Here is a 126,605-nt window from a genome sequence, read left to right as displayed (position 1 = left end):
ACTCAAAAGAGAAAAACCAATCATCTAGCACAGCATTATGGAGCTTTTTAATATCTCTTATGGTTCATATTTACCCTTGGCCTCTCCCAGACGGCTGGATTAAAGTGCACTGAATAATAGTTTGTTTTTTAATCCCGTTTTTTTTTTCATCCCCGCACTTGATCTCTAGCCTGCACATTTATATATTATGAGAGATTCCTTTACTTTTTGTTTATTTTGATCCTGTTTAAGCTTTTTAACCACTTTATTTTGTTTATAATGGATCAAATTTAGTGCTAAACAAATACAGGTCAAGGAAGAGCAACGTGGCAAATAGAGGTGGGATTGTGAATCCTTGAAATCCTCTTTGAATCTGAACTGTTCATGATGATACATCTGTGCCTCTTTTTGTTTGAAGAAGTTTCAGACATCAGTGTAAAATACTGAGGTATGTAAATTCATGTTTTCCCTTGTAAAACAACAGCCTATTTAATATGCAGTGAGGTTTTACTGCATGCAGTATAGTGCATCTGCAACTGGCTCAAGGTTGATTCACCTTTCCCTGTCTCTTCAGTAATGTTAACTACAAAAGAGTGATTCATTTTACACTAAACATACTAGGTTTTTCCCAGTAGCTGCCAAACTGTGTGACTGCCAAATGTGTTTGTAGGGTCTACTGTTGAACCATGTGACTATGATGTCATGACTTTTAATCCACCCAAGTGCCACAATGTGCATCACTCCTCTGTGCGGATAAAAATATGTCTTGAATTGAGTTTGTGTCTGCATTTGTGCGCGTATGGATATGAGCTGCACGCATGAATGTAGTGTTTCTCTGTAGGTGGGACTGTGTGTGTAGGCCCATCAGTGGAGGGATTGTTTTGGGATGTGACTGCGAGACAGTGGAGTCACACAGATTAGCATAATGGCAGTCAGCATCAAAGTCACAACAATATTTTGTTGTGCGTTTGTGTGTTTGCAAAATGGCCTTTTTTTCAAAGCTACTTTTGTTTGGCTTACATTATGATGCTATGATGAATAATGTATGACAGAAATCTCTGAAGATTTCATTTAAACAGGAGACATCAGCTCATAGCACGACTGTGGGTTATTACATGTATCCTCTGTTTCCTATTATTCCACTGTGCATTGGGCTGCATCATAAAAACACTGAATCCTTCACATTTCCATCCACTTTCTTAGACATTTCTTATGTGTCCTATAAGGGTGATTTAAGAGCAGCCCTGCAGCACAGTAATGACTACAGCACATTTGGTGCTGAGAAAGTGAAGCGCTTATTTATTTCAGCTTTGTCTGGTAATGTTTTGCACAGTGAGGTAATGACTATTTTATTTATAGACGTTAGTGCACCATGACTACTTTTATCTCCTTACAGCAAGGCAGTTTTTCAACTATGACACCAACTGTAACCCAGTTTATACATCTATTTATTCAGCTTCATCTCTAGTGAGGCAAAAAGACATTATTATATACAGGTCGGCGAGAGTGGCATTATTTTTACTCTTACATAATAAATTATTTTGTGGTACAACCCTTCTCTCACACCCCTTTCCAACACACACACACACACACACACACACACACACACACATACACACACATACACATACATAGGAATATTTACTCAAATAAAGGTTTAGAAATAGGCGATGACTTAGCAGAGTTTTCATTAAGGACTTAATACCAATGCCTGTAAGCAATGTCTATATAATTGCTGTTTCTTTGTCATTTATATATACATAAAATGGTATGTTCATAATCTAATTGATCTTCCTTCAGTGCCGCATAATTTTTAAGTAGTGCTACAGAACTGATACATTTCTTGCAATATGTTCCCATCTTACATGCCCTAACAATGCTATTCAAACTATAAGAAAGGCATCATTCTTGACATAATATGATAATAAAGAACCAATGTTAAAATCATCAATGACCTAATTGATGATTCTTTGTTTTAAGATTCACTTGTTGCTTCTACTTTTACGCCCCTGATTGACTACCGTGATGTTTTATATATGCATGCACCTTCTCACTGCCGGCACTCTCTGGATGCTGTATAGCCTACCGTGAAGCAATGAGGTTCATCACAAATCTTAAGGCCCTAACTCATCATTGCTCACTGTATGCTCCAGTTTGCTGGCCAGCATTGTCCCACCGTAGACTAAATCACTGGCATGTCCTTATTTATAAGTCAATTCTTAACTTGATTCCCCCTTACTTATGTAATTGTATTAATCTGAAAAATGCTGGAAGCTACTGTCTTCGCTCTGTGACCCACTCGCAAGGCTTAATTTTGCTATCTGTTCCCAAAGTGCGTCTTGAAATGGGGGGAAAGAGTTTTAGGTATGCTGCTCCTGCGGCTTGGAATCTGCTGCAGGAGGATTTGGGTCAGGGGGACCTGATCTCTTTAATAGACAGATTGATGGATAGATAAATACTTATATTATACTTATATTTTAAGTCTGACATTTTTCTTGCATCACAGCAGCTCCATTTGCAACATAAAAGTTAAGGACAGGATACAAAAAAACATACATTTCATAACACAGAAGACAGTGTTCTGGGCCCTTTAACATACTTTTGACCTGGGATTTAGCTTGATATTTAATTTTAGGATAGACTGATGAAAAAAAGAGTGTTTCAGTCTAACCTTATTAAAACCTGGGACCCTGTATCTCCGTTATGATGGTAATAGTTCATACTGACTATTCAGAGCGTTAAATCTTTTTAAAAGTAGATTGAAGGCGTTGGATGAAAATGCATCAGGTTGTAGATGCTTTGATAATGACTTGTTCACTCTTGTATATGTTTGCAATGTATACTCTTAATATAAATCACATTTATGTATTTAAGTGTCTTCTTACATAAAGATCATTCAGGGGACCCTTGCAAAAACACCGGACACGTAGGACCCCGCTCCTCCTGTCAGTGAGACCCGTCAGCTGCGGCCATATTGGAAACGCTCAAGCAGCGGTTGTGCTAACAGCGACAACCGGGCACGGCGCTGTTGTGGACAAAAACAGACAGGGAGAGGGCTCATAACGGAGACATACAGCCCCCTCAAGCCGGCTCTCATATCTGCGGGTTTCAATATATAACATTCAGACTTACGGGGTGGAAAAAGGTGACCGGTTACGGAGAGTAGCAGCGGCTGGACTCCAGGGCAAGAGCGGGTGAGTATTGATCCCTCCGGGGGGCGGATTAAATAGGAATAGCCCACCGTTAGCCGAACTAGCTTAGCATTAAAGGGGGTAACACACACAGACAATGGGGTTAACGTAAATGCAATACGTGTGTGCGTGTTTTCAGGAGCTGGTATAAGGATTTAAGGTGAAATATCGTGGAGTGAATGATAAGTATTCCAGGTCATTTTGACACCGTGAAGTCATTTGTATTCCTCACAGACAGACAGTGGTGCAGTGGCCGAAACCACCCCTCTGCTGCTCCGCTGAGGTGCTAAGGTCCGAGCCAAGGAGGGTTTCTGTCATGCAGGACAACAACACTATAGCATGAAACATCTGTGTTTTGATGAGTAATGGGTTGCTCAGACTGAAGCTTTTATTGTTACGAGCAGCGGTTTTTAGACAAAAGGAGGGCAAGTCTTTCTTAACCTGTGCGTCTCAAGTGTTTTGGTTGCTGTCAACCACAATAGTGTACACAAATCGCTGTACTAGGCCGAGAGAAAGGTATTAATATTTAAACCAATCCTAGATTTTGGAGTGCTAAACAGTCTTTAAGCATTCATGGTGAAATTCAACTAATATTTAAGCTGTAGTGCTAAAATATAAAGAGCTGAATAAGCTATCACGCGCAGCCTATATTGCCCAGCAGCCCTGTGGATGTGATTTGACAGTTTCCCTTTTGGGGTTTGGGAGTCAAAGCTGCCCTGTCATGCCTCCTAGAGATTTCTGCTTTCCTGCCTTCTTCCCATCTTGTTTCCTGCTTTTATGTGACTGTTGCCCCTCATTGCATCCCCGTACACATCCCCCTGCAGCTGAACTGGAGGGTCAGGACCCCAAAAGTGTATCCTCTCTGATATTTTGACACAAAATAATTTGTTATTATTGATTGCCAACTAGAAGGTAACATATTGAGTGCTTTTATATTTTTATTTCTACGTATAAAAGCACAAAAAGACTGGGATCAGCTTACTTATAAACAAATAAAATCTAAATTTAAATTTTTTGTAATGGCGGAAAATCTATACTAAATGTTTCTGTAAAAGGAATGTACAGTCTTATGATGATATTTCACTTCCTTGCAATTTAATGCTGTCCTTTCCCTTCCCATGGGTGACCACAAGCTGAAACCTTAGAGTGTAGATATTGTTCAAGGGCTGGTTAATGTTTACCAGAGTGCATGTCCACTCTGTGCTGTGATTCATGGCCCCTTTTACGGTTTTGTACAGATAATCTGCAGCATGTAACCCTGACATGCACACTCGTTTCTGCAATTCATTCTAACTTGTGCGATCTAAATTTAAATATGTTTATTATTGTGTCTATATGAAAAAGTATTCTTGCATATAATTCTATTGTGGGTAGAAATCATGATTTTCATAGAGATGACAAGGAGAGCTTACACTCTCCTGTGGCTTTGTTTCTCCTCTGCCTGTCTCTTCTCTTTGCCTCACCTCCCGTTTCTTCCACTAATCTGAAGAGGCAGGGATGAGGAAAGCAACATTGATGATGTTGGATCGATCTTTACACCTGCCTGTTTTCTGTCGGGAAGAGATAAAGAGGAGAGACGGAGAGAGGAAGATAAGAAGGGAAGCGAAGGGAGACGTAGGTGGAAAGGCGATTAGAAACGAGAGCTCAGGAGAAGGAGGGAGCAGTTGGAAATGAAACCCAGCCCTCAGGTGTGTCAGTCCGATACAATCAGTGGGCGGGTGTTTCCCCTCCTATAAGTGACAGCGTACAGTACAACCAGGAAGTGGAGAGACAGAGCAGGAACACATACAGGCGTCTGTGATTTAGCGGAGGCTCAGTCCTCTGTGAACCGACTGCCAGCATGCAGTTCTGGGATTTCCTGGGCTGCACCAATGGAGGTACGATGAACGTGTGTAGTCATACTGATGGCTCGGGGAGTGTGTTTGGCTCTGATTGGACTGGTGTGTGGGAGCTCTGTGCTAGTCGGCAGGTAGAGAGAGGGGTCTGGCAGGCTGAGGGCTGGAAAGGAATTTGCACTGCTCGCCGCTGTGCAAGCAGTTGCATGTGAAAACCTCACAGACAGGTAGAGAGAGGAGCACAAACAAAGACACTGAAGGCTCTGATACAGTGTCAGCCTGCTCCGTGTGCCTTTGATGAACCTGGTGCTTATCAGAACAGATTTGACTAATGAATAAACTGGCACTGGATCGTTTGTATGCCTTGAATGCGTTTGGATTTTGCTCACTCGGATCTCCTCAATGAACAGAGTGAAGGTGTGCTGTCCATTTGGAGAATTATCTTTTATACGTGTCGTTTTATGTTTCTTTGTATGGCTGGTGAACAGTTTTGAATTCTCAGAAACTTACTTTACGACCACTACAGTCCCTACAAGGTGCTGTCAAACTTCATAAGCACTATCTAAAGACAGAAGATCGACAATTGTAATTTAGAAACCGGCTGATTCATAGGACTCAGTTTAACTGGAAGGACCACCCTTATAGGTTTCTATTATTGTTTTATGAGCCATAACTATCGTTTGTTTTATTTGTTATTTACTGCACAAAACAACTGCATGAAATCTGATCATCTTGACTCTTTTGGGGGCAGCTATGTCCGGTCAGAGCTGTACCACAAAGAGTTAAACATCATATTTCTGTTTAAAGTCAGCTAAACAGCCACGGGCCACAGCTATCAAATGTCTCTTGTGTTGTCCACTGGGGCAAAACGTAGGTGTAAGTGAGCAGGGCAAAAAACAAACAGGAAACATCTGGCAAATGATGCTCACAAGACGCTTTGAAACTAGCTTCTTTCACTTACCGACAGTCCTCTCACCTATATAAACAAATGTATTGTGCGTCTTTATTAGTATATATAAAACACATACACACCTTCTTAATCTTTACAGGATGTAAAAGTCTTTAAGTTGTGTTGTCTCGTGTCTCGTGGTTACTTTATTGTGCCGTATTGAATTCCAGGACAGTTCAACCTCCAACACCCATCCTGTGCCCCGGGCTATGTTTTCTGCTGTTGCACCACCAGCTAAAGATACCTGATAGGTTGTGTCATATTCCGAAATATGGAAGATTGCATTGTTAGATTCATACATAAGTGAGTTTCAAAGCTTCCTAATACAGTTACGTTTACACTTTAGCAAATTAGCTGATCATTCTGTCCATTACATTTTCCTCAAACAACAAGTTGTCACATTATAAGTGATAGATCTTGTCCTATTATACCAGTTGAGTCCCTGTTTGTCTAAGCTGTGGTTGTCATCTGTTTGGGACAGCGCAGCAGCGGCAGGTAATCTGTTTCGACCTGCGAAAGTATGACTGCAAACATGTGCTCTTGTTGTGTCATCAGCAGTCTTCCCCCATTTGCATCCACAGCTCGCTGTTTTGTTTAACTTACTCCATGTGATCAGCCCTCACTGATCGACAAGTAAATAGTTTTACATCATATTAAAATGTCAGTTTGCTGTAGAAGTGACTACAAACTTATTGCGAAGGCTAGTTTGTGTGACATATTTGGCCTTTCTGACGCTTCAAGCAGGGAAAATCAATATCACACTAACTCATCATTTTCAATTATAACATATATAACAGTAAGGACGCCTTTATTAAACTTTCGTTTTACTTGACTTTTCATTAACTGCACAACTGCATCCAAAAGTTGTGAAAACAGCAGCAGCCAGAGGACTAAAGTAGCCGTCAGATGTATCTTTGCCGTACGGATAAACACAAGCAGAAAGTGATTCATTTTTCAATATGAGCATGAATAAATATTTCCAAGAAGGAACAGATTTCTTAATCCAAGTGCAGCTGAGGCTGTAACATTTTATGTGACAGTTCTCTGAACATTTCCTCCTCTCTGACAACAAATCTGTATCCGACAGCAGATACATTTTTCCTAAGCAGCTTACATCGAGAGAAATTCATACTTAAATGCACAGCGAAATACCAAAAGACGGCGGATGTCTTGTAGCAAAACCCTTCATTCTCCATTCCTGAGAGCGCTCAGTGATGTGAAGCTTCTGTTGGACCTTGCTGACGTCGCGGTTTGGATCAATGAATCTGTGAATGTTTGAGTGTTAACTTTGGTGCCGTGCACTGCACACTGATGTAGAGCCATAAAACTGCTTGCAGAAAGGCTTGTTCGTGCAAAGATGTAAATGTGAAAAATGAGTCTATAAATCTGTGAATCCTTCAGAGAAAAGTGAGAAGAGAAGGGCGCAAAGGGGGATTTGAGAGTGCTGTGTAAAGCTGTTAAAAAATTATCCTCCAAATAATGTCACTCACAAATGAATCACTGAGTCAGGCATTGATTCTATCCACTGCGTAAGAAGATAAACCTCATCTTCAGCTTTGTCGTTTACTTCAACAAATTAACTCAAGGAGGCCTGAAATAGAAAAAAACACAGCGTTGGACACAAGATCGGTTAGCTGGTCCCGAGCTGGTGTAATGCCTGGATTTGTTAAGTTACGTTAAGTTTAGTTGAATGTTCAATCTTGTTTTTCCTTATTTCCAAGCACACATGTAAGAACATTCCATGCAGGGCCGTACATAAGGCAGGAAAAAAGGTGAAAGTTAAAGCTAAATAAATACTACCATAATACATTGATTAAAACAACAAAAAAAATATTTTATTTATTCTTGCTTAAATAATATTTTGTTTATAAAGCGTAATACCCATTCTTTAAAACGGCATGAGTTATTTCTTGGTTTTTTAAAGTAATGTCAAAATCTCAGGACGTCCGTGAAGGTTCTCAGCTTAATCCAAAAGGCAACTGGACTTGGTTGTCTCAGGACCTTTGACGAGCCACAAACGACCTTAACTGCCAGGTTAGCTATGTAGACACTGCCAAAAGTAAGGACTTTATAATTTAACCCCAACTCTAAAGTTTGAAGTCACTGCAACTTCTGTGGATAATATAAGTGCACGTGTTGATAATAAATCAGATTTGGGGACGGCTCATTCACTGGACCTTTTCTGTGGGCGGGCCTGGTTCCATGTTTGTCAATATGAGTAGTTCTTAAAAGTTATTATAAATATTCATAATTACATACAAGTATAAAAATAAAAATATCTGTTGTCGAGAGTTAAATACAAGGTGACAGTTAATTGGAATTTAAAGCACAGGAAGTTGTAGTTGTGCTCTACGTTAATTGGCACACTGCTCAGCAAATTGAGCGTGTAACAGTAATTAATTGTGTGTACACAAGCAGATGACCCTGCAGGATGGCCTCTGCTCTGTGGCTGGCCTGGGGAGTTAAACACTACAGATGTGAAAAAGGATGCTACTGCAAATCAGACCATTCCCGGTCTTTAACCACCTCCATATCTCCGCAGTGGTCTCAATCCTGCTGTAATGTTTTTATAGCGGCTACTGACAATGACAGCCAGCTCTTCAAAGCTGCCAGCGTGGTGACTTCAGTCTGTAAGGTAGCTCTTACACTGCACCGCTCTGCTCAGCTGTACTGGCTTCTGACAGGATGATCAGTGCAGAGGAGCTGCAAAGGGCTGTTGTTGTTTTCTTGATGAGAATGGAGTTGTGCAATGCCCTTAGCGTGGTGTCAACTGTAGCGTAGCCTCTGTGGTTTACAGCCAGAGGCAATCGTTTTCTACTCTGAGTGGGAGAGAGAAAGAAAAAGACTGTGAGCGCGAGGGGGGGAAATGTGATCGAGTAGGAGGGAGAAGCTCAGAGGAGTGTTTATGCGAGTGAAAAATGTTATAAGCAGTTCTGGAGACAGATGTTTCAGCACTCTTTTAATAACTGCTTCTAGTTTTGGGCCGTTATTCTGTGGATGTGAAAGATTAAAGCTGGCTTTAAAGCTAGGTCGTTCCTGGTGGCATAGAGAACATATCTCTGCTGGTTTCAAACAAACCTCCAGGCAAAGGCATCTCTCTAACAAAATATGTATGCGTGGGGATGATGTGCATGTTGTTGTACCTCTGTGAGATATCTGAATTAACAGTAATCCCATCAACAAAAAGCAGATATATGCGGCAAATTCACCGGCAATTTTCAAGGGCGACAGAGCATTTATTCATAGCTGTATTTTTTTAACACCTGGAAACATATCAATACATGTTAAGCCTCCTTTATAAATGTACTGCTAGTCCTGGCTCAGAATAGCTCCATGTATCAATGCCTTAAACATCCCATTTATCACCCATACATTTTACAGTCAGGGTAAGGAAGATAGAGAGGATGTTGTGTTGCACCCTGCGTGTAGCCAAAGTTTCAGACACAACTTTGCCAGAAAAAAATGGATAATGTGATTAGAGGAAATTACGTGAAGCGGCAGAAAAACACACACTGAGCAGCAGTGAATCAAGTTTAATGCGAAAGTCATCAAAATGTTGTACATTTATAACCCACACAGTTTATTATTTTACATTAAAATATGTGTTATTCCCAAGGCATAAAATACCAATGCTTTGTCATGCCCCTCTGGTTTCATACAGATACCATTGAGCCTCTGTATGAGATGTGCCAGGCTTTCAAATATGTGCATCTGCTAGGGATGACAATCAGGTGGGATGGATGAGTCATGTAGCGCAGGACTTCAAACCGGAGACTGGGGGTTCAAGTCCTGTTGTAATTATTTAAATCCCAACCACGAGCCTTTGCCGTCCAAAACAAACCGAGAGTGTGTTACAAAAGCTTTGGGAATGAAAGGAGCAGAAAACAGACATTATAGATTAGCTTGTATGTCTGAATATGAGATGCTGAAGAGATGTGACAAAGCATCGTAACAGCGACTGTGTTAGATGAAAACTCAGATCTCACTGCTTTAATTGCATAAAAAGTACGCTTTATTTTACTCACATTTAGGGCATGTGGTGATGTGTTCTTGTACTATGATAGCTTTCGTAAAATTCGATTAAGAATTGGGAATATTGTTTTGCTCACAAAATCACAATGTGTCGTAATATATATATATATATATATAACGGATGAGACACACAGTTGTCTCCGTGTGTAGCCATCATGTTGTTTCCTGTACAAAATAAATCCGTAACATATACTATATAGCACATATTGCACAGCAGTAGCAGGAGGTATGCAATTGAGTCTCAGCTTTTATCTATTAAACAAAACCTTAGCGTCTTTTTTAGCACCAACAAAGAAAAGTCTGAAGTCCAGAGAGTTGCACATTTCATCATATTGCTCATTTCTGCGTCACTTTTACACAAGCTTGCAGTAAAGAGTGAGTGGGAATGATTGGATTCAGGAGTGATGTAGCTTTGAGACAGATTTGAGGGTTGAATGAGGCCAGTGTGTGACGTTATTAAAGCATGACACGGCAGATACATTATCCTGCCAAGTCATGATTGTCGCCTCGCTCTGACTGTCTGGTATGTAGCTCAAATTAAATCCTCCTGATTCAGTGGGGCTGCTGCACAGTGACCGCACGGTCCGTGCTGACATGTGAACCAGGGGATGTGCTTAGTGTGATTAGAAATCGACTCCTGTCAGTCAAATAAACTGTGATTAGTTGGATTTGTTGCGGAGCTGAAGTGATTTCACTTTCATTGAGCAGAAAATGAATCGAGGATGATTTTGTTAATTGGTTAATTATGAGCTCCTCACTTCTGCTGTCGTGTTTTAATATTCAGTCTACTTTTCTTGCCTTTGTCTCCTTATAAGACTTAACTTTCTTCTGTACATTCACTTACTCTGTTTAGAGAGAGAAGTTAGACTTGAAGTAAAGTATATTTGAAAGCAGAGATATAGCTGACTTTATCTGTGCATGCATGCAAAACAAATCTCTGCCTAATCAAGTGTTTGATGCTTGAGGTGAGTGTATCTGCAGCATGGATAATTAAGTGCAAAAGGTGTTGAATAAGTCAGGGTTGGCCTGGGTCAAGATGAGATAAGAAAGAACTTTATGCATCCTGAAATTCTAGTGCCACATTGCTCCAAAATCACAAAGTGTATATGGGATAAATGCAAAGAGACAGTGCCTTATAGAGTAACAATAGTCCAGTATGTTATGTACAAAAGTAAGCTGAGTAGATAATAGTGATGGAAATTACACTGACAGGCGTATTTGCATTGATAAATGATGATGATGAATGTAAAGCGCATTATATTTGAATAATGATTGTAATAAAAAGTAATATTGCACAGCACAGTGAAGGTAAAAGTAATATTGCACATGTGCACCAGTGATAATGAACATGATATAGCCTGGTATTGAAAGTATTATTGAACCAGGAATCATAAGTTGTATAATATCCATAATAGAGCAATAGATTTATAGACTACTATAGCATCACTTCCAATCATGCTGTAGTAGAGTGCACTCACTGGTGCCGTTATTAAATGTACACTGCCTAGTTCACTGTGTCACTGTTTTATGTACTTGAATGTATCAAAGTAAAATCTTGTTTCTTTCTCTTTTGCAGATATTTCCACAATATCAAACTACGCTGGTGAGTACCTTTCTGTCAGCTAATTGAAGATCTGAAAGTTGTATTTTTTTGTTATTATTATTATTTTACTAGCATTATTCTTAAATGTCTGTAAACGTGTGTAACATCCGGCACTAGATGACAACTTTACACCCATATCAAATACAAGTTTGTATTTGCTCAGGTGTCTTCAAATAAACATGAATAACTGAATCCACCTAATGAAAATAATAATATCATCTCTTTTTTACTTTTAAATATGACTGAAAATTATTGCATTTTTCACAACTTTTTTGGTCTTACTCAGACTTATAGACAGCTGGTGTTGTTGCCTTATAGGACGGATGGAGGTGCAGCTGAATCATTTCGTAGGTATAGATGAGACATTTTTTGGCCCTCAGCTCCTCTCTCTATAGCTGTTGCTAGGTAACCGTTGATCCTATGTTTTCCAGGAGTGCGTTTTGTATATATTTGGAGCTGAGATTTTGTCGTTCCTGTAAAGGACAGAAACATAATTTCCATTTCTTGACCTTAAGCATAGCCAGTCTGCAGAGGGAGACATGTTGCCAAAGTTGAGGTTAAAACTGGGGTTAACTGAAACGTCTAATGAGACGATGCCTTTAACCTCGCTGGAAACCAAAGTAGCACAGTGCACGCTGTGTACACACAGACTGGGTAAACTGAACATCTGTGGCTGATAACAACCCTGGGAATGCTCGTATTCTCCAGCCTGCTGATAAGGATTTCACTTTCACTTTTAATGGAGAGCATACTGAACATAACATTCATGCTGTGCAACTGTGTGGACGTAATTTGTGTTATCATGCAACGATTTTAAATGTTGATTGGACAGGACGGGAGTTACAGCTGCGGCAGTAAAGCACCATATGTGTTTTTAAAATCTAGTTATTTTTTTGGGATCAACATTTTTTTTATTGTTTTTGTGGAGCAAAACAGAAAGAGCATTACAAACACAAACAGACAATAATGACTAACAAGAGAATCACAATAACAGTACGACACACACAATTAGCAACTGGAGACAGTAAAAGAAGAAACAATTGAGTATGAATAAACATTGCTCATATAGTACGTGTTTGAGAAGCATGCTGCTCTTTGAGACTGCTCCCAGGAAAAATGATTCAGTTTGGTTTCAGAACGTTCTCCAAAACAACATAAGTGTGTATGATCATGTGACAAGGCCCTCAAGAGGATGTAGTAGATTAGCAAAAGTCAGGTGACGTTGTTTAAGAGCTACAATGTCTGCACATGGAGGAGAACAGTGTGCATGTATGGATCAACATATCATCAGAATGAAACAGGTTAGACCTCAGTCTGAGGTTGGTTTCTGTAGAATATGACTGATTATTCCTCCTTAACGTGGTGGTTTTTTGTTGTAAACATGAAGATAAAGGTCCCGATATCTTCTTTTTCAACAGTGATTGCTAACAGTTTTGGAAGTGACTGACAAGTAGCATCTTTCTCTTGGTAGGGGCATTGACAAAAATGTGTGTGGTTCTAAAGGGCAGTATTTTGTTTTCAATTTGGCGGACTTTTTATGTTATTGTTTGGTGTAAAATCTCTTATAACTGAAAAAGGCATGCACGATATTATCGGCATGTTATCTGTATTTTGTCGCGGCAACTGAAAAATCAGTCTTTGTCTAGGATTGGTGAGAGAGGGTAACAAAATATCACCCAGCAAAATATTTCAGTTTTTAAGTCGACTTTTATTGCTTGCAAGCAAGAGCCATTCTGTAATGACTGAAGAATAACAGTTTCTTCCCCTTCTTATTGGGGATGCACGATATTATCGGCACTTTATCGGATATCGGCCAACACGCCGCCATCCGCCGATATAATTAACCGATAAATTAATGGGCTGCTGCATACTTGATTAAATGCCCGACCTCGGCGCAATGTCCCCGGCGCGTAGAAGACCCGCAGCGTGATGATGTCACGTGTGTCTACCTGCAGCATGAGAGAGTTAGAAGCCAAAATGTCCGTGGTGTGGAAGTTTTTCAAAGTGTTCGAAAATAGATAGCAAAACTGCTATTTGCAATGACTGCTCAGCTTCGGTGATGCGAGGAGGAGCCAAGGCAAAGTCTTTCAACACTACAAACTTGATTAACCATCTCGAGACCCGTCACCCCGACCATTGTAACAATTGTGATAAGAGTATCACTATTATACTGTACGTTAATTCCAATACAGAAGAGAGTTGATGATCTCTGCAATTAGGTGTGCGGGAAGAAAATATCTGTATCGGTATCTTTAATCGGCTAAATGAGTTGTAAAATATCGGCATATCGGATATCGGCAAAAAATCTAATATCGTGCATCCCTACTTCTTATAGCATTTGAGACAGTGGACTTTAGGCTTTGACGAAACAACAGGATACACATGATTACACTCAGGATGTCATTTGAGTTCATTAAATAATCAATACTAACTTACTATATCACACATTGTTCTGTCTTCATCATCCTGAGAATGTCACATGCCTATCATCCCTAATCTTCTTGTACACACATCTCTTTGATACAGCAGACAGTATATAACAAGCAAACACACACCCATTGGAAGGGGTTTTACACTCCCTTCCAGGATACACTTCCTTACATTGAGCGGTCTTATTTAACATTAACTTACAACATGAACAAAGTAACACAATGGTGGTGAGACACATTTCTTCAATGGTTAGGAATCAATTCTCAGCAAAGGCACGATCATATTGACAAACACATGGTCATAGATGAAAAGTCATGTTGATCTCACAATCCGCAGATTATGGCTTGAAAATGACACATCGGCATCGGTAGAATGATCAAACTGCGCTTTAGTTATTCATAAATGCTCGATGATTCCCGAAAAAAAGAAAATAAATTGTTACAAATAAATATTGCATTTTGTACATAACCTAGGTTTAAGTTGTTTTCTTATATTGCCCAGTGACTGTGTACATCTTAAAAAGCACTGTATTATGTTATTTCTGCATCTGCCAGTGGGCCACTACAATAAGAGTAGGCATGATATTAATTCCACTAGAGACTTGATGTTCTCAAGCAATTAGGTGGAAAAAAAACGTGCCTAATATATCGGTATAGAAATCGGTAATTGGCAAAAAGGGCTGGAAAATATCAGTATACTGGATATTGGCAAAAAAAATCCAATAAATCCCCTAAACTGAATACATACCTACATGCTCTACATCAGTGTGTGTCAGATATAACAGCAGTATGATTGTTGTCAGTTTTCTGCCGCTGGAAGCTGGAAGCCTCTCTAGAAAGTGCTCAAGATCATCTTGTCCTTTGGCACATTGGAGAGATTGAATGTCAGACTGCTTTATTGCCAATAAGGAGCTGGCATGCTGCAGGAGCAGGTGAAATATGTTTGGAGAGGAGGTGAGACAGACACGGAGCGAGGACAGAGGGCAGCAGAGACCTGCTGAGGGCAGCAGACTCAGACAGACAGACAGACAGCGTAGGGGGCGGATAATGACAAGTGATACAGAGTGAAACCAGTGTTGAAAGGGGTCAAAGAGTGGAATGTATGTTTTCAGTGGCTAAACTGTAATCCTGGTAATACCTTGTTTGTGTGCATGTTTGTGTGTGTATGTGCTGTGTTTGTGTGTGAGAGCCTGTTTATTAAAGACTGCTGATGAAGACTGAAGTCCTATTAGCATATTTATAAGTTCTGTCCAATCAGCTCGCCTTCTTCACACCTCATCAAGTCTCAAGTTATAATTTTTCTCCCTCTCTTTTTTTCTCCTCCTGTCCCTCTCCTTCTCTGCCCTACACACACACACACACACACCACTCTTACGCACACACACATGCATAAACATTCCCTCCATCCCTTCCCGGTTCTAGTCAGCGGAGCAGCTTTTTCGCTGCGTGGTCACAGCAGCCTACTGTACATCGAAAAACACAAGCGGAGGAGAAACACTTGGCTCACACAGGCACAAACTCACTTTAAGTACTTTCTACACACACACACACACACACACACACACACACTTTCTTTGCCTGGCTGACACTCACGCACACTTTCCCACACATGCACGCAGTCTCCTACCTGCTAAGCCACATGCACACGCACTATTGTATACGTTCAGCCTCTCTGGCTTCCACACATACTCTCTCACTCCATGGTCTCTTTGGTGCACTAATTTCCACTGCTGAGGGATTGCGCTGGATGTACAGTGTGTGTGTGTCTGGCTGCGGCATTGTGTGTGTGTATGTGTGGGAATGATGTTGTGATCTAGTTGCTTTTTCCGCTGCTCCATAAGAAAGCCTGGAGAAGCCAGACTGAACAACACACAGCTGACTGACTCCGAAACAGATTAACTGCATCCAACCTGCTCCTGCTACATCATTTTCACCTCCTGGCTCGGCATCACAGCCTTTTCTTCTCCCTGACGTCTTGTCTTTCTTGTCCTTTTTTGTTTTGTTCGCTTCACCTTTCCCTTCAGGTCTCTGTCACTTTATGTCCCTCGCTGACATCAGACACCTGCTCTGACCTGGTTAACTCCTGCGGGCTCAGAGCGTTGCGGGAAGCCTTCGGAGGATGTGAGGCTCAGCTTCTCTCTGGGGTTTCTCGTCTTCCTCTCATCAGCCCACTCTTTTTCTTTCTTCCTCTCTCTCTCTTAATTATGTTTTCATTTTGATCATTCTTTTCTACTTTGACTCATCTTTCTTCTTCTATCTCTTTCTCTCTCTTGCTCTTTTTTATCCCTCCTGCGTCGGTCACTTTCATCTACCTCTCCCTCATTTTGCTCCATTTCTCGACGTCCCTCTTTGCCCTACATTTTCCTCACTGATGCGAGTCTCTCCTTTCATCCGTCTTACCATCTCTTTTGGACAACATTGTGGATTTACCGAACAAAACTACCACCTCTCTTGGAAACTGGTCCTTTGATGTAATTATACGGAGTCGTACTTTGCCGGGAAGGGATGTCAAAGTTACTTTGTAACCTGGACGTTTGACGTACAGCGCGCCCTAAGATTTATGGCTGCAGGGAAGCTGCCTTCTTTAAATTCCACATGAAGGATTGATTAATTGAATCAGCACGCCGCACCAAAGACCTAAATTTAATATTTTCCGAGGATTTATCGGACTGCAGGACGGTCTAATGCGAAGAGAAATCATCCACCAACCGCATGAGCCGGGCTTGAATGTCGGTTTTCGGGAAGCCTCCAGTCTGCTGAAGTGTCCTCCAGCAAGCTGCTGAATCCTCCCCGCCCACGAGAGGCTCCATCCCCCTGAAGTCAAGGAGCAAAAAATTAGCTTCTTTAGAAGGATCTTTACATACCATATCACATTGCACAGTGGTAAAGGCACTTTTTCTAGGTTAAAGGTCATGACATGTGTTAGACGGATTGATTACTAAGACCTGGACCTCAAGCAGTCTTGTGATCAGTAGCTTATATTACTTCACCAGTTACTGGACTTCCTGTTATTGCTTTCTGTCGATTTTTCTGGTTGAGTTGCAGAAGAAGGTCTGACTTCCACAGATTCTGCACGCTGGCCCACTGTGGATGTGAGAGTCCGACCTTTACCTCTTTGTGATTTAAAGGTGAAGTCTCTCAGAGCATCTCTATGAGCTGGACTTGGACTCTGACAATAGAGGACGAGTTTAACGGCTGCAGGAGGATAAAGTCACAGTCTGGTATATTCTCTGCCTCCTGTGGGGACACTTGCTGTGTCATCAGATTTTACAGAACAAAGGATATTTGACATTCTCCTTTTTCCTCTTACGGGGCTCTTTTCTTTATAGAGTTACTTACAGCGCTGGGACACCGGCTTGTATTGATTTTTCTCTCTCATGCTTCCTGTGGTTGTCTTGTGAGTAGGATATAACTTACACGCTGGATATTATCACTGCTGTTACTTTTTTGGGACTCTGATATTTCTGGGAATTTTCCAAACTTGTGAAGAGCCAGGTTAGGAGCCAGTTTTAGGCTCTATGCTGTTTTTTGGACCCAGCTCTTTTGTCTGGGTCCGCTGGCCAGACCTCGAACAGCCCCCCTATAAAACAAATGGAGACGAGCGGCTGCATCCCTCTCTGCTGGAGCAAAGGGGCCTGCATCTACGCACAACACCCCCTACCAAGTATGTACTCATAGATCAGTAGATACACAACACAGCTGAATTGAAGCTTGGGTAACAACAGATACGATGTGTATTTTAATACTTAGTTTATTATGGTGTACATGGGGTTAAATCCATCACATTGTTTATTAAATTTAAAGTATTTCCTTAGATGGTATGCATTCCTCCACCTCCATCAATTCTTCACCTTCTCACTGCTTCTCACAGAGCATCTTCGTACTTAAACACTGAAGATTTTGAACATTCAGGCTGCTTGGATTTAATTAACCTGAACTACGTATGTCTGAATCAGACAGTGACGAGAACTGTTACCTATGTTCCGTCCCCTGTGTCATCAGTCATACATTATTTATGTCAGATGAGGTCCAGTTGTAGTCCTGACTAAACAAACATTAGCTTAGTGAGTTCTTTGTAACTATTGGAGAATAGAAAAATGTAAGTATAATCTTTGTTTTAAACAAGTGGCTTCATCGAGCCATGCAAAATGGTATGTTTAAAAAAAAAAGACCAGTGGGGGTGAGTGGTTTAGCTCAGTTGGTAAAGCAGGCGCCCCACGTCCAGAGGCTACAGTCCTCGACGCACTGATCAGAGGTTCGACTCCTGGTCTGCTGATCGCCTCGTGCATGTCACCCCCCACTCTCTCCACCCCACATCTCCTGTCTCTCTCTTCAGCTGTCCTGTATAATTAAGGCAAAAGCCAAAAATTAAAATTTAAAACAAACAGAAATGATCAGTCCATGTAGATACACATCTGTATTTGATTGAACAGGTCGATGTAAAGTGAACCGTCTTTGTTTAGTTCAATCCTTTGTCTGAAAAAGCAACTGAACTGCGGTTTAGAATTGTTTTAAGCTATCACTGTTCTGAGCTGTAATTAGGTTTGTGAGTAAGCCTGTTTGGGGACATGGTGGTTATAAGTAACTCTAGTACCACTGATGTCACTGGACCAGCTCAGAACAGTAAAGTTGTTCCCATATTGATTCAGGCGTTTGAATCGGCCTCCAATCCTGATTATTATTATTTTTTGGGCTTTTTGCCTTTATTTTTGTATTTTTTTTACGATTATTTTTTGGGCTTTTTATGCCTTTATTTAAGAGAGAGGGCCGTGGATAGTGGCGGAAATGGGGGAAGAGAGAGTGGGGATGACACACGGCAAAGGGCAGAGGGCAGGAGTTGAACCCGGGGCCGCCGCATTGAGGACCGGCCATACCGGCACCCCTTTTTACCTTTTATTGACAGGATAGCTGAAGAGAGACAGGAAATGTGGGGAGTAGAGAGTGGGGGATGACATCCACTAAATGATCGGCAGATCAGGAGTCGAACCTGCGATCAGTGCTTCGAGGAATGTAGCCTTTGTCCATGGGGCGCTTGCTCTGCTAACTGAGCTAAACCAGCGCCCCTGGCCTCCAATGTAGGATTGGTTATCGGTGAGTGTACCAGTCAGTGCACTGATCCCTTTATAATTTATTGGCTAACCAAGAGTTCAACTTGTTTCAGGTAAAATCTCATGTGACGATGACAAACAATGACAATGCAGTGCTAGCAAAGAGCTCAATGTGTACAATGTATTTGTTGGGTTTTTTTGCACTGGTATCGGAGTTGTACTCGGTATTGGGCGATACACAAGTCAAGGTATCAGGAAGAAAATGAATGGTATTGGAACAACTCCACAGCACACACATGCGTACACACACTTGCAGTGCCCTTTTAAATTATTGTGTATTTGGTAAAAGCACTGTATTTAAGTATAAGGGATATTTAGACCAGTATGCAACAGTTCAGAATGTATATTTATGTGTATACAGTATGTGTTATGTGTACAGATATACAACCAATGTTTAGATACAAAGCTTTTTCGTCTCTCCCCCTTGGTATAGATAATGCGCATCCTTGGCAGAAGAAGGAAGAGAGAGTGTAGTAGTGCGAGGAGGGGGAAGGGGAAGGGGGGAGGAAATTGTTTGAGGATGAGAGAAAGATGAGAGGGAGGAAGGAAGGGAGGTGGTTCAATAGGACGGGAGGATCAAATGGAGATGTGAAGGCAGGAACTAAAAGGCCTGCGAGCATGTGAGATGAGTGGCAAGAGGAGATTAAGAGAAGAGGAGAAGAAAAGGGTCGCAGATCAAGGATGGAGAAGGAAAGAAGGATGCAGAGGGTTTTGCATGTGAGGAGTGAAAGTGTTAGAAAAAGATGAAGGCTTTGGAGAGAACTACAGAAAGACAGGGATAAATGTGCAGAATGAGCAACTGAGGAGAAGAGAAGATGGTTCAAAAAAAAAAAAAAAGACAGCGGCCTCGGCTCCCCCAGGATTGTGCTAACCCCACTAACCCAGATACGAGTGAGACGGGGAGATAAACCGTCCTTCTGCTGGTGCGAGGGGGACGGAGCTCCTCTCATGCCCACTGTGGTCTCACAGGCTGAGTGTCACTCGCTGGACCCCCGCAGAGAGAGGGGCTGGTGGGGCCTGGCAGCCGCATGCTCCCCTCCTGCCTGCATGGCCTAGTTGATTTGATTCCTCTCCTTTTATCTTTTCTGGTGTGTGAGGAGGACGGGCATCATGTGGGGATTTTGTGCAGTTATGCTGCTGAGTGGAAAGTGGTGCAGTGAGAAATGGTGTCATTGTCATGTGTTGTGTAGTGCATGGTTGAAAACAGTAATTTCTGTACTATAAGAACTGTATTTTTGTTATGGAGTCAGGTGGCATAAAGACGGCAAAACAGGTATTCACACTGCATTTCTGTGTGTGATATAACCGTATTTACAGCATACAGTAGCTGCATGCACACACTGTCTTTAATAGGATTTCCTCGAGCTGTAGGTATGTAGGTTAAGGTTACGTGTGTGATTTTGTGTCCCTGCTGTGTATTGTGTTATCGACTGAGTAAGTGAGAAGCAGCAGCAGCAGATGGCGGACTGTGACACTATAGCTCCTCTGCTGCAACTGCTTCTATTTTAAAAAACGAGCTGCAGTCAAAATAATGCCCCCAATACATTTTTTAGTGTGGCCCTCTGAGACGAGGCATGAAGGCTGGGTATGAACTAAAGAGAGGAGCTGTTATAACAAGCGAGAGTAGGTGTTGTGCAATTGTATCACAGCATGTGTGCACTCTGGACGGGGTTTGATACGGATTTATGATTAACCCCCAACAGTGCAGCCTAAAGAGGGGTGCTGCACTTATTTGAAGAGAAGACGCACAGAAGCTTTCACATCGTATGAGTTTAGTGTGTAGAGTTTATTATGCCGTATTGTAACTCTGCAGCAAACGCAGTGCCAAGAAGAGCACTGAAGTGTTTCATATTTGTCCTTTTCATGCAGTGCTAATCTTCACTTAGATTGTTCAAAAACCAAAACAAATGGATTGTGTAGTCAGTGTAAGATGTAGTTCAAAATGCACAGAGCCAGTCTGTCGCTGCCTGCTTACAAAGCAGCCTTCAAAGTTACAAGAATCTGCAAGAGCAAAACCTAACTCAGATGTTTATTTGTGAACTAAGCTTGAAGTATATTAAAAGTTGTACCTTTTAACACCGTGTCAGTAGGCTAGTTGTTAGCAGGGCAGCTAGTATCTGTTTTAATGGGATGGTATTCTTGATGCACTTACTGCAGCACTCTTTGGGGATTGTAACACACCACCTGATAATCCAGCAGTATCAAAGCCACAGTGGCATCATTTTAATTGGATGATGATTGTAACACTGTGAGAGGGACATTTGTAATCTGATCTTCGCTAAGCCGTTGCATTAAAGCCTTGAGGGTAATTATACACTTAACTGTGCTCATCACACCTACAGTGTGAGTTTCCATGAACACAAATGAAAACAGACTTTTTTATTTCCTGCTCCAGAAAATGTCAACTTAAAGTTTCTTTCTTTACTTTTTCAAACGGCTGAATAACCCAAATATTACAAAAGTGCAATATCAAATTGCTGAAGCTTATATTGTCTGATAACTCTTAAATATAAACAGCGTTATAATGACGTGCTGTAGAAACACCATGGTCTACTAATCTAGTTCTCCACATGTGAGAAAACATGTTTATTTAGTACAGACCCCCAAAAATGTGACATCATCATGCTTTTAATAAATTTTGTAGTAAAAGCAGGTTGTTATTGCAGAATGGGCCCTGTTTACCCTGAAGGGGTTCCTCTGTGATAACAACCTGCTCACTATACATTGTCCCGCTTATTACACAGCTATTTACTTACAAAATCAATAATTTGACACAAATTATTGATTTGGAAATTATTTTATTAATTAAAAATGTATTATATTTCCGTTTTCTGTTTAGAAATAGTCCGTTACACTCGCGCATGAGCTGCGTCCATAGCAACGGTTAACGCTGTAGCCTTCTTAAAATGAGCTAACCCAGCCGTTATTACTCACATTAAATGGAAACATTTCCACTGATGGTGAAGTAAGACAAGTTGAACCGGACCGCAGGTTTTCTGTCTCGTCACTCATCAGTCTGTTTTCTTCTCCTTGCCGTCTTCAGTTTTGTAGATTTCTCTGTCATTGCCTTCAGTTTTTGTATCGATTCACCTGTATTGCTTCCTCGCCATGGTTTTGTCTCTTTCCTTTTTTCCCGCTGTAAACTGACCAACGTCAAATCTACCAGAATTCTTCTGGCAGATTGATATGATTACAATTTGTCCTCCAGATTGTGTGATTAGAGCCGCATCCCTAGCAACGGTCTGTTCTTCATAACAGCGGTCTGATGTCGAGAAATAACAGAACTTGGAATGCTGCAATTAACCATCGATTAATCAGCATCAAGTATTTAACACAGCCGTGTAATAAGATTGATTTAACTCCGTTAGGTTAAGTTTTCATGTCAGCAGCTGCAGTAAGTTTGATTTTTATTTGTAGTAGGGGAAGTTTCTTTGTGTTCTTTTAAGAGTTTTTTCTTTCTAGAAAAATTTATCCACAAGACATGTATCTCAAATCAAGAACTGCAATGACATATGACTGATTATTAGAAAGATAAAGCAATTATTGGTAACCAAAGAGTTTAAGACACCAAGTGTAGGAAAAGGAGAAGTGAGAGGCTCTCATGTCACAAGTACAGTGAAGACTGCAGAAAGAAAAAGTATCCATAGAAACAGGATGTAATAATGTATAATAGGACGTGTGCACGCACTCACAGCCTTTTACACACACACACACACACACACACACACACACACGCCCACACACACACGCACACACGCACACACGCACACACGCACACACACTATTGATACAGCAAGTTCTTAAGAGAGAATGCTGAGTCAACTTATAAGATACATCATGTCCCCTTCTGCTGCAGTCATGTATGCATGCACACACACACACACACACATGTAAGCACACACGCGCACACACACACACACACACACACATGCATTTCTCTCGCTGTCTTTGAAGAAGTAACTGTGGGTCAGGCAGTTAAAAGTGCTGAGCCGACTTTCCCTGCATCATCCTCCACATTTCTGTTTCTTCCTCTTTTGTCAGTGTGACGTGATCTGACCGTGACCTGACTGCAACACAGAAAAATGCTGAGTGTGGTGACGTGATGTGAACAGTATTGATTTTTATTTTGCATGTCACAGGCTGTGAAACACCCAGGGCCAACAATAACACTAAAACACTGTTTGTTTGTTTGTTGGTTTTATCAGCAAAATATTAAGAGGATTAATGAAGTTGTGTAATATGGATAATTAGATCTTTGAACAGTGAATAATCTGTTAAATTATGATGCAGATCAGGTCTTTTGGAAAGTAATTACTTGTCGCTTACATGCCACATTCTGTAAATGAGCCTTGAAATTAGTCAGATTGATTTTGTTTGCTTGCATCTCTTTTGTCACCACATGATTTTACAGTAGATTGATTTTACCAGAATACACTCAGTCACCGTAGCGATGATGACTCAACAAAGCTGGCAGGGTCAGCCAGGAAGTGACAGCATGACACAGGAAGCGGCAGAGTGTGTGTCTCGCACAGGGATGAGATGTGGGAAAAAAGAGTGTAAACGGGTAAAAGAGCAAGTCTGAGACAAAAAGGCAGCAGTGTAGTACAGCATGGTTTGTGTTTGCTCAGCTCCGAGTGCTTTGTGGCAATATTATTCCTACTTGAGCTCCAAACTGTGGTAATAAAGTTATAATTTAACACTGGGTTTAATATTTTACTCCTTTTTTTATTGCGATTCTGTAAGTTTATCTGTGAGCCCACCATTAAGAGTTTATCACTAAGAAATAGTAGTATTGGTTATTTTACACCCTCTACATTTAATACCAGCATCTCGAACAATGTAATCCTCCTGCAGCAGACCGTAGCCCGTCAAGGTGAGATTGATTTTTACAAACAACCAGATTGGAAGCTGCAGACTTGCTGTTTGCGAGCAGAGACTCTGGCGTAGCTTGGCCCTACTGTTAGCGGGACTGAATGACCAGTTTACTAACAGACCGGTTTGCTGACTTACTGTTAAACCAAGTGATTGACAAGACAGAGTGCATGGTTGATTCAGCATCTGGCTGTCCAGTTTGACCACAGTGTTTCCCACTAATTAAGAATTTCCAAATTTAAACTCTTGATTTAGGTTTAGTGAGTCCATTAGCTCCTTCAATAAAAACCTTGTTTCAGCGCTTTACAGGTTCATCGTGACTCCCTACTGACTGGCTGAATCACTGACTGACTGGTGGTTAGCCTTCCCATGTATGCAGTTATTTATGTGTGCATTAGGGCTGAGGCGACTTGTCGATGTACGGAAATATGTCGATTTGTATAACCTGCGTCGATGCGTTGCTGGGGCAAGATGGTTACTGGGCAGGGATTGTGCCAAAAATAAAATAATCATCCGCTTATTACGATCCATGTGGCCCAGACAGACATGAGAACTATAAGAGGTTTCCACTGTAACGTCATATTTGTAAGTGGGTGTTCCCGATCCGTCTCCTTATTTTGTACGCATGCTGTGTTAAATTACTCGTGACAGTTGTCAGTCTGGACCCTCTGAGTCCTGAGGGCTGGCTTGCTTACACCAGCTCCATCTTCCTCTCTTATATCATACTCAAAAATTGTGGATTTATTTTATAAATTAGTACATTCTGTTGTTTAATCAGCTCAACCTACTTGTTTTAAGTAATTACTTAAGTAAAAATACTGGTTTTCCAGTTCAGGGAAAGGCTTGCTATGACATATAGTGATTCAATGAATCTGTTATAGCAATTCTTTTAAATTGGTCCAGTATTTTTCTGATCAGGCATCCGATGAATAGTTTATTATTATTAGCATTATTATTAATAATAATATAATCACAAAAAATAACCTTTAGAATAATCGATAAATTAGTTGTTAGATTAATCGACTAATCAGACAAAAGTTTGGTGCAGCCCTAGTGTGCTTAAACACAATCATCTACGATGTCTATTATATTTATTTCCTGGCTCTCTTTCCACAGATATTTGTCTCAGTGTTGCTGTGTTGTCACAGTTTTATTGTGTGTTGTTTACTTGGATTATTTCTGCACAAGGTGTCTATTATTATGTGTTGATGATTATTAATGCAGCCTCTCACTGTATCTTGATTACATGCATAAAGTGGAGTATGAATGAAGGACTTTGTCACTGAGGGCTTTTTCAGTTGGTATTTTCCTGTCTAGCAGCGTCTTAAAAGAGTCGATAAAGTAGTTTTATACTAGTTGATTTTCATTCTCCTGTTCTTTCACTAAATCAGATCATTAGACATATTTCAAGCTGATTAAAGGTCAACTATGAAGCCCCATATTGACCTCTATCTTCTCTGTTCTCCCCCCCCCCCCCTCTCTTTCAGAATATGACGCCCAGTTAGCCCCAGCAGGAGCGTCCGAGTCAGGCATGGCGTCGTCTTCCTACTTGGAGCCCAACCACAATCACTCGGCAGCGAGTGGTTGTGGGGTTAAATCCCGGTCTGGGATGTCCGGTGGTACTGGTGTTGGTACAAGCGGCTCTGCCGGAGGCCTCGAGCGGCCCCCTGGCTCCATGGACCGGGTCCTCAAGATCTTCCATTATTTTGAGACAAATAGCGAACCATGCACCTGGGCGAGTAATATCAGGCACGGAGACGCTACAGACGTCAGGGTATGACGGATAAAAATTTCTTAACGTTCTAATCCTCAATCGTCAGAATTTCCATTCTAACTTTCTTATTTGTTGTTCCAACAGGGTGTGATCCAGAAGATAGCAGAGATCCACAAGTTGCGCTGTGTGTCCTCTCTGGGCCTCCGTCTAACACACCTGCACTCTGATGCACTCCATTGGTTACACCCTGATTTGGGAGTTTCTCACGTCAGGGAGAAATATGAGAAACAGCACCCCCAGGAGGAGTGGAGGTAGAGTTACAGGAAGATTCAATGTTTTTACTCTGACTCATTATCACATCTTTTACTATTTTCCATAAGGGGTACGAGGGAGGAGGCTCTGTCTGTAGTTTAGCTGCTGGATGATACTTAGCATGTCGGTGTCATCCTTTGCTAATGTTGTGCTAATATAAAACCTCAAGTCAGGAACATTACATTACTGTATTCTCCTCAGAGGGCAACAAGAGGATGATATTTAAAACAAATATGTAGTCTTTACAGAAGACGTCTCTTATTGTACAGAAGATACACTCATTAAACCTGCCAACCAAGAGTTTTTATTAAGCCTACGTTACAAGCTACAGCTTTTACAGATTCTAACATATGGTCCCAAAGAAACAACCACCGACCTGAAACATACTTAGGGAACTCCTGCACACGGGTATTTTTCAAAATGTTGTTTTTTCTCTGCGTTTTGGTCTTTCTACCACACACAAACGCCATTTAGGTCACTGAAAACAAAAGTACACTTTTGTAAAACACCAGCCAAGGTGAAAACTTTTAGAAACTCTGTTTCCGCGGAGACGGGGTAAACAGCGTTTCTGGCTGTGCGCCGTTATCTCCTTTTGTAAGGCGTCACAATGAGGCGACATTCCTTGCAAAATGATGGACGTGACATAAACATTGATGCTTTACAGGACTTTTTACATGTTTACACATATATGTACAGTTACTCGTCTATTACATTGAGAAACAGAGGCTTCGGGATAGATTTTTTCAGACTTTTGACTGGCCGCGATTCTTCTTCTTTGCATGACCGGGTCATATCGCCGCCTGGTGTGGCTCTCATGCCAGCATGTTTTTGAGTTTTTGTTTGAAAGGGGATTTTTTATAACCGTGTTTGTGTGGACAGGTTTTTTTGGGAACGAAGGACAGAAAAACTCAGTTTTCAATTATACCCGTGTACGTGTAGACATGGCCTAAAAGGCTTTTATAATTTCCCAATCTCCCAATTGTGACGGCAGGAAATGAATAATAAATGAAAGGTCGACAGAATGCCGTTAATTTGATTTGAACTGGTCAAGGTGACTTCACTGCTCAAGTACATGACTTGCATGCAGTGGGTCGTTCCTGCACACATTATTTGTTGCCCATTATTACACTATAATTTATAGAGCCTTATTCTTCCCATTTATTTGAAGCAGTAACTTAATTTGCTCAGAGGGATGATCTGCTCCGTCTGATGAAAGCATTTATCTCGTATATCCGTCTTATTTGAAAGCAGCTCTGTTAATTTTTCAGCCTAATTTCAGTCTGTGCTGGCACTCATCCATCTGCAGCCCATATTGTTAACAGCTCTTCTTACAATTCAGCCCATTGTCCTGCTGGTGATGTGTTACACCCAAAGTCATTAAAATTGAAATGAATTCGAAGCGAGCGAGTTGTTCACACCGCTGACATGCAGCCGAGCAGCTCCGCCAGTTGTTGCGGCTCTGCCTCGGAGGGCGGCAGAGCTGCAAGCCCGCAGGAGCTTCTGCTGCTGCCAAGCTATTGTTAGAACGGCAAAGTAGCCCAGGGGATGGACCGACTCTATCTCACTCCTCTCACGCTCCCTCGCGTGTTTTCTCTCATTCTTTCTCGCGCGCTCACAGTCGCAGTCGCTCTCTATCACTTTGATCTTGCTCTCCATCTCTCATCCCTCACATCTGTGTTTTCTTTCTATCCCGCTCTTTTTTTCTCTCAAACACGCATCCTTTCCTCTCTTCTCACTCTCTCTTTGCGTCATTCATTATAGAACGACGATGTTTTATTCATTGTGTCGTTTGATTTTCCTTTGTTGCCTAACTACAGGCCTGTAGCATCACAGCAGCTATGAGCTCGCTACTCCTCTGACCCATTTCTCTCCACTGTAGTCGCTGCAATATGTCAGTCATAAAGTGATATGTCACTATAAACAATGATGGCCCATCTGGGTACTACTGTGACACAGTTAACTGTAACAGCAGAAATCTCATTATACTTTATGGAATCACAAGGTTACGACTCTCAGTAAGTTCACTGTCAGCAAAATACAAAATAATGTCTCTCTGAGCCCCAAGGCAGAAATAAAGAGAGTAAAGAAAGGACATCTTTCTGCCTCAAGACTTGGTTTCAACACAGGGGGCTGTTGGCAAACAGCCACCCTGCTGAGGTGACTTTGAGCAAGACATAGATTCTTCTGCTCTACGGATGCTTTTCTGGAGCCGTTATGTACTTTATCCAACTCGTGAAGGTAGAGCAAGTGGAATGAAGAAAACAGTGGAAGGAAAAACACAAGAAATGTGTGCAGGTCCACTGTGTCTGCGATCTCATGTCTACCTCCATACAGAAAAACCTGTGTGGAGAGACGTCTGTCATGAAGATAAAAAAAACCTAGCGGATTTACATCTTTTATCTATGGATATATTTTCTTAAGTGGATCCCATCATCTATAGTCTGACGATTATATAGCCTCTGGGTCCAACAGTGAACATGCCGAGCATATAGCCAGCGGTTAGCAAACGTTTGTCTTGTGACTGACTTAAATTAACGGGTCTTACCTTTGCTGTTTCAACATCATGATGCTGATTTGTAAAAAGTCAAAATGAAGCTTTGTCAGGTCTGTCCTTAAGAGGAGAAGAAAACTACTTTTAAAATGCTCTTTTGTTTAACAGAGGTCGGATCAATAATTTCTGATGCATTCCAGGAAGTTGGGAAATCTGAACGCTGAGCGGCTTTCATGACACAGCGTCAAGTAGATTTATCTCAAGTTGAATTTTAGATGTAGAGTACATTGTTAGCTGTTAGCATGCAGATGTCTGTGTATAGAGATTGATAAAAAGCTAAATCATCGTCAGATAGGAGCCGGAATGTCATTAATCTCTATTTACAATTTAGTAGAATCTGTAAAAAGAGATTATATTTTCATTAACTCTTTAAATGGAAGTGAGATTCGTCTTTTCCTTTGGCGAAACTGACAAACTTCGGTGTAACAGCAGCAAAAATGTGGGTATTCACCCACATAATCATGTATGTGTTTTCAAGCCTTTGATAATAGTTTTAAAAATTTTGATCAGAGTCCCTTCATTCCAGAGAACACCTCAAACTGGGCCAGTTTCAGGGCTTAAGATGTATCGAGCTCTGTGCATGTGTCAGCTGTTAGCATGAGTAGGTAGGCTCCTTCTGTCTCTATGCATCAGACAGGCATTACATTTAGATGCTGCAGGTTATTTTATTCTCTGTGTGGGTGCGGGTACAGAATGTACTGTCATTTAGCCAAATTGTCTCATGTCGTTCTCAGGTATGAGTTGCGGATGCGGTACCTTCCTAAAGGTTACCTCAGCCATTTCTCCGAAGACAAACCCTCTCTTAACTACCTCTATCACCAGGTGAGGATGTTCTGTCTTACATCACCTGCTCTGTCATTTCCACCCTGTCGCTTTTGCGTCTAACAAAACGGACATTTCATGAAACCACTTTCACATAAAGCTCCCTGACTGCTGTGTTTTTGTTGTCACACTGTGTTTCTCCAGGTTAAAAGTGACTACATGCACCATATAGCTGACCAGGTGGATCAGGATGTTGCTTTGAAACTGGGCTGTTTGGAAATCAGGTGAGAAAGACGCATACATAAGCTTTCACGCCACAACCATAAAAAATTGCCTCAAGATTCGAACAGGTTCACGAATGTCTTCTTCTTCTCTCTCTTATACAGGAGGTTCTTCAGAGAGATGCCAGGAAACGCCCTGGACAAGAAATCAAACTATGAACTACTAGAGTAAGAGAGATTTAATTTGGTCCTTTAATTTACATTTAAGAAATTTGACCAAATCGTGTGAAGGTAAATTTTAGTTCTACAAAGATATATGTTTCTTTGTTATTCTTAGGAAAGACGTTGGTTTGAGAAGGTTCTTCCCTAAAAGCCTGCTGGACTCCTTAAAGGTGAGGCTAAACCTCTGTTAATGTAGAGACTTTGACTTTGTTTAGGGATGGGTACCGAAACCTGGTATTAAACGGGCCCCGGCGCTGAATTATGAAAGAGCGTAGTATTGATAAACTCCAATGTTATCAGTTCTGCTTTCGGTACTGGAGAAATAAAGAACATTTCCTGTTTATTATTACTACAAAAACATTATCTTGCACATTCAATCTCACCAACTGTTTTTAACGTGCAATAAGATTAAGACATCACATCGTCTGGGATGGACATTCCCAATCCAGAAGAGAGATCTCTCTCAAGGAGCCTTTGTGCGACGGGCAGCTCTCTCTCTCACACGCTACAGCACAAACACGCACACACACACAAGAGATCCTGCTTGTGACGATGGCGGAGAGAACTAAACGTTCAAAAGTGTAGTTACACTTCACCAGAGTCGATGCCGACAATGTTCGTTGCCACAAGTGCAGCAACACTTTTGCTTGTAAGTTCGAAAACACGAGCGATCTGTCCAAACATGTGTCTAAAGTGCCTCATATACTGGCAGAGAGATGCACCGTTTCAATCCCTAGCTCGTAGTTTATTGTTGTTCATTGTTTTATATTTCCATCATCCCAACATTGGAGTCTATAATAGTGATTTGTTCTTATTTTACACTTAAGAAAAAAATTATCTTAATTCTGATCTTAATTTATTTAGTTTTTCTCTTCAGAAATAACAAAAAGAACTGATAAGAATACTGTTAAAGTACCAGATGGTTAAGCAGTAATGATAAAAGTAGTAATACCGTTGAAATCTTATCGATACTCATCCCCAGTCCTGTTTAGGTTCCATCACCAGACAACAGAAATGGCTGAAGTATCTTTGGATCTGTGCCCTGCTCAGTCAGCTGGTCGGCGAATTGACTGAGCGACCAACTGACTGGCAGGAAGACCAGCTTGATGACTTGATTGATGTCTGGCTAACTGTCTTGTAATCTCATCGTCAGGGATTAAATTAAACCTCCTGTTGTCACTCACATCGTGCCTTGTCAGTTGTCTTTGTGCTTTCTTGGCTCTGAACAAACCAGGCAGACTTGTAGATGTTTTCTTTTCTCCTCCCCTCTCCATCAGGCGAAGACTCTCCGTAAGCAGATCCAGCAGACCTTTAAGCAGTTTGCTAACCTCAATGATGAGCAGAGCATCCACAAGTTCTTTGAGATCCTCTCTCCCATCTACCGCTTCGACAAAGAGTGCTTCAAATGTGCTTTGGGGGTAGGTTAATGAGGACAAAATATGTTGCATGTAAGGATGACTAGTGAAATCTATTTATACATTTTGCACACCTGTTAAAACATAAAATCACTGTGTGTGCAGTTGAGCTTTTTAAGCATGTGCAAGGTAGAAACCATGTAAAGTGTTTTCGTTAATGTAGATGGTTGCCAGATATTTACAAAATAGGGTTAGCGGTTACATTTTACCATCAGAATTCTTGTTGCACGTTTTACCTCAGTAATGCATTATCACTGTCATCTAAAGTATGCAAACCGTCCTCAGTCGTAGAGGAGATTAAATGTTAAAAGAAGTGAAACAGATGAGAACATTATAATGGGTTCATGATATCAATATTACACTTCTGCCAGTATTATTTTTGGTTAATAAAACAGAGGATGTGATGAAATGTGACATCTATTTTCCCCTCTGTCTCTCTCTCTCTCTTCAGTCTAGTTGGGTAATATCAGTGGAGTTAGCTATCGGACCAGAGGAAGGAATCAGCTACCTCACAGATAAGGGCTCGACGGTGAGTATGCACACCAACAACTCAGTTAACATGAAGCCCTTTCAAATATTGTCTAATTTATGTATCTATTCCACCCAACAGAAAACCCAGCTTTGAGTTTTTATTAACTTTTAAATGAGTTATTGTATACAGCAGGCTTTTAACTTGAAGGCCAGAGTGTCAGCCCACTCTACTGCCATCTACTGGTTTGCTCCTAGACAGTTTTTTTCTCCCGCCTCCTTAGGTGCCCAAGTTGAAATGTGAGTGCTGAAATGTCAGTTGGCTTTGACAAAGCCATATGTGCCAGATGATGTGATTAGGGCATATAAACAGCTGCGGTGCTTAAATTGAGTTATTAAATTTCCACTTTATGAGACAGACTGCCCGTCAAAATGTTGACGATTAATTTAGTTTATTTTTGCATATAAATGAATCTGACCTTGTCCTGTTTGGCCTTAATGACTTTGTTTAGCAAGTGCTTATTGTTCGTGTGGTTACTGGGGTTGTAGATGTGAAGTAAAAATTGAAATACATGACAAAATCTTACTATGGGAAAATATGTCAACCCTAGATGAATAAAGGACAGCAACATGGTAGATTGCATCCCATATCATTTTTTAAGCTTCCTTTGTGTCTGTCTTTGTCTCTGCAGCCTACACACTTAGCAAACTTTAACCAGGTTCAGTCCATCCAGTACTCCGCTTTGGAAGAGAAGGACAGGAAAGGCATGCTGCAGCTCAACGTAGCGGGAGCTCCAGAGGTGAAAACACACACACATTGTAACTCTTCCCTCAGCGTGTCAAGTTTGTGTTTCTAAGTAAAGTTATAAAGTACTTTTCAACAGTTAATTTACATGAAGTTGAGGCATTCATAGCTGCAGCCTGGTTCCTATATCCTCTCCTGTATCTCAAAGCACATGTATTTGTCAGGCAAAACTATGTATGCTTTATATTAGTCAGCTTGTAATGATATAAGGCACATGGCATTTTTGGCACTGTCTGCAACTACACACAATCTGCAGCAGAAACAGGAAATGATGTCAGGAAAGAGGGAAGCAGCCCTTGGGAGGGTGAAGGCGGGTGTAGCCATCTGCACTCGTGTGTCAGCGTGAGTGTGTCTGTCGAGAGTGGGTGTGTGTGTGTGTTTGCAGCAGGTCTTACTACTGGAAAAGCATGTGTGCATCAGTGCTGGAGTATCTGTGTGTGTGTGTGTGTGTGTGTGTGTGTGTGTGTGTGTGTGTGCACTGGTAGAAGACGTTATCCCTCATAAAGCTCTCATTGTGTCACTGTGAAGCAACTCTCTGTCCTACTCTTACACTCATCCTTATGTGTGCGTGTGCCTGTGTGTAGCCCCTCACAGTCACCACGGCACTGCTGACAACAGCAGAAAACATGGCTGACTTGATTGACGGCTACTGTCGACTCGTCTCCTCTGCTACTCACTCCTTCATCGTCAGAGTGCACAAAGGTAAGACGCACAGCTACTGTCTTATGTGTTTATTTTTCACTATATCACCAAATTGATGTGTAGGAGTATTGAAACAGTAACGTGAAGCGAACAATGTAAGAGTTGAGATTGCTGTCAGCCGTCTTTCATACGGTAGTCAAGTCTGATCGTGGCTGTTGAAGCTTCACGCCTGTCACTTTGAATAACCAGCCTGTCAGTGTTAAGCTAGTCTTTGCTAAAAATAACAATGGCTACAAAGAGAGGGTTTACAGTGATGTGGCGCTAACATGAAGCCAGTCTGTTCTGTGTCTGATTCATGTGTTCATTTTGTCTCTGCAGAGGGGGACAGAGCTCTGCCTTCCATCCCCAAGTAAGTCAACACTCTGCTTCTTGTTTCATTTGTTGCTTTATTACGTAAAAACAAGGTGTTGCTTTTCTGTGAGACATTAAAGAGGTGAAGTCACGTTTGTAATGCAGCTTTTTTTGATAGAAACTTGAATGGGAATTTATCCTGGAAGTATTTGTTTAAATTTAAAGTTATAATCTTGAAGATCTCAGTTTTGTTCTCTTTGGCGGCACCTATGGCGATAAACGGTAACTGCGGGAGCACACTTCCCAGATATCCAGACAGTGTTGCATGTGTGACGTCCACGGTTGGCTCCGGTTGTAACTCTTGATTTTCCTCGCTGACGGTCGCTTTCCTTTTTAGACTGTTTGACTTCATCTGAGCGTCGAATTTGTTTCTTTTTCTTTGGATTCTTCTTCTTCTTGTTGAAGTTGTATCTGTAGTCATCGATCTTTTCTTTGTTTGTTCAGCCATAGTAGATTACTGTTTACTCGCAACACTTGCAGAGACCGGAAAAGCAGCTGCTTAGATCCGCCTACCCTCTCTGGCAGACAACCACTGCTGGGTGATGGAAAACGTGCCACTAACTGGGCGTCGCTTGAGATTTATTCTGCGAAAGTTGCATCAGACAGCCAGTCTGTAATACTGCAAATGCAAAGGCTTTCATCAGTGGCCCATAGGCTCAATCACCATTGTGTTAGCTCATTCGGCGAATGATTGTGACTTAACAGAAATTTATTTAAATGAAGATCCTCGAGATTATTACTTTAAATCCTGCAAGTAATGCAGTCGCTCATATTGTAAATGTAGTATTCTGTTTAAGAAATAGACCCCCCTCTGTGCGCTTATTTCTATAATATTTAACATTGTAAAACAACAACCAATAACAGGATGTGAATCCTCCATTCCTCTTGTTGCACGACTCTCTACATAGCTGTAACTGGAAGCTCATTCAGAACACAAAAGTTTATGTAAATGATTTTCTCCCCTCTGGCCCAGAGTTTCGAATCATGAGAGGCGGATGGAAAAACGCATGGACGGAGTACGAACCAGAGCCGTCTGTGTTTCAGGTATAAATCCCCTCTTTCTTTCTTCCTCCTGTTAATCTTCCTCTCAGTCTGCTGCTCCAAATGTCATGAATGACAGTGACTGCTACCAGTCAGATAAAGGGTTCATAGATATGTGTGCGCACCCTGTTTCCCCCCATAAAGCCTCATCTGTGCGCAGTGAAGAGTCCTTGTCTCGCCAGATGTCCCCATGGAGAGCTTTAGTCACTCTGCCCTGACTGTCTACTGACCTCTGACTAACTCACAGTTACACACAATGAAATAAAAACTACGTTGGATATAAAGTCATCATTTATTAATATCTTTGATCTGAATTAACAGTAACACTAACTCTCCTTTCTCCCTCTCTGTGTGTGTTTCATGCTGCATGTGGCTCCCGCAGGTCACACTAGTGGCGATGGTAAACAACATTCTTTCTGTTAACCGTCCTAAATTAGTAACTCAGTGGTGTTCCCGCTGTGTGTTTCTACATTTAGCCATACTATACGCGTGTGTACTATCTCTCCCTGTATCTGCATGGAACCGTTTCAGCCTGATCCATGACTCAACCTGTTTGTCTTCAACTTGTTTCTGTGGAAAGAACAAACCTTTCCATCCCTCCCCTTTCCTCTCTCTTCTGTCTCTCCCTCTCTGTTGTGCTCTTCTGCCCTACATTCCTCGCGTGCAGCTGTTTTATAGTATATGAACATTTAAATTGGTGTGCATGTGTTTGGGATCGGGGATGGTGACGGGCTTTTGGAAAGGTACTTCTGTCTGGTGATGTTTTTTTTCTGTTACTGTTGGCATTTTCACTGTGTTGTTAATTGTTAAACTCAGATTTAAGGTTATAATCGCAGTATTTCTTTATAATTTAGATTACACACATCAGTTTTTTATTGATAATAGGACTTTTTTTCTCAAAAGATAACCTCTCAGTGACTTGAATGCTTTTCAGGGGGCTCAGCTGGTTTCTGTCACTACAGTTTTGGTTCTGACCTTGTCGTCGACTCTTTTTCTTTTGTCTTTTCTTTGTCATCTTCTTAACTGACACTTCATGTTTTTTTTTTGCCCCCTGCAGAAACGGACGACTACGCTGAGATCATAGATGAGGAGGACACGTATACCATGCCTTCAAGTAAGTAGACGCAGTGGAGAGATAAAGAGTTAAAGACAATTTGTTTGTATGTGTTCAGGCGTGAAGGTTTTTGCAGGATTAAAGATCTTTTATGAAGCTTGAATGTTTTTGTGGCGACACTGCAGCTAACATTTGTGTGTCTCTGTTTGTGTGACTGGAGTTGGGTTCAGATGAGGAGACTCGTCTTCTATGAGATGTCATTACTATAAAAAAGCTTTTATCCGATTTGTCTTGCTCTTATCTTATGAGTATATCTGTGTGAGCAGGGGGCTCGTAATTCTGCCCCCAAAGAAAATAGAAAAGCTCATTAAAGTCACCTTAGAAATAGATTTTATCTTTATTTCTGACATCAGTTTAAAGATAAAAATCATAGCTGCGCAAATTCAGATGGTGCAATTAAAATTGCATTTTAAAATGTTAATATCGTCCTCTATCCATGTACAACAGCATATTCATTATTTCCCTGAGGGGCATTGTTATCTACTATGCAGATTGTCTCGTAGCATACAGGGTGTCTTATTTATCTGGCCTGCTTGAAAATCTATTCAGTTAAAATATTTAAAAAATCTCTGTTTGGATTGGCTAATAAAAGAACGGTTGGCAAAATATAGTTTGAGGTTTATGAATGACTCTTCTGTGGTCACATGCAGAAGTCTTATATAAAAGGGGAAACCACTCTAACCACATCAGACTGTCTGTATATTTATAGACCTGCGATCTATATTTGTTTTAGTGAGTTGTCACAAGATTAAATGAGAATCTGAGTTTCCTCAGACTGCTTTGACTCATTATCCTTTGAGAGTAAACCTTTGTCAGATGGCTCTATATCCTGCTAATCACTATTATAATGTTAAGTGTTTATATTATTAAAAAGCAGAAGTTTTTCTGGCCTTAAGAGTTTCACGCTGCTGAGAATTGTGTGTTAGACATAGGGCTGCTTTCACATTACACTCACTGCAGCGCTAAGTAGTGATGCTCCACAGGCAGCATTTAAAGGCAGTGGAGATGGGTAATAACACCTCAACGTACTGTATGATGGGGCGTTAAGTGAAAGAGTCTTACTTACAAAATTGCCCATTTAAAGCGCCTCAAAATGTTGCCTTGCTGTAGTAAACACATCCTGCAAACAGATTTGAACATGGCTTTGCTTTTTGACCGTTCATAAATAATAAAGCATAACGTACAGGTGTAAACACACAAACACAAACTGTGTGAAGAAGCAAGCTAAACCAGTACAGATGCAGCTGGAACATCCAAATGTCCAAAAAGGGAAGTCATTATTGTAACCGTGCTGTTTACTAGGCTTTTAAACATGTTACATGTAAATTATAGATTTACTAAATGTAAACAAGATAAGAATACACTAATGTAAATAAGCTGGCCAAGATCTGTTAAGCTGTCAATGTTTGGACTGAGTAGCTTCAGTGTTTCACTGGGTTTTCATTCTGTATTTGTGTCAAAGCAATGAAAAGGTTAATTTGTTGTTTGCATCATGAAACGCATTTTTACAAACTTTCCAAGCTAGCAATAAGTGACCAAAGGTGTGTGTGTGCTTGTATTTACAGGATAAAATAACTCGCAGAACGTACCAAAATGCTTTACATTCATTAACATACAGTACTTAAAACTTACCTCCCTCACTGACCCATCTACCACACTGAACCTAAAAGAAACATTGGCATGTATAAAACAGAGTGGATTGAAAGTTTTGGATCTCTGTACTCACAGCTAGTTATTTCTGTCTCCTATCACTAACCCGTTTTCCCAGAATACTATGGACTAGATCAAGGTAATGATTGGAGCGCACCATGAGCCTGGTTGTATTGTGATGGATTTGGTGGTTGTCGTGACCCTTATTTTGTGTTTGCCTGCAACTTTGAAATAAAATCCTGACTTGAGATTGATTTCTGAACCCTGTTGCTATGACCCCTCCCCCTCCTTCTGTTGATGTGCTGAATTGATGCTAGAATCAGTACTGAGAAGCTATTTTGCTTTGTATTTAAAATGTTTAGGAGGAAAAAGAAACGGGTCCAAAAACAGTTTTTTGTTGCCCTTTTATGTTAAATTAAAATACTTTTAATGTATCATTTAACCAGGCAAAATCTCTCTCAGCATGTTCCTATTTACAACTCCGGCTTGTAGCAGGAAGTACAGCGAGACCGAAGGGTTTAAATAGCCACATACAGTTCATATATACTGTAATTCAGTCCCACTCTATTGTTTAACCATAATGATTGACTTCAGGTTACATGGGCGACATTTAGAAACAGAGCACACAGGCTTTAATTATGGTCAACTGTACGTTGTTGTTACTCTATGTCGCAGCCCATTTCCACATTTAGTCCCACTGCCCTGTATAGCTGCCTTTAAATCTAAAGGCAGCACATGTGTTGATTTGCATTTCCTGTAATCCTCCATGTTTGCTATATTCATATGCTGATGACATGGACAAAGTCAGGTCAACAGTGTCATGCCCATCAGGCAAAGCAAACCACCAGCTTCACAGCAGCCAACGTTTCACAGACCTTTTCGTTTCCTGTTTCTTAAACCTCGAAGTTAAAATCTCAACTTGACAAAAATTGAATAAATTAGTTACAAATTCAATTTTGGCTTTAAATTCTTTAATATTCTGTCTCACTATTGTATGATCCACCTGACTTTATCCATACTACATTTGATTTAATAAGAATATTAATGTTCATAATATATACACAGAGTGTTACTGGTTGTTGTTCGTCTGTGTCATACGGCATGTCTGCCTGTGGTTTGCTGATGCTGTTGCATGCTGTTGACATTGAGCTATGCTGATTACCATTAAACTAATCTTGTCAGAGTCTGAATGTGCATTAACTTTATTAATCTGGAAAATCAGGATCACTTAATCTCAATACTTTGTTCAGTTTTAAGTTCCTCCAAGCAGAACCGGCACCACATGTGAAATTACAATCTTGTTCTACAGCGTTTTGTTGGCTTTGAGATGTTTCCAGAGCCCATTTAAATAGAAACTGTACCACATTTGTAAACATTTACTGCAGTAATTGCTTCAGACGTTAATTATCCACTGAATTTTTTTACCATTTCTGTGATTAACTGTAGATTGAAACAAACCGTGCACACTCTGAAGAACTCTGACAAACTTGGTTAATGCAATGCCTGACTTAGAAGTGTGTGTGTTTGAGCTCAAGGTCTGCTCTGTTTTCTTCACTGTGTGTCCGTACCTGTGTATGTGTGTGTGTTCATGTCTGTTTATTGTGTATCTAGCGCGGGACTATGAGATTCAGCGAGATCGTATTGAGCTGGGACGCTGCATAGGCGAGGGTCAGTTTGGGGACGTCCACCAAGGAGTCTACATCAGCCCGGTAAGTGCTCTCTTTGTGTGGTGTACAGTTGTAACAGAAGAATATGATGGAATGGGCATAATATACTCACAGTTAACATAAATTTAAAGTTTCCTCTGTGAATATGGCGTTAATGTATTCTTCTATAAAATTGCTGATCGTGTTGTTTGCTTGTTCCCTGCAGGAGAACCCAGCGCTGTCTGTGGCTGTGAAGACGTGTAAGAACTCAACGTCTGACAGCGTCAGGGAAAAGTTTCTCCAAGAAGCCTGTGAGTGCCTCGTGTGTTCCTTTCTCAAATGTTACCTGCCAACAATTTTTCAAGCCCAAGGATGTGCAGTTTTGTAACTTGCATGCTGTTGCTGAACTGACCTTTTCTGACCTCCTTTTCTTACCCTGCAGTGACCATGCGTCAGTTTGACCACCCTCACATTGTGAAGCTGATGGGAGTCATCACTGAGAATCCAGTCTGGATCATCATGGAGCTCTGTACGCTCGGAGAGGTAGGACAACTTAAAGATTTTGTATGTAAGTGTACACTAGCTGTTAGTTTATATGGTTGTGTGCATATGTTTTAAGGCTTCTTAAGGCCATCACAAAAACTACTGCACAGAACCAAGCAGGTCATTCATACGTTGTTTTGTTAGCAATAAGTGCACAAAACGAACCAGGTTACTAACAAGAACCCTCGTTCATCTCATCACTATCACCTTGACGTTCTGCTTCACGCCCATTAAATGCATGTTTGGTGCTCCATTTGTGGAAGCGGCTTAGCTGAGAGATCAGAGGCAGCGGAAAGAGGGGGAAGGTTTTGCCAAATTGCCACCTACACCCTTTCAAAGTGCGGGTATAAATTGGAAGAGGTGTCTGCAGCACAAACAGTGTTTGCCTTTTGAATGATTTTAAGTTCTATGGCTCATAATCAAAAGCTCATTTTGTATCAGTGAAGCATTCTGAGCTTTGTTGACTTTAACGTGGTAAACAAGTGTATTCTTGTAGTGTGAAGCACAACAAAACTTGGATCGGTGGAGATAAAATCAAAGAGGGGAAATCAGAACAAGGTTACTTTTCTGTGAAAAAAACTATCATAACTCATCAATAAATCTGGTTTACTTTAGTTTACCTTATTTTCTGAGGCACATCTGATCTCCAAGTGTAATATTTTGGCAGCAGATCAGTTGACAACTGTCAATCTACTTGCTACTTGAAATGAACCTATATACCCTTCTCCTCACATAGCTCCTTTCTTTTACTGCAATGATCCAGCATGTTTTATAGAAATGTTCAGGTAACTGCATACTTGTCTCACTCTTTATCCCCTGTATCTCTCCTACTCATGTAATCTCTGTCTACTTCCTCCTCAGCTATACCTGATTTCTCTCACTCTTTCTCTGTCTTGTTTTTTGCAGTCAGAGAACAGTCAGTCTCTCTCTCTCTCTCTCATAACCATTTATCTTTGATTTTTCGTCTCCACAGTTACGGTCATTTCTCCAGGTGAGGAAGTACAGTCTCGACTTGGCCTCTCTCATCTTGTACTCATATCAGCTCAGCACGGCATTGGCATATCTGGAGAGCAAGCGCTTTGTACACAGGTATGAAAGAGGGTGGGAGCTCAGTGTTGCCTCCTACTGAAAGCATTATGAAAACCATGTATACCAGCTAGAAACAAGTTGATAAACTGATTGTTTAAGTGTCCAGTCACGTAGATAAACAGATTAAATGTCAAATTTTCAGAGACTTGATGTTACGTTCATGTTTATCCTCCTCAGGGACATCGCTGCGAGGAACGTGTTGGTGTCTACGGTGGACTGTGTGAAGCTCGGGGACTTCGGTTTGTCACGCTACATGGAAGATAGTTCTTATTACAAAGGTAGATATAATGCCTTCGTACCTGCAAGTTGTTCCTATAAATCTGCACTCCACCGACACTCTTTAACCTTTGATTTGACATGAAGTTCTCCTGATCTTGTTTTTCAGCATCTAAAGGTAAACTGCCTATTAAATGGATGGCTCCAGAGTCCATCAATTTCAGACGATTCACCACGGCCAGTGACGTCTGGATGTTTGGTAAGTTGAAAGGGATAGTTCAGGTTTTTTGTGTTGGGTTGTAACAGTCAGCACGGTCCCTGTTAGGAGAAGCCAGCTGGAGTTCCTACACTGTAGCTAAGCTATTTATCGCTGCAGACGGGGTCATGAGAAACCACATACTGTTCTCTCTGTTTTGGCAGTGTGTAATAGCCAGTAGGTGGCTGTCTCACAGTGATTGAGTGTTTGTGTTTTCTGTCTCTCCTCAGGCGTCTGTATGTGGGAGATCCTAATGTTCGGCATCAAGCCTTTCCAGGGCGTGAAGAACAACGACGTCATCGGCAGGATAGAGAACGGCGAGCGACTGGCGATGCCCCCACAGTGCCCTCCTACTCTCTACAGCTTGATGACAAAGTGTTGGTCGTATGATCCCAGCAAGAGGCCGCGCTTCACCGAACTCAAAACACAACTGAGGTACTTAATGGAGTGTGGTTTGAGAGCCTGTGTGTGTGTGTGTGTGTCTTTGTGTGTCTCTGTAAATGTGGGGTTATGGACAATTTGACATGTGGACAAGTGGCTGGCGATCAAAACCACAAGTACTCTACCTCTGGAGGGTTGTGCAAACTTAAATCATGGTTTTTGTTTGGGCTTTACTTTAGCTGAAGAGGTATAACAAGTATGTTTCAGATGTGTTAGTGGTGTTGTGTCCTCTGTGGTTTCATTTGCGCAAGCCACTTTTTGTCCCACGTAGACTTTGGGTTTAATGCATTTAGTGAAAGATGCTCAAAGACTGATATGGCTTGTGGGAAGAAAGTTTCAGTGGCATATTACATTACTGTTATTAGTTCAACTGAGTGTTTTTACTCTGATAGGCTCCCTCATAAATCACCCCTCTGACGCAGCCCGTCTTTTCTGCCAGACCATTATACTAGTCTCATGTTCTCCCCGTGCATGCGTGGGTTCCCTCCGGGTACTCAGGCTTCCTCCCACAGTCCAAAGAAATGCTCGTTGTAAGGTTCATTGGTGTCTCTAAATTGCTCGTAGGTGTGAGTGTGAACCTGAAAAGTCTGTCTCTATGTATCAGCTCTGTGATGTGTAGGGTGTACCCCGCCTCTCACCCAATGACGGTTAGGATAAGCTCCAGCCCCCCGCGACCCTGAACAGGATAATGGATGGATGGATGGACTATACTAGTCTCAGTTTGAAATGCTACTTTGAGTGCGCCATGAGAGTCATGATAATGAATCAATATTATTCACAGTGTGTGTTGTTCTTGGCTTTTATCCCCTGTAGTAGTTTAGATGAAGGACTGTGTTTTCTTTACACCATCCTAACAGCAGGTGTCGCTGTCTGTCTGCCCCATTCATCTCATTAGATTACCATGACTAATACAGACGAAGAGCTATAGTTCATACTTTACATGTAGAGTTATTTTTTTTGGCAGCTGGTTAAACAGAACCATAAAAGATGGATGGACTACACTAGCAGATGTCTGTAGACAGTGAGATAGATGCGAATATAGCAGGTAGACAGTGGTGTTATCTGAGGTCACATTTACATGCCTTACTGCTGTTATTGAGATTTCTGTATGGATCATTTTGATGTCTTGTCAGGGGGCTCTTTTAATAACAGATGTGAAGGCAGTGGAGATTTTATTTCCTGTGTGGTGAGACGATAAATACATTTAATATCCCACAAACATTATGTGGATATTTGACTATGACAGCAGTCACTATATTATGGGATGTATTACAATTTGACCGATAGCATCTCTGCAGCAGTGTTATGTTCAATGTCTTTTGCCACGTTATTTACCTTTAATGGTGTTTTGCAATGTTGACATCTTTATTAAACGTATTAGATAGAATTCATAGCACAGTTTTAGCCTTGCAGAGAGTGCACATAGAGAACAACAGTTTCAGCATGGCTCAGCACCCTCAGATTTAACCTGAAAGTCAGCACTTTAACCTCAGCGCGATTGTGTCTTTTCCAATCCAATGTGCAGGCGTAAAGAGCCAAAACAAAACTGTCCAAAAGCTCGGCAGACAACGCTTTTCATCCTGTTTAGGCTGATGACATTATAATCGTCATGGTAACCGGGAAGTGAAGATGACAGACATAGATTAAATGAGATATCTCAGTCACGCCTCGCCTCCTTGGTAATTGATGCATCACTGCCTTGTTACTAGCCTAGAGACAGACACTATAACCCGGGCGTGTTGTGATCAGATAAAGCAGAGCTAGACAACACTTTGTGCTTACTCAGACAGTTTTGAAATTGCGTAGAGTATATCACCAATGTGAAATTCCCTTTAAATGGAAAGGGTCTAGCCTTGATATGAATCATATTTTTTCACACTAATAACTGGGCAGGGCAGTTCACCATTTGTTAGAAGTGAGTCCTGATTTCACTACACAAGTAAAAAAGAGATCAGCTTCATAAACCTGACATGTTTTATGATTTATGACTCCAAGTGTAGGGTTACAGTGTGCTATTATAATGCATGCATGTTCATGCACTGTAATGCTTTATGAGACCCTTTGTTCTGCACTGTGCTAGGACAGAGGTAGCTTCAGTCTAAGACCCTCCTTCCAACTACTAGAGAAACTTAAGTGGGTAAAGTAATGATAAGACAAATGCAGCACTGAACAAGAGTAAGCACGATTTATTTTCAATACAATAGGGTTGAGAAGAGGTAACGTAGGAGTAGAGCTTTTCCCAGCTACCATGACTCAACAATTCACGATCACTCAGACTTGAACAGACCTGCAGTTTTTTTGGACGTGATCAGCATCACCTCTGATGGTAAGATGGATCATAATAACAGAAGTAATGGTGGTGGTGTGAGTTCCTGATGACTCCTGCCAACTATCAGCAGAGACTATGAAGTGGAAATAACCATTCAAACGTATTTGTGAAGCATGATTTCTCATTGAATGAAGAAATAACCTAGTTTGAAAGATAAAAGAGGTATTTTTTGGTGCCAGTTGTTGCATTTTAACACACACAGCAGTTTTGCTGTTTGAAATTAAACAAATTAACAATTTGACAACCCTGGGTTTGACATTTTTGGGTGTTTATTGTTCACAGCGAAATAGTGTTTTTCCAGAATGACACATTTAAAAAGGTCGCCTCTGAAATGGGCCGTTCAGAACGGCTGCAGGTTTCTACGTAGAACCTTGCTTTCGCTGAAATCGACCAGTCGTCATTCACCATCATTCACTTCTGGCTGCCTTCTCGCACTAGCTTGTAGCCAAGTCGTTGTCAAGATTTCAACTTACCTTTCCGATCCTGGCTCGTATATATAAGGCCGAATAACCGATCCTAGAGCAGCCATGTTTTCTACAACTTTGGAGTGACGGTGCAGTGCGGCCGCTCGCTCCCCCACGTTGGATAGCACACGTGGGGCGACGCGGTCACACCAAATACTGTCGGCCAATCATGGCTAAGGTCTAACCTTTGTTTGTTTCAGGAGGAAGGAGAGGCTCTGACATCGAAACAAACTTTACCAACGTGATTCAAAACACTTTAGATTAATAAAAAACTAATTGCATAGCTAAACTATGTCCCCTTTAACGCTTAGAAGACACGCCAATCAGTCATAACATCATGATCACTGACAGGTCAAGTGAATAACATGGATTATTTTGTTACAATGGCCCCTGTCACTTGGGGGGATATGGTTAGGCAACAAGTGAACATGTTGTCTTTGAAGTTGATGTGTTGGAAGCAGGAAAAATACACGAACGTAAGGATGTGAGCGACTTTGACAAGGGCCAAATTGTGGTGGCTAGACGACTGGGTCAGAGCATCTCCAAAACTGCAGCTCTTGTGGGGTGTTCCTGGTCTGCAGTGGTCACTGACCAAAAGTGGTCCAAGGAAGGAAAACCAGTGAACTTATGACCAATGTGTGCACCGTGTGTGTCTCTTTGACATCATTAATGTTGAGGCTTAAGAAAACAAGTAGAAGAATGCAGATTTCAGCAGCACAGCGAGCAGCCATCATTGTTTCCTTCAACATGCACATTCCCCCTCCATCTTTCCCTCTCTCACACACAGAAACCGGAAAATAAGAGCACATATTAAACTCCTGCGGTTTTATGAGTTTGCTTAAAACCAGCGTGACTCAAACCTTAAATTCCACCACGATTACACGTCCAATTCTCTCAAGGTCAGCTCTCCTCTCTAATTCTGCTCTCCTCTCTTTTTTTATCCTCTCCTCCTGACCTCTCTCACCTCTTCATTGTGTCATGATTTCGCTCGTCTATTTTGGCTCCAAACAACCTCTGTCCTCCAGATCGTGGCGGTCTGCTCATTAGTCTGACACATGTATGGTACGTTTGTGGTCGTATGTTTTAATGGGCTGCAAAGCCAGTGTGGAAAAAAGCATGTGATCTGCACTTGAGTGCTAATCCGAGAAAATGAAGAACATATATCTTTAATTGACTGTTACATGTTGGCATGAAGAAACCCTCAGTGTGCCTCAGCCAGTGTCTTGGAAACCGAGTCAATATTGACCATGTTAGCTGTGGTCCCAGCTATTAATAGGGAAAAGTGATGCCATATAAGGTCATACAGTTTGGTTTACATTCGGTCTGGCTGGCTTTTATATCATAATATCAATTATAGGGGTCTCCTGCCAAATATGCAGCTCTCAGCTACTACTACAGTTTTCCTAGACGTTGGACCAACATATGTGTGTGTGTGTGTGTGTGTGTGTGTGTGTGTGTGTGTGTGTGTGTGTGTGTGTGTGTTTACACAGTGGGCAGCTGCCAGGAGCTACAGCTCTCCAAAGAACAGAGAGAGAGAGAGAGAGAGAGAAAATAGACAGAGAATGAAAAGGAGGAAAAATGCGAGCAGAACTACAGCAGCTCTGTGCTCTCCTGGTCGAAGCCAGCGGACCAAAGCTCCCGTTTCTCACATCGTGTTATCCTCATAGTGAAGTCTATGTGATGTGAAGGAGTGTAGCCTGAAGCCTCGTGGGGTTTTGTTCAGCTGCAGCAGAGCATATTTCAGTCATCCTGCCTGCGGTAGTAGAATTTATCCCTTCAGGGTTACTCGGATCTTTTGTTGTTCATGTTGACCTTCAGTTGTGTCTCCGTGCTGAGTACCAGCGGCCTGTTGTCTTTATAGAGTCCAAGTTATTCTCCTAGAAGGCCTGGACTAGATATATACTTTGCTGCTCTTGGATTGGCCTGTTCGTAAGGTAAAGTATTTTCTCTTTAGGATTTCTAAATGTTTCTCCTTTGACGTAGTGATGCATTTACTATACCTCTATTGATGTGTGTTAGTGTGCTGCTTGAGAGGATGCAACCATATCGATGTGGTCAATCTAAAGTTGTTTTGGAGCAGAGTGGAAGAAAGTATTTTTTTATATCCCACTTAAAGTATGGGTTTGCATTTTACATTGACCGTCTAAAAATATTACCCACACCCATTTGCTCACTGAAACAGATCTTGCTTGTAGCAGTGGTTCCTCCTCTCCATGCTGGCTGCAAAGAGATGCCTTTATAAATCGATTTCAGTACAAGGGATGGAGAGCAAACTCCACTGCATTACTCTGTTGCAGAACACGTTTTTGAACTTAAGTTAAAGTGACAAAAAGGCTTAAGCAATTTGACTTCGATCTTATAAAGTTAAGTTTGTTGTAAACAGTTTGAAGTGGTGGGAAAGTCACGCAAAGAGGGAATCCTTTATGCGTCAGCAAAGAGGTCTGAGGTCGATAGTGCAGCACAGAAGGGCACATGCAGAATCTGCCCTTTGACTTGTAATGTTGTAGACACAAAATGTGTATTTTTGATGGTACTTTTTCACCTCTGAAGACGTGCACAGACATGCCCCATCTTGTCTGGTTTACTTCTCAGAGCACTTGAACCCTGATACTCAAATCCTACTGCTCAGGTTTCATCAGTAACGGTTGTATCGGGCTGCGTTCAGGTGAGACATGAGCGTATCGCCTGGTCTTTCTTAAAAAGTCCAGGATTGAGCAGCCTGAGTAAATAAACAAAGCTGGTCTTGTTATTCCAGGTGGTGGTGTGGTGTAGGTGGTGTAGGTGGGGGAGGAAGCAGACAGTCAGTGTGGATGCTGCCAGGTGCTGATGCTATCGTCCTCACACGTATTCAAACATGATGTCATTTACTGTTAAACTGTGAGGCAAGACTAGCAGATTACTTCATGACTTCATGGGTACATTCATCAGGATCGATGTCTAATAACTTGTATTGAGTAGACATTAAATAAAAAGAGCAGGGACACAATTTAGAAATACCAGTGTGCTGTTAAACATAGAGAGAAAGCATTTACTAGCATTTAGAGACCCTCTCTGCTATTATGTGTTTTAATGTCGTCTCTCTGCATTTATTGAGCTATTGGGATTAATAAAGTAAAACTGTGGACTCATACGGACAAGAATTTGTAGAAGAAATGAGAAACACATTGAAATAGTTTGTCTCAAAAGTCTGATAAATACACAGAAAAAAATGTTGAAGTTAGCCAAAATTCAAACATAAAAAGTCAGAATTTGTGAGTCTAAACTAAAACAAAAACATGGACTGGAATCTATATGAATTCACAGGGTACATCCAGACAAGTTATATTGATATGGACGTAACAATCATCATATTGCTTGTACATGCCAATGATTTCTCTAAAGAGCAATTGAAATATAAGGTACAACCTAAAAAGGAAGTATGATTTCAAAATAAACTAAAACATACAAACAAGTTTTGAAAATAAGAAAGTCAAATGGACTTCAGTTAAAAATTCATGTAAATATAAAATGTACAAATTTACTACTATATATTATTTAATTAAACCGTAATGCTAATAATGAATGAAAATTAAACAACAGTTAGTCCCGACCGGGAAATCTAATTGGATAAGAGTGCTGATATACAGAATAACATCACTTGGAGTTTTCACTGTGTATCACTCCAGGTTTTCTGAATACTGTTAATTAACAAGGGCAGACCGTGTATGTCTACATTAATCCAGCTGGTACTTCTGAATCACACAGCATACTCTTGTTTTCAAACCTACAGATAAATGTATATGATAGAAAACAGCTGATCTGTGGTAACTTATCGATACAAACAAAGTAGCAGAGTGCAGGAGAATGTTTGTGTTGCTAGGCAACAACAGTCCAGTTTCAGTTAAGTTGTGGAAGTAGTTGAGTTGGTAGAGCAAAAAATAATCTGTTGTCGATCGCTACTTTGTACTTCTATTTGCCGCTTGGTTCACTGTTGTATAAAAGCAATATCACACTCGAGGTCGTGCCGTTGTGCTGAATATCAGCACGGCAGTGATTATCTGCGTGATCGTATCCCTCAAGTGTGATATTGCTTAAATAAGATGTTGTTCAAATGAATATATCCAGAAGTGATTAGAAATGATAAATGATCTTTTGATGTTTCATTGTTTTTTGATTGTTTTTTTGGCTTAATACATCAGAAGAAAACTACGATTTAAGTATCATCGTACAAATGTGTGTGAATGTGTTGTGATGGAAAAGAAGGACAAGAGTTGACAGGAGACTCACTTTGACAGGTGCAAGGGCACAATGTCTCTCTCTCTCTCTCTCTCTCTCTCTCTCTCTCTCTCTCTCACACTCACACACACACACACACACACACACACACACACACAGCAGGAGACAACAGAACATGTGGGCGTAATCATGTTACTAGAAATAGCTCGTACCCTTGTTGAGGAAAGGAGAGTAGAAAGAGTGTGTGACTGTTGAGAGTGTGATTGTGTGTTGGATTGATCAGTCCTGTGGAGCCCGTCCTCTCCTCAGCAGCAGCGGCTCCTTCCTCAGGGGGAGTCTGGGTTTGGTTTAGCAGCAGTTATTCCCAGGGAACAGGTCAGTAAGGATAAATTCTGTGTGCTATCTTTGGCTTCAATACAGACAGAAAGATAGTATGTGGGCTTTGGGTGTGGGATGTCCAAGTGATTTTGTTCTTCAGCAATATTAACCCCAAAGATTTATTGGTTTGCTTGCTGTATCAGTTTTTCCAGGCACAACAAAGAGACTTTTTAGCAGGAGTTAGTTTTAACATACAGCAAGGGTAAAAGTTGAAGTTGTTAAGAACTAATTTTGACTGTCTGGAGCTGTTTTTATTATTGTATCACTGTATTAGCCCACTGAATATTATTTGGAGTTCCTTAAGCATTCTGGGATAAAATGTATCTGTAGTTAGAGACTGAGCAAGAAAAAGAAGTGGAATTTGTTGTTCTTATGACTTAGTTTTGGTTTTGACGCTCTGTACAAACAGACTGTGAGCATGATTGTGTGTGGGAGTTCAGCACAAAGTAATGACGCTCTAGTTTGTGTGTGTTTGTGTTTAGGCTTGTCAGTGAGTTTTCATAATTCGAGCAGGAGGTAGAAAACAATTTAAGATGACAGTTTGTTTTTAAAAACAACCTTTCTGTTGAAAAGCAGCAGAGGACTTTTATTTTGACAAACTTGTAGAATGCGATGGAACAGATGCAACAGAGCCTCCACCACAGAAGGCAGTAGCAGGAAAGGAAAAAATTGTCGCCGGAAAAAAAACACCAGATTGAAGGAAATGAAGTGTTTGACTCTTTAAATTTCATAGGGAACGACTATAATGTCTTAAGTATTTAAGAATGATGACAGAGATAACAATGGAAGATGAGACCATATTCTGCGCCACTTGACATATCAATTGCCTTTTGTTTTGCCCCCCTTTCCTATACAGGGTGTGATAATGGGGGGATAATGGGGTGACAGTTAAGCAGAAACAAGGAAAAATACCAGCAGCATCTTTCTTTGTGTAACATCGACTGTGTTTTTCTTTTGTTTCCAGCACTATATTAGAGGAGGAGAAGCTCCAGCAGAAGGAGAGGAACAGGATGGAGATGAGGAGACAGGTCACTGTTTCTTGGGACTCTGGAGGGTCTGATGATGCACCGCCCAAAGTAAGACCCTGCTATTTGTATCTCTGTCTGTCTGTCTGTGTGTCTGTCTGAGTTTGTACGAGTGCAGTAGGTGTAGTGATAAAGAGTTTGTGTTGTGTTTGTGCTGCTTGTAGTGAAACACCCTGATCCATGCAAGTCCCAAGCACTCTGAAGTATAACAGTGTCTCTGATATGTCCTCATGGAGTGAATGGACTTTATTCAATTATTTATTGAAATGATTCAAATGGTAGCTCTTTTGGTTTAATGTCTCCCCTATTTGTGAAAGTTATTTTTGGAAACAGATGGCAATTCATTTAAGGGTCATATGAGAGCTCTTTTACACATGCTGTGGAAAATAATCAAAAACAGGAACAAGATTCTAAGTTACAACATAAGATGTGTATTTCCACTGATTTTCCTGATCTTTCAAAAATATGAAATTCCTTCTTGAAAGTCCATAAACACAACCCCCACTCCCACCTTCACTGGTGCCATCCCACCTCACAGCTTGTTGCCCCAGCTGCTGGCTGCCTCACCCTCACTCTTACAGCCCCCATGCCCCTGCTGTTAGCATCTGTTAACTGCGTCTTCTGGTTGCAACTAAAGCCATATGTCTTAAACAGTAATTCAGCAGTTCAGTTTGAAAGCCTTTAATATTTTTGTTACCTTTTTCCTTATTATAATGTGGTTTCAAGTATTAATAAGAGCTCCATTTTTTTATTTGTTTTGAAAAAATAAAGGAATTAAAATGTTTCCCAGTAAGTGAAAGTCTTTTCATGTATGCTCCTCAGAGGCACAGACAATGTATGGCTTTGGTTACACTACTGAATATCCCTGTCCGTGCTTCTGTCTCTCTCACCTGTCTACATGTCTTTGTCTTCTATGATACCTTTTTTCCCATTCGTCCCTCCTCTACCTTTGTCTTTCTGTTTGCAGCCCAGCCGTCGTCCCTCTCTGCAGCCCACCATCAGTCTGGACTGTCTGTCTGCTCCTTCTCCTCTCCACCATTGCCATCCAAACCAGCGCTTTGCCTCCCAGCTTTCCCTCTGCCTTGGAAACCCTCATCCTCCATCTCCCTGCACCTCCTCTCACCTCCCTACTCCTGCACTCTGCTCATCTTCTCTGCAGTTTCCCCATCACTTTTCCTCTCTTCCCAGTCCTCATCCACTTCATCCTCAGAACAGCTCTTACTACAGTCGCTCTTTCTCTCAGGACAAGTTTAATCCTGAATCAATAACTCACACCAGCTCATCCCTACAGTCTCACACTGACTTTTATTCTCACTCCGGTTCACACAGTGTGTCCAACGGCAGCTGCCCTCACAAGACAAATCCTGTTACTAACGGCCACCTGCTTTATTCATCAGAGTCAAACAACTCAAACTCCCGTCCCTGGCACTTCTCCCCTCTCCTCTCCCAATCTAGTCCTACCCTTGACTCTCTGCCATGCAGCATGTCAAATGTTTGTCCCCACACCCTCCAAAACCTCCAGCCAAAGTCAAATTCCAACCTTAAAACCACGCTGTCACCCAGCTTTCACCCTGCCTGCCAAACTGATCCCAGTGCCTCCCTACACCCTGACTCTGACCCCCAGCACCAGCGCCCTGCTGTGCAGACATGTGGGAGGCACCCACTGGGCTCTCCTGCCCCCCTAACTCTCCCACACACAAACAGGGTCCTCCCATTACCAACCAACCCCCATCCAGCCAGTCGAAGCCTCCCTGTAACTCCACCTTTTCCCATCCCCTGCTCTGAAAGACCCAGACCTATGAAGGCAGGTGGTGTGCTGTTAAACTGCACTAAAGCTTATGTCCTTAACAAACCCTGTGTAACTCTTTCCAAAAATGTTGCAACATTCAGGATTGTGGCCCATTAAAATTCAAGTTATAAAAAATCAGTCTGGGCTTTTGCACAAGTATATTAATATATATATTTTAATACATTTAAAACAATATTAAATTGCGTGATTGAATTCGATAATTTGCCAGAAAAAAGTGACAAATTTGTGAGAAAAAAAATCTTCCCGACAAAAAGTAGGCCCGGTTGGCAACGCTACTTAAAGAGGCACACATGGCACGGAGCTCGGTGCATATTTATGTATATAGACTTTATAGCAGAGAAAGATGGGACATTCGGATGCAAAAACACGTTTCTGTGCTCCCTGTTTGCCCCAGGGGTTACAGTGACACATGAAAGTCACCCTACGCATTCATGACGGCTACTAAAAGTAAACAAATTATGCATTACAGACAAAAAATACACAAAATTTAAATCAATGGTTTCAGTCGCTTTGATGAAGGTTGTGGCTGAGTGCTAGGCTAAAAGAAGTTATGCACTCGGGTGGGTGACAAGAGAGGAGTTGTGTGCAAATTTGACATTGATATAATTTTCTAGTAATTATTTTGTCATTAATTTGCTGGTTTATTCTTGCAAAGTTGCCACCTTTATCTGGAAAATTTACCACTTTAATTCCAAGGTGAGGGATATATTTCTAGCTCAACTGTACCTGTATGATTGTTGAACATAAGTACTGAAATAGGTAATTAACACTAATAATAATAATATAACAAAAGATAAGATATGAACATCTCGGCTATACTCATCAACACATCCATTTTCCTTCTCATGTCCAGCACATGAGTTAAAGTTACATACAGTTAAATAAACTGACACTGATGTTTCAGACACATATTTGTAAGGATTTCAGTTCCAAAAAAAAACATCCACATGACATTAATGATTATTCTTGGGACTAAAATTAAATTTTTTTCAACAATGTTGCAACATTTTTTGATGTTCAGCTTTAATATCATGTTAAAAACTCAACCCTCCCGTGAATCATTCAGTGTTTGTGAGTGCAGTGATTGTTAAAACAGTGCCTGCCAGCTTGAGTGACTGTATGTTAGCATGTTTCTGTTCGCCTGGTGGTACGCTAAGTCGGACATGCTGTTGAATGTCCTCTGTCGTGACTGAATGTATTTACAGATGTGTGCGCTTGCGTCAGGCATTGTGTTGATGTGTCCTCAGGTTATTGCACCCTATTTCTAGCCTGTTCAGGATGCCTGTCGTAAATCTCTAACACACATGAAGCTATAATACACTCTATCAGGAATAAGCCAGAAAATGCTAATGTTCACAGAATTTAGAATTAGTCCATAACTGTTAATGCAACGACATTACCACTCCCCAGCTCCAGGTCTCAGCCATGTTATACTCTTTTAACGGTATAATGGTTTGGATTCTGTTATATTGAATTGTTACATACACTACTGAAGCTGGTAAGAATGTGTGAAGACTGGGATTAAAACAGTTACTATAAATACATAAGGCTGAAAGGTCTCTCTCTGCATAAGCCTGTTTACAGACAGAGCGTGCTCTCTGTCACCTTGACCTAGCTGCCTGTAGTACTACGCATGAGCCTGTATTAGTAGGTGACCCTGTTGTTGGATTAAACGTTAAGTCCTCCCTGGGCCATACTACCCCTCAACCTCTCATGACTTGCTGGAAAATTGGCTTAAAAAGCATGCCTTCCTCTTGAAGAATAAAAAATACTGTTGCAGTCAGAGCTGTGAGAAATCAGTGATGAAACATGACAGAAGTACAGTGTAGCTGTGTCAGTCTTCTTTATGGACCTTAGTTCAATTCAGGTTACAAGTAAAATCTTGCAGCAGCTTCATAAGTTTCACAGAGACAGTGTGGAAGTCTATGATTTGTGTCCCACAGTGATACATGAAGGAAAATCTTAATTACACCGTGCTGCGTAACATTCCCAAAATTCCTTATGGATTAATGCCTCAGTTCTACATGCTGATAACAGGGGTACACATGTCTCACAACAACAATTTTCTCTTCATTACTTTATGTACAAAACGTGCTCAATAAGCTGAAATATACTGTGAGGAGACTTTATCTGGTTATGAAACGGACTGAAATTAATACTATGACCTTCAAAAGCAAGCAGGACCATCAGCTACAAGATTAAATTTTTCTTATAGTAATTGTATAATAGTTTTAGTTTGCACTAACATGTGCAATACTAATGATCCATTCCACTTATTACTATCTCATGCAATATTACTTTTTATCATTAGTTTGTGCAATTACGATTAATATCATGAGCTATCTTTACTTTCATCATCTGGTGCACTAAAAGTTTTTTATTATGTCTTGTTTTATCTGCCAATATGACATTTTCAACTTGGCTTACTTTTGTAAATAACTTATCATACCTCTATTAGTTTTCTATTGTATTCTATTCTAGGCACTGTCTCTTTGCATATAGTCCATATACACAATACCTTTCATATTTCACTTATATTTGAACTGTAATTTAGGAGCAATCTGGCACTAAATGTCTTTAGGGATTCACTTTCCCCAAAGGGGTCGCCAAACCTGACACAAAATCAAAGTTCTTCACAGTAGCTTTAAATACTGAAGCTCCAGTTACTTTAAGCCAACAGAAATCTGCTACACTAACTCTGAGAATTTAAAGAGTTAAACAGTTTTCAGATTTTCCACATAGGGAGCTATATAAAAAACAGAAGCGGCTGTGTTTCTCGTGGCCTGCAGGGGGCACTATTGCCAAATTTGCTTCCTTTTATCTTCCTTGCCAGTAGATGGCACTACTGGCATATGTGCAGTTCTAAACAGATGCTGCTGTTACTTATTTTGCATCAAAAAGGCCAAACGTCTTGGCACTGCAGCTCTACTGAATGATAACGTTTGGGCCTATTTATTTATATAGTCATTCATTCCTAGATCCTTATATTCATCAAAAAGTCTTGCATGTTGTAACCAATGTCTTTCCTATTCTGCCTCATCGACCTCACCCTCCAGTCTGTCTGTTGTCCCTGTGTTTATCTTGCTATTTTTAACCTGGGTATTCCCAGGAAACCTCCTGCTAAATGGATTGACTACCACAGCGCTGGGAATCTCTTTGAGGCAGATTCAAACCTCCAAAATGTCATTTTGTCCTCCCATGTTCACACCATGCTGTACATTTCCCTTTGTGTCCTCCTGTCTGAGAGTTTTTAAGCTCCTGTTTGTCTCGTCCTCAGTGTCTGCTTCTCTTCCTACTGTTTTCTTTCCTTTCTTCGCTGTCTGTTTCCCTCCCTGCGTGTCTCTGTGTCTGTCTTGCTGTCGGAGGTGTGGTCCAGAGAGAGCTACTATGAGAGACTGTGGAAGGTAGAGGTTACGACAATGTTGCGCTCTGTGTTGGAGAGGTTTAAATCATTATGAAAAAATGTCTCCAGTCATTCTAAGAGGGGAAACTGTTCATCATCTTCCAACAGCTTCATCTCAACAAAACACCCGAATCCCAGAAAGGAAACGAGGCTGCGGGTTCACTGAGCACTTCTCTTTTTAGCCACTGGAGCCGCACAGAGGCAAAGAAAAGATTATGTTCCTTAGCAGCTCGGATTAACACGTCTCATCTCTCAGGAGAAACTCCCTTTGTAATGCAGATTTAACATATTTTACACCACAAGTCTTTCAACCTTTCAGCTGCAGTTTGTTCCTTTTGTTCTGAATTAGAAAGAGGCCAGTGCTTTAAAGAGAGGTGTTTGTGAACGTGCAGCCATAACACTTTATTTACACACCTGCATCACATCTAACCACAGATTCTAATAGACCCTGACTGTAACATAACTCATAGGACGTCAGTGTTTTTATTACCAGATCAACTAACAGCTTGCTGGACTTGCAGCCTAGTGGGGTGTCCCCTGTTTTGATTGACAGCTAACCCAGCCACACAAACAGCTCCTGGGGGTTTGTGTGTTGATCGTCTGAATGACCCGGTGTCTCGTCTCTTAACGTCTACTTTTGGAAACAAATTGAACACGAGTTGTAACTGCTTTTATTTTCCTGCCCCCTCTCTTTCATTTTCTCAACATCTCTTTACCTCTATCCTCTCTCTCTCTCTCTCTCTCTCTCTCTCTCTCTCTCTCTCTTTGTATCTCTCTATCTGTCTGCAGCCGAGTCGACCAGGCTATCCCAGCCCTCGCTCAAGTGAAGGTTTTTACCCCGGTTCACAACATCCTGGACACTACCAGGTATGAAAACACCACAGACTTGTGTCTTCTCTGGCTCCTGTTGTGCTTGTAACATTACTCTTATAAGGAAATAATTTAGCCTGCACAGTTGGGGTTATGAGGTTGCTGTAAGGAAAGATAATTTCGCCAAAATTTTGACTTTTATTAAAACATTTAAGAGGAAATAAAGGATAAAAGAAGGATAGAAACCTTGCACAATTACGGACTAACAGTGTGTCTTCTTCTCTCCGTCCTCCCTCCCTTGGCTCAGATGGCAGGGTACCCCGGCCCTCACACCCTCCCATCGGTGCCCAGCGCCCTTTACCCCCCGCAGGCTGCGATGCTGGAAACGCACCACGCGCACACACATCCCCGTCACCACGTCCACACACACTCGCACGCACAGCACCTTCCACAGCCGCATGGACACGACATGGCACTGTGGGGCTCCGTCATGGAGGTAAGAGACCAATTTTACACTTTTAAACACGCACACACACAATCATCTCCCTTTGGTTAGATGTTACGGATACATTTTATTATCTTTCTGGAAACAAATTTGGCTTTTTTGTGGTGATAATCCCACAAAAAGAGTTGCTGTACTTAATTATCCAGATATATAACTGGTACAAATGAACAGCCATGTGTTTATAGTCTGTGTGTCCATCATTTGAGTTCAGCTTCTCATCAGTCTGGTGTATGTGTCTGTCTGTCTGTCTGTCTGCGTGTGTGTGCATGTTTCTCTTCATCTGTGTCTATATGTCACTGTGTTGTTATGCACGTCTCTTGCTTTGCTTGTCCTTTGTTGCATGCTTGTGTTTGTGTTTCTGTGTGTGTGTGCGTGTGTGAGTAGGACAGGGCAGTAGACATGCAGCAGTGTGTAGGCCCGCAGTGCCTGTTAATGGAGGAACAGCTGATGATACAACAACAGCAGATGGAGGAGGACCAGAGGTGGCTGGAGCAGGAGGAAAGGCTGCTGGTAACACACACAGCGCAAACACATTGGAGAATACACTCACGGACACAGTTAACAAATACATCATACAAAGATGTAACAGCACATTTAAAGTCTATCTGTATTTCAGAGGCAAATAAAATGTTGTTCACATGTGTCATCATATAAGAGGATTGGAATTTTTTTATATTACCTCATATAATAAACACCATCTATGTGTTCAACCTAATTATAAAAAAAACAATAGTGTGTGTGTGTGTGCATATTTAGCGGCATTACCAGGAACGTTTTACTGCAGAAAAGATGTTGTTGTGCATGGTACAGATGGTAAAGTGTGTTGTTATCTGTAGCGCTAAAAAGCTGTCCTTCTTAGTTGCCATCTTTGCCTTTTTTTAGTTCTGTTGTTGATATTTTTATTTAATCCATGATGCATGATGTGTTTTTATAAATTTGTTACCTGAAATTCATCACCTCCTTATCAAGGACAAACACAAACAGTGGTTAATAAATGGTAAAAAATACTCAAATCCTGCGACGGAGTATTAGGACCACATTAAAGGAAAAAAATCTGTCATTACGAGAATAAAGTTGCAATTTTACGAGAAAAAAGTCGTAATATTACGATAATAAAGTCTTAATTTCGGGGGATGGTATGCCCATATGTTATTTTGAAGGGGAATATCAGAAGAGTAGCCAGTTGCCTGCGCTTATTCCCTTCATAATAACATTTAGGCTTACAATAGCCCAAAATTACGACTTTATTCTCAAAATCTCTGATTTTTTTCTTTAATGTGGCCCCCTAAGATCCAAAGTGTTATAGCATCAGTGTTTTTATTTATCCTCACCTGACATTGGACACTTTTTTAAGGCGACTGTCATGGTGACCCTGCTCTGACGTTTAGCAATGAGTGAAAGTAATATAAGGATGTTCTGAGATGACTTAGGAACCACGTTTCTTGGAAGAAAAGTACTTGGTTAAGGATTTTATCTGTTTTTGAGTTTAAAAAGCTTCTAAAATTACCTCCGGTTTAATCAAAGTACTGAAACATACGGTTATGCACAGTGCCTACGTCTGTCAGCATAGACTGTAAATATAAACTGAGGTCAACCACATGTTTTTTGACTTCCCGTTTGAAGTGTCGAATATGGATATTTACTGTCATCATTTTGCTTTTTGGAGCTATAAGTGATCATACTTCTTACATAGTTGTTGAATTGGAGCATAACATTCATAATGGAGCCATTGAATCTCAAGAATTTCTAAGCAGATGAGCTAGATCTTGTTCAGCTTTTACCAAGGATAAGGACTTTTTTTTTTTTTTTAAAGGGATGTAAGTGACTAACTTTGGATGGCATTTCTACATTGTCTGTTTAACAAAGCAAGTCCTTAGTGCATACATACGTAGGTACCTACTTCCTAAGAAAATGGGATATGTACTTGTTGCTCCTTCTTTCTATCAGGCACTTAGCCTTTGATAACCCACAGGAAAAACATTTCAGTATCTCGTCTTTATGTTAGCTGAAGAGTGCCATCTGAGTCTGAGTTATTCAACTCGAAATTCACTATGAGTGACATACTATCGTATTGAAAAACACACAGTTTACTGCTGTTCATTGTGTAAAATGTTACTTCTGATGCAGAGACCCTCTGACATAAAGACAGGGAGGAGCGTTTCATGTAGGATGCATTTTTCAGTGAGCTCTGATGGAAGAAGCTGTCTGGGGTTTTTCGCTGAAGAATTTTATTGTGCATGCTTGTGCGCGCCCTTGTGTGTGTGTGTGTGTGTGTGTGTGTGTGTGTGTGTGTGTGTGTGTGTGTGTGTGTGTGTGTGTGTGTGTGTGTGTGTGTGTGAGAGAGAGAGAGAGATAGAGAGAGAGAGAGAGAGAGTTTGTAGGCAGGTGTGGCCTGTGTGAATTCCAGGCTAATGATAGGCTTAGAGAATCTGACAGCCCAGTCAACAGTCTGTCTTTGACCCAAAACCACTAACTGACAACACTAGATTACTGAAAAGCTGGGGACTTAGTGTGTGTGTGTGTGTGTGTGTGTGTGTGTGTGTGTGCTGTAGACTGGCTGTTTTTTATAACACTGTCACTTCAAGAAGGGGGGAAAAGGGAGGAGAAAGGAATAATGGTTTGGGAAAGACGGGTAGACACGCTCGCGCACTGACGGCTCCTTGGCAGCGTGCTCCATCCCTCCTCCTCCCTCCTCCACCCTCCTCCTCTCCGTCCCTCTCTCAGTGCGTCAGAGTCAGATATAAGTGTGCTGGAGGCAGGAAGCTGGAGTTGAATCTGAATTCTTGTGTTGATGAAAGTGCTGGCACAGACGGGGATACAGGCTGGTAGACAGACAGGAAAACAGTCAGTCGGAGAAGCAGACAGAGCCGGAGAAGATAAACACAACACCTCAAAGAACTTGGAAACAAACTTTTCATCAAACAACTTTGATGAACTCGATGGCAATGCTGGTCTTTAAGTCCTGTCTTGGAAAACTGGTAGGCAAAGATGTGTGCATGTGAGTGGGAGTCTGGTGGGATGGTTTGGATAGGTGTGTGTGTGTGTAAAGGTGATTGTATTGGCTTTGCTTGTGGGTGTTTTTCGGGGTTAAATGTTGGTCTGAAAAGTCGTGATGAAGTTGGAGAAAGTTTGTGTGTGTCCTGAGCTTTTGCATCCTGCAGCTTCGTACAGTGTGTTCCTCATTGATTTGATGTGTCGTGCAGGAAGACTCGGCATAAGAGGGTGTTTTTGTTTGAGCTACAGTGCTGTGATTTACTCGTCCATTTCCTCATTCACATTATCACTTTAAGACTTAAGATTGAACTTTGGCAAGTTGGAGTTTGTTCACTTTCACCTTGGTTAGATTGAACTGGAAACTGGCATTAATTTACCAAATTCAGGGTGCTTATTATTCCTGAAATAGGCCTGCATGGCAGTGATGTAAAAGATGTTTATTTGAAGTTAAAAATCTTAAGCAATCTGTAAACTCTCTGGTTAATGTGTCCAAATTGAAACCATATTCTGCATCAGTCTGACGACAGCATGGGATACAGAGCTCATGGTATGCCATAAAAGATTATTTATATCAGGGAATATCCCAAGAATGAAAATCCAATACTTCACCTGAAGTTCAGAAACAGAAAAATGTTTATTGTAAAGACCAAAATCTCTTTGAATAACTGTAACCACAGAACTTTTAATCTGCCCGGGTGAATCTATAATTGGCAGCAAAGTGAAGCCTGAACGGAGAGACTGTTGATGTCTGGAAATTTAATTTAATTTTAATTTGTGTGTGTTTAGAAACCAGACTCTAGAAGTTCTAGAGGGAGCCTGGACAGAGACGACGGAGGACTCCAACCACCGGTAAGTTTCTGTTTCTGCCCCCACCAGTGTAACTGCATACACATAGCAGCAGGAGTATAACTGTGTATAACTCCCCTATTTTCACTGTAAATCACGACCATTTGTCATTTCCGCCTCATAAAAACATATTTGTCTGAGCTGTTTGTGGGCTGGACTCGCTGTGATTGGCTGCAGTGTGTTTGTTTTGATTAGAGCTGAGGGGATTGATCCGAGGACAGGAAGTGACCCTTTAAGGGGTGGGGTCAGCTATGAGGGGTCAATAGATTCCCACATTACCAGTTATTTATAGAAAACTGTTACATAAATCCAAGTCGCCATTTTTATTTGTCTCTGTCTTAGTACCGCCCACGGTAACTCAGCATGCTGGTGGTCTTTAGCTTACTTTGCTTGGCTCACGTGTGTCCACCAGAAGACTCACACTTCTAATAGGCAGTATAAGAGGAGAATATGTTCTCACAGTCTGCATGTGTCTAACACAATGTAACAGGATATTATTTTGAACAAGTTAGGCAGCGTTGGCAGCCTGTAGGTTGTTGCTATTAAGAGTGCCCTGAAGTTTAATCTAAGACTAGATCTAATGGTTCGGTTAGTTATATTTCAGCTCTCTAAACTGTGAGGACTAGTTTAGCCCTATTTATCGCTTTATTCAGAGAGAGAGGACAGTGGACAGAGTCGGAAACAGGGGAAGAGAGAGTGGGGATGACAAGCGGCAAAGGACCGAGGGTGGGAGTCGAACACGGGGCCACCGCGTTGAGGACTGTCGCCTCTGTTCATGGGATGCGCAATTTAACTGCTGAGCTTAACCGGCGCCCCGGGCTTTGGACTTTTGTTGAAGATTTCCTCTTGGGTTTTAGGAAATTATAATAGTTTTATCATGAATGTTATCAGTAGTTTAATCGATAAAGAAAATAGTTGATAGGTGCAGAACTTGGGAGGAATTTGTACAGAAGTTATATGGACGTTTTTTTAACTTGAGAGAGCTAAACACATCATTATGAAGTGCTGTGTTGTAATGCTGAATTGATTTGCACAATGACAGATGCACATTTTTACTCCGCAAACTATGGTGGTGATTGTATGCTGTAAGAACCTCTGACATCTTTTAACACATATAATATTAAAAGGTAACTTTGTCACTTTTTTACCACCTGTGAGAGTTTTTTATAGACCAGAAATTTGATCTTTTCCATCAGAGATTTTCCCAAAGTCGGCCTCTATAAAGCTGCACGCACTGAACAAGAGCTGTATGTAGTTATATCCTCGATGCCAGCAGAAGTCGTAGCAGTGAGAAGTTGCCGTGGGCCAGATATTTCTGTCTCTGTAATTCATCTCTCTGCTTGTCCTCCTCCTTCTCCAATTTGAATGGCTGTGGTTTGTGGTGGGAAAATCTCCCTCGTTTGTGTGTGTGTGTGTTAAATGCTGTAGTAGAGTATTTTGGGGTGTCGGTGGTTGTCAGACCACAACACTCTGATGGCACAGAGGTTTTTTTGGAAGCCCGCTGAGCTGTTTTCTCACACAGAGAAAAACAACAAAGATTCAGTAATAACACAACAAAGTAAATATGAAAGGAGGAGGGCACCACGAGAGAGTTTTGTGGCATCTTTTTTAAAATCCCGAAGACATGCAGCAACATTTTGTCTTGTTTTGAAGGGGCAGCACTCACAAAAGAAACACATTTCTTCTTTTTTTATCCCTGTGCAGCCAGACAGAATATTTTTTTAACATAAGTAACTCAGCGTTAGACCACACACCGCAGAACACAGAGACAGCTCAAGTCGACTGAGAGCTCGCTGCGTTTTACAACATAAAAATGGGATGTGGTGTCGTGTGACAAGCAAATTAAATTGGATTCCGTAAATGTTTCAGAAGCAGCTTGTGGTTTTCTCCTGTGAAGTCCTAATTTCCTGTGAAGCCTCTGATTATGTGCGTGACTGAGCTCTAACCAAATGTTTTGTTGTTTGTTTGTTTGTTTGTGCAGACAGGAAACCAGCACATATACCAGCCTGTTGGCAAAGCAGGTAATAGACGGGCCTGTAACCATCTGTAATTATGTTGCACTCAGCCACTATTGTCTTCTCTTTCTGTCTCTTAATCTCCCACAGTATGTAGTTCACACGTATACATTACACAGCTCTGTTTAGCTCAGCCTCTGTATACAGATCCTCTATCTCCCTCTACAAGCACATCCACTGTCTCTCTGTGCGTCCTGCACAGTTTAAACTCTGTTTCCACAATATGGCACATCCAATTGTGAACTCGGCAGCCTGTTCGGCCGGCTATCAAACAAACCAAACTCTGTTTACATGGACTCAGACAGCATGTCAAGCTCAATATGTAGTGTGCTCGGAGCGTGAATGTAGCCGCCCTGCAAGAAGCCCAACACAGAAACATAAAGAAGTATTCAGCTTAAAATAGTTTTACAGTGGGGAGGTTTTGAATGACAGTTTGATTTTTTTATTACACGTTTCCCAGGATTTTTTTTTTCCCTTTTATAGTTTATACTGATTTTATAAAGCGCAGATGTAACAGTAAGTCAATGTTTTGATTGTATCCAAATTTCCACTTCCCAGCCTCTCAAAAATAAGGATTGGGCTCTTTTTTTTTTTTCTAATTTAAGTCAGTATAAATTGAATATATTTGATTGTTGGTTGTGCAAAACATGAACATTAAACACATAATAAACATAATAATGGGCTTCTTAAACTTGGAATTGCCATTTTTAACATTAACTGACTCAAAAATCCACCGATTAATCAAAACAAAAGACAGAAAATGAAATTAATTTTCCTTTACTGTTGGTGTAAGCTACCAATGAAAGAGTGCAGAGTCTTAATAAGAGCTGCTGTGGGACCAAAGAAGATTTGATCCAGATCTTATATGAAATGTTCTAATAGTGAGGAGGAATTGTTTTCACTTTTATATATCGTCTCCTGCAGAGCATGCAGCTCCCCCAAAGAAACCCCCTCGACCTGGAGCCCAGAGCCAAGTGGGCAGCCTGGCCTGTCTAAATACTGGAGACAGTTATAATGATGGAGTCAAGGTACGCACACGCATACACTAACACACACATACAAACCCTGAGCAAAGATACCCACAAACATCACAGAGACACTGAAGAATACAAAGAAACGACCTGTAAGAAGAGCAGAGCACATTTTATGCAGGCTGCATGTTTTATTTTTAATGCTTGGACCGTTAACATTTTCCTTTTATCTTCTTCTTTGGCTGCTCCCTCTCTCCCTCCCCTCCTCCTCTTCTGCCTCTCTGTTGACCCCTAGCCCTGGCGGGTAAGCAGCACACTGTCTGTGTGTGTTTACTGTGCGTCTTGTCTGCTAGCTGATCACACAACTTCATTCATTTCGTCCCTCTTCCATCATTTTTTTTAATCTCTGTCAGATTGTGCAGTGTTATTATACAAAACATATTAACACATGTACTTATGACCGGTAATGTTTCCTTTTTCTTTCTTTCCTATAGTAACAATATTTAACCCTCTTTTACATGGGAAATTATCCAACTCTTACAACAGTAACAACAGAAACATTTTGAACTAATGGTGCACCAGTTGTTCATTTATGTCGGGGCGAAAAACGTTATTTTCCGGTTTAAACATTTGAGCAGGAACAGACCATTACATGTAAATTTGTGATGCTCAAATGCTAATTTGAAAACATAGATGGATTTAGAGAAGGTGGTAAAATGTAAATAAGGGTCATGTAAGGTAAGCATAGATTCAGATCTGACAGAAAGAGACGATGAGACTGCAGAGCGAGACATAAAAGAGACAAAGAGAGCTGAGAAATCTTTATGATAATTCAGTTTTTCAAGGTGGGAGCCCTGCTGTATCAGTTTTTTATCTGGTTATAACAGTGTGTTACTGCCATCCAGTGGCCATGATAGAGAACTGCAGATAACGTTTTTTGTTTCCATTCTATTTCATAGCTCAAAATAACCAAATAACCTATTCTGCTATTCATTCATTCATCCAATCACTTACTCATTGATCTAATCATGTATCTGTTTGACACAGTTTGTTCTTTGTAAGCCTCTAAACAGTAGTAGTCTCGAGTGTTGAACTTTTAAAAAGCAAAATTGTGTAAATTGTTTCTACCACCAGAGTTGCAGCTGAGGGTCAGAAGCTCCTTAGTTGATCAAAGAGATAATTAATGTACATCTCTGTTAGGGTCGTCACAATACCAGAATTTAAAACTTATATAGGATACTAGTAAAAGTTTTTGAAACATAGAAACTCTTTGTTTGTCCTACCATTTCTCACACTAGACAGCAAGTAGAGTTAGATTCACATTGGGAACATTGGGGCCAAATGAAAAGGGGGCATTTTATCTGTTCCACTCACGTCTGGTGTAAAACCGATGTCATCAGAGCGACAATTTCATTTATTTTTTCGTCATTACTTGTAGAAACATATTAGATGTGATGATAAAAGCTAAGAGAATCTGTTAGATTCCTTGAAAGTGCAAAAAAGGTGGTTAAACTTTCCCCTTAAAAAGCTTAACAAACCCTGACTAATAACGGTTATTAAAATGTAGACACTAGAAAGCTCCTGGTTTCACCAACATCGTGTTTCCATGTTTTCTTGCTGCTCAGTCTCCACTCACTCCCGTGGCTCTCTCTTCATTCAGTCAAACTGTCTCTCATGACTTTTTTTCTCTCCTGGTTCAGCTGCAGCCCCAAGAGATAAGCCCGCCCCCCACCGCCAACCTGGACCGCTCCAATGACAAAGTGTACGAGAACGTGACGGGATTGGTCAAAGCTGTGATCGAGATGTCGAGCAAAATTCAACCGGCTCCTCCAGAGGAATATGTTCCCATGGTCAAGGTAACCCAGGCGCTATGACACATTCATCTCACTTATACACTCATCTCTGCTCCTCAGAGGTGCGCTGAATTGTCACTGTTTCTCTCTTGAGCTGCAAACTTTGACCTTAAAACTTAAAGAAGTTAAAAGTGTGCTGCTCTCTTAACACAGTTTTATGTTCTCTCCCCTTGACCAGTGTGGCACCCTGTTTTCATTAAATGACACCGTGCAGCTCCACAGAGGCATGAATAATGATGCTCTTACTTGCAGATGAATAATTGTATTCATTTGTTCCAGTACAGATCTGACCTTTAATCCTCACTAGATGTTTCCTGTAATTGGAGTCTGCTCATGAGACCCTTCGGCTTACACTCTTTGAAATGAGGACATTATGTTTTATTTTACCTCTCCACTCTGGTCTTCTCTATCTGTGCAGGAAATGTTTGGAGTCTGATTTAGATCTGGTGTTTGTTTTTTTAAATTATTTTTTGCATGCTTTTATAAACTCACATTTACACATGAATCCGTTGAGTTGACAAGCCGCCATTACTGCGGTTTACGCCATGAACAGTCTCCTTGTACGAGACTGGACACTTTACATCGATTCACTGGGCTAAGATATTATTCAGAAGTGAATCAAGAATATTATAATTACTACATTATTATTATTATTGATCAATTATAAGTAATTTTAGGCCTCTCTAAGTGACCTGTAGATTTTGTTGTTCACCGCCAGGTGATTAATAAAATGATCGTATACTGTATGAAGTTTCTCTTCTAGCTAGTTAGCATAATCAAGTAAGAGCTGCATGTAATCATTACAGACCAGTTGCATTAGCAAAAACAAAGAAAACGTGCTTAATGAATGTATTAAAAAAATTAGTTGCCAGTGTAACTAGTTTGTGATGATTAAATGCAGCTGTTAGTTGATTAAGCTAACTAGCTAGTAGAAAAACGTTGTATGACACAGTACTTCATCGCTTAAATGTGGCGGATGGAAACGTTTTTCTTTGTTTCTCCATGATGTAAACTGGCTGTTGTTGTTACGATGTTTAATTTGTAAAATCGAAATAATGTTAAGATGGCCAGATTAAGGCACCGTCACCAGTAACTGGAGGCAGCTGTCTAACATCTTTATTATCTACGATGCTGTCACAGTCAGCAGGCAGCTGCAGACACCAAGTTGCCACCGCAGTTATGGCGGCCACGCAAGATTGCAGAACACACAACTTGTTTGCTGGATTCGTCAATATACAGCATACATCATTTCATATTTCGTCTGTTTATGTGTGTCTCAGGATGTGGGTCTGGCATTGAGGACGTTATTGGCCACAGTGGATGAAACTTTACCACAGCTTCCAGCCAGTACACACCGAGAGGTAATACAGACACACACACTCACTAACCGCATACAAACACTCACACACTCAATCTGTGTGTGTTTTTATCATCTAACTTCTTATTAAATGTTGCTAAAGGATTCTAGTCACACTACTGATCAGCAGATGTGTGTCAGATGAAACACCTCTGGTCTCTTTCACAGATCGAGATGGCACAGAAGCTTCTGAACTCTGACTTGGCAGAGCTGATCGGGAAGATGAAGTTAGCCCAACAATATGTGATGACCAGGTAGGTTCAGATATCGATTATTAATTATTATGTTTTAGAATAGTTCGATTTCAAAGCTTTATGTTGGAAGATATGAAGTTTCTTTTATTAGTCAGAGGATGCAGTCACATTATTATTCCATGTGTGGACTAATAAATTATTTTCAAGACTGTCTAGTCAAATAAAAGCCACGGGGGGACGTCAAAGACAGACCAGATAAAACTCTATAAATGGCTTAAATATTGTACTGCTCATCAACTATATAATCGATGTGTGTGTTTTTGCTCGGTCCCAGCCTCCAGCAGGACTATAAGAAGCAGATGTTGACAGCGGCTCACGCTCTTGCAGTCGATGCCAAAAACCTGCTTGATGTCATCGACCAATCGCGGCTCAAGATGATGGCTCAGTCCCGCCCACACTAGCCCCGCGACAGCTGAGCCGACCAACAGGAGGCGGTCTGTTCTGCAGCATCATTACTGTTCCTGTTTGCAGTGGAGGACTAATAATAAAGACTCCTGGATGTCAATCATGATCTGTGAGAGTTGTTGGAGCTGACTGCGTGGGGGAAACAGTGGCTCTGACATTTTTACAGCAGTCTGTGAAGACTCATTAGATGTTGAATCCTGTGTCAAACTTTCCACCACTGTGACTTTCTTAATACGAGAACAGAGCAAAAACACTTCCTGAATCAGGGACTTGGCAGCTTCACTCTCTTTGGACTGGATTTTAATGATGAGAGGAGGAAACTATGATGAGCTCGGGTCAAAGGGTTTGACAGAAACACTATCTTGGGAGCGATTGGATGTGGTATCGTTAAATTCGGGTGGATTAGTGGAATACAACTCAAGCGAAGCCAACAGAACCTGATCGGACTGCGTTTGATCTGCAACATATCTGCATGAAACTTCCCCGTGAGAATGGACGTCAGCCAGCAGCCATGTCAGTACATTTGTTGTTGTGTGTTTTGACCCCCCTGGAAGTGAACCTTCTCCTCAGTTTGAATACCTCCATATCACCATGGATTCTTTTGAATTGGCAGATCAAGGCAGATATGTTACATGTGGATGCGTCTACAAAGTAAAAAGAAATCTCAGTGTGGTTTGGAGAGGCAGTCTCCTATCCTCCATCGCTCCTCCGATTCCTCTTTCTTTCATTCACTCCCGTCTTCCCTCCGTCTCACCAGGTGTTATTTATAGACTCAGAAATTGCAGAGGAGGAGACGGAGGGAGAGACGGGAAGAGCGTACTAAAACTTGAGGACAGTCTAGCGCCGGTCTACTGCCTGAAGAAAGAAAACACTATCCTCCTCTTTCCTCTCTATCTTCCTCACTTTACCTCTCACGATTTTCTTCTGTTCGTTCTCACTGTTGCTCTCCTTCCTCAAGTCTTCCTAGGCTCCTCTCTGAGCAGGTTTTAAAGACTCCAAATGTGAAGAAATCCGACTCTGTCTGGGTAAACACCGCAGACGGGAAAATCCCCACAAGCACTCAATTTAGTCTGCTCTTTTTGTCGGCTGGCTCCATGTTTTTTTGTGTTGTTTTCTGCAGTCTTCTTCCTCTGTGCTGATAATCAATCCCAGCATTGACTCTGATGAGCAACAATGAAAAAAAATGAAAAAAACAGAAGATGGATTTGGGATTAAATCTGAGCGTCTGGATACTTCCTGTTTGTCCAAGAAGAAGAGGAGGACATCATGTCTCAGACCGGTCACTGAGATGGACTCTTCTTCCTTTCTTCTCACCTACAATCCTCTGATCGTTCAGTTTTCCCCCAAATAGGACTAACAAGGACATAAGACTGACACCTTAAACTGTCCCCTCAGCCACTTCTGTCTCAAAGTGAATTTTACCGGGGAAAACAAACAAACCTCACAACTGGAACCTTTGTGCTTTGAATCCCAGTTCCTGTCAGGTGTAACTCTTTAGATATGTCCCTAAATACCAACAGGGACACAAACACACATGAGATGTGGAGCCACATGACTGGAATTTGTCTCGCAGACACAAAACACCAAACTGAAAATACAGCAGATCACACGTGTCTTTGTTAATACTGACCCTACATGGAGTATGACATACTGCTATATGAAATATACTGGTGGCTGTACTGGTATAGCATGATATACTGGTATGGAGAGAGCATATTTGCACAGCACCAAAAAAAAACAAACCTAACTTTTTTATCCTTATTTATCCCAGATTGGATTTCCATGTTCAGCCAGCATTGACACTATCAAACATCTGGGCTGTATAGGGATAAAAAAAATGTTTAAAAAAAACAATCTATTTTATCTCCTTGTTGTTGCGTAAATCTGCTCATGTGGGTATATTGTAAGCTATACTGGTGTGTATCACTGGTGAATTGTACAGAACTCGTACTAGTAAACACTGGTTTTTATTTTGTCTTCTGGGCTAAATCAGCCATCCTGTCAAATAGGAGGGGAAAAAAAACAATGAAATAAAATAATGACGAAATGGAACCGACCACATTGTTATTCATGATAAATGTTATTTTGAAGGTTTCTGTTTCTTTGTCTTCTGTATCTTTTATGTTTACAGTGGTGTGTGGAGGAAGGCTCCCTGCTACCGTCCATGCTTGTACCCGGAATAAAAAGTGGCTGCACGGTGGCGTTAGTTAGCACTGTCACCTCACAGCTAGAAGGTTCCCGGGAACGCACAAAGTGGGCGCAGTGGGCCCCTTTATCCCCGTTCCCTCCAGGTGCGCTGGCTTTCTCCCACAGTCCAAAGACATGCTCGTTAGGTTCATTGGTGATTCTAAAAGACAGTTCAGATCAATGATTCACTACGAGACTCCAATGCAACTGCCGAAAGAGTCTCTTGACGTCTGATCGTAACCGTTCTAAAATTGGGCCGTTCACATCAAAGCAACGCAACATGCAACGACTCACTGCTATGCACATACCCCACTACTTAATACTATAACGTTAGTTAATACTGTAAGTTAGTATTAGGCCTAGTTTACATGAATTAACTAGTTGGATTTCGTTAATCCTCATATAAAGAAATGGATGACAGTGACATGCTCGCAATGATAGCTGTGACATTAATTAACGACAAAGACAGAGAGTTAGGAAAGAGAAGAGACAAGGCAAATCTTTTGCAACTCCAGGCAACGGCTTCAGACGCTCTGCAACTAACCAGTTCACACCGCTGCAATTTTCTCTGCAACATTCTAAAACCAATTTGTCGTGTTGCGAATCATTGGTCTGAACTGGCCTTAAAACTGCCCGTAGGTGTGAGGTTGTCTGTCTCTATGTGTCAGTCCTGTAATTGACTGGTGGCCTGTCCTAGTGTAACCCTGCTTCTCGCCCAACGACAGCTGGGATAGGCTGCAGCCCCCCTGTGACCCTGAACAGCATACTGGGTATAGATAATGGATGGATAGCGCCAAATCATAATAAAATCTATCTCAACACTCTTTGCAAAAATAGCAGGTCTAGACCGTTTTCTTTGTTATACTATTTAGAGAAAGAGATCCAACATGAATCCACCATGAGCAGTACTTAGCAACATTTGGCAACAGAAGCAAGAAACCTCGAGCTGAACCAAACTCATGTTGAACAGCCATCTGCCTGGACCAGATGGGCTGAAAAGTGGGATAGAGGGAGAGGGATGAATGGTTATCCCTCTATATGTGTCAGCCCTGTGAGTGATTGACGACCTGCCCAATGACCACGCGGCTCTAAACATGAAAAATTGTAGTCGACCAAATTTGCCAGGCCAAATTCAGATCATAAAATACGAGTTAATAAATTCAGATTAAACAAACAGGATAACAAAGAAAAAGCAATCGATTCCGTCTCAAATCGAACCAGGATCCAGCCAATCAAGTTATGTATACATCTCAAATCAATCAGTCAACTGCAGTGTAAAAGAAAAGCATTAACTGGTCAGCTGGAGTTTGAATTAACTCTGGATGTTCTACTGTGTACAGCTGAGGTTGCAAAAGCGATCATGACGTTACAGAGCGTAACACTTCCATCCCCTCTCATCAGAGAAGCTACGTGATAATGCTGCATTCACCGGCCATTGTTGTGTGATGTCAGAAACCTGATTCTCGTGAAGTTGGGGGAAGATGAATCTGCCCGAGTTCACAAGTAGTAACTTGGAGGTCGTAAAAACTCGAGTTTCCAGTTGTCTGGAACGCAGCATAAGCTAGGTGATAAGCTAGGTGATCAGCTACGAGACAAGGTACGTGATCGGCTACGTGATCAGCTATGTGACAAGGTAAGTGATTAGCTACGTGACAAGGTACATAACAGGCTGAACCACTCCCACACTCACCTATACACTGTGATTGGCTCAGGGTACCACAACAGCGCCCCTCCTGAAAACGTCCCGTGCAAAGCAAAACAACAGAATAGATGCAGAGGGAAGGGTCTCACAAGGGTCTGCACACACACTCACCAACACACATGTATAGAGGCCCATGAATGATGATTTATGTTATATTATATTTGTAAAAGTCTACATTTGATTTTTCTAGGGAATCCTACTTATTATACCTTTAAAGTCTGTGAGGGTTCAGATCTTAGGCTTTTGGGTGGAGATTAGGATTGGGCCAAGCCCTGTGACAAGCTACTGACGAGGTAAGAAGGGTCCAAATGCAGTCCTCTTTCCTCAAGCACCTAGTGCCGTGAGCCAATGGGGTTTGAGCTTGGGCTCATGTGACCTCCATGCTCAAGCACTACCTCTGTGAGCCAATGGGGTTTGAGAATGAGTTTGTGAGTTTGGTTGTAACTAGTGTTGGGATCTTATGGCTCCTTTTCTTGGGTCAGACAAACGTGCCTGCACTATTTTCTCCCATGTCAACACATGCATATTTAAAAGTGTGAACTTTTAAAATTTAAAGTAAAAAAGCAGAATTATGTAGGAACAATCAATCAACGTCATTGATTTGTCAATCATTTATGATACAACTCTGTATGACTACAGAGATGTCAACAAAAAAACAAAAAACTTGGCGGAGTGTTATAAGGTTGCTCACCGTCGATGCTATGTTGTGGTGACATGATTCTGCTGCACATAACCTAGTACCTAGTGGAGTTGCAGTTGAAAAAAGCTGCCTGTGGTAATTTGGCATAAAGGGGAATGGATTTGGGCAGGCAGTGAAACTATAAAAACAACGGCTCTCACCTGTGACTCTGTTGCTGTCTTTCGCAACAAGGAGCCGTTTAAAAGAATCATATCGTTCCTGAACGTCCCAACACCAACATCTTGGGTCTTGCAAATGAACTCCTGAGGAAGGTATATGTGAGCAGTTCACATACGAGCAGCTTATTGCGAAACAAACAATGCAAAACTGTTACGCCCTACCCTAAGGCGGCCCTATGGGGCTAACAACTATCCACATTTGACCCAACAAACTCACAGGAAACAACTTTTTAAAAAGTCAAAACCAAGGGATTTTTTTTGAAGACAATACTAACAACTGAATCATTAACTGAAGTCTAACAAAAGCAACTAGAACACAACACAGAATCCCAGTCTGACAGCAGAACCACAGCAGTCCCCACTCCAGAAGCCTCTCCCCTTCAGATACCATGCCTGGGGTTTTTAAGCATCCAAGACCAGGTGAACCTCATTGTGCAATCAGCAGGGAAGAGCTGGGAAGACAACAGAAAGACAAAAGGGACAAACAGTGCAGGGAACACATACAGCCGTAACAAAAACAAACACTTTCGTACCTAATGGGAGTTTTAACTGCTCTCCCAGCCACAGTCCTTCTTGGTGTGCTCATTGGGCTGTTGGGAACAGTAAACAGTAAGGGGAAATGCCAGTTATGTGGTAATGCCTTATTTCATAGTCCCACCTGTGCTTATTTAATGTTTGTTAACTCCAGCACTGATGGATCGCCTGTATCTGAGCCTCAGAAGTCATGGGTGTCCTCGTTCAAACACAGAGTATGCTTTTATATTTGACTTTATCTCACAAAAAAGCTCAAATATGAGACCAAAAGTGTTCACTGGCTTCAAAGATTGTTGCATGAGGAACAGCACCATCTTGTGGCCACTTTGTGTTACTATAAAATCCTTCACACAATTATCTGGTCCTGTCTGTGTCAGAGGTCAGCCCCAGCAAGCTACTAAACTAACTGAGAGTTGGCAGCAAATATTTGCAGTAGTTATCAAAGTTGAAAATTTCCAAGGATTTCTACAGTAAAAGCAACCTTCATCGACTTTTCTCCTCCGGACATCGACTCAACATCGACAAGGAGCAATACTGTTTCCACATAGCAGGCGTAAGATTTGCTCTTTAAGAAACAACTTGTTTTAATGTCGAGACGTAAAAGATGCATTGACTGGATGAAAAGTTTGTTAAATTACATTTTTAAAGGGTGAATTAATCTAATTTGACGAAAAATTAATTTTATAAATGACTGAACAGTAACACCAGGATATTACGAATATAATTTTCATTTTTAACTAGTACAAAAAGAAAAACGCAAAAATATGAATGAAACTTGTTTCAGTCCAGTCCCGCATATAATTGCTACTTTTAAGGCATTTAAACGATTAATTCATCAAATTTGCCAGACGTTTTCCAAAACGCAATTTAACTTTTAGTCTGCATGTTTGGGACCCCGGTATAATATTTCTAACCTAAAAGGAAATATATAATTTTTTTTTCATTTAAATAGCCTAACATTTTTATTAAGTTTTGTCACACAAATAAATCACTAAGGCCTACTTCATTAGCCTATATTACAATACATGTTGAACATTGAGGCTAATCTACAGTAAAATAAATAAATAAATAAAATAGACTTTATGATGATCCAGATGTTGGCATGTGCCTCTGATATACACTTTGAACAAACCTAAGGCTATTTGTTGTGGAGATGTTAATAATTATAATGATAATGATATTTATTTATTTATTTTTCATTTCCAACAAATTTTCAGAAAAATAGACAATTTTGACTTAAATCTGTATGCTGTGGGTTTTTAAAAAATCTTTCTAAATATTTATTTTGTCATTTGTTTTAACTGAAGTTAAGACAGTATATGTTAAGTTAAGTTTAAGTTGGCTCAGTTGGTGGCAGTGGCGTGCACAGACTTTTTGAAGGGCAGGGGCGAAAAGAAAAAAAAGGGCATTCTCGCCACTGGGGCACTAAGTTGAGCGTGTTTTCGAGGGCACTTTAGATATGTTTATATGTTATACAAATGGCACATTATATAGCCTTAAATGGGACTAACTAGACAGACTACTCAAGTTAGTTTGTAGTTAGGATCAGCATCCACGAGAACTGTGTAGATTCAACGTTGGACTGTGAAGAACACACCGAAATAAATAAATAAATCCCTAGGGGGTCTGAGGGTCTTCCCCCAGAACATTTTCAATTAAGTAGATGCCATTTCCTGTATTCTAGTGCATTTTAAAACCCTATTAGCACCAGATAATCCAAACTGGTTCTGTGAGATAAAGTTCTGGCTCAATATAAATCAAAAAAGGGCCCAACATAAAAGTCATTGCAAAAGTAATGTTTCATAGTATTTCTTGGTCCTAATAGTCTTCTGGAGTTTAGTGTGTTTTGCCAACCGGGAGGGCACTTAAGCACGCCTTTTTGCCACCCAAGTGGGCACTTAAATGTGTTTTAACCAGCCAAGAGGGCAGTTTAGTGTTTTTTCCACACAAGAGGGCAGTTAGGGGTGTCCAGGAGGACACTTTAGCGTGCGTTTTTGCCACCCAAGAGGGCAGTTGTATTTTGCCAACCAGGAGGCGCCCCATGTCAAGAGGCTGCAGTCCTTGACGCACTGAGCGCAGGCTCGACTCCAGGTCTGCCGAAACCATTTGGTGCATGTCTCCCCCCACTCTCTACTCCCCACGCTTCCTGTCTGTCTTCAGCTTCCCTATATAATAAAGGCAAAATGCCAAACAAAAAAAGTTACCCGGTTACCTGTAAGCTAGCATGCTAACCACCGGATAGCTTGCCCTACCTGGATTGAGGCACCTACCTGTCCAACAGAAAGAAGGGTAATGGGTAATTGTTTTTGTGCAGTCATATATTTATACAGAATTTTTAATAGTTTTTATATGATCTGTCACTGTTAAATAATATATTGATTAAATGAAAACATGGATATTTGTTAGATGGGATTCTTTTAACAGAGACATGGCTTGGCACAGAGGCACCAGTTGTTGTCACCGAGGCTTGCCCACCAAATTTTAACTTTTTATTTTCTATCAGGGGAGGTAAGAGAGGAGGGGGAACTGCATCCATTTTTAAAAACACATTAACATCAAAGGAAGTTTCTTTTAACAGTTACTCGTCATTTGAGTATCACGCCTTTGTTTTTAGCAGTCCTCCTATTCTCTGCATCACTGTTTACAGACCACCCCATCACTCCACTTCTTTTATCAGTGAATTTTCAGAGCTTTTATCGATCATTCACACCACCTACAATAGGATTTTAATAACTGGCGATTTTAACTTACACGTTGACAACATCTCGGACCCACTGTCCAGAGAATTTTTAAACCTTTTAAATTGTATGGATTTTAACCAGCACGTGACACAGCCGACTCACAACAGAGGACACACCCTGGACCTGGTCATAACCTATGGCCTCTCCACTGGTGTGTCCTCTGTTGTTGACCTGGCTGTGTCCGACCACTACTGTGTGTATTTTAACATCGCCAGTTTTAACCACCAGGAGGCCCCGGTGAGAACAGTGAGGAAACACTACATAACTTCTGAGGTGGCTGCAAATTTTATCGAGATTTTACAGAGCACTCCTGCTGAAATCTTACCTGCACCCTGTGATTTTATTGCTGACAATTTTAACAGGAAATTGAAATTAGCTTTGGACTCTGTGGCTCCACTTTTAACAAAAACAATAAAAACAAAACCTTTACCCCTGTGGAGAAATGAGGAAATTAAAAAATCGAAAAGACAATGCAGGAGTGCGGAGAGGAGGTGGAGAAAAAATAAACTAACAGTCCATTATCAGATATTTCGTGAACATCTCAAATCGTACAATAAAACAGTCAAACAGGCAAGAATATCCCATTTCTCAAAACTCATCACAGACAACAAAAATAACCCCAAATTTCTTTTCTCCACCTTCGATCTTTTAACCAACACCAATTTAAAAAAATCCTCAGAGTCACCAACAGACGCCCTCTGCGAGGACTTTGCAGACGCTTGTGGCACAGCCTGCCGGAGACCATCAGGACCGCAGAGACTGTTGATATTTTTAAAAAGAAGCTCAAGACTCACTTTTTCAACTCGGCTTTTAACTGATTTATCCTGTTCTTTTAACTATTTTATTCTATTTTTAATATCTAATAATTTTAATGATTTATTCTTAATTCTTTTTGCACTTTATTGCTTTTATCTTATTTTTTCTATTTTTATCATTTTATTTCTTACATTTATCTCAACCTATCTTATTGTCTTTTAGCCTTTTACTTTTTAGCTCCAGTGTTTCTTCATGGGAGCCCTCCACACTGGGAGTTGTGTCTGGTCTGCCCGCGGGGACGTCGTCCTGGAGATCCCTCAGGCCCGGAGGACCGTGTGGCTCTGCACCTTGTGCGGAGTCTATCCTGGTCTTTCCGGGTAGGGGTGGTCTCTGTGGGTGGCACTCCCTGCGGGCGTAGACTGTGACCCCTCCCGATGCGGATGGCTCCCATAGGTGGCGTTTTCCTCATCTGTTCCTCAGTGTCCTGCCATGCCTTTCTACCATGTTTTATCCTGAGTGCGTGCGTGTGTGTGGGTGGGTGTATGTGTGTGAGTGTGTATGTACATACGTGTACATGCGTGTCTGTCTGTATCTGTGTGTGATGAAGTGTATGTGTGCCTCTGCGGGTGTGTCGGGAGGGGCAAGTTTCCAGTATTTGTTTTATTGTGATATGTTTTTAATTCTGGTGATATGATTTTAATTTTTCTGTGAAGCACTTTGTGTTGCATTCTTTTTGCATGAAAAGTGCTTTATAAATAAAGTTTGATTTGATTTATTGTACATCAATAATTTCAATATCTTCATATATTTCTAACTAATTTAATAATTTATTTAAATTATATTTTCAAAATATAGTCTACATAAATGTTTACAAAATCATTTCTTATGAAGTGAGATCTGAAGTACCTGAGGAGAGAGTTCTCTGGGTGCGTGAGTAGAGAGGTCTGAGCGATTGCAATTGGACCCTCTTGAATGGAGTTGCGTTCAGTCATCCTGATTTGTCGTCTTACTGTGTCATTATACCTGTCGTCCGAATATGTCATCTTAGTGAGTCATTATAACTGTCATCCTAATGTGTCGTCTCGGTGCGTCATTATACCTGTCATCCTGATGTGTCATCCTGATGTGTCGTCTTACTGCGTCATTATACCTGTCGTCCTGATGTGTCATTATACCTGTCATCCTGATGTGTCGTCTTACTGCGTCATTATACCTGTCGTCCTGATGTGTCGTCTTACTGCGTCATTATACCTGTCGTCCTGATGTGTCCTCTCACTGCGTCATTACACCTGTCAGCCTGATGTGTCATTATACCTGTCGTCCTGATGTGTCCTCTCACTGCGTCATTACACCTGTCATCCTGATGCGTCATTATACCTGTTGTCCTGATGTGTCCTCTTACTGCGTCATTCTACCTGTCATTCTGAAGTGTTGTCTTACTGCGTCATTATACCTGTCGTCCTGGCTGTCATCTTACTGCGTCATTGTACCTGTTGTCCTGTTGTGTCATCTCACTACGTCATTATATCTGTCGTCCTGATGCGTCGTCTTACTGCATAATTACACCTGTGGTCCTGATTTGTCATCTGAGTGTGTCATTATACCTTTTGTCCTGATGTGTCGTCTTACTGTGTCATTATACCTGTCGTCCTGATGCGTCGTCTTACTTCGTCATTATACCTGTCATCCTGATATGTCATCTGAGTGTGTCATTATACCTTTTGTCCTGATGTGTCGTCTTACTGCGTCATTATACCTGTCATCCTGATGTGTCGTCTTACTGCTTCATTATACCTGTTGTCCTGATATGTCGCCTTACTGCGTCATTATGCCTGTCGTCTTGTTGTGTCATCTCACTGCGTCATTATACCTGTTGCCTTGTTGTGTCATCTCACTGTGTCATTAAACATGTTGTCCTGATGTGTCATCCTACTGCGTCATTATACCTGTTGTCCTGATATGTCGCCTTACTGCGTCATTATGCCTGTCGTCTTGTTGTGTCATCTCACTGCGTCATTATACCTGTTGTCTTGTTGTGTCATCTCAATGTGTCATTATACATGTTGTCCTGATGTGTCATCCTACTGCGTCATTATACGTGTCGTCCCGACTTGTCATCTGACTGCGTCATTATACCTGTTGTCCTGATGTGTCATCTGACTGCGTCATCATACGTGTTGTCCTGATGTGTCATTCTACTGCGTCTTTATACCTGTTGTCCTGATGTGTCATTATACCTGTAGTCCTGGCTGTCAAATTACTGCATCATTATACCTGTTGTCCTGATGTGTCAACTTCCTGCGTCATTATACCTGTTGTCCTGATGTGTCATCCTATTGCGTCATTATACCTGTCTTCCTGGCTGTCTTCATACTGCGTCATTATACCTGTTGTCCTGATGTGTCATCTGACTGCCTCATTATATGTGTCGTCCTGGCTGTCATCTTACTGGGTCATTATACCTGTTGTCCTGATATGTCATCGTACTGCGTCATTATACCTGTCGTCCTGGCTGTCATCTCACTGCGTCATTATACGTGTCGTCCTGGCTGTCATCTTACTGCGTCATTATACCTGTTGTCCTGATATGTCATCCTACTGCGTCATTATACGTGTCGTCCCGACTCGTCATCTGATTGCGTCATTATACCTGTTGTCCTGATGTGTCATCTGACTGCGTCATTAAACCTGTCGTCCCGACTTGTCATCTGATTGCGTCATTATATCTGTTGTCCTGATGTGTCATCTGACTGCGTCATTATACGTGTCGTCCCGACTTGTCATTTTACTGCGTCATTATACCTGTCGTCCTGGCTGTAGCCTTACTGCGTCATTATACCTGTCGTCCTGGCTGTCATCTTACTGCGTCATTATACCTGTTGTCCTGATGTGTCAACTTACTGCGTCATTATACCTGTTGTCCTGTTGTGTCATCTCACTGCGTCATTATACCTGTTGTCCTGATGTGTCATCTGACTGCGTCATTATACGTGTCGTCCAGGCTGTCATCTTACTGGGTCATTATACCTGTTGTCCTGATGTGTCATCTTACTGCGTCATTATACCTGTCATCCTGGCTGTCATCCTACTGCGTCATTATACCTGTCGTCCTGGCTGTCATCTTACTGTGTCATTATTCCTGTTGTCTTGTTGTGTCATCTGACTGCGTCATTATATGTTTCCTCCTGTCTGTCATCTTACTGCGTCATTATACCTGTTGTCCTGATGTGTCATCTGACTGCGTCATCATACGTGTCGTCCTGGATGTCATCTCGCTGTGTCATTATACGTGTCATCCCGATTTGTCATCTGACTGCGTCATTATACCTGTTGTCCTGATGTGCCATCCTACTGCGTCATTATACCTGTGGTCCTGATATGTCATCCTACTGCGTCATTATACGTGTCGTCCCGATTTGTCATCTTACTGCTTCATTATACCTGTCGTCCTGGATGTGGCCTTACTGCGTCATTATACCTGTCGTCCTGGCTGTCATCTTACTGCGTCATTATACCTGTTGTCCTGATATGTCGCCTTATTGCGTCATTATACCTGGTGTCCTGATGTGTCAACTTACTGCGTCATTATACCTGGTGTCCTGATGTGTCAACTTACTGCGTCATTATACCTGTTGTCCTGATGTGTCATCCTACTGCGTCATTATACGTGTTGTCCAGGCTGTCATCTTTCTGCGTCATTATACCTGTTGTCCTGATGTGTCATCCTACTGCGTCATTATACGTGTTGTCCTGACTCGTCATCTTTCTGCGTCATTATACCTGTTGTCCTGATGTGTCATCTGACTGCGTCATTATACGTGTTGTCCTGGCTGTCATCTTACTGCATCATTATGCCTGTTGTCCTGATGTGTCATCCTACTGCGTCATTATACCTGTTGTCCTGGCTGTCATCTTACTGCGTCATTATACCTGTTATCTTGTTGTGTCATCTCACTGTGTCATTATACCTGTTGTCCTGATATGTCATCCTACTGCGTCATTATACGTGTCGTCCCGACTTGTCATCTGACTGCGTCATTATACCTGTTGTCCTGATGTGTCATCTGACTGCGTCATTATACGTGTCGTCCCGACTTGTCGTTTTACTGTGTCATTATACCTGTTGTCCTGATGTGTCATCTGACTGCGTCATTATATGTGTCGTCCTGCCTGTCATCGTACTGCGTCATTATACCTGTTGTCCTGATGTGTCATCTGACTGCGTCATCATACGTGTCGTCCTGGATGTCATCTCACTGTGTCATTATACGTGTCATCCCGATTTGTCATCTGACTGCGTCATTATACCTGTTGTCCTGATGTGTCATCCTACTGCGTCATTATACCTTTTGTCCTGATATGTCATCCTACTGCGTCATTATACGTGTCGTCCCGACTTGTCATCTTACTGCTTCATTATACCTGTCATCCTGGCTGTGGCCTTACTGCGTCATTATACGTGTTGTCCTGGCTGTCATCTTTCTGCGTCATTATACCTGTTGTCCTGATGTGTCAGCCTACTGCGTCATTAAACGTGTTGTCCTGACTCGTCATCTCACTGCGTTATTATACCTGTTGTCCTGATGTGTCATCTGACTGCGTCATTATAAGTGTTGTCCTGGCTGTCATCTTACTGCGTCATTATACCTGTTGTCCTGATGTGTCATCCTACTGCGTCATTATACCTGTTGTCCTAGCTGTAATCTTACTGCGTCATTATACCTGTTATCTTGTTGTGTCATCTCACTGCGTCATTATACCTGTTGTCCTGATATGTCATCCTACTGCGTCATTATACGTGTCGTCCCGACTTGTCATCTGACTGCGTCATTATACCTGTTGTCCTGATGTGTCATCTGACTGCCTCATTATATGTGTCGTCCTGGCTGTCATCTTACTGCGTCATTATACCTGTTGTCCTGATGTGTCATCTGACTGCGTCATTATACGTGTCGTCCTGGCTGTCATCTTACTGTGTCATTATACGTGTCATCCCCGATTTGTCATCTGACTGCGTCATTATACCTGTTGTCCTGATGTGCCATCCTACTGCGTCATTATACCTGTGGTCCTGATATGTCATCCTACTGCGTCATTATACGTGTCGTCCCGATTTGTCATCTTACTGCTTCATTATACCTGTCGTCCTGGATGTGGCCTTACTGCGTCATTATACCTGTCGTCCTGGCTGTCATCTTACTGCGTCATTATACCTGTTGTCCTGATATGTCGCCTTATTGCGTCATTATACCTGGTGTCCTGATGTGTCAACTTACTGCGTCATTATACCTGGTGTCCTGATGTGTCAACTTACTGCGTCATTATACCTGTTGTCCTGATGTGTCATCCTACTGCGTCATTATACGTGTTGTCCAGGCTGTCATCTTTCTGCGTCATTATACCTGTTGTCCTGATGTGTCATCCTACTGCGTCATTATACGTGTTGTCCTGACTCGTCATCTTTCTGCGTCATTATACCTGTTGTCCTGATGTGTCATCTGACTGCGTCATTATACGTGTTGTCCTGGCTGTCATCTTACTGCATCATTATACCTGTTGTCCTGATGTGTCATCCTACTGCGTCATTATACCTGTTGTCCTGATGTGTCAACTTACTGCGTTATTATACCTGTTGTCCTGATGTGTCATCCTACTGCGTCATTATACCTGTTGTCATGATGTGTCATCCTACTGCGTCATTATACCTGTTGTCCTGATGTGTCATCCTACTGCGTCATTATACCTGTCGTCCTGGCTGTCATCTTACTGCGTCATTATACCTGTTGTCCTGATATGTCAACTTACTGCGTCATTATACCTGTTGTAGTGATGTGTCATCCTACTGCGTCATTATACCTGTCGTCCTGGCTGTCATCCTAATGCGTCATTATACCTGTCGTCCTGGTTGTCATCTTACTGCGTCATTATACCTGTTGTCTTGTTGTGTCATCTCACTGCGTCATTATACGTGTCGTCCTGGCTGTCATCTTACTGTGTCATTATACGTGTCATCCTGATTTGTCATCTGACTGCGTCATTATACCTGTTGTCCTGATGTGTCATCCTACTGCGTCATTATACCTGTCGTCCTGGCTGTCGCCGTCCTGCGTCATTATACCTGTTGTCCTGGCTGTCATTTTACTGCGTCATTATACCTGGTGTCCTGATGTGTCAACCTACTGCGTCATTATACCTGTTGTCCTGATGTGTCATCCTACTGCGTCATTATACGTGTCATCCTGATTTGTCATCTTACTGCGTCATTATACCTGATGTCCTGTTGTGTCAACTTACTGTGTCATTATACCTGTTGTCCTGATGTGTCATCTGACTGCGTCATTATACGTGTTGTAGTGATGTGTCATCTGACTGCGTCATTATACCCGTTGTCCTGATGTGTCATCTGACTGCGTAATTATATGTGTCATCCAGGCTATCATCTTAATGCGTCATTATACCTGTTGTCCTGATGTGTCATCTGACTGCGTCATTATACGTGTCGTCCTGGCTGTCATCTTACTGTGTCATTATACGTGTCATCCCGATTTGTCATCTGACTGCGTCATTATATGTGTCATCCCGATTTGTCATCTGACTGCGTCATTATACCTGTTGTCCTGATGTGTCAACTTACTGCGTCATTATACCTGTTGTCCTGATGTGTCATCCTACTGCGTCATTATACCTGTTGTCCTGATGTGTCATCTTACTGCGTCATTATACCTGTTGTCCTGATGTGTCAACTTGCTGCGTCATTATACCTGTCGTCCTGGCTGTCATCTTACTGCATCATTATACCTGTTGTCTTGGCTGTCATCTGACTGCGTCATTATACCTGTTGCCTAGTTGTGTCATCTGCCTGCGTCATTATACCTGTTGTACTGATGTGTCATCCTACTGCGTCATTATACCTGTCGTCCTGGCTGTCATCTTACTGCGTCATTATACCTGCTGTCCTGATGTGTCAACTTACTGCGTTGTTATACCTGTTGTCCTGATGTGTCATCCTACTGCGTCATTATACCTGTTGTCCTGATGTGTCATCTGACTGCGTCATTATACGTGTCGTCCTGGCTGTCATCTTACTGCGTCATTATACGTGTCATCCTGATTTGTCATCTGACTGCGTCATTATACCTGTCGTCTTGGCTGTCGCCGTCCTGCATCATTATACCTGTCGTCCTGGCTGTCATCTTACTGCGTCATTATACCTGTTGTCCTGATATGTCAACTTACTGCGTCATTATACCTGTTGTCGTGATGTGTCATCCTACTGCGTCATTATACCTGTCGTCCTGGCTGTCATCTTACTGCGTCATTATACCTGTTGCCTTGTTGTGTCATCTCACTGCGTCATTATACCTGTTGTCCTGATATGTCATCCTACTGCGTCATTATACGTGTCGTCCCGAATTGTCATCTGACTGCGTCATTATACCTGTTGTCCTGATGTGTCATCTGACTGCGTCATTATACGTGTCATCCTGGCTGTCATCTTACTGCGTCATTATACCTGTTGTCTTGTTGTGTCATCTCACTGCGTCATTATACCTGTCGTCCTGGCTGTCATCTTACTGCGTCATTATACCTGGTGTCCTGGCTGTCATCTTACTGCGTCATTATACCTGTTGTCCTGATGTGTCAACTTACTGCGTCATTATACCTGTTGTCCTGATGTGTCATCCTACTGCGTCATTATACCTGTTGTCCTGATGTGTCATCTGACTGCGTCATTATATGTGTCGTCCTGGCTGTCATCTGACTGCGTCATTATACCTGTTGTCCTGATGTCTCATCCTACTGCGTCATTATACGTGTCGTCCTGGCTGTCATCTTACTACGTCATTATACCTGTTGTCCTGATGTGTCAACTTACTGCGTCATTATACCTGTTGTCCTGATGTGTCATACTGCTGCGCCATTATACCTATCGTCCTGGCTGTCATCTTACTGCGTCATTATACCTGTTGTCCTGATATGTCAACTTACTGCGTCATTATACCTGTTGTCCTGATGTGTCATCTGAGTCCGTCATTATACCTGTCGTCCTGTCTGTCATCTTACTGCGTCATTATACGTGTCATCCTGATGTGTCATCCTACTGCGTCAATATACCTGTTGTCCTGATGTGTCATCCTACTGCGTCATTATACCTGTTGTCCTGATGTGTCATACTGCTGCGTCATTATACCTATCGTCCTGGCTGTCATCTTACTGCGTCATTATACCTGTTGTCCTGATATGTCAACTTACTGCGTCATTATACCTGTTGTCGTGATGTGTCATCTTACTGCGTCATTATACCTGTCGTCCTGGCTGTCATCCTACTGCGTCATTATACCTGTCGTCCTGGCAGTCATCTTACTGCGTCATTATACCTGTTGTCCTGATGTGTCAACTTACTGCGTCATTATACCTGTCGTCCTGGCTGTCATCTTACTGCATCATTATACCTGTTGTCTTGGCTGTCATCTGACTGCGTCATTATACCTGTTGTCTAGTTGTGTCATCTGACTGCGTCATTATACCTGTTGTACTGATGTGTCATCCTACTGCGTCATTATACCTGTCGTCCTGGCTGTCATCTTACTGCGTCATTATACCTGCTGTCCTGATGTGTCAACTTACTGCGTTATTATACCTGTTGTCCTGATGTGTCATCCTACTGCGTCATTATACGTGTCGTCCTGGCTGTCAACTTACGGCGTCATTATACGTGTCATCCTGATTTGTCATCTGACTGCGTCATTGTATGTGTCGTCCTGGCTGTCATCTTACTGCGTCATTATACCTGTCGTCCTGGCTGTCATCTTACTGCGTCATTATACCTTTTGCCTTGTTGTGTCATCTCACTGCGTCATTATACCTGTTGTCCTGATATGTCATCCTACTGCGTCATTATACGTGTCGTCCCGAATTGTCATCTGACTGCGTCATTATAGGTGTCGTCCCGGCTGTCATCTTACTGCGTCATTATACCTGTTGTCTTGTTGTGTCATCTCACTGCGTCATTATACCTGTCGTCCTGGCTTTCATCTTACTGCGTCATTATACCTGGTTTCCTGGCTGTAATCTTACTGCGTCATTATACCTGTTGTCCTGATGTGTCAACTTACTGCGTCATTATACCTGTTGTCCTGATGTGTCATCTCACTGCGTCATTATACCTGTTGTATTGTTGTGTCATCTCACTGCGTCATTATACCTGTCGTCCTGGCTGTCATCTTACTGCGTCATTATACCTGTTGTCTTGTTGTGTCATCTCACTGCGTCATTATACCTGGTTTCCTGGCTGTCATCTTACTGTGTCATTATATCTGTTGTCCTGATGTGTCAACTTACTGCGTCATTATACCTGTTGTCCTGATATGTCAACTTACTGCGTCATTATACATGTTGTCGTGATGTGTCATCCTACTGCGTCATTATACCTGTCGTCCTGGCTGTCATCCTACTGCGTCATTATACCTGTCGTCCTGGCTGTCATCCTACTGCGTCATTATACCTGTCGTCCTGGCTGTCATCTTACTGTGTCATTATTCCTGTTGTCTTGTTGTGTCATCTGACTGCGTCATTATATGTGTCGTCCAGGCTGTCATCGTACTGCGTCATTATACCTGTTGTCCTGTTGTGTCATCTCACTGCGTCATTATACCTGTTGTCCTGATGTGTCATCTGAGTCCGTCATTATACCTGTCGTCCTGGCTGTCATCTCACTGCGTCATTTTACCTGTTGTCCTGATATGTCATCTTACTGCGTCATTATACCTGTTGTCCTGTTGTGTCATCTCACTGCGTCATTATACCTGTTGTCCTGATGTGTCATCTGACTGCGTCATTATACGTGTCGTCCTGGCTGTCATCTTACTGCGTCATTATACATGTCATGCTGATTTGTCATCTTACTGCTTCATTATACCTGTCGTCCTGGCTGTAGCCTTACTGCGTCATTATACCTGTCGTCCTGGCTGTCATCTTACTGCGTCATTATACCTGTTGTCCTGATGTGTCAACTTACTGCGTCATTATACCTGTTGTCCTGTTGTGTCATCTCACTGCGTCATTATACCTGTTGTCCTGATGTGTCATCTGACTGCGTCATTATACGTGTCGCCCAGGCTGTCATCTTACTGGGTCATTATACCTGTTGTCCTGATGTGTCATCTTACTGCGTCATTATACCTGTCATCCTGGCTGTCATCCTACTGCGTCATTATACCTGTCGTCCTGGCTGTCATCTTACTGTGTCATTATTCCTGTTGTCTTGTTGTGTCATCTGACTGCGTCATTATATGTGTCGTCCAGGCTGTCATCGTACTGCGTCATTATACCTGTTGTCCTGTTGTGTCATCTCACTGCGTCATTATACCTGTTGTCCTGATGTGTCATCTTACTGCGTCATTATACCTGTCGTCCTGTCTGTCATTTTACTGCGTCATTATACCTGTCGTCCTGATGTGTCAACTTACTGCGTCATAATACCTGTTGTCCTGATGTGTCATCCCACTGCGTCATTATACGTGTTGTCCTGGCTGTCATCTTACTGTGTCGTTGTACGTGTCATCCCGATTTGTCATCTGACTGCGTCATTATACCATTTGTCCTGATGTGTCATCCTACTGCGTCATAATACCTGTTGTCCTGATGTGTCATCTGACTGCGTCATGATACCTGTCGTCCTGGCTGTCATCCTACTGCGTCATTATACCTGTCGTCCTGGCTGTCATCTTACTGCGTCATTATACCTGTCATCCCGATTTGTCATCTGACTGCGTCATTATACCTGTTGTCCTGATGTGTCATCCTACTGCGTTTTTATACGTGTCGTCCTGGCTGTCATCTTACTGTGTCATTATACGTGTCATCCCGATTTGTCATCTGACTGCGTCATTATACCTTTTGTCCTGATGTGTCATCCCACTGCGTCATTATACCTGTCGTCCTGGCTGTCACCTCACTGCGTCATTATACCAATTGTACTGATGTGTCATCCTACTGCGTCATTATACCTGTCGTCCTGGCTGTCATCTTACTGTGTCGTTGTACGTGTCATCCCGATTTGTCATCTGACTGCGTCATTATATGTGTCGTCCCGAATTGTCATCTTACTGCGTCATTATACCTGTTGTCCTGATGTGTCATCTGACTGCGTCATTATATGTGTCGTCCTGGCTGTCATCTTACTGCGTCATTATACCTGTTGTCCTGATATGTCATCCTACGGCGTCATTATACGTGTCGTCCCGAATTGTCACCTTACTGCGTCATTATACCTGTTGTCTAGTTGTGTCATCTTACTGCGTCATTATACGTGTCATCCTGATTTGTCATCTTACTGCTTCATTATACCTGTTGTCCTGACTGTCGCCTTACTGCGTCATTATACGTGTCATCCTGATTCATCATCTTACTGCGTCATTATACCTGTCGTCCTGGCTGTCATCTTACTGCGTCATTATACCTGTTGTCCTGATGTGTCAACTTACTGCGTCATTATAGCTGTTGTCCGTATGTGTCATCCTACTGCGTCATTATACCTGTTGTCCTGATATGTCATCCTACGGCGTCATTATACGTGTCGTCCCGACTTGTCATCTGACTGCATCATTATACCTGTCGTCCTGGCTATCGCTGTCCTGCATCATTATACCTGTCGTCCTGGCTGTCATCTTACTGCGTCATTATACCTGTCGTCCTGTCTGTCATCTTACTGCGTCATTATAACAGTTGTCCTGGTGTGTCAACATATTGCGTCATTATGCCTGGTGTCCTGATGTGTCATCCTACTGCGTCATTATACCTGTTGTCCTGATGTGTCATCCTACTGCGTCATTATACCTGTTGTCCTGATTTGTCATCCGACTGCTTCATTATACCTGTCGTCCTGGCTGTCGCCTTACTGCGTCATTATACCTGTCGTCCTGCCTGTCACCTTACTGCGTCATTATACCTGTTGTTCTGATGTGTCAACTTACTGCGTCATTATACCTGTTGTCCTGATGTGTCATCCTACTGCGTCATTATACCAGTCGTCCTGGCTGTCATCTGACTGCGTCATTATACCTGTTGTCCTGATATGTCAACTTACTGCGACATTATACCTTTTGTCCTGATGTATCATCCTACTGCGTCATTATACCTGTCGTCCTGGCTGTCATCCTACTGCGTCATTATACGTGTCGTCCCGACTTGTCATCTGACTGCGTCATTATACCTGTTGTCCTGATGTGTCATCTGACTGCGTCATTATATGTGTCGGCCTGGCTGTCATCTTACTGCGTCATTATACCTGTTGTCCTGATGTGTCATCTGACTGCGTCATTATACCTGTCGTCCTGGCTGTCATCTTACTGCGTCATTATACCTGTTGTCCTGATGTGTCATCTGACTGCGTCATTATACCTGTTGTCCTGATGTGTCATCCTACTGCGTCATTATACCTGTTGTCCTGGCTGTCATCTTACTGCGTCATTATACCTGTTGTCCTGATGTGTCAACTTACTGCGTCATTATACCTGTTGTCCTGATATGTCATCCTACTGCGTCATTATACGTGTCGTCCCGAATTGTCATCTGACTGCGTCATTATACCTGTTGTCCTGATGTGTCATCTGACTGCGTCATTATACGTGTCGTCCTCGCTGTCATCTTACTGCGTCATTATACGTGTCATCCTGATTTTTCATCTTACTGTTTCATTATACCTGTCGTCCTGGCTGTCGCCTTACTGCGTCATTATACGTGTCATCCTGATTCATCATCTTACTGCGTCATTACACCTGTCGTCCTGGCTGCCATTTTACTGCGTCATTATACGTGTCATCCTGTCTGTCATCTTACTGCGTCATTATACCTGTTGTCTTGTTGTGTCATCTCACTGCGTCATTATACCTGTCGTCCTGGCTGTCATCTTACTGCGTTATTATACCTGGTGTCCTGGCTGTCATCTTACTGCGTCATTATACCTGTTGTCCTGATATGTCAACTTACTGCGTCACTATACCTGTTGTCCTGATGTGTCATCCTACTGCGTCATTATACCTGTTGTCCTGATGTGTCATCCTACTGCGTCATTATACCTGTTGTCCTGATGTGTCATCTGACTGCGTCATTATACGCGTAATCCTGATTTGTGATCTTACTGCTTCATTATACCTGTCGTCCTGGCTGTCGCCTAACTGCGTCATTATACCTGTCGTCCTGATGTGTCATCCTACTGCGTCATTATACCTGTCGTCCTGGCTGTCATCTGACTGCGTCATTATACCTGTTGTCCTGGCTGTCATCCTACTGCGTCATTATACCTGTTGTCCTGATGTGTCAACTTACTGCGTCATCATACCTGTCGTCCTGGCTGTCATCTTACTGCATCATTATACCTGTTGTCTTGGCTGTCATCCTGCTGCGTCATTATACCTGTCGTCCTGGCTGTCATCTTACTGCGTCATTATACCTGTCGTCCTGGCTGTGGCCTTACTGCGTCATTATAGCTGTCGTCCTGCCTGTCACCTTACTGCGTCATTATACCTGTTGTCAAATTGTGTCATCTGTCTGCGTCATTATACATGTTGTCCTGATGTGTCATCCTACTGCGTCATTATACCTGTTGTCCTGATGTGTCATCCTACTGCTTCATTATACCTGTCGTCCTGGCTGTCATCTGACTGCGTCATTATACGTGTCGTCCTGACTCGTCATCTGACTGCGTCATTATACGTGTCGTCCTGGCTTTCATCTTACTGCGTCATTATACCTGTTGTCCTGATGTGTCATCTGACTGCGTCATTATATGTGTCGTCCTGGCTGTCATCTTACTGCGTCATTATACCTGTTGTCCTGATGTGTCATCTGACTGCGTCATGATACCTGTCGTCCTGGCTGTCATCTTACTGCATCATTATACCTGTTGTCCTGATGTGTCATCTGACTGCGTCATTATATGTGTTGTCCTGGCTGTCGTCTAACTGCGTCATTATACGCGTCATCCTGATTTGTCATCTTACTGCGTCATTATACCTGTTGTCCTGATGTGTCATCTCACTGCGTCATTATACCTGTTGTCTTGTTGTGTCATCTCACTGCGTCATTATACCTGTCGTCCTGGCTTTCATCTTACTGCGTCATTATACCTGTCGTCCTGGCTGTCATCTCACTGTGTCATTATACGTGTCATCCCGATTTGTCATCTGACTGCGTCATTATATGTGTCGGCCTGGCTGTCATCTTACTGCGTCATTATACCTGTTGCCTAGTTGTGTCATCTGACTGCGTCATTATACCTGTTGTCCTGATGTGTCATCCTACTGCGTCATGATACCTGTCGTACTGATGTGTCATCCTACTGCGTCATTATACCGATCGTCCTGGCTGTCATCTTACTGCGTCATTATACCTGTTGTCCTGATGTGTCAACTTACTGCGTCATTATACCTGTTGTCCTGATGTGTCATCCTACTGCGTCATTATACCTGTTGTCCTGATGTGTCATCCTACTGCGTAATTATACCTGTCGTCCTGATGTGTCATCCTACTGCGTCATTATACCTGTCGTCCTGATGTGTCATCCTACTGCGTCATTATACCTGTCGTCCTGGCTGTCATCTTACTGCGTCATTAAACCTGTTGTCCTGATGTGTCATCTGACTGCGTCATGATACCTGTCGTCCTGGCTGTCATCCTACTGCATTATTATACCTGTTGTCCTGATGTGTCATCCTACTGCGTCATTATACCTGTCGTCCTGATGTGTCATCCTACTGCGTCATTATACGTGTTGTCTTGGCTGTCATCTTACTGCGTCTATTACCTGTTGTCCTTATATGTCATCCTACTGCGTCATTATACGTGTCGTCCCGACTTGTCATCTGACTGCGTCATTATACCTGTCGTCCTGGCTATCGCAGTCCTGCATCATTATACCTGTCGTCCTGGCTGTCATCTTACTGCGTCATTATACCTGTTGTCTTGGCTGTCATCTTACTGCGTCATTTTACCTGTTGTCCTGATGTGTCATCTGACTGCGTCATTAAATGTGTCGTCCTGGCTGTCATCTTACTGCGTCATTAAACCTGTCGTCCTGGCTGTTATCTTACTGCGTCATTATACCTGTTGTCCTGATGTGTCAACTTACTGCGTCATTATCCCTGTTGTCCTGTTGTGTCATCCTACTGCGTCATTATACCTGTCGTCCTGGCTGTCATCTTACTGCGTCATCATACCTGTTGTCCTGATGTGTCAACTTACTGCGTCATTATACCTGTCGTCCTGGCTGTCATCCTACTGCGTCATTATACGTGTCGTCCCGACATGTCATCTTACTGCGTCATTATACCTGTTGTCCTGATGTGTCAACTTACTGCGTCATTATACCTGTTGTCCTGATGTGTCATCCTACTGCGTCATTATACCTGTTGTCCTGATTTGTCATCCGACTGCTTCATTATACCTGTCGTCCTGGCTGTCGCCTTACTGCGTCATTATACCTGTCGTCCTGCCTGTCACCTTACTGCGTCATTATACCTGTTGTCCTGATGTATCATCCTACTGCGTCATTATACCTGTCGTCCTGGCTGTCATACTACTGCGTCATTATATGTGTCGTCCCGACTTGTCAACTTACTGCGTCATTATACCTTTTGTCCTGATGTATCATCCTACTGCGTCATTATACCTGTCGTCCTGGCTGTCATACTACTGCGTCATTATATGTGTCGTCCCGACTTGTCATCTGACTGCGTCATTATACCTGTTGTCCTGATGTGTCATCTGACTGCGTCATTATATGTGTCGGCCTGGCTGTCATCTTACTGCGTCATTATACCTGTTGTCCTGATGTGTCATCTGACTGCGTCATTATATGTGTCGTCCTGGCTGTCATCTTACTGCTTCATTATACCTGTCGTCCTGCCTGTCACCTTACTGCGTCATTATACCTGTTGCCTAGTTGTGTCATCTGACTGCGTCATTATACCTGTTGTCCTGATGTGTAATCCTACTGCGTCATTATACGTGTCATCCTGATTTATCATCCTACTGCGTCATTATACCTGTCGTCCTGGCTGTCATCCTACTGCGTCATTATACGTGTCGTCCCGACTTGTCATCTGACTGCGTCATTATACCTGTTGTCCTGATGTGTCATCTGACTGCGTCATTATACCTGTCGTCCTGGCTGTCATCTTACTGCGTCATTATACCTGTTGCCTTGTTGTGTCATCTCACTGCGTCATTATACCTGTTGTCCTGATATGTCATCCTACGGCGTCATTATACGTGTCGTCCCGAATTGTCACCTTACGGCGTCATTATACCTGTTGTCTAGTTGTGTCATCTTACTGCGTCATTATACGTGTCATCCTGATTTGTCATCTTACTGCTTCATTATACCTGTTGTCCTGACTGTCGCCTTACTGCGTCATTATACGTGTCATCCTGATTCATCATCTTACTGCGCCATTATACCTGTCGTCCTGGCTGTCATCTTACTGCGTCATTATACCTGTTGTCCTGATGTGTCATCCTACTGCGTCATTATACCAGTCGTCCTGGCTGTCATCTGACTGCGTCATTATACCTGTTGTCCTGATATGTCAACTTACTGCGTCATTATACCTTTTGTCCTGATGTATCATCCTACTGCGTCATTATACCTGTCGTCCTGGCTGTCATCCTACTGCGTCATTATACGTGTCGTCCCGACTTGTCATCTGACTGCGTCATTATACCTGTTGTCCTGATGTGTCATCTGACTGCGTCATTATATGTGTCGGCCTGGCTGTCATCTTACTGCGTCATTATACCTGTTGTCCTGATGTGTCATCTGACTGCGTCATTATACCTGTCGTCCTGGCTGTCATCTTACTGCGTCATTATACCTGTTGTCCTGATGTGTCATCTGACTGCGTCATTATACCTGTTGTCCTGATGTGTCATACTACTGCGTCATTATACCTGTCGTCCTGGCTGTCATCTTACTGCGTCATTATACCTGTTGTCCTGATGTGTCAACTTACTGCGTCATTATACCTGTTGTCCTGATATGTCATCCTACTGCGTCATTATACGTGTCGTCCCGAATTGTCATCTGACTGCGTCATTATACCTGTTGTCCTGATGTGTCATCTGACTGCGTCATTATACGTGTCGTCCTCGCTGTCATCTTACTGCGTCATTATACGTGTCATCCTGATTTTTCATCTTACTGTTTCATTATACCTGTCGTCCTGGCTGTCGCCTTACTGCGTCATTATACGTGTCATCCTGATTCATCATCTTACTGCGTCATTATACCTGTCGTCCTGGCTGCCATCTTACTGCGTCATTATACCTGTCGTCCTGGCTGTCATCTGACTGCGTCATTATACCTGTCGTCCTGATATGTCAACTTACTGCGTCATTAAACCTGTTGTCCTGATGTGTCAACTTACTGCGTCATTATACCTGTTGTCCTGATGTGTCATCCTACTGCGTCATTGTTCGTGTCGTCCTGGCTGTCATCTGACTGTGTCATTATACGTGTCGTCCCGATTTGTCATCTGACTGCGTCATGATACCTGTTGTCCTGATGTGTCATCCTACTGCGACATTATACCTGTCGTCCTGGCTGTCATCTTACTGCGTCATTATACCTGTTGTCCTGATGTGTCAACTTACTGCGTTATTATACCTGTTGTCCTGATGTGTCATCCTACTGCCTCATTATACCTGTTGTCTTGATGTGTCATCCTACTGCGTCATTATACCTGTTGTCCTGATGTGTCATCCTACTGCGTCATTATACCTGTCGTCCTGGCTGTCATCTTACTGCGTCATTATACCTGTTGTCCTGATATGTCAACTTACTGCGTCATTATACCTGTTGTCTTGTTGTGTCATCTCACTGCGTCATTATACCTGTTGTCCTGATATGTCATACTACTGCGTCATTATACTTGTCGTCCCGACTTGTCATCTGACTGCGTCATTATACCTGTCGTCCTGGCTGTCATCTTACTGCGTCATTATGCCTGTTGTCTTGTTGTGTCATCTCACTGCGTCATTATACGTGTCGTCCTGTCTGTCATCTTACTGCGTCATTATACCTGTTGTCCTGATGTGTCATCCTACTGCGTCATTATACCTGTTGTCCTGATGTGTCATCCTACTGCGTCATTATACCTGTTGTCCTGGCTGTCATTTTACTGCATCATTATACCTGGTGTGCTGATGTGTCAACCTACTGCGTCATTATACCTGTTGTCTTGGCTGTCATCTTACTGCGTCATTATACCTGTTGTCCTGATATGTCATCCTACTGCGTCATTATACGTGTCGTCCCGACTTGTCATCCTACTGCGTCATTATACCTGTCGTCCTGGCTGTGGCCTTACTGCGTCATTATACCTGTCGTCCTGGCTGTCATCTTACTGCGTCATTATACCTGGTGTCCTGATGTGTCAACTTACTGCGTCATTATACCTGTTGTCCTGATGTGTCATCCTACTGCGTCATTATACCTGTCGTCCTAGCTGTCACCTCACTGCGTCATTATACCTGTTGTCCTGATATGTCATCCTACTGCGTCATTATACATGTTGTCCTGGCTGTCATCTTACTGCGTCATTATACCTGTTATCCTGAAATGTCTTCCTACTGCGTCATTATACGTGTCGTCCCGACTTGTCATCTGACTGCGTCATTATACCTGTTGTCCTGATGTGTCATCTGACTGCGTCATTATACGTGTCGTCCCGACTTGTCATTTTACTGCGTCATTATACGTGTCGTCCTGGCTGTCATCTTACTGTGTCATTTTACGTGTCATCCCGATTTGTCATCTGACTGCGTCATTATACCTGTTGTCCTGATGTGTCATCCTACTGCGTCATTATACCTGTCGTCCTGATATGTCATCCTACTGCGTCATTATACGTGTCGTCCCGGCTTGTCATCTTACTGCTTCATTATACCTGTCGTCCTGGCTGTGGCCTTACTGCATCATTATACCTGTCGTCCTGGCTGTCATCTTACTGCGTCATTATACCTGTGGTCCTGATATGTCGCCTGATTGCGTCATTATACCTGGTGTCCTGATGTGTCAACTTACTGCGTCATTATACCTGGTGTCCTGATGTGTCAACTTACTGCGTCATTATACCTGTTGTCCTGATGTGTCATCCTACTGCGTCATTATACGTGTTGTCCTGGCTGTCATCTTACTGCGTCATTATACCTGTTGTCCTGATGTGTCATCCTACTGCGTCATTAAACGTGTTGTCCTGACTCGTCATCTGATTGCATTATTATACCTGTTGTCCTGATGTGTCATCTGACTGCGTCATTATACGTGTTGTCCTGGCTGTCATCTTACTGCGTCATTATACCTGTTGTCCTGATGTGTCATCCTACTGCGTCATTATACCTGTTGTCCTGGCTGTCATCTTACTGCGTCATTATACCTGTTATCTTGTTGTGTCATCTCACTGCGTCATTATACCTGTTGTCCTGATATGTCATCCTACTGCGTCATTATACGTGTCGTCCCGACTTCTCATCTGACTGCGTCATTATACCTGTTGTCCATGATGTGTCATCTTACTGCGTCATTATACGTGTCGTCCCGACTTGTCATTTTACTGCGTCATTATACCTGTTGTCCTGATGTGTCATCTGACTGCCTCATTATATGTGTCGTCCTGGCTGTCATCTTACTGCGTCATTATACCTGTTGTCCTGATATGTCATCATACTGCGTCATTATACGTGTCGTCCCGACTTGTCATCTGACTGCGTCATTATACCTGTTGTCCTGATGTGTCATCTGACTGCGTCATTATATGTGTCGTCCTGGCTGTCATCTTCCTGTGTCATTATACGTGTCATCCCGATTTGTCATCTGACTGCGTCATTATACCTGTTGTCCTGATGTGTCATCCTACTGCGTCATTATACCTGTTGTCCTGATGTGTCATCCTACTGCGTCATTATACCTGTTGTCCTGATGTGTCATCCTACTGCGTCATTATACCTGTCGTCCTGGTTGTCATCTTACTGCGTCATTATACCTGTTGTCTTGTTGTGTGATCTCACTGCGTCATTATACCTGTTGTCCTGGCTGTCATTTTACTGCGTCATTATACCTGTTGTCCTGATGTGTCATCCTACTGCGTCATTATACCTGTCGTCCTGGCTGTCATCTTACTGTGTCATAATACGTGTCATCCTGATTTGTCATCTGACTGCGTCATTATACCTGTTGTCCTGATGTGTCAACTTACTGCGTCATTATACCTGTTGTCCTGTTGTGTCATCCTACTGCGTCATTATACCTGTCGTCCTGGCTGTCATCTCACTGCTTCATTATACCTGTCGTCCTGGCTGTCATCTCACTGCGTGATTATACCTGTTGTCTTGTTGTGTCATCCCACTGCGTCATTATACCTGTTGTCCTGATATGTCATCTCACTGCTTCATTATACCTGTCGTCCTGGCTGTCGCCATACTGCGTAATTACACCTGTCGTCCGGCCTGTCACCTTACTGCGTCATTATACCTGTTGCCTAGTTGTGTCATCTGACTGCGTCATTAAACCTGTTGTCCTGATGTGTCATCCTACTGCTTCATTATACCTGTCGTCCTGGCTGTCATCTTACTGCGTCATTATACCTGTTGTCTTGTTGTGTCATCTGACTGCGTCATTATATGTGTCGGCCTGGCTGTCATCTTACTGCGTCATTATACCTGTCGTCCTGGCTGTCATCCTACTGCGTCATTATACATGTTGTCCTGATGTGTCATCTTACTGCTTCATTATACCTGTTGTCCTGATTTGTCATCTTACTGCTTCATTATACCTGTCGTCCTGGCTGTGGCCTTACTGCGTCATTATACCTGTCGTCCTGCCTGTCACCTTACTGCGTCATTATACCTGTGGTCCTGATGTGTCATTCTACTGCGTCATTATACCTGTCGTCCTGGTGTGTCATCCTACTGCGTCATTATACCTGTCGTCCTGGCTGTCATCTTACTGCGTCATTATACCTGTTGTCCTGATGTGTCAACTTACTGCGTCATTATACGTGTTGTCCTGATGTGTCATCCTACTGCGTCATTATTCGTGTCGTCCTGGCTGTCATCTCACTGCGTCATTATACCGGTTGTCCTGATATGTCATCCTACTGCGTCATTACACGTGTCGTCCTGACTCGTCATCTGACTGCCTCATTATACGTGTCATCCTGATGTGTCATCCTACTGCGTCATTATACCTGTTGCCTTGATGTGTCATCCTACTGCGTCATTATACCTGTCGTCCTGGCTGTCATCTTACTGCGTCATTATACCTGTGGTCCTGATGTGTCATTCTACTGCGTCATTATACCTGTCGTCCTGGTGTGTCATCCTACTGCGTCATTATACCTGTCGTCCTGGCTGTCATCTTACTGCGTCATTATACCTGTTGTCCTGATGTGTCAACTTACTGCGTCATTATACCTGTTGTCCTGATGTGTCATCCTACTGCGTCATTATACGTGTCGTCCTGGCTGTCATCTTACTGTGTCATTATACGTGTCATCCCGATTTGTCATCTGACTGCGTCATTATACCTGTTGTCCTGATGTGTCAACTTACTGTGTCATTATACCTGTTGTCCTGTTGTGTCATCCTAATGCATCATTATACCTGTCGTCCTGGCTGTCATCCTACTGCGTCATTATACCTGTTGTCCTGTTGTGTCATCCTACTGCGTCATTATACCTGTCGTCCTGGCTGTCATCTTACTGCGTCATTAGACCTGTTGTCTTGGCTGTCATCTTACTGCGTCATTTTACCTGTTGTCCTGATATGTCATCCTACTGCGTCATTATACGTGTCGTCCCGAATTGTCATCTGACTGCGTCATTATACCTATTGCCCTGATTTGTCATCTGACTGATTCATTATACGTGTCGTCCTGGCTGTCATCCTACTGCGTCATTATACGTGTCGTCCTGGCTGTCATCTTACTGCGTCATTATACCTGTTGTCCTGATGTGTCAACTTACTGCGTCATTATACCTGTTGTCCTGATGTGTCATCCTACTGCGTCATTATACGTGTCGTCCTGGCTGTCATCTTACTGTGTCATTATATGTGTCATCCCGATTTGTCATCTGACTGCGTCATTATACCTGTTGTCCTGATGTGTCAACTTACTGTGTCATTATACCTGTCGTCCTGGATGTCATCTCACTGCGTTATTATACCTGTTGTCCTGATATGTCATCCTACTGCGTCATTATACGTGGCATCCTGACTCGTCATCTGACTGCGTCATTATACGTGTCGTCCTGGCTGTCATCTTACTGCGTCATTATACCTGTTGTCCTGATGTGTCATCTGACTGCGTCATTATATGTGTCGTCCTGGCTGTCATCTAACTGCGTCATTATACGCGTCATCCTGATTTGTCATCTTACTGCTTCATTATACCTGTCGTCCTGGTTGTCGCCTTACTACGTCATTATACTTGTTGTCCTGATGTGTGAACTTACTGCGTCATTATACCTGTTGTCCTGTTGTGTCATCCTAATGCATCATTATACCTGTCGTCCTGGCTGTCATCCTACTGCGTCATTATACCTGTTGTCCTGTTGTGTCATCCTACTGCGTCATTATACCTGTCGTCCTGGCTGTCATCTTACTGCGTCATTATACCTGTTGTCAAGTTGTGTCTTCTGACTGCGTCATTATACCTGTTGTCCTGATGTGTCATCCTACTGCGTCATTATATGTGTCGTCCAGGCTGTCATCTTACTGCGTCATTATACGCGTCATCCTGATTTGTCATCCTACTGCGTCATTATATGTGTCGTCCAGGCTGTCATCTTACTGCGTCATTATACGCGTCATCCTGATTTGTCATCTTACTGCTTCATTATACCTGTGATCCTGGCTGTCGCCTTACTGCGTCATTATACCTGTTGTCCTGCCTGTCATCCTACTGCGTCATTATACCTGTTGTCCTGATGTGTCATCCTACTGCGTCATTATACCTGTCGTCCTGGCTGTTATCTTACTGCGTCATTATAACTGTTGTCCTGATGTGTCTACTTACTGCGTCATCATACCTGTGGTCCGGATGTGTCAACTTACTGCATCATTATACCTGTTGTCCTGATATGTCAACTTACTGCGTCATTATACCTGCTGTCCTGATGTGTCATCCTACTGCGTCATTATACGTGTCGTCCTGTCTGTCATCTTACTGCCTCATTATACGTGTCATCCTGATGTGTCATCCTACTGCGTCATTATACCCGTTGTCCTGATGTGTCATCTTACTGCGTCATTATACCTGTCGTCATGGCTGTCATCCTACTGCGTCATTATATCTGTCGTCCTGGCTGTCATCTTACTGCGTCATTATACCTGTTTTCCTGATATGTCGCCTCATTGCGTCATTATACCTGTTGTCCTGATTTGTCATCTTACTGCTTCATTATACCTGTCGTCCTGGCTGTCGCCTTACTGCGTCATTATACGTGTGATCCTGATTTATCATCTTACTGCGTCATTATACCTGTTGTCCTGATATGTCATCCTACTGCGTCATTATACGTGTCGTCCCGATTTGTCATCTGACTGCGTCATGATACCTGTTGTCCTGATGTGTCATCCTACTGCGACATTATACCTGTCGTCCTGGCTGTCATCTTACTGCGTCATTATACCTGTTGTCCTGATGTGTCAACTTACTGCGTTATTATACCTGTTGTCCTGATGTGTCATCCTACTGCCTCATTATACCTGTTGTCTTGATGTGTCATCCTACTGCGTCATTATACCTGTTGTCCTGATGTGTCATCCTACTGCGTCATTATACCTGTCGTCCTGGCTGTCATCTTACTGCGTCATTATACCTGTTGTCCTGATATGTCAACTTACTGCGTCATTATACCTGTTGTCTTGTTGTGTCATCTCACTGCGTCATTATACCTGTTGTCCTGATATGTCATACTACTGCGTCATTATACTTGTCGTCCCGACTTGTCATCTGACTGCGTCATTATACCTGTCGTCCTGGCTGTCATCTTACTGCGTCATTATGCCTGTTGTCTTGTTGTGTCATCTCACTGCGTCATTATACGTGTCGTCCTGTCTGTCATCTTACTGCGTCATTATACCTGTTGTCCTGATGTGTCATCCTACTGCGTCATTATACCTGTTGTCCTGATGTGTCATCCTACTGCGTCATTATACCTGTTGTCCTGGCTGTCATTTTACTGCATCATTATACCTGGTGTGCTGATGTGTCAACCTACTGCGTCATTATACCTGTTGTCTTGGCTGTCATCTTACTGCGTCATTATACCTGTTGTCCTGATATGTCATCCTACTGCGTCATTATACGTGTCGTCCCGACTTGTCATCCTACTGCGTCATTATACCTGTCGTCCTGGCTGTGGCCTTACTGCGTCATTATACCTGTCGTCCTGGCTGTCATCTTACTGCGTCATTATACCTGGTGTCCTGATGTGTCAACTTACTGCGTCATTATACCTGTTGTCCTGATGTGTCATCCTACTGCGTCATTATACCTGTCGTCCTAGCTGTCACCTCACTGCGTCATTATACCTGTTGTCCTGATATGTCATCCTACTGCGTCATTATACATGTTGTCCTGGCTGTCATCTTACTGCGTCATTATACCTGTTATCCTGAAATGTCTTCCTACTGCGTCATTATACGTGTCGTCCCGACTTGTCATCTGACTGCGTCATTATACCTGTTGTCCTGATGTGTCATCTGACTGCGTCATTATACGTGTCGTCCCGACTTGTCATTTTACTGCGTCATTATACGTGTCGTCCTGGCTGTCATCTTACTGTGTCATTTTACGTGTCATCCCGATTTGTCATCTGACTGCGTCATTATACCTGTTGTCCTGATGTGTCATCCTACTGCGTCATTATACCTGTCGTCCTGATATGTCATCCTACTGCGTCATTATACGTGTCGTCCCGGCTTGTCATCTTACTGCTTCATTATACCTGTCGTCCTGGCTGTGGCCTTACTGCATCATTATACCTGTCGTCCTGGCTGTCATCTTACTGCGTCATTATACCTGTGGTCCTGATATGTCGCCTGATTGCGTCATTATACCTGGTGTCCTGATGTGTCAACTTACTGCGTCATTATACCTGGTGTCCTGATGTGTCAACTTACTGCGTCATTATACCTGTTGTCCTGATGTGTCATCCTACTGCGTCATTATACGTGTTGTCCTGGCTGTCATCTTACTGCGTCATTATACCTGTTGTCCTGATGTGTCATCCTACTGCGTCATTAAACGTGTTGTCCTGACTCGTCATCTGATTGCATTATTATACCTGTTGTCCTGATGTGTCATCTGACTGCGTCATTATACGTGTTGTCCTGGCTGTCATCTTACTGCGTCATTATACCTGTTGTCCTGATGTGTCATCCTACTGCGTCATTATACCTGTTGTCCTGGCTGTCATCTTACTGCGTCATTATACCTGTTATCTTGTTGTGTCATCTCACTGCGTCATTATACCTGTTGTCCTGATATGTCATCCTACTGCGTCATTATACGTGTCGTCCCGACTTCTCATCTGACTGCGTCATTATACCTGTTGTCCTGATGTGTCATCTTACTGCGTCATTATACGTGTCGTCCCGACTTGTCATTTTACTGCGTCATTATACCTGTTGTCCTGATGTGTCATCTGACTGCCTCATTATATGTGTCGTCCTGGCTGTCATCTTACTGCGTCATTATACCTGTTGTCCTGATATGTCATCATACTGCGTCATTATACGTGTCGTCCCGACTTGTCATCTGACTGCGTCATTATACCTGTTGTCCTGATGTGTCATCTGACTGCGTCATTATATGTGTCGTCCTGGCTGTCATCTTCCTGTGTCATTATACGTGTCATCCCGATTTGTCATCTGACTGCGTCATTATACCTGTTGTCCTGATGTGTCATCCTACTGCGTCATTATACCTGTTGTCCTGATGTGTCATCCTACTGCGTCATTATACCTGTTGTCCTGATGTGTCATCCTACTGCGTCATTATACCTGTCGTCCTGGTTGTCATCTTACTGCGTCATTATACCTGTTGTCTTGTTGTGTGATCTCACTGCGTCATTATACCTGTTGTCCTGGCTGTCATTTTACTGCGTCATTATACCTGTTGTCCTGATGTGTCATCCTACTGCGTCATTATACCTGTCGTCCTGGCTGTCATCTTACTGTGTCATAATACGTGTCATCCTGATTTGTCATCTGACTGCGTCATTATACCTGTTGTCCTGATGTGTCAACTTACTGCGTCATTATACCTGTTGTCCTGTTGTGTCATCCTACTGCGTCATTATACCTGTCGTCCTGGCTGTCATCTCACTGCTTCATTATACCTGTCGTCCTGGCTGTCATCTCACTGCGTGATTATACCTGTTGTCTTGTTGTGTCATCCCACTGCGTCATTATACCTGTTGTCCTGATATGTCATCTCACTGCTTCATTATACCTGTCGTCCTGGCTGTCGCCATACTGCGTAATTACACCTGTCGTCCGGCCTGTCACCTTACTGCGTCATTATACCTGTTGCCTAGTTGTGTCATCTGACTGCGTCATTAAACCTGTTGTCCTGATGTGTCATCCTACTGCTTCATTATACCTGTCGTCCTGGCTGTCATCTTACTGCGTCATTATACCTGTTGTCTTGTTGTGTCATCTGACTGCGTCATTATATGTGTCGGCCTGGCTGTCATCTTACTGCGTCATTATACCTGTCGTCCTGGCTGTCATCCTACTGCGTCATTATACATGTTGTCCTGATGTGTCATCTTACTGCTTCATTATACCTGTTGTCCTGATTTGTCATCTTACTGCTTCATTATACCTGTCGTCCTGGCTGTGGCCTTACTGCGTCATTATACCTGTCGTCCTGCCTGTCACCTTACTGCGTCATTATACCTGTTGTCAAGTTGTGTCATCTGACTGCGTCATTATACCTGTTGTCCTGATGTGTCATCCTACTGCGTCATTATACCTGTTGTCCTGATGTGTCATCTTACTGCGTCATTTAACCTGTTGTCCTGATATGTCATCCTACTGCGTCATTATACGTGTCGTCCCGAATTGTCATCTGACTGCGTCATTATACCTGTCGTCCTGGCTATCGCCGTCTTGCATCATTATACCTATCGTCCTGGCTGTCATTTTACTGCGTCATTATACCTGTGGTCCTGATGTGTCATTCTACTGCGTCATTATACCTGTCGTCCTGTCTGTCATCTTACTGCGTCATTATACCAGTTGTCCTGGTGTGTCAACTCATTGCGTCATTATACCTGTTGTCCTGATGTGTCATCTGACTGCGTCATTATACCTGTTGTCCTCGCTGTCATCCGACTGCGTCATTATACCTGTCGTCCTGGCTGTCATTTTACTGCGTCATTATATCTGTTGTCCTGATGTGTCATCTGACTGCGTCATTATATATGTCGTCCTGGCTGTCATCTTACTGCGTCATTATACCTGTTGTCCTGATTTGTCATCTTACTGCTTCATTTTACCTGTCGTCCTGGCTGTGGCCTTACTGCGTCATTATACGTGTCGTCCTGCCTGTCACCTTACTGCGTCATTATACCTGTTGTCAAGTTGTGTCATCTGACTGCGTCATTATACCTGTTGTCCTGATGTGTCATCCTACTGCGTCATTATATGTGTCGTCCAGGCTGTCATCTTACTGCGTCATTATACGCGTCATCCTGATTTGTCATCTTACTGCTTCATTATACCTGTGATCCTGGCTGTCGCCTGACTGCGTCATTATACCTGTTGTCCTGATGTGTCATCCTACTGCGTCATTATACCTGTTGTCCTGATGTGTCATCTTACTGCGTCATTTAACCTGTTGTCCTGATATGTCATCCTACTGCGTCATTATACGTGTCGTCCCGAATTGTCATCTGACTGCGTCATTATACCTGTCGTCCTGGCTATCGCCGTCTTGCATCATTATACGTGTCGTCCTGGCTGTCATTTTACTGCGTCATTATACCTGTGGTCCTGATGTGTCATTCTACTGCGTCATTATACCTGTCGTCCTGTCTGTCATCTTACTGCGTCATTATACCAGTTGTCCTGGTGTGTCAACTCATTGCGTCATTATACCTGTTGTCCTGATGTGTCATCTGACTGCGTCATTATACCTGTTGTCCTCGCTGTCATCCTACTGCGTCATTATACCTGTCGTCCTGGCTGTCATTTTACTGCGTCATTATATCTGTTGTCCTGATGTGTCATCTGACTGCGTCATTATATGTGTCGTCCTGGCTGTCATCTTACTGCGTCATTATACCTGTTGTCCTGATTTGTCATCTTACTGCTTCATTTTACCTGTCGTCCTGGCTGTGGCCTTACTGCGTCATTATACGTGTCGTCCTGCCTGTCACCTTACTGCGTCATTATACCTGTTGTCAAGTTGTGTCATCTGACTGCGTCATTATACCTGTTGTCCTGATGTGTCATCCTACTGCGTCATTATATGTGTCGTCCAGGCTGTCATCTTACTGCGTCATTATACGCGTCATCCTGATTTGTCATCTTACTGCTTCATTATACCTGTGATCCTGGCTGTCGCCTTACTGCGTCATTATACCTGTTGTCCTGCCTGTCATCCTACTGCGTCATTATATCTGTTGTCCTGATATGTCATCCTACTGCGTCATTACACGTGTCGTCCCGATTTGTCATCTGACTGCGTCATGATACCTGTTGTCCTGATGTGTCATCCTACTGCGACATTATACCTGTCGTCCTGGCTGTCATCTTACTGCGTCATTATACCTGTTGTCCTGATGTGTCAACTTACTGCGTTATTATACCTGTTGTCCTGATGTGTCATCCTACTGCGTCATTATACCTGTTGTCCTGATGTGTCATCCTACTGCGTCATTATACCTGTTGTCCTGATGTGTCATCCTACTGCGTCATTATACCTGTCGTCCTGGCTGTCATCTTACTGCGTCATTATACCTGTTGTCCTGATATGTCAACTTACTGCGTCATTATACCTGTTGTCTTGTTGTGTCATCTCACTGCGTCATTATACCTGTTGTCCTGATATGTCATCCTACTGCGTCATTATACTTGTCGTCCCGACTTGTCATCTGACTGCGTCATTATACCTGTCGTCCTGGCTGTCATCTTACTGCGTCATTATGCCTGTTGTCTTGTTGTGTCATCTCACTGCGTCATTATACGTGTCGTCCTGTCTGTCATCTTACTGCGTCATTATACCTGTTGTCCTGATGTGTCATCCTACTGCGTCATTATACCTGTTGTCCTGATGTGTCATCCTACTGCGTCATTATACCTGTTGTCCTGGCTGTCATTTTACTGCGTCATTATACCTGGTGTGCTGATGTGTCAACCTACTGCGTCATTATACCTGTTGTCTTGGCTGTCATCTTACTGCGTCATTATACCTGTTGTCCTGATATGTCATCCTACTGCGTCATTATACGTGTCGTCCCGACTTGTCATCCTACTGCGTCATTATACCTGTCGTCCTGGCTGTGGCCTTACTGCGTCATTATACCTGTCGTCCTGGCTGTCATCTTACTGCGTCATTATACCTGGTGTCCTGATGTGTCAACTTACTGCGTCATTATACCTGTTGTCCTGATGTGTCATCCTACTGCGTCATTATACCTGTCGTCCTGGCTGTCACCTCACTGCGTCATTATACCTGTTGTCCTGATATGTCATCCTACTGCGTCATTATACATGTTGTCCTGGCTGTCATCTTACTGCGTCATTATACCTGTTGTCCTGATGTGTCATCCTACTGCGTCATTATACCTGTCGTCCTGGCTGTCGCTTACTGCGTAATTATACCTGTTGTCCTGCCTGTCGCCGTCCTGCATCATTATACCTGTCGTCCTGGCTGTCATCTTACTGCGTCATTATACCTGTAGTCTTGGCTGTCATCTTACTGCGTGATTTTACCTGTTGTCCTGATATGTCATCCTTCTGCGTCAGCATACGTGTCTACCCAACTTGTCATCTGACTACGTCATTATATGTGTCGTCCTGGCTGTCATCTTGCTGCATCATTTTACCTGTTGTCCTGATTTGTCATCTTACTGCTTCATTATACCTGTCGTCCTGGCTGTCGCCATACTGCGTAATTATACCTGTCGTCCTGCCTGTCACCTTACTGCGTCATTATACCTGTTGCCTAGTTGTGTCATCTGACTGCGTCATTATATCTGTTGTCCTGATGTGTCATCCTACTGCGTCATTATACGTGTCATCCTGATTTATCATCTTACTGCGTCATTATACCTGTCGTCCTGGCTGTCATCTTACTGCGTCATTATACCTGTTGTCCTGATGTGTCGTCCTACTGCGTCATTATACCTGTTGTCCTAATGTGTCATCCTACCGCGTCATTATACCTGTCGTCCTGGCTGTCATCTTACTGCGTCATTATACCTGTTGCCTTGTTGTGTCATCTCACTGCGTCATTATACCTGTTGTCCTGATATGTCATCCTACGGCGTCATTATACGTGTCGTCCCGAATTGTCACCTTACTGCGTCATTATACCTGTTGTCTAATTGTGTCATCTTACTGCGTCATTATACGTGTCATCCTGATTTGTCATCTTACTGCTTCATTATACCTGTTGTCCTGACTGTCGCCTTACTGCGTCATTATACGTGTCATCCTGATTCATCATCTTACTGCGTCATTATACCTGTCGTCCTGGCTGTCATCTTACTGCGTCATTATACCTGTTGTCCTGATGTGTCAACTTACTGCGTCATTATACCTGTTGTCCGTATGTGTCATCCTACTGCGTCATTATACCTGTTGTCCTGATATGTCATCCTACGGCGTCATTATACGTGTCGTCCCGACTTGTCATCTGACTGCATCATTATACCTGTCGTCCTGGCTATCGCTGTCCTGCATCATTATACCTGTCGTCCTGGCTGTCATCTTACTGCGTCATTATACCTGTCGTCCTGTCTGTCATCTTACTGCGTCATTATCACAGTTGTCCTGGTGTGTCAACATATTGCGTCATTATGCCTGGTGTCCTGATGTGTCATCCTACTGCGTCATTATACCTGTCGTCCTGGCTGTGACCTTACTGCGTCATTATACCTGTCGTCCTGCCTGTCACCTTACTGCGTCATTATACCTGTTGTCAAGTTGTGTCATCTGACTGCGTCATTATAGCTGTTGTCCTGATGTGTCATCCTACTGCTTCATTATACCTGTCGTCCTGGCTGTCATCTGACTGCGTCATTATACCTGTTGTCCTGATATGTCATCTCACTGCGTCATTATACCTGTTGTCCTGATGTGTCAACTTACTGCATCATTATACCTGTTGTCCTAGCTGTCATCTTACTGTGTCATTATACCTGTTGTCAAGTTGTGTCATCTGACTGCGTCATTATACCTGTTGTCCTGATGTGTCATCCTACTGAGTCATTATACATGTCGTCCTGACTTGTCATCTGACTGCGTCATTATACCTGTCGTCCTGGCTGTCATCTTACTGCGTCATTATACGTGTCGTCCTGGCTGTCATCTTACTGCGTCATTATACCTGTTGTCCTGATGTGTCATCTGACTGCGTCATTATATGTGTCGTCCTGGCTGTCATCTAACTGCGTCATTATACGCGTCATCCTGATATGTCATCTTACTGCTTCATTATACCTGTTGTCTTGTTGTGTCATCTCACTGCGTCATTATACCTGTCGTCCTGGCTGTCATTTTACTGCGTCATTATATCTGGTGTCCTGATGTGTCATCCTACTGCGTCATTATACCTGTCGTCCTGGCTGTCATCTTACTGCGTCATTATACCTGTTGTCTTGTTGTGTCATCTGACTGCGTCATTATATGTGTCTGCCTGGCTGTCATCTTACTGCGTCATTATACCTGTCGTCCTGGCTGTCATCCTACTGCGTCATTATACATGTTGTCCTGATGTGTCATCTGACTGCGTCATTATACGTGTTGTCCTGGTTGTCATCTTACTGCGTCATTATACCTGTTGCCTAGTTGTGTCATCTGACTGCGTCATTATACCTGTTGTCCTGATGTGTCATCCTACTGCGTCATTATACCTGTTGTCCTGATGTGTCATCTGACTGCGTCATTATACGTGTCATCCTGATGTGTCATCTTACTGCGTCATTATACCTGTCGTCCTGGCTATCGCCGTCCTGCATCATTATACCTGTCGTCCTGACTGTCATCTTACTGCGTCATTATACCAGTTGTCCTGGTGTGTCAACTTATTGCGTCATTATACCTGTTGTCCTGATGTGTCATCCCACTGCGTCATTATACCTGTCGTCCTGGCTGTCATCTCACTGCGTCATTATACCTGTTGTCCTGATATGTCATCCTACTGCGTCATTATACCTGCTGTCCCAATGTGTCATCCTACTGCGTCATTATACGTGTCATCCTGATGTGTCATCCTACTGCGTCATTATACCTGTTGTCCTGATGTGTCATCCTACTGTGTAATTATACCTGTTGTCCCGACTTGTCATCTGACTGCGTCATTATACCTGTTGACCTGATGTGTCATCCTACTGCGTCATTATACCTGTCGTCCTGGCTGTCATCTTACTGCGTCATTATACCTGTTGTCCTGATGTGTCATCCTACTGCGTCATTATACGTGTCGTCCCGACTTGTCATCTTACTGCGTCATTATACCTGTTGTCCTGATATGTCAACTTACTGCGTCATTATACCTGTTGTCCTGATATGTCAACTTACTGCGTCATTATACCTGTTGTCGTGATGTGTCATCCTACTGCGTCATTATACCTGTCGTCCTGGCTGTCATCCTACTGCGTCATTATACCTGTCGTCCTGGCTGTCATCCTACTGCGTCATTATACCTGTCGTCCTGGCTGTCATCTTACTGTGTCATTATTCCTGTTGTCTTGTTGTGTCATCTGACTGTGTCATTATATGTGTCGTCCAGGCTGTCATCGTACTGCGTCATTATACCTGTTGTCCTGTTGTGTCATCTCACTGCGTCATTATACCTGTTGTCCTGATGTGTCATCTGAGTCCGTCATTATACCTGTCGTCCTGGCTGTCATCTCACTGCGTCATTTTACCTGTTGTCCTGATATGTCATCTTACTGCGTCATTATACCTGTTGTCCTGTTGTGTCATCTCACTGCGTCATTATACCTGTTGTCCTGATGTGTCATCTGACTGCGTCATTATACGTGTCGTCCTGGCTGTCATCTTACTGCGTCATTATACGTGTCATGCTGATTTTTCATCTTACTGCTTCATTATACCTGTCGTCCTGGCTGTCGCCTTACTGCGTCATTATACCTGTCGTCCTGGCTGTCATCTTACTGCGTCATTATACCTGTTGTCCTGATGTGTCAACTTACTGCGTCATTATACCTGTCGTCCTGTTGTGTCATCTCACTGCGTCATTATACCTGTTGTCCTGATGTGTCATCTGACTGCGTCATTATACGTGTCGTCCAGGCTGTCATCTTACTGGGTCATTATACCTGTTGTCCTGATGTGTCATCTGACTGCGTCATTATATGTGTCGTCCTGGCTGTCATCTAACTGCGTCATTATAGCTGTCGTCCTGGCTGTCGCCTTACTACATCATTATACCTGTCGTCCTGCCTGTCACCTTACTGCGTCATTATACCTGTTGTCTAGTTGTGTCATCCAACTGCGTCATTATACCTGTTGTCCTGATGTGTCATCCTACTGCGTCATTATACCTGTCGTCCTGGCTGTCATCTTACTGCGTCATTATACCTGTTGTCCTGATTTGTCAACTTACTGCGTCATTATACCTGTTGTCCTGATTTGTCAACTTACTGCGTCATTATACCTGTCGTCCTGGCTGCCATCTTACTGCGTCATTATACCTGTTGTCTTGATGTGTCATCTCAACGCGTCATTATACCTGTCGTCCTGGCTGTCATTTTACTGCGTCATTATACCTGTCGTCCTGGCTGTCATCCTACTGCGTCATTATACCTGTTGTCCTGATTTGTCAACTTACTGCGTCATTATACCTGTCGTCCTGGCTGCCATCTTACTGCGTCATTATACCTGTTGTCTTGATGTGTCATCTCAACGCGTCATTATACCTGTCGTCCTGGCTGTCATTTTACTGCGTCATTATACCTGTCGTCCTGATTTGTCATCTTACTGCTTCATTATACCTGTTGTCCTGATTTGTCATCTTACTGCTTCATTATACCTGTCGTCCTGGCTGTGGCCTTACTGCGTCATTATACCTGTTGTTCTGCCTGTCACCTTACTGCGTCATTATACCTGTTGTCAAGTTGTGTCATCTGACTGCGTCATTATATCTGTTGTCCTGATGTGTCATCCTACTGCGTCATTATACCTGTTGTCCTGATGTGTCATCCTACTGCGTCATTATACCTGTCGTCCTGGCTGTCATCTGACTGCGTCATTATACCTGTTGTCCTGATATGTCAACTTACTGCGTCATTATACCTGTTGTCCTGTTGTGTCATCTGACTGCGTCATTATACCTGTCGTCCTGGCTGTCATCTTACTGCGTCATTATACCTGTTGTCCTGATGTGTCAACTTATTGCGTCATTATACCTGTTGTCCTGATGTGTCATCCTACTGCGTCATTATACGTGTCGTCCTGGCTGTCATCTTACTGTGTCATTATACGTGTCATCCCGATTTGTCCTCTGACTGCGTCATTATACCTGTTGTCCTGATGTGTCATCCTACTGCGTCATTATACCTGTTGTCCTGATGTGTCATCCCACTGCGTCATCATACCTGTCGTCCTGGCTGTCATCTCACTGCGTCATTATATGTGTCTTCCAGGCTGTCATCTGACCGCGTCATTATACCTGTTGTCCTGATGTGTCATCCTACTGCGTCATTATACGTGTCATCCCGATTTGTCATCTGACTGCGTCATGATACCTGTTGTCCTGATGTGTCATCCTACTGCGTCATTATACCTGTCGTCCTGGCTGTCATCTTACTGCGTCATTATACCTGTTGTCCTGATGTGTCAACTTACGGCGTTATTATACCTGTTGTCCTGATGTGTCATCCTACTGCGTCATTATACCTGTTGTCCTGATGTGTCATCCTACTGCGTCATTATACCTGTTGTCCTGATGTGTCATCCTACTGCGTCATTAAACCTGTCGTCCTGGCTGTCATCTTACTGCGTCATTATACCTGTTGTCCTGATATGTCAACTTACTGCGTCATTATACCTGTTGTCTTGTTGTGTCATCTCACTGCGTCATTATACCTGTTGTCCTGATATGTCATCCTACTGCGTCATTATACCTGTTGTCCTGATGTGTCATCCTACTGCGTCATTATACGTGTCGTCCTGGCTGTCATCTTACTGTGTCATTATACGTGTCATCCCGATTTGTCCTCTGACTGCGTCATTATACCTGTTGTCCTGATGTGTCATCCTACTGCGTCATTGTACGTGTTGTCCTGATATGTCATCCTACTGCGTCATTATACGTGTCGTCCTGACTCGTCATCTGACTGCGTCATTATACGTGTCGTCCTGGCTGTCATCTTACTGCGTCATTATACCTGTTGTCCTGATATGTCAACTTACTGCGTCATTATACCTGTTGTCCTGATGTGTCATCCTACTGCGTCATTATACCTGTTGTCCTGATGTGTCATCCTACTGCGTAATTATACCTGTTGTCCTGATGTGTCATCCTACTGCTTCATTATACGTGTCGTCCCGACTTGTCATCTGACTGCGTCATTATACCTGTTGTCCTGATGTGTCATCTGACTGCGTCATTATATGTGTCGTCCTGGCTTTCATCTGACTGCGTCATTATACCTGTTGTCCTGATGTGTCATCTGACTGCGTCATTATATGTGTCATCCCGATTTGTCATCTGACTGCGTCATTATACCTGTTGTCCTGATGTGTCATCCTACTGTGTCATTATACGTGTCGTCCTGACTTGTCATCTGACTGCGTCATTATACCTGTCGTCCTGGCTATCGCCGTCCTGCATCATTATACCTGTCGTCCTGGCTGTCATCTTACTGCGTCATTATACCTGTCGTCTTGGCTGTCATCGTACTGCGTCATTTTACCTGTTGTCCTGATGTGTCATCTGACTGCGTCATTATACCTGTCGTCCTGGCTGTCATCCTACTGCGTCATTATACGTGTCGTCCTGGCTGTCATCCTACTGCCTCATTATACCTGTTGTTTTGTTGTGACATCTCACTGCGTTGTTTTACCTGTAGTCCTGATATGTCATCCTACTGCGTCATTATACCTGTTGTCTTGTTGTGTCATCTTACTGCGTCATTATACCTGTGGTCCTGATGTGTCATTCTACTGCGTCATTATACCTGTCGTCCTGATGTGTCATCTTACTGCGTCATTATACCAGTTGCCCTGGTGTGTCAACTTATTGCGTCATTATACCTGTTGTCCTGATGTGTCATCCCACTGCGTCATTATACCTGTCGTCCTGGCTGTCATCTCACTGCGTCATTATACCTGTTGTCCTGATATGTCATCCTACTGCGTCATTGTACGTGTTGTCCTGATATGTCATCCTACTGCGTCATTATACGTGTCGTCCTGGCTGTCATCTTACTGCGTCATTATACCTGTTGTCCTGATATGTCAACTTACTGCGTCATTATACCTGTTGTCCTGATGTGTCATCCTACTGCGTCATTATACCTGTTGTCCTGATGTGTCATCCTACTGCGTAATTATACCTGTTGTCCTGATGTGTCATCCTACTGCTTCATTATACCTGTCGTCCTGGCTGTCATCTCACTGCGTCATTATACCTGTTGTCCTGATATGTCATCCTACTGCGTCATTGTACGTGTTGTCCTGATATGTCATCCTACTGCGTCATTATACGTGTCGTCCTGACTCGTCATCTGACTACGTCATTATACCTGTCGTCCTGACTCGTCATCTGACTACGTCATTATACCTGTCGTCCTACCTGTCACCTTACTGCGTCATTATACCTGTTGTCTGGTTTTGTCATCCTACTGCGTCATTATACCTGTTGTCCTGATGTGTCATCCTACTGCGTTATTATACGTGTCGTCCTGGCTGTCATCTTACTGTGTCATTATACGTGTCATCCCGATTTGTCATCTGACTGCGTCATTATACCTTTTGTCCTGATGTGTCATCCCACTGCGTCATTATACCTGTCGTCCTACCTGTCACCTTACTGCGTCATTATACCTGTTGCTTGGTTTTGTCATCCTACTGCGTCATTATACCTGTTGTCCTGATGTGTCATCCTACTGCGTTATTATACGTGTCGTCCTGGCTGTCATCTTACTGTGTCATTACACGTGTCATCCCGATTTGTCATCTGACTGCGTCATTATACCTTTTGTCCTGATGTGTCATCCCACTGCGTCATTATACCTGTCGTCCTGGCTGTCACCTCACTGCGTCATTATACCAATTGTCCTGATGTGTCATCCTACTGCGTCATTATACGTGTCGTCATGACTCGTCATCTGACTGCGTCATTATACGTGTCGTCCTGGCTGTCATCCTACTGCGTCATTATACCTGTTGTCCTGATTTGTCAACTTACTCCGTCATTATACCTGTCGTCCTGGCTGCCATCTTACTGCGTCATTATACCTGTTGTCTTGTTGTGTCATCTCAACGCGTCATTATACCTGTCGTCCTGGCTGTCATTTTACTGCGTCATTATACCTGTCGTCCTGGCTGTCATCATACTGCGTCATTATACGTGTTGTCCAGATTTGTCATCTTACTGCTTCATTATACCTGTCGTCCTGGCTGTGGCCTTACTGCGTCATTATACCTGTTGTCCTGCCTGTCACCTTACTGCGTCATTATACCTGTTGTCAAGTTGTGTCATCTGACTGCGTCATTATATCTGTTGTCCTGATGTGTCATCCTACTGCGTCATTATACCTGTTGTCCTGATGTGTCATCCTACTGCGTCATTATACCTGTCGTCCTGGCTGTCATCTGACTGCGTCATTATACCTGTTGTCCTGATGTGTCAACTTATTGCGTCATTATACCTGTTGTCCTGATGTGTCATCCCACTGCGTCATTATACGTGTCGTCCTGGCTGTCATCTTACTGTGTCATTATACGTGTCATCCCGATTTGTCCTCTGACTGCGTCATTATACCTGTTGTCCTGATGTGTCATCCTACTGCGTCATTATACCCGTTGTCCTGATGTGTCATCCCACTGCGTCATCATACCTGTCGTCCTGGCTGTCATCTCACTGCGTCATTATACCTGTTGTCCTGATATGTCATCCTACTGCGTCATTATACGTGTCGTCCTGGTTGTCATCTGACTGCGTCATTATACCTGTTGTCCTGACGTGTCATCTGACTGCGTCATTATATGTGTCGTCCTGGCTGTCATCTAACTGCGTCATTATACGCGTCATCCTGATTTGTCATCTTACTGCTTCATTATACCTGTCGTCCTGGCTGTCGCCTTACTACGTCATTATACCTGTCGTCCTACCTGTCACCTTACTGCGTCATTATACCTGTTGTCTGGTTTTGTCATCCTACTGCGTCATTATACCTGTTGTCCTGATGTGTCAACTTACTGCGTCATTATACCTGTTGTCCTGATGTGTCATCCCACTGCGTCATTATACGTGTCGTCCTGGCTGTCATCTTACTGTGTCATTATACGTGTCATCCCGATTTGTCCTCTGACTGCGTCATTATACCTGTTGTCCTGATGTGTCATCCTACTGCGTCATTATACCTGTTGTCCTGATGTGTCATCCCACTGCGTCATCATACCTGTCGTCCTGGCTGTCATCTCACTGCGTCATTATACCTGTTGTCCTGATATGTCATCCTACTGCGTCATTATACGTGTCGTCCTGGTTGTCATCTGACTGCGTCATTATACCTGTTGTCCTGACGTGTCATCTGACTGCGTCATTATATGTGTCGTCCTGGCTGTCATCTAACTGCGTCATTATACGCGTCATCCTGATTTGTCATCTTACTGCTTCATTATACCTGTCGTCCTGGCTGTCGCCTTACTACGTCATTATACCTGTCGTCCTACCTGTCACCTTACTGCGTCATTATACCTGTTGTCTGGTTTTGTCATCCTACTGCGTCATTATACCTGTTGTCCTGATGTGTCATCCTACTGCGTTATTATACGTGTCGTCCTGGCTGTCATCTTACTGTGTCATTATACGTGTCATCCCGATTTGTCATCTGACTGCGTCATTATACCTTTTGTCCTGATGTGTCATCCCACTGCGTCATTATACCTGTCGTCCTGGCTGTCACCTCACTGCGTCATTATACCAATTGTCCTGATGTGTCATCCTACTGCGTCATTATACGTGTCGTCATGACTCGTCATCTGACTGCGTCATTATACGTGTCGTCCTGGCTGTCATCCTACTGCGTCATTATACCTGTTGTCCTGATGTGTCATCCTACTGCGTCATTATACCTGTCGTCCTGGCTGTCATCTTACTGCGTCATTATACCTGTTGTCCTGATTTGTCAACTTACTGCGTCATTTTACCTGTTGTCCTGTTGTGTCATCCTACTGCGTCATTATACCTGTCGTCCTGGCTGTCATCCTACTGCGTCATTATACCTGTTGTCCTGATTTGTCAACTTACTGCGTCATTATACCTGTCGTCCTGGCTGCCATCTTACTGCGTCATTATACCTGTTGTCTTGTTGTGTCATCTCAACGCGTCATTATACCTGTCGTCCTGGCTGTCATTTTACTGCGTCATTATACCTGTCGTCCTGGCTGTCATCATACTGCGTCATTATACCTGTTGTCCAGATTTGTCATCTTACTGCTTCATTATACCTGTCGTCCTGGCTGTGGCCTTACTGCGTCATTATACCTGTTGTCCTGCCTGTCACCTTACTGCGTCATTATACCTGTTGTCAAGTTGTGTCATCTGACTGCGTCATTATACCTGTCGTCCTGGCTGTCATCATACTGCGTCATTATACCTGTTGTCCAGATTTGTCATCTTACTGCTTCATTATACCTGTCGTCCTGGCTGTGGCCTTACTGCGTCATTATACCTGTTGTCCTGCCTGTCACCTTACTGCGTCATTATACCTGTTGTCAAGTTGTGTCATCTGACTGCGTCATTATATCTGTTGTCAAGTTGTGTCATCTGACTGCGTCATTATACCTGTCGTCCTGGCTGTCATCTGACTGCGTCATTATACCTGTTGTCCTGGCTGTCGCCTTACTACGTCATTATACCTGTCGTCCTACCTGTCACCTTACTGCGTCATTATACCTGTTGTCTGGTTTTGTCATCCTACTGCGTAATTATACCTGTTGTCCTGATGTGTCATCCTACTACTTCATTATACCTGTCGTCCTGGCTGTCATCTTACTGCGTCATTATACCTGTTGTCTTGGCTGTCATCTTACTGCGTCATTTTACCTGTTGTCCTGATATGTCATCCTACTGCGTCATTATACGTGTCGTCCCGACTTGTCATCTGACTGCGTCATTATACCTGTTGTCCTGATGTGTCATCTGACTGCGTCATTATATGTGTCGTCCTGGCTTTCATCTGACTGCGTCATTATACCTGTTGTCCTGATGTGTCATCTGACTGCGTCATTATATGTGTCGTCCTGGCTGTCATCTTACTGCGTCATTATACGTGTCATCCCGATTTGTCATCTCACTAATTCATTATACCTGTCGTCCCGATATGTCATCTGACTGCGTCATTATACCTGTTGTCCTGGCTGTCATCTTACTGCGTCATTATACCTGTTGTCTTGTTGTGACATCTCACTGCGTCATTTTACCTGTTGTCCAGATATGTCATCCTACTGCGTCATTATACGTGTCGTCCCGACTTGTCATCTGACTGCGTCATTATACCTGTTGTCCTGATGTGTCATCTGACTGCGTCATTATATGTGTCATCCAGGCTATCATCTTAATGCGTCATTATACCTGTTGTCCTGATGTGTCATCTGACTGCGTCATTATACGTGTCGTCCTGGCTGTCATCTTACTGTGTCATTATACGTGTCATCCCGATTTGTCATCTGACTGCGTCATTATATGTGTCATCCCGATTTGTCATCTGACTGCGTCATTATACCTGTTGTCCTGATGTGTCATCCTACTGTGTCATTATACGTGTCGTCCCGACTTGTCATCTGACTGCGTCATTATACCTGTCGTCCTGGCTATCGCCGTCCTGCATCATTATACCTGTCGTCCTGGCTGTCATCTTACTGCGTCATTATACCTGTTGTCTTGGCTGTCATCGTACTGCGTCATTTTACCTGTTGTCCTGATGTGTCATCTGACTGCGTCATTAAATGTGTCGTCCTGGCTGTCATCTTACTGCGTCATGATACCTGTCGTCCTGGCTGTCATCCTACTGCGTCATTATACGTGTCGTCCTGGCTGTCATCCTACTGCGTCATTATACCTGTCGTCCTGGCTGTCATCTTACTGCGTCATTATACCTGTTGTTTTGTTGTGACATCTCACTGCGTTGTTTTACCTGTAGTCCTGATATGTCATCCTACTGCGTCATACGTGTCGTCCCGATTTGTCATCTGACTGCATCATTATATGTGTCGTCCAGGCTGTCATCTTACTGCGTCATTATACCTGTTGTCCTGATGTGTCATCTGACTGCGTCATTATATGTGTCGTCCAGGCTGTCATCTGACCGCGTCATTATACCTGTTGTCCTGATGTGTCATCCTACTGCGTCATTATACGTGTCATCCCGATTTGTCATCTGACTGCGTCATGATACCTGTTGTCCTGATGTGTCATCCTACTGCGTCATTATACGTGTCATCCCGATTTGTCATCTGACTGCGTCATGATACCTGTTGTCCTGATGTGTCATCCTACTGCGTCATTATACCTGTTGTCAAGTTGTGTCATCTGACTGCGTCATTATACCTGTCGTCCTGGCTGTCATCATACTGCGTCATTATACCTGTTGTCCAGATTTGTCATCTTACTGCTTCATTATACCTGTCGTCCTGGCTGTGGCCTTACTGCGTCATTATACCTGTTGTCCTGCCTGTCACCTTACTGCGTCATTATACCTGTTGTCAAGTTGTGTCATCTGACTGCGTCATTATATCTGTTGTCAAGTTGTGTCATCTGACTGCGTCATTATACCTGTCGTCCTGGCTGTCATCTGACTGCGTCATTATACCTGTTGTCCTGGCTGTCGCCTTACTACGTCATTATACCTGTCGTCCTACCTGTCACCTTACTGCGTCATTATACCTGTTGTCTGGTTTTGTCATCCTATTGCGTAATTATACCTGTTGTCCTGATGTGTCATCCTACTACTTCATTATACCTGTCGTCCTGGCTGTCATCTTACTGCGTCATTATACCTGTTGTCTTGGCTGTCATCTTACTGCGTCATTTTACCTGTTGTCCTGATATGTCATCCTACTGCGTCATTATACGTGTCGTCCCGACTTGTCATCTGACTGCGTCATTATACCTGTTGTCCTGATGTGTCATCTGACTGCGTCATTATATGTGTCGTCCTGGCTTTCATCTGACTGCGTCATTATACCTGTTGTCCTGATGTGTCATCTGACTGCGTCATTATATGTGTCGTCCTGGCTGTCATCTTACTGCGTCATTATACGTGTCATCCCGATTTGTCATCTCACTACTTCATTATACCTGTCGTCCCGATATGTCATCTGACTGCGTCATTATACCTGTTGTCCTGGCTGTCATCTTACTGCGTCATTATACCTGTTGTCTTGTTGTGACATCTCACTGCGTCATTTTACCTGTTGTCCAGATATGTCATCCTACTGCGTCATTATACGTGTCGTCCCGACTTGTCATCTGACTGCGTCATTATACCTGTTGTCCTGATGTGTCATCTGACTGCGTCATTATATGTGTCATCCAGGCTATCATCTTAATGCGTCATTATACCTGTTGTCCTGATGTGTCATCTGACTGCGTCATTATACGTGTCGTCCTGGCTGTCATCTTACTGTGTCATTATACGTGTCATCCCGATTTGTCATCTGACTGCGTCATTATATGTGTCATCCCGATTTGTCATCTGACTGCGTCATTATACCTGTTGTCCTGATGTGTCATCCTACTGTGTCATTATACGTGTCGTCCCGACTTGTCATCTGACTGCGTCATTATACCTGTCGTCCTGGCTATCGCCGTCCTGCATCATTATACCTGTCGTCCTGGCTGTCATCTTACTGCGTCATTATACCTGTTGTCTTGGCTGTCATCGTACTGCGTCATTTTACCTGTTGTCCTGATGTGTCATCTGACTGCGTCATTAAATGTGTCGTCCTGGCTGTCATCTTACTGCGTCATTATACCTGTCGTCCTGGCTGTCATCCTACTGCGTCATTATACGTGTCGTCCTGGCTGTCATCCTACTGCGTCATTATACCTGTCGTCCTGGCTGTCATCTTACTGCGTCATTATACCTGTTGTTTTGTTGTGACATCTCACTGCGTTGTTTTACCTGTAGTCCTGATATGTCATCCTACTGCGTCATACGTGTCGTCCCGATTTGTCATCTGACTGCATCATTATATGTGTCGTCCAGGCTGTCATCTTACTGCGTCATTATACCTGTTGTCCTGATGTGTCATCTGACTGCGTCATTATATGTGTCGTCCAGGCTGTCATCTGACCGCGTCATTATACCTGTTGTCCTGATGTGTCATCCTACTGCGTCATTATACGTGTCATCCCGATTTGTCATCTGACTGCGTCATGATACCTGTTGTCCTGATGTGTCATCCTACTGCGTCATTATACGTGTCATCCCGATTTGTCATCTGACTGCGTCATGATACCTGTTGTCCTGATGTGTCATCCTACTGCGTCATTATACCTGTTGTCCTGATGTGTCAACTTACTGCGTTATTATACCTGTTGTCCTGATGTGTCATCCTACTGCGTCATTATACCTGTTGTCCTGATGTGTCATCCTACTGCGTCATTATACCTGTTGTCCTGATGTGTCATCCTACTGCGTCATTATACCTGTCGTCCTGGCTGTCATCTTACTGCGTCATTATACCTGTTGTCCTGATATGTCAACTTACTGCGTCATTATACCTGTTGTCTTGTTGTGTCATCTCACTGCGTCATTATACCTGTTGTCCTGATATGTCATCCTACTGCGTCATTATACCTGTTGTCCTGATGTGTCATCCTACTGCGTCATTATACGTGTCGTCCTGGCTGTCATCTTACTGTGTCATTATACGTGTCATCCCGATTTGTCCTCTGACTTCGTCATTATACCTGTTGTCCTGATGTGTCATCCTACTGCGTCATTATACCTGTTGTCCTGATGTGTCATCTGACTGCGTCATTATATGTGTCGTCCTGCCTGTCATCTTACCGCGTCATTATACCTGTTGTCCTGATGTGTCATCTGACTGCGTCATCATACGTGTCGTCCTGGATGTCATCTCACTGTGTCATTATACGTGTCATCCCGATTTGTCATCTGACTGCGTCATTGTACCTGTTGTCCTGATGTGTCATCCTACTGCGTCATTATACCTTTTGTCCTGATATGTCATCCTACTGCGTCATTATACGTGTCGTCCCGACTTGTCATCTTACTGCTTCATTATACCTGTCGTCCTAGCTGTGGCCTTACTGCGTCATTATACGTGTTGTCCTGGCTGTCATCTTTCTGCGTCATTATACCTGTTGTCCTGATGTGTCATCCTACTGCGTCATTAAACGTGTTGTCCTGACTCGTCATCTCACTGCGTTATTATACCTGTTGTCCTGATATGTCAACTTACTGCGTCATTATACCTGTCGTCCTGGCTGTCATCTTACTGCATCATTATACCTGTTGTCTTGGCTGTCATCTGACTGCGTCATTATACCTGTTGCCTAGTTGTGTCATCTGACTGCGTCATTATACCTGTTGTACTGATGTGTCATCCTACTGCGTCATTATACCTGTCGTCCTGGCTGTCATCTTACTGCGTCATTATACCTGCTGTCCTGATGTGTCAACTTACTGCGTTATTATACCTGTTGTCCTGATGTGTCATCCTACTGCGTCATTATACCTGTTGTCCTGATGTGTCATCTGAGTCCGTCATTATACCTGTCGTCCTGGCTGTCATCTCACTGCGTCATTATACCTGTCGTCCTCTCTGTCATCTTACTGCGTCATTATACCTTTTGCCTTGTTGTGTCATCTCACTGCGTCATTATACCTGTTGTCCTGATATGTCATCCTACTGCGTCATTATACGTGTCGTCCCGAATTGTCATCTGACTGCGTCATTATAGGTGTCGTCCTGGCTGTCATCTTACTGCGTCATTATACCTGTTGTCTTGTTGTGTCATCTCACTGCGTCATTATACCTGTCGTCCTGGCTGTCATCTTACTGCGTCATTATACCTGGTTTCCTGGCTGTCATCTTACTGCGTCATTATACCTGTTGTCCTGATGTGTCAACTTACTGCGTCATTATACCTGTTGTCCTGATGTGTCATCTCACTGCGTCATTATACCTGTTGTCTTGTTGTGTCATCTCACTGCGTCATTATACCTGTCGTCCTGGCTGTCATCTTACTGCGTCATTATACCTGTTGTCTTGTTGTGTCATCTCACTGCGTCATTATACCTGGTTTCCTGGCTGTCATCTTACTGCGTCATTATACCTGTTGTCCTGATGTGTCAACTTACTGCGTCATTATACCTGTTGTCCTGATATGTCAACTTACTGCGTCATTATACCTGTTGTCGTGATGTGTCATCCTACTGCGTCATTATACCTGTCGTCCTGGCTGTCATCCTACTGCGTCATTATACCTGTCGTCCTGGCTGTCATCCTACTGCGTCATTATACCTGTCGTCCTGGCTGTCATCTTACTGTGTCATTATTCCTGTTGTCTTGTTGTGTCATCTGACTGCGTCATTATATATGTCGTCCAGGCTGTCATCGTACTGCGTCATTATACCTGTTCTCCTGTTGTGTCATCTCACTGCGTCATTATACCTGTTGTCCTGATGTGTCATCCTACTGCGTCATTATACCTGTCGTCCCGATATGTCATCTGACTGCGTCATTATACCTGTTGTCCTGGCTGTCATCTTACTGCGTCATTATACCTGTTGTCTTGTTGTGACATCTCACTGCGTCATTTTACCTGTTGTCCAGATATGTCATCCTACTGCGTCATTATACGTGTCGTACCGACTTGTCATCTGACTGCGTCATTATACCTGTTGTCCTGATGTGTCATCTGACTGCGTCATTATATGTGTCATCCAGGCTATCATCTTAATGCGTCATTATACCTGTTGTCCTGATGTGTCATCTGACTGCGTCATTATACGTGTCGTCCTGGCTGTCATCTTACTGCGTCATTATACCTGTCGTCCTGGCTGTCATCCTACTGCGTCATTATACGTGTCGTCCTGGCTGTCATCCTACTGCGTCATTATACCTGTCGTCCTGGCTGTCATCCTACTGCGTCATTATACGTGTCGTCCTGGCTGTCATCCTACTGCGTCATTATACCTGTCGTCCTGGCTGTCATCTTACTGCGTCATTATACCTGTTGTTTTGTTGTGACATCTCACTGCGTCGTTTTACCTGTAGTCCTGATATGTCATCCTACTGCGTCATACGTGTCGTCCCGATTTGTCATCTGACTGCATCATTGTATGTGTCGTCCAGGCTGTCATCTTACTGCGTCATTATACCTGTTGTCCTGATGTGTCATCTGACTACGTCATTATATGTGTCGTCCAGGCTGTCATCTGACCGCGTCATGATACCTGTTGTCCTGATGTGTCATCCTACTGCGTCATTATACGTGTCATCCCGATTTGTCATCTGACTGCGTCATGATACCTGTTGTCCTGATGTGTCATCCTACTGCGTCATTATACCTGTTGTCTTGATGTGTCATCCTACTGCGTCATTATACCTGTTGTCCTGATGTGTCATCCTACTGCGTCATTATACCTGTCGTCCTGGCTGTCATCTTACTGCGTCATTATACCTGTTGTCCTGATATGTCAACTTACTGCGTCATTATACCTGTTGTCTTGTTGTGTCATCTCACTGCGTCATTATACCTGTTGTCCTGATATGTCATCCTACTGCGTCATTATACTTGTCGTCCCGACTTGTCATCTGACTGCGTCATTATACCTGTCGTCCTGGCTGTCATCTTACTGCGTCATTATACCTGTTGTCTTGTTGTGTCATCTCACTGCGTCATTATACGTGTCGTCCTGTCTGTCATCTTACTGCATCATTATACCTGTTGTCCTGATGTGTCATCCTACTGCGTCATTATACCTGTTGTCCTGGCTGTCATTTTACTGCGTCATTATACCTGGTGTGCTGATGTGTCAACCTACTGCGTCATTATACCTGTTGTCTTGGCTGTCATCTTACTGCGTCATTATACCTGTTTTCCTGATGTGTCATCCTACTGCGTCATTATACCTGTTGTCCTGATGTGTCATCCTACTGCGTCATTATACCTGTCGTCCTGGCTGTCATCTTACTGCGTCATTATACCTGTTGTCTTGGCTGTCATCTTACTGCGTCATTTTACCTGTTGTCCTGATATGTCATCCTACTGCGTCATTATACGTGTCGTCCCGACTTGTCATCTTACTGCGTCATTATACCTGTTGTCCTGATGTGTCAACGTACTGCGTCATTATACCTGTTTTCCTGTTGTGTCATCCTACTGCGTCATTATACGTGTCGTCCTGGCTGTCATCCTACTGCGTCATTATACCTGTTGTCCTGGCTGTCATCCGACTGCATCATTATACCTGTTGTCCTGGCTGTCATCTTACTGCGTCATTATACCTGTTGTCTTGTTGTGTCATCTCACTGCGTCATTATACCTGTCGTCCTGGCTGTCATTTTACTGCGTCATTATACCTGTTGTCCTGATGTGTCATCTGACTGCGTCATTATACCTGTTGTCCTGATTTGTCAACTTACTGCGTCATTATACCTGTTGTCCTGATATGTCATCCTACTGCGTCATTATACGTGTCGTCCCGACTTGTCATCTGACTGCGTCATTATACCTGTTGTCCTGATGTGTCATCTGAGTGCGTCATTATATGTGTCGTCCTGGCTTTCATCTGACTGCGTCATTATACCTGTTGTCCTGATGTGTCATTTGACTGCGTCATTATATGTGTCATCCTGGCTGTCATCTTACTGCGTCATTATACGTGTCATCCCGATTTGTCATCTTACTGCTTCATTATACCTGTCGTCCCGATATGTCATCTGACTGCGTCATTATACCTGTTGTCCTGGCTGTCATCTTACTGCGTCATTATACCTGTTGTCTTGTTGTGACATCTCACTGCGTCATTTTACCTGTTGTCCAGATATGTCATCCTACTGCGTCATTATACGTGTCGTCCCGACTTGTCATCTGACTGCGTCATTATACCTGTTGTCCTGATGTGTCATCTGACTGCGTCATTATATGTGTCATCCAGGCTATCATCTTACTGCGTCATTATACCTGTTGTCCTGATTTGTCATCTGACTGCGTCATTATACCTGTTGTCAAGTTGTGTCATCTGACTGCGTCATTATACCTGTTGTCCTGATGTGTCATCCTACTGCGTCATTATACGTGTCGTCCTGGCTGTCATCCTACTGCGTCATTATACCTGTCGTCCTGGCTGTCATCTTACTGCGTCATTATACCTGTTGTTTTGTTGTGACATCTCACTGCGTCGTTTTACCTGTAGTCCTGATATGTCATCCTACTGCGTCATACGTGTCGTCCCGATTTGTCATCTGACTGCATCATTGTATGTGTCGTCCAGGCTGTCATCTTACTGAGTCATTATACCTGTTGTCCTGATGTGTCATCTGACTACGTCATTATATGTGTCGTCCAGGCTGTCATCTGACCGCGTCATGATACCTGTTGTCCTGATGTGTCATCCTACTGCGTCATTATACGTGTCATCCCGATTTGTCATCTGACTGCGTCATGATACCTGTTGTCCTGATGTGTCATCCTACTGCGACATTATACCTGTCGTCCTGGCTGTCATCTAACTGCGTCATTATACCTGTTGTCCTGATGTGTCAACTCACTGCGTTATTATACCTGTTGTCCTGATGTGTCATCCTACTGCGTCATTATACCTGTTGTCCTGATGTGTCATCCTACTGCGTCATTATACCTGTCGTCCTGGCTGTCATCTTACTGCGTCATTATACCTGTTGTCCTGATATGTCAACTTACTGCGTCATTATACCTGTTGTCTTGTTGTGTCATCTCACTGCGTCATTATACCTGTTGTCCTGATATGTCATCCTACTGCGTCATTATACTTGTCGTCCAGACTTGTCATCTGACTGCGTCATTATACCTGTCGTCCTGGCTGTCATCTTACTGCGTCATTATACCTGTTGTCTTGTTGTGTCATCTCACTGCGTCATTATACGTGTCGTCCTGTCTGTCATCTTACTGCATCATTATACCTGTTGTCCTGATGTGTCATCCTACTGCGTCATTTTACCTGTTGTCCTGATGTGTCATCCTACTGCGTCATTATACCTGTTGTCCTGGCTGTCATTTTACTGCGTCATTATACCTGGTGTGCTGATGTGTCAACCTACTGCGTCATTATACCTGTCGTCCTGATTTGTCATCTTACTGCTTCATTATACCTGTTGTCCTGATTTGTCATCTTACTGCTTCATTATACCTGTCGTCCTGGCTGTGGCCTTACTGCGTCATTATACCTGTTGTCCTGCCTGTCACCTTACTGCGTCATTATACCTGTTGTCAAGTTGTGTCATCTGACTGCGTCATTATATCTGTTGTCCTGATGTGTCATCCTACTGCGTCATTATACCTGTTGTCCTGATGTGTCATCCTACTGCGTCATTATACCTGTCGTCCTGGCTGTCATCTGACTGTGTCATTATACCTGTTGTCCTGATATGTCAACTTACTGCGTCATTATACCTGTTGTCCTGTTGTGTCATCTGACTGCGTCATTATACCTGTCGTCCTGGCTGTCATCTTACTGCGTCATTATACCTGTTGTCCTGATGTGTCAACTTATTGCGTCATTATACCTGTTGTCCTGATGTGTCATCCTACTGCGTCATTATACGTGTCGTCCTGGCTGTCATCTTACTGTGTCATTATACGTGTCATCCCGATTTGTCCTCTGACTGCGTCATTATACCTGTTGTCCTGATGTGTCATCCTACTGCGTCATTATACCTGTTGTCCTGATGTGTCATCCCACTGCGTCATCATACCTGTCGTCCTGGCTGTCATCTCACTGCGTCATTATATGTGTCGTCCAGGCTGTCATTTGACCGCGTCATTATACCTGTTGTCCTGATGTGTCATCCTACTGCGTCATTATACGTGTCATCCCGATTTGTCATCTGACTGCGTCATGATACCTGTTGTCCTGATGTGTCATCCTACTGCGTCATTATACCTGTCGTCCTGGCTGTCATCTGACTGCGTCATTATACCTGTTGTCCTGACGTGTCATC

General features: G+C 42.7%; 1 protein-coding gene across 1 annotated transcript; it reads left to right on the top strand.

Annotated features, from left to right (window-relative positions):
* The first annotated feature begins 4,971 nt into the window (after positions 1 to 4,971).
* On the top strand, positions 4,972 to 69,202 carry LOC138583691 (focal adhesion kinase 1-like). Its single transcript, XM_069655647.1, has 35 exons — positions 4,972 to 5,047; positions 11,563 to 11,589; positions 25,486 to 25,772; positions 25,857 to 26,023; positions 29,310 to 29,397; positions 29,542 to 29,621; positions 29,724 to 29,786; positions 29,896 to 29,950; positions 31,058 to 31,198; positions 31,647 to 31,724; positions 32,356 to 32,463; positions 33,053 to 33,170; positions 33,489 to 33,519; positions 34,495 to 34,565; positions 34,945 to 34,962; positions 35,620 to 35,676; positions 37,445 to 37,465; positions 38,938 to 39,035; positions 39,199 to 39,283; positions 39,415 to 39,515; positions 40,489 to 40,604; positions 40,782 to 40,882; positions 40,990 to 41,079; positions 41,307 to 41,511; positions 49,868 to 49,979; positions 55,931 to 56,008; positions 56,259 to 56,447; positions 56,841 to 56,966; positions 60,237 to 60,299; positions 62,278 to 62,317; positions 63,236 to 63,339; positions 64,983 to 65,138; positions 66,416 to 66,496; positions 66,661 to 66,746; positions 67,021 to 69,202. The coding sequence occupies exons 1-35, from the start codon at positions 5,011 to 5,013 to the stop codon at positions 67,145 to 67,147; spliced, it is 3,405 nt and encodes a 1,134-aa protein (XP_069511748.1). The 5' UTR covers positions 4,972 to 5,010; the 3' UTR covers positions 67,148 to 69,202.
* Positions 69,203 to 126,605: the final 57,403 nt, after the last annotated feature.

This window comes from Semicossyphus pulcher, unplaced genomic scaffold (genome assembly GCF_022749685.1).
Source record: "Semicossyphus pulcher isolate SPU_LCO1_2020_fin unplaced genomic scaffold, fSemPul1.0.p SCAF_9, whole genome shotgun sequence".
Classification (NCBI taxonomy): Eukaryota; Metazoa; Chordata; class Actinopteri; order Labriformes; family Labridae; genus Semicossyphus; species Semicossyphus pulcher.
The sequence above is the reverse complement of the archived record's forward strand: the minus strand, read 5'-3'. Positions and strand labels throughout refer to the sequence as shown.

Bases quoted from the DNA above. Each gene is read 5' to 3' on its own strand.
- LOC138583691 (XM_069655647.1), top strand. From the start codon at position 5,011: ATGCAGTTCTGGGATTTCCTGGGCTGCACCAATGGAG. The intron at 37,466-38,937 runs GTAATGATTGGA...TTGTGTATCTAG, and splicing joins ATACTATGGACTAGATCAAG to CGCGGGACTATGAGATTCAG. The intron at 56,448-56,840 runs GTAAGAGACCAA...GTGTGTGAGTAG, and splicing joins TGTGGGGCTCCGTCATGGAG to GACAGGGCAGTAGACATGCA.